General features: G+C 40.6%; 7 protein-coding genes and 1 non-coding gene across 8 annotated transcripts in view; 1 reads left to right on the forward strand and 7 right to left on the reverse strand.

The window, feature by feature from the left end:
- LOC116521646 (vomeronasal type-2 receptor 26-like) overlaps positions 1–4,510 on the reverse strand; it is a 9,119-nt gene extending 4,609 nt beyond the window's left edge. The window contains exons 1-2 of the mRNA XM_032236306.1: positions 4,280–4,510; positions 622–849 (exon numbers count right to left, since the gene is read on the reverse strand). Of these exons, the coding sequence (XP_032092197.1) occupies positions 622–849; positions 4,280–4,510 (459 nt within the window). The remainder of the gene's footprint in view (positions 1–621; positions 850–4,279) is intronic.
- A 15,641-nt stretch (positions 4,511–20,151) lies between these two features.
- On the reverse strand, positions 20,152–30,156 carry LOC116521648 (vomeronasal type-2 receptor 26-like). Its single transcript, XM_032236307.1, has 6 exons — positions 30,108–30,156; positions 28,411–28,583; positions 27,092–27,361; positions 23,208–23,435; positions 21,909–22,035; positions 20,152–21,074 (listed from the first exon to the last, which is right to left on the reverse strand). Exons 1-6 carry the CDS (start codon positions 30,154–30,156, stop codon positions 20,152–20,154), a joined length of 1,770 nt encoding a protein of 589 aa, XP_032092198.1.
- Positions 30,157–37,717: 7,561 nt separating this feature from the next.
- LOC116521649 (vomeronasal type-2 receptor 26-like) lies at positions 37,718–44,971 on the reverse strand. Its single transcript, XM_032236308.1, has 4 exons — positions 44,741–44,971; positions 41,065–41,160; positions 39,149–39,275; positions 37,718–38,628 (listed from the first exon to the last, which is right to left on the reverse strand). Exons 1-4 carry the CDS (start codon positions 44,969–44,971, stop codon positions 37,718–37,720), a joined length of 1,365 nt encoding a protein of 454 aa, XP_032092199.1.
- Positions 44,972–48,351: 3,380 nt separating this feature from the next.
- LOC116521650 (vomeronasal type-2 receptor 26-like) lies at positions 48,352–54,800 on the reverse strand. Its single transcript, XM_032236309.1, has 4 exons — positions 54,570–54,800; positions 51,383–51,610; positions 50,013–50,139; positions 48,352–49,274 (listed from the first exon to the last, which is right to left on the reverse strand). Exons 1-4 carry the CDS (start codon positions 54,798–54,800, stop codon positions 48,352–48,354), a joined length of 1,509 nt encoding a protein of 502 aa, XP_032092200.1.
- Positions 54,801–62,411: 7,611 nt separating this feature from the next.
- On the reverse strand, positions 62,412–71,020 carry LOC116521651 (vomeronasal type-2 receptor 26-like). Its single transcript, XM_032236311.1, has 4 exons — positions 70,790–71,020; positions 65,536–65,763; positions 64,169–64,295; positions 62,412–63,334 (listed from the first exon to the last, which is right to left on the reverse strand). The coding sequence occupies exons 1-4, from the start codon at positions 71,018–71,020 to the stop codon at positions 62,412–62,414; spliced, it is 1,509 nt and encodes a 502-aa protein (XP_032092202.1).
- Positions 71,021–76,910: 5,890 nt separating this feature from the next.
- Positions 76,911–77,017, forward strand: LOC116523102. Its single transcript, XR_004257033.1, has one exon. It is a non-coding gene; the product is annotated as a U6 spliceosomal RNA (small nuclear RNA).
- A 7,538-nt stretch (positions 77,018–84,555) lies between these two features.
- LOC116521652 (vomeronasal type-2 receptor 26-like) lies at positions 84,556–100,769 on the reverse strand. The gene is made up of 6 exons (XM_032236312.1): positions 100,679–100,769; positions 96,414–96,582; positions 95,100–95,391; positions 91,209–91,436; positions 86,313–86,439; positions 84,556–85,478 (listed from the first exon to the last, which is right to left on the reverse strand). Exons 1-6 carry the CDS (start codon positions 100,767–100,769, stop codon positions 84,556–84,558), a joined length of 1,830 nt encoding a protein of 609 aa, XP_032092203.1.
- Positions 100,770–110,970: 10,201 nt separating this feature from the next.
- LOC116521653 (vomeronasal type-2 receptor 26-like) lies at positions 110,971–118,118 on the reverse strand. Its single transcript, XM_032236313.1, has 4 exons — positions 117,888–118,118; positions 113,788–114,015; positions 112,446–112,572; positions 110,971–111,893 (listed from the first exon to the last, which is right to left on the reverse strand). The coding sequence occupies exons 1-4, from the start codon at positions 118,116–118,118 to the stop codon at positions 110,971–110,973; spliced, it is 1,509 nt and encodes a 502-aa protein (XP_032092204.1).
- Between the last annotated feature and the right edge of the window lie 11,350 nt (positions 118,119–129,468).

Consider the following 129,468-nt stretch of genomic DNA (forward strand, 5'->3'; position numbering starts at 1 on the left):
ACACACACACACATATATATATAGCTATATATATATATATATATATATATATATATATATATATATATATATATATATATATATATATAGCTATATATATATATAGCTATATATATATATATATATATATATATATATATATATATATATATATATATATATAGCTATATATATATATAGCTATATATATATATATATATATATATATATATATATATATATATATATATATATATATATATATATATATATATATATATAAAATCTTTCCCTTTTTGTTTTTATTAATGTAACTGTAATTTTTCATATATTATTTTAAAGGAGAAAGGTAAATCGTCCATTCAATGTTACCTTTCAAAAGACGAATCTCCCACTTCACTAAGCTCTGAAGAAGCCCCTGAACCCAGAGGGTCCATAACCCCAGAGATCAGAACTCCCTTTCCCTACAATCTGAAAGTGCAATGTAGATTTGAGAACTTCTTCATTTTTCCAGAATACAAGAGTGTTCTAACAACATTAAGAAGATATCAAATGATCTTGGAACTACTCTAAGATTGCTGGTTTAAAATACTAGAAATTTGAGAAAATATCCCCATGTTTTCTTTGGTTTGTTTAACTCACCTGTTTAAATTTGGGGTTCCATACAATGACAGTTGTATTTATGGTGAAGTCTTCCTTTTGAGGACTCTGAGGTTCGATATGTCCAACTTGGACCTTCTGAAAGGATCGATTGGGGAAAGTAATCAAGTTGATGATATCGTATGCTGCTGCCAGGTTTCCATTCTCATTGAAAGCTATTTCTTCCCCAACACTATTGTTGAAATGGAGGTTTTTCAGAAATAAATGAAGCTAAAAGATAAGAGAGACAAGTGAGAAATTGGTGTCAATAGCAGGCAATACAACATGGGATTTATCAAAAGGTGCTCAACCTGTTTTTAATGAATAATCAAAATTTGAGTAGTATAGTATTTTTTATGTTCCAATGGCATAATTCTGTATTGCAGGACTATATTCATATTTCTATGTTTAAGATATTTTTGTATATATATTGCTTATTTGTACTTCATGAGGAATAAAAGGAATTGCTAAGAAATATTACAGAATAATAGAATAAAAGAGTTGGAAGGGAAGTTAGATATTTTCTACTCTTCTTGTCCAACCTTGTACCATTTCAGAAAAATAGTTATCCAATCTCTTCTTAAAAACCTCCAGTGTTAGTGCACCTACCACCTCTGGAAGCAAGTCATTACATTGATTAATTGTTCTAACTCAAGAAATTTCTCCTTAGTTCTAGGTTGGTTTTCTATTTGATTGTTTTCCATCCATTGCTTCTTGTCCTGCCTTCAAGTGCTTTAGAGAATATCTTGACTCCTTCTTCTTTGTGCCAAGCCCAATATATATAATGGATAACCCAAGAAAACATATTTATTGGAGTTCTACTTAATAAAACATGACTAAGAAGTTCAATGATGACCTTGATATATTAAATCAACTTTTCTTCAGGCATAGGACAGAAAATGCCTACACCAAACATATCTCAGAGAAAGACAAGTTTTGTCATTCTATCCTACCCTTGCCTTTCATTTCATCAATTATTATTATTATTATGCAAAATTCTTCCTTCTGTCTACTTTGGTGAATTTTTCTTCTGCTACTCAACTTCAAAATGTTGCAAAATTGTAGTCTTTTATTGGATTTGAGAGTTTTGGGGGATTGATGATTGGAAAGGAAGGAGAACGCCTCTGGGAAAAGATTACTTCCCTATGTCTAACATAATATCTGTAAATAAAAATCTAAATTTCCACAAGGATTAAGCATTTTCAGAGAATACCATGAAGCCTCTACACAACTAAAATTATAAATTTGAAAGACAAAAAGAACAAGTATAAAAAGTGGAAAGCGGGGCACCCAATTAAGGCAGAATATCAACAAATATGGCTGCAAATATGAAATAAGGAAAGCTAAGGCTCAAAGTCTTATGCCAAAAAACCCTTCTTTTAACATGTAAAAAACAAGAAAAAAGTCAAGGAAACAATTGGTCCACCAGTGGGAGAAAATGGCAGGAAGATGATGAGCATCAGAGAGAAAGAGGAACTGCTTAATTCATTTTTTGCATCTGGCTTTACACAAAAGGAAAAAAAAACACTTCAACCTATCAAAAACAGAACTATGAAAAACATATCAGGAATAGAACTCAAAATAGACAAGAAAATGGTAAGAGAGCACCTGTCCGCCTTAGATGAATTCAAGTCATCAGAACCAGATGGATTAAATCCCAAGATTCTGAAGGAACTGGCAGACATGATCTCATTGAACTATATCTTCCGAAGGTCCTGGAGTAGTGGGGAACTACCAGAGAACTGGAAAATAGCTGATGTAGTTCCCATCTTCAAAAAAGGGGTAAAAGATAAATCCAGCAAACTACAGATCTATCAGCCTGACCTCAATACCTGGGAAGATTCTGGAAAAGGTAATCAAGGAATGAATCCGCAAACACACTTTTTATCTAGATATTGAATTTTTATCTTTTAAATTGTTAAAAAATAAAAAGAATTGTTCAAAAAAAAAAATCAAACAGCCCAAAGCATGTATTTCAGTAGAGATAAATATCCTGAAGATGGATTCCAGCATGAGTCTGGAAACTCGGATGAGTAAATCTCTTGTGCCATTGACCGACCCGGATTCAATCTCTCATCAATATCCTGGGACAAGTATATTTGTCTTCATTCATAAAAGTATACTTTGTGAATTTTGTAAACATTAAATAACTATATTATTTTGGCTACATTCCCATTGAAAGGCAATGTAACTCACCTGCCAAGGTTGGATTTTCAGAAAATTCCACTTCTCTTCATTGCCTTTTGTCTTCTGCTTGGCTCTGGATGAATATATAGCATGGAGACCATGTGCTACAGCATACACAGCATTGTAAATACTGTAGCTCTGGCCAGACATCTCCATTTCAAAGACAGTTCCAGGGAGACTCCCCAAATCCTCTTTCCCAGTGCATTTTCTTTTGCCTGGTGCAAGTATACTGCTTATTGGAAATGAACAGATAAATGCGGCACCCCAGAACACAGGTAGCAAAGGCACTTTAGAGTGATATGGATTTAGGTTCTCCAGGTACTCTTGAAAGCCTGGAACCCTATTTGTGTGTAGAGCAAAAGACAAGCTGCTATTGAAGGACAACGTGGTGAATTTCTTTGACTCAAAGACAGATGTGACATCCCAGAGAGCACTTATGATCCAAACCCTCTCTATTGGGCATCTGCTACGAATTTCATAGCTTTCAAGAATTATTCGTAAACCTTCTATAGATTCCATGTCCCCATAAACAAGTATTACATTGGTTTGACTATACCACAGGAGACATCCTATGTTACTTAGATTACTCTTCCGTATGAAACTGGGGTTATAAGTGGTCACTCTTGGAACAAACTGAATTAAAGAAATGCAAATGTCACTCTGGATGAATTTTGGTCTCAGAATTCTGAGAAATCTCTCTCCAGTGGCGTCTTCTGGAATGAGGAGATCAATCCAATTCCATCCAAAATATTTCAAGAGCTGAATAATCCCAGCATACTGGAGGTTTTCATTTGGAGTCATCCAAAAGAAAGAAGGAAACTGCTGTTTATCACTCAATGCCAGGTCAAAAGTGCCAAAACTGAGCTGCAGAGTGGGAATAATAATGATGTGCTTTTAGACTAGGTACTGTTTTTGCAGATATGTCAACAAGAAGGAAGGAAGTACATTTCTTTTGGACCTTATTTTAATCAAAAATCCTGATGGGAGACTTAAATATTAAATCTGGGGATCAACAAGTCTTTCCTTATAGCTTTTGCTATAAGACCTTCATTAGTTTTCCATTCATCACTTTATATCAGACACACTGCTACAATATCAGTTAATAATGTCTAAGCTTGACACTGAGAAGGAGGAAGAGGAGGAGGAGGAGGAGGAGGAGGAGCAGGAGGAGGAGGAGCAGGAGGAGGAGGGGAAGGGGAAGGGGAAGGAGAAGGAGAAAGAGAAGGAGAAGAATCAAGATAGCAAGAAGGACAGTTACACCATTTCTTACATATCAAATGTAATGTTTGTGCTTATTAAGAATTACTCCTGTTGCAAAAGTAATTGATGCATTGCATTTCTCTGACAAAATAAACAAATAAAAACTTGATCTGCTTTTGAGAGATTACCCTCAATTTTGGTCCTCCTATAGTTTTTTTTAACTACCACCTTTTCCTCTTCATTCTTGAGCATTTATGTGAGCCCAGACCCTTACCTGTGGAATTTTGTAGGCATTTAAGATGTTGGCTATCTGGATGGTGTTCTGGGAAGGAAGATCACCAATGACAGCCATGATGTTTTGGTCCTTTCCCTTTCTGTAATTGAAGGGACACCAGCTTTCAAGAAAGAAGAGATCCAAGAGGTTTCGAGAGGCTTTCATTGCCTGAAAACCATTCTCATGTATCTTGGAGACCAAGGTGATGTTGGGTAAGAAGTCGTCATTCATGTTGATCTCCTGAATGGCAAAACTGAAGGCTAGGACATGCTGTAAGTTTTTAGGCAATGGCCTGCAAGAAGAATTTAATTTAGTTCTACAATATTAATGTTTTTCTCCACACCTCAAATGATGTATTTGTCTGCTTGAATGAGTACAGGAAGTCCTCAGCTTACAACAGACCATACAAAGTTACAATGGCACTGAAAAAAGTGATTTATGACCATTTCTCACACTTAGAACCATTACCACATCCCCTTGGTCACCTGATTTATATTTGGATGCATGGCAAGTGATTCATATTTATGGCAGTTGCAGTGTTCTGGGATCACATGATCACTTTTTGGGACCTTCTGACAAGCAAAGTTAATAGGGAAACCAGATTCACCTCACAAAATTTACTAATTTGAGAACTGCAGTGATTCACTTAACAAATGTGGCAAGACAAGTAATATGGGACAAAAGCTTTGATTCTTAAAATTCAGAAGTTAAGACATTCCAGAAGTGAGGAAGGCATCAAGTCAGGAACTGAATTGCAGGGTCTGAATCTCACTTGAGGATCTGACAGGATTAGTGCATCACATTTTGAGAAGTTTAAAACAGAAGTTTAATGCAATTGCAAGGATTGTTTCATGTATGTAGGGCAACAATTCAACTGGAGGGCAGAAGCTGATGGATTGTGCCATCAATTAATGACAATCCAAATACTTAAGATATACTTGCCAAAATGATAGGGACAGCTTGCTGCCCACCCTGAATCGGTTCCTGGTTGCCGCTGTTGGCTTGTTTTTCAGTCATTTTTTTATGTTCTGTGCTTGCACAGAACAATTTACAGCTGACAGTCTATGAAACATGTGCAAAGTGACCTGGCAGCAATGCCAGCAGGAACCAATCCCTGCTTATGATATATCATTTTTACACATTCATGTATTTAACTCTGTCCCTTCCTTGTGTGCCTTAAAGTACCAACGAGACTCACTGCATGATAAGTAGAAAACTCAAGTAACTACAATAGTTATAAAATAAAAGTCTTGGTATTAGAAGTGTTTGCAAATAAGGAATAAGTGAAAAAATCCAAACAGTGTCATTATATAGTATGGGAATCATAGATGTAGAGGACTTACAACTTTTATTAAAATATTCACGCTGAATAGTTTTGATGCAATTTATTTCTCTTTTTGTATACTAAATAAAAAAATAGAGGGACAGTGTAATTAAAACCAAATCTTCTCACGAAGAGATTAATTCATGAATAATAACAGCCACATGCAAAACCAGGTCTATAAGGCTACATTCAACCGCTATATTCCAGCACCTGAAACATCATTAACCAAGAGAAATGAATAAATAAAAACCATGTTTAAACCAGCTTTAATTCTCATCTAAAGTGGAAAAAATGTAATCAGAATATCTTGAATAGCAAAGGTAGGTGTTCCCCTCGTACATACATGCTAGTCGTTCCCGACTCTAGTTGGGACGTCTCCATGGTCATGTGGCCGGCATGACTAAATGCCGATGGCACACAGAATGCTGTTACCTTCCTACCAAAGTTTCTATTTTTCTACCTGCACTTTTACATGCTTTCAAACTGCTAGGTTGGCAGAAGCTGGGACAAATAATGGGAGCTCACTCCGCTACACAGCATTAGGGATTTCAACTGCCCAACTGCTGAACTTTCTGATTGACAAGCTCAGTGTCTTAGTAACTGAGCCTCTGTGTCTTTTATATCTTGAATACAATCCCCTTAAAAAAACAAACCCAACCCTTGAAGGGCACATCATTTTCTTTCAAAGGAGTACTTGCCTTCCTGTCAAAGATCCTTCTGGAAATTTCATAAAGTGCAGTAAAGGCAATTCAGAATATATAGTAGACACAAATTCTCCAATGACTACATCACTGAAGTGAGCGGGGAAACTAAGCTGAAAATGAAGTTTCTTACTGCAATTGGGGTTAAAGGTCTTGTTGAAAGAAGCTTGGAGGACAAAAATAGAGAGTAGAAATCCATGGCAAAGTATGTTGAATGCCAAAGTAATTTGGCTCAATTCATAAGAGTGCAGCCACATCTTTTTCACCACACTTTCCCTGGGACAATGAAATAGACTCTCTATTGTTTTTATGCATATCTAAATTTGTAGATTACAATAATTATCATCTGAGTGATTCATAATGCCACCTACTGAGCCTCATGGAGTTGTTTCTAATGGTAAACTTAAACTGCTCCGTCCCCCTAGGTTCTGTGCATGCCCAAAAAACAAGTTTAATTAATTTAGGTAGGTAGGCAATTCCCTTTCCCAAAGCTATTCAAATCTTTTTCTATTTGAAGAAATTATGTGACCCATCACTTGACAGCTCCTCATCAGGGGAGAAAGAAATGATCTTGGGATCATAATAGATTTTGAGTCTTGCTTTCTCAATCCAAGGAAAGCAATGCTGATTAAAAGAGCAAGAGATTGATTAGTAGGCAGATAAATTCTCCCTTCTCATCTCCCACTCTCCCAATTTAGTTAAATGCATATCTCTTCTGCCCCTCCACTTTGCTGACATTTTTTAAGACATGGTACATGCTGTACCAGTGCCCCCTCTAAAACTATAATCGCATGCCTTCATGATTACCATCCAGTCACACTCACTTCTCTTATGATTAAACATTTGAGTGTTTGGTAATGGACTACCATATTTTTCGGAGTTTGAAGTTTGAAGTTTTATTTTACTTATATGCCGCCCTATTCCCTGTAGGGACTCAGGGTGGCGAACAACTCAAACAGGAAATGGGAACATACAAATATAAAACAGGCATTTAAAATAACCAACAACCACACCTGTCGAGAGGGGAAGGGAGGCCTGCCAGCACAGCCAGGTCTTAACGGCTTTTCAGAAAGCCAGGAGAGAGGTGAGGGTCCGAATCTCCATGGGGAGTTCGTTCCAAAGGGCCGGAGCTTCAACAGAGAAAGCCCTCCCCCGGGTCATAGCCAGATGGCATTGGCTGGTGGATGGAACCCGGAGTAGGCTGACCCTGTGCGATCTAATGGGTCTTTGGGAGGTAATTGGCAGCAGGCGGTCTCTCAAGTACCCACGTCCAATACCATGAAGGGCTTTATAAGTAATAACTAGCACCTTGAAGCGTATCCGGAGACCGATTGGAAGCCAGTGCAGCTCGTGGAGGATAGTTTTAATGTGGGTGTATCGAGGTACACCCACAATCGCTTGCGCGGCTGCATTCTGGACAAGTTAAAGTCTCCAAATGCTCTTCAAGGGCTGCGCCATGTAGAGCGCATTGCAGTAGTTCAGTCTTGAGGTCACGAGGGTGTGAGTGACTGTTGCGAGTGCCTCCCGGTTCAGGTAGGGACGCAACTGGTGCACCAGGCGAACCTGGGCAAATGCCCCCCTGGTCACAGCTGACAAATGATGTTCTAAAGTCAGCTGTGGATCCAGGAGGACTCCCAAGTTGCGAGCCCTGTCTGAGGGGCGTAAAATTTAACCCCCCAGTCTGAGTGATGGAATGCTAACCAGATTTTTGGGAGGGAAACACAACAGCCACTCGATCTTGTCTGGATTGAGCACAAGGTTGTTAACCCCCATCCAGACCCTGACAGCCTCCAGGCACTGGCACATCACGTCGACCGCTTCACTGAGTTGGCACGGAGCAGACAGATACAACTGAGTATCATCCGCATATTGATGGTATTTTATCCCGTGCCGTCGAATGATCTCACCCAGTGGCTTCATGTAGATGTTAAACAGAAGGGGGGACAGGACTAAACCCTGAGGAACCCCATATTTCAGGGGCCTAGGGGTTGACCTCTGCCCCCGACCAACAACGACTGCGACCTGTCCGAGAGGTAGGAGGAAAACCACCGAAAAATGGTGCCTCCCACCCCCACCTCTTGCAACCGTCGCAGAAGGATACCATGGTAATCGGCTTCATCCAAGGACCGTCGGAGTTGAGAGGCCACCACTTTCTCAATAACCTTCTCAATAAAGGGGAGGTTGGAGACTGGACTATAGTTGTTCAAAATGGCTGGATCCAGCGATGGCTTCTTCAGGAGGGGTCTCACCACCGCAATCTTTAATGCCGGTGGGAAGAAGCCCTCCCGAAGAGAGGCATTCACCAACGCCTGGATCCAGCTCCGTGTCACCTCCTTGCTGTTCGCAACCAGCCAGGAGGGGCACGGGTCCAGTATACATGTGGCAGCACTCACCGCTCCCATGGCCTTGTCCACTTCATCAGGGGCAACAGGTTGAAAGTCAGTCCTGAGATGTCGTTGAAGACCTTCCCCCGGTACCCCGGCTGGCTCTGCACAATTGGAGTCCAGGTCCATTGAGCCGAGCAACTTTGTCCGTGAGGAACTGGACATATTCTTCTGCTCTACCCTGTAAAGGGTTATCCACAACCCTCGGTGTTAGGAGGGAGTGGGTCACCCTAAACAGGGTGGCAGGGCGGGACTCTGCGGACGCTATCAGAGCAGCAATATAGTTGTTCTTGGTTGTCCGTATTGCTGAGAGGTATGCTCCGATGCAAGCTTTTAATAGTGCTCGGTCTGACTTGGATTTACTGGACCTCCAGTGGTGCTCTAGGCATCTCTTTTGGCGCTTCATCTCCTGGAGGTCCTCGGTAAACCAAGGGGCCCTCCTGGATCCACTGCTGCAGATCGGCTGTAAAGGTGCAATCTGGTGGAGAGTCTCAGCTGCCACCGAGTTCCAAGTAGTGACTAAGGTCTCTACTGAGCTGCGGGCGAGAGTTTCAGGCATAACTCCAAGCGCCGTCTGGAAACCCTGGGGATCCATAAGATGCCTGGGGTAGAACCACCTAATTGGTTCCTCCTCCCTACAGTGGGGGATTGGTCTCTGAAAGTCGAGCCTCAGTAGGAAGTGGTCCAACCATGACAGGGGCAAGGTCTCACTACCCCTCAGACCAAGATCACAACTCCACTGCTCTGAGAGAAATACGAGGTCGAGTGTGTGACCCGCCGAGTGAGTCGGACTCTGGATTACTTGGGTCAAGCCCATGGCTGTCATGGAAGCCATGAACTCCTGTGCTCCATCAGAGTGTTCGCCGAGCGAAGGCAGATTGAAGTCCCCCAGTATCATAAGTCTGGGGAACTCAACTGCCAGCTCAGCTACAGACTTGAGGAGCAAGGGGAGGGCTGTTGTTATGCTGTTGGGAGGCAGGTATGTTAGCAACAAGCCCACTTGACCCGCAAGGTCCATCTTCACCAGCAAGGACTCACACCTGACAAGCTCCGGAGCAGGGATCCTACAAGGAGCTAAGGACTGCCGGATAACAATGGCCACTCCCCCGCCCCTTTTTTTGGGGTCGCGGTTGATGAAGCACCTGAAAACCCTCTGGGCACATTTCGGTGAGGGGGACTCCTCCCTCCGGGCCCAGCCAGGTTTCAGTAATGCCAGGTCTGCCCCCTCATCTATAATTAGGTCCTGGATGAGGGGAGCCTTGTGAACCACAGACCTGGCATTTAGCAACAGCAACCTGAGACCAGGGTCCTGACTACTCACGCCATCTGGCCTTGGAGTGGAACTCACAGGGCCGGAAAGAGGGATCTCTCTGACATAGGGAGCCCTCCTTCCCCGGTAATGGCTCGCCCTGAAGTTCCCGCCATATCTGCCCCTCCCCATTATGACCCCTATGTTCCAGCCCACTCCCGCATCTGTGGTCCCTCCACCCCCTCCCCCTGCCACCGAATTCAATGGCCGGAACTGGACCTGGGGCCCCCTGACACTTCTGCAAAGATCTCAGTGCAGGAGGCACCCAGCTAGGCTCACGGCCCACCAAACATACCCATACATACAATCAGTAAATCCCCACAAAACAAGTTAAAAACAGAAAACAGCAATATAATGATAAAAGTGGGAACATTCAATCAATCACACTCATACCACACACTCCCCGTACATTAAAATTATAAAAAAAATTCAACAATTACCAATATATAAAAATTATAAAGTATAAAATCTGCGCACTATCACCAGTTATTTAGTCTGAAGAGGCCAAAGGGGGGTGGTATCCCAGCCTCCCATACAAGTGTCCGAATCCAGGAAAATAATAACGGGGCATATGATAATGACCCAGCAGTAGTCCAAGGAGAAGCCAGGAAAGTCTGAGAAGCAAGCAGGCCGTAGGCGATAAATGATGGCGAAAGTTGTAGGGCCAGCCACAGGCAACGGCGGCCAGCAACATCCCCCCCGTCAGGAACAGAGAACACTAGGGAGCCAGGGAAACCCCAAGGTAAAGGGGGGGAACCCCACTCCCAGCTGGACCGTGACACTCCCGATGGAGGCAGCCCGTGGGTAGGCCATCAGGCTAGCAACCCCACCCTCACCCCAACCCTAACCTTAACATAACCTAACTTAAATTAACCCCACCCTATTCTAATCTAACCCTACCCTGTCCCTAGCCTGACCCTACAGCAGCACGGCAGCAGAAGGAGGTGTCAGACAACCTGGGGGGTCGGGTCCCCCCCCAAACAGTCACTGATAGCCGCCTCCACGGCAGCCAAGGCGGTCTCAGCCCGCTCTTCCAGGCTCCAGCAGGTGTCCCCGGTCCCGCAGGTCAGGAAGTCTCCGCCTGCCTCTCGCCACAGGCGGCACCACAAAGTTCGCTAGATGGTCCAGTTCGCCTAGCTGATGGCCCACAATAAGCCCTTTCAGTTCTGACAGTCGGGTAATCTCAGCCCGCCTCTCGCCACAGATGGCCACAAGGAGGTTTAACACCACCCGGTTACTTGAATGATGTTAATGAATGATGTTAAAGTGCTTAATAAGGCCAGTGTTTTCCTCTCTGTGCTCTCAATAATCTCTTCTCAGTCTCTCAATAAAGTAATCTCTCGTCAACTCAAGGAACTCCAGGCACCTCCCGCGTCCTCCAAACCTGGTTAGTCTCTTAGTGGGTTCACAGCTGATCAGTGGCTTGGTGTTGATGTGAGCTCCAGCGTTAATGTGAGCTCCGGCACCTCCCAGCGTCTCCCGGTGAGTCAGCAAACTGCCCGGCTCCTGGCGGCCACCTCACTCCAGGCAGCTGCGGCACCCTCAGCTCCCCGGGGCGCAATGGTCTCCAGCAACCAGCAGCAAGCAGTTCCAGCCAGGGACCCTGGCAGCTGCGTCTCCAAGCCACGTTAGCATCGGCAGCTTCCTTCAAGCCACGTCTGAAGCATTGGCAGCCTCCGCCCTAATCCCAGCTTCACTGGAATATAAGACACAACAAGGTTTTGAAGAAGCAAATTTAAAAAAGGGTTTTTTTGCAGGAAAAAGGGTGTGTCTTATACTCTGAAAAACACGGTATATAGTTTCAGGCCTTCACTCTACATTACAGCTTGCCTATCGGAAGAACCGCTCTATAGACAATGCACTTTTTTGTGTGCTTCAAGTTAGCTTGGTGCACCTGGAGGAGTGGTGGCAGGATTTCATACTTGTAATGAATCAACAAACCCCTTAAGTCTGGACTGTCAGTGGGTATGAGAGTTCATGACTGGCAGAGACATGGTATAAGGTCAGTCAATGAATAGCTGTTTGGAAACTGAAGCGTTATTTGCTGTGTGAGCCATAAAGAGACAGCAAGGAGCCCTCAGTTGTTCTGTACTAAAGCTCCGAGTCTGTGCTGAGTCTGAACTAGTCTGCTGCTCTGAACTGAAACTGAAACTGTTCTCTCCTCTGCCTGTGTTTGCTTGTATATACTACCACATTGGAAAACCTGCTTTTGATATTGTACATTGACGTGTTATGTTACATATAAAGAGATGTTAATGAATCCTGCTGAATCAGTTACCTGTTTGTGCTTTCTGGATGTGATTGCTGCTTCAAACTCTGACATAGACTTTATTTTCTCCCTGAATTATGGACATCAACGGTCTCCTACTCAAGGATCACAGACTGTACATGCAGAAAAGAAAAATTAATAAAATTAATAAAAATAGATAAAAATGAAATGTAGATAGCTGTGAGGAAAGGATAATTATTCATTTCCAATCAAAGAGGTTGCCTTATAGGTACAGTTGCAGAGAAAATGGATACAAAAAGGGAGTTTGTCCTGGGTACGCAAGTGTGTTTGTGCTGATTCTAGGATGAGACTTGACCCACGTTGGTTAAACCTAGTGTTATGGATTGGGTCTCTACCTTTGAGCATTACACTGTTTTCATGTTAATTGAGCTCTATAATTATGTATTCATGTTAATTGAGTTTTGTGTGTTTGCTTATGTATCTAATTTATAATTTGAAATAAGTGTTTAATTAATTATGTTATATTTTCTATGAACTTAAAGGATCTTTGAGACTGTTAACCAAGAACCTTTTTTGGACAGCTGCGTTAGTTAACATGTGAATCCCTATAAAATATTTCTAACAGTTATAATATTTAGGAATTCTTCCCACAATGGAGATGTTTGCATAAAGACTGAGCGAGAACTATGTATTCTAACCTGCAGAGGTGGGTTGCTGCCGGTTCGGCCCAGATCTGGCGAACTGTTGGAGGAGTGGTGGCAGGAGGCCCCGCCCACCCACCCAGACACTTCTGCGCATGCACAGAAGCATTTTGTTCATGTGGTTATGTGGGAGCACACCCAAACTGTAGTAAAAATATTGGCAACCCACCACCTGAATGAGTAAATATGTCTCTCTCTGTTGTCCTTATTAACTGGGGTTTGTTATTCAGCTTGGATCTTGGTCATTCCTATGTGATACCAGCTGAAGTATTTTGTTCACGTATTGTTTGTTTTTTGGTATTGCACTCCCTTCCCTGTGATTGTAAGCCGCCCTGAGTCCCCTCAGGGAGAAGGGCGGCCTATAAATCTTAATAAAATGTCTAAATGTCTAAAAAAGTCTGGAAATGACTCTGAATTTGGGGACCCACCGGTTGCACAGTTTGCCATCTTAGCACTGGAGGGAGTTACATGACCCCAGATTGATCCAACCTGGAGGTCCTTCAAATAACTGCTGCTAAATGAGCATATGGCAGCTCTGGCTAGGAGATCCTTTTTACAACTTATTTCTGTATTGGTAGGCCCTGATCATAGCTACTCATGCCCAAGTTACCTCCATATTGGATTACTGCAATGCATTCCACATGAGGCTGCCCTTGAATGTGGAAACTTCACCTGGTACAGAATGCAACAGCACTTTCACAGCTAAAACAGCCCATGCTATACTTCTGCTCTGTGAGCTGCATTGATTACCAGTTCAATTCAAGGTGCTGGTTTTGATCTATAAAGCCCTTCATGAGACGGGGCCAGGCTATTTTATGGACTCCATCTCCCTGATTATATCAGGTCACCTCATTAGATCTGCCAGAGGCTTCGGGGGGAGGAGCCTGCCGCCGTCGGGAGCTCAACGAAGCTCCTGTCAGGATTCTGGTTCGTATATCTTATAAGATCTATAGATATCTCCCCTTTCTGGCAGAAAGGGGCAGGGAGAAGGTCAGTCGTTAGGATCTCTTTGTAATTCATAGCTTTTTTTTGCTGTGAATGGAGAAGAGGTTCAACATTAGCTGAGCCTTTACTCCGGCCAGTTTTCCGCGCTGCCTTTTTTGCAGCCCCAGGCAGATTGCCCCCCCCCCCCAGGACAAAGCTAAGCTATTTAAAAGTCAATCCGGGCGGGGACCATTCCTGAGGAATTTCTTCTATTACTATCTAAAATACCAGCTTCAATTTCGCAAAAGGCTCCCTTTCTTTTTTAGCTGCGTCACAAGATGGCGATCTCGTAGCTTTTGTGTTTGATGTGACGTACTTAGTCAGCCCTACCCTCCTGAAGGCTTCTCCGTACTAATTGCTAAAAGATTAACTGAGGGGAGCAGAGACTTTGATTTTTGGCTCGCTTGATTGCTTGTCTTTTATTTTTACTCTGGAATGGCTCCCAAATCTAAACAGAAGCGCTTCCTTAATAACATATTTCCAAAAACTGCTATGAAGCCGCTACCCTTGCCTCCTACACCCTCCACGGGAGATTTGTTAACACAAGAATTTCTTCTCAAAACGCTTAATGATTTCAGACAGGAAATTAATCAACTGATATCGGATTTATATGATCAATTTGATGCTAAAATTGCTCAGGCAAAGAAGGATATGATCGGAGTAATGACAGTCATGACAGATTATATTGCTGAAACGGAGGACAAATTGGAACTTTTGGAAGAAACTAATCTTAATTTGATATCCAAAATTCAAACGTTACAACAGGAAATTGAAAATGCTCAAAAACAACTTGTCATGATAAATTATAATAAGACTGCCTTTGCAATAAGAGTTAGAGGATTGCGTGAAAACCAACAGGAGAATTTGAAACAGATCTTCTTTGAGGCTTTCAGCCGCTTGGTGGGAAGTCCGGGATTTAACTTTGATTGGCAGATTCAAAGAATTTACCGCCAGAATTCGTGGGTAGCAAAACAGCGACAGCTTCCGAGGGACATAATTATATACTTTACCACAAGGGAATCCAGAAATGAGATAATACAGAGGCTTTACAGCAAGAGGTTGAGAATTGATGGACAGGACTTGATTGTTTTTAAAGAGATACCATCTCAAATATTAAGAACAAGGAGAGAGTACGCTTTCTTAACCGAAGAACTCAGAAATTCTCAGATTCCATACAAATGGGAAGTCCCAGCTGGTATTACAGTTACATTTGGCAACCAAAAACACCGCATTAATTCTGTCTGTGAAGCCCGAGAATTTTACTACGAGACCCTGAAGGCGGGACTTCCTGATTCATCCGGACCTGGAGAGAGACAAGGAGAAGGAGAAGACAAACAGCGAGACACGTGGCTACAAGGCGGAGGGTGTTGCTTTCCTCTTCCGGAAGGGCAGAAGACTAAAGAATAAAGACTTAGCGATGTTCTTAAAGCTTTATGATTTCCGTCTGGGATAAAATGGAAAAGTTGTATATCGATGATGAGACATGGAGACTGAAAGAAGCGTTGCTGATTGTGGACACATATTGTATATAAGATTTGTCTGAACTCTAACTCAAATTGCGCATGAATTATTTTCCTAGGCGAGGAGAGCGGAGATTGCGATCTTTTTGAGTTGTGGTCTGGGACGAACGGAGTTGGGAGGCGCGTGGGAGAGGGAAGGGTAGCGAAAGCTTAATTAGATTACCTGGGGCTAGAATGCAAGCTGATGTTTGTTTGAGTTGCTATTTCAATATAAGGTCAAGAAAGATTGGTCGGAGAGTCTTCAGGAAAGTGGAGTAAATATGGGAGGAGCAATGGATGCGGATAAAATATATATGTGGATATGGATAAAGGCAGGGTGGAAGGTAAAAAAATTTACATGTGGAGGTGGGTAAGGATAGAAAGGGAGGTGTTGGAAATGAAAAATGAAAGAAGTACTTGAGTTTAATGGTTTTATAGAAAGGTTTGGATATTCGGATAAAAAAGAGATAAATTAAAGGTCTGAATAGATAGACAAAGCAATGAGACTTTTAGTTGGGGAATCCTAATTGATCAACTTACCTGGCTCTAATACAGTTTGAAACCCTGCAAGTAGTAAAATAACCGAAATTTGGAATGAGCTACATTGTTTAAGATTTACAGATAATGGGAAGCTGTGTTAACGTAGTGGGTTTATTGACCCTTCTTGTTTCTCCTTTCTTTTTGTGTGTTTGTGTGGTTTTTTTTATTTTGTATTTTTTACTATTCTCTTTTTTTTTCTTTGGCTTTACTTTTATTTTATTTTTTTAATTTTAAAGTTAGCTGGCCTTATTATACTCAAATGCTTGTTAAAGAATTATGCCGGGTATGGGACCTGCGAAGCCGTAAAGGGGGTTAGGGAGGGGGGATTATAGGGGGGAGGGGGGAGGGTGGAATTACAGTTTCAATTCTTAGAACAATAAGAATTCACTTGTATACTGCGGCTCGTTTTTCTTTTTTCTTTTTTTCTTTTTCTCTTTTTTAAAAAAAAAAAAAAAAAAAAAACTGAAATGTATGGATACACCAAAGCGAGGAGAAGAGGGAAAGAGGAGGGAGAAGTAAAGAGGGAGTGAGAGGGAATGTAAGGAGGGTGAGATGGAGGGAGGGGGAGATGTCTGAGGGGGAAGGGAAGTAGAAGAGGGGAATGCTGGAGGGGTGAAATGAAAGTTGGAGGGGGAGAAGAGAGGGTGTATGGGGGAATGAAGTGTCATGTTGGGTTTTTTTTTTCTCTTTTTTTTTTACGCACAGTATATAAGTGATTGTATAAAATGAAAATGAAAATGAAATAAATAAAATGTATTTAAAGAGTCAGATCTGCCAGAGAATACATCCTGTAGGGACTGTCATATAAGGACATGCACTCAGTGGTTTCCATGGAATTGTACATCTCTGTTTGTGTTTCCCTGCTTATGGAACATTCTTTGTCCTTAAAATTAGATGACCCATCCTGTTTTATTCCGGAAGTCCCTCAAGAACTGATTATATAATCAAACCTGGGTCTCCCAGGGAATGAGAGACGTGTTTAGATGGCTCTATTGCTGGGATGGCGATTTTACCTCCCTCTTTGCCTAGAACTTGTAGCTCTGTTTTTATATTTATCATTTATATGATTTTTATATATTTGTATATTTATTGTTTTTATTTGTGGTTTTAATTTTTTGTTGTGTTTTACTGAGAGCTGCCCTCCATATGGGGTGGGTGGGTTTATAAATTTGATAAATAAATAAATAAATAAATAAATAAATAAATAAATAAATAAATAAATAAATAAATAAATAAATAAATAAATAAAATAAGGGATAAGATGCCAAAGAAAATGATCCAAAAATTGCATAAATATTGTAAGCTGAAGTAACATCACTCTACAGGTCTGCAAAAAAAATTTTTTTCAAGTGCTGTTTTGGTTATTCCACGTAATCTTTATGTTTTTTGATGCGCTGAATCCGAAAATGACCTCTATGTTGTCATTGGACATCATGTTTCCTGACAATTTAGGCAACTATTTTAAATAAGGCAATACCTCAAAATAAATGGAAATAGACTTATAAAATTAAAGTTTTATTATAATATTTTAATTAAAATCCTTTTTTGAACTGAAATGGGCTCACCTACACATACTAATCTCGATTCTTCTCCCTTGTGAGGCTCCTCTTGGTGCATTTACACTAGTCAGTAGCATCTGGACTCTCTCTTTATGAGGCACTCAAACTTTATCTTGATCTCCAATTTTTAGTCCAAAGTATGCAAAGTATATTTTTTTCACAAAGTCTGTAATATTCTGCTGTTGCTTCAACACTGTATATTCACCACAAATGGAACAGAAACTGTCTGGCCAATTAATACACTTTCGCGAAACAATAACATAATGGATGAAGAATGACAAGCTAACATGAATTGCAATGAAAAAGTGTAAACAGCCTAGAACCAAGAACTTGATGATGATTCATGCACAAGTGTGGCATGCAGGAGAGAGCAGCTCTGTGTCTGTACACGAGACGTCACAGTGCTGGCCATGCCCCCTGCACAGACCGGAGATGCTGCTATCTGCCTGTGTCTCCCTCCCACTGGATTCTTCAGGAAAGATTAACCCCTTCTACCATTAGAAGTACAGACTTAAAACTTGTTTAGATTATGTATATATTGCTGACCATCAGATTTACAGTGCTATATTTTTTTACATAACTCAGACAAAACCTTTAGAGTTATTTCAGCATTTTATATCTTAAATGCACTTATGTGAATTAATTAATAGTAATTTGGACTTTAAATTTTGTTAAAAACCCATAATATAAAAAATACCAAAAATTAAAAAAATTGATAAATTTGAAGATAATTTTGCATGTTGTGGCAAATCATGACGTCTAGGAGTTTTTTCAATATTTTATTTGTTTTCAGCACACTAAATTAGATGAAAATAATCAAATAGCTTTTTAGTCACAGATTTGTGTAATGAACCATTTTTTGTTGAAATTCCTGGGCAGAAAATATTTCCACAAATACAGAAGTAATTTGTTTGGCTCAACTTATCCTCTTTTATAGCAGAGGATAACATTCAAGAGCTGCAGTAGTGCAGTGGTTAGAGTTCAGTACTGCAGGGTACTTCTGGCTGCTAGCTGTTCGGCAGTTCGGGTCTCACCAGGCTCAAGGTTGACTCAGCCTTCCATCCTTCTGAGGTGGGTAAAATGAGGACCCAGAGTGTTAGGAGCAATAGGCTGACTCTGTAAACAGCTTAGAGAGGACTGTAAAGCACCATGAAGCAGTGTATAAGTCTTAGTGCTATTGCTATTACTCTTTCAGTCTCCAAAATTTTGAATATAATCCCCGTCCCATAAATTTAAAAAATGATATTAGAAAGAAAATGTGTTGGAAAGAGGGTACCAATAAATAGATAAAGATAAAGACAGGTGTGCTAGTTGTTTCCAGCTCTAGGGGCTGTGCTCATCTCTACTTCTAAGGCAAAGAACAAGCATTGTCTGAAGACTCCGTGGTCATGTGGCATGACTCATGAAGGCATATGGAGGTGCTCAGAGCACTGTTACCTTCCCACCAAAATGGTCCCTATTTTTCTACTTGCACTTTTTACATCATATTCTACTCAGTATCCAGAATGCAGCTCTAAAGGTGATCAATAGCATTAAGTATCTGTGGGTGCAAACAATTAACAATCTGAATTGGTCTCTCGCCATGTCATCCTAAGTGAAGCAAACCAGCACCTGCATTTCCTGTGTCAGATGAGGAGAGCACAGCTTTCTCCTTCTGTCCTGGTCACTTTTTACAGAGACACGATTGAGATCATTTTAACAAACTCTTCATCACTGTTTGGTTTGGTGGTAGTGCCTCAGTCAGAAAGTGCATACAGAGAGTGGTAAGGACATCCAGGAAGGTTCTAGGAAGGCTGCTTCCTATTATTAAGATTACTGCTTATAAGTGGTATAGCATTAAAGCATTGTTAGAGACCCAACACACCCACTTTATGGACTGTTTCTGTTGCTTCCCTCTGGGAGGAGGTTTTGAAGTATTTATACCAGGACTACCTGATTCTGTAACAGCTTTGTTCCCTATGCCATCTGTCCGGTAAACTCAAAAGATTTGTTTTTCTCACCCTCTACATTTATAAATCCAAACTAGACTGTATTATTTCTCTGTGTCATACAATATATTTGGGTATATGGGCATATGCTAATTTATTTATTTACTTATCTATTTATCATCTTTATATAGTGTATTTTGGAGGAGATGACCCTTTGACAGCTGTATGGAATGAAATTTTATTTTAATGTATGCCAATTAGCGTACATTTCAAGTGACAATAAAGTTATTCTAAGTTTAAGTCTAAGTCTAAATATATATTAGAAAAAATCTTACTCAATAAACAATATCAGTTCTGGAAAAACCAAGCACTTTGTTTCTGAACAAAGAAGTCTTCATCTAGAAAAAGTTCTGCACATTTTTTTCTCCTTGTTATTGTGTATTTGTGAAGTTTCTTACATTAAGAACCCAGAGGGCACAGTAAGAGCAAATTTGCAAAAAGCATGGAAGGATGGACCCAGATTTTGGGAGCAGTATGAAAATAATGCTTACATAGTAAACTATCCAGATGATGCTATAAAGCACTATGGGGCAGTATACACATCTAAATGTTATTGCTATTAAAAAATGGGAGAAGACAACTATTCCTGAATGAAATTCTTTGGCCGATTATTTTCATGTTCTTTTTATAGCATCATAGAATTCAGCCATCATTCATGTTGCTCTTGAAATCACACCATTCTTTTTCCTAACTAGCTGCTCCCTCGTATTCAGCTCTGGCCTCAGTATGATAATATAGCACTTGGGCAGGAAAATGCAACCTAGTAAACCACCACTTGAAGCCAAGATAGAGAAGACTTCCACAGCCACCATGGATTTCCCCTTGGTGCTCAAGTACGTAGGCACAAAGGACACCCAAACACTGCAGAAGACCAACATGCTGAAGGCGATGAGCTTGGCTTCATTGAACGTGTCAGGCAACTTCCGGGCAAAGAAGGCCACTGTGAAGCTGATGAGGGCCAGAAGCCACATGTAGCCCAGCACAAGGTAAAACATGATCTCCGAGCCTTCGTTGCATTGCACTAAGATCTCATCCAGTTGGGAATGCATGTCCAATTCTGGGAAAGGAGGAGAAATGATCCACCAGACAGCACAGATGCTTGTTTGAATAAGGGAGCAAAAAACAATGACTGAGACGGACAGCCTTTTCCCCACCCACCACCTCATGCGGTTCCCTGGCTTTGTCGCCATGAAGGCCAGAACCACAGTGATGGTTTTGGCTAACACACAAGACACTGCAATGGAGAAGACAACTCCAAAAACTGCTTGCCAGAGCAGACATGTGACTTTCCCTGGACATCCGAGGAAGAGGAATGAGCAAAGAAAACACAGCAGGAGCGAGACAAGCAGGGAGCAGGTGATATCCCAATTGTTGGCTTTGACGATGGGAGTGTTCTGGTGGAAGATGAATGTCCCCATCACCACAATTGTGATGACAGCAAAAGAAACAGCAAAGCCAGTCAGGACTCCTCCCAGGGCTTCTTTGTAGGATAAGTAGATGATAATTTTGGGAATACATTGATGGTGTTTCTCATTTGGATATTGCTCTGTGGGACACCTCTCACATTGGTTGGAATCTGAAAATCATAAATAAACTCTCTAAAAAGTCTACACATTAAATAGAATTAAGTTCTTAAAAATTATTCCATCCTGAAGGTGTTTTGGGAGACAATAAACCTCTTAAATGTTTTGCTTTAAGAAAATCCTTTTAAAGTTTATTTTGTATTCAATACAGTACGTTTCCTGAACAAGAGATTACACAATTAAATAAAGAAATGTTTTTACTTAAAAAAAGAAGAAAGAGAACAAGGCTGGTGAGAGATCCCAATCAATCCATGTTTTTCTTTAAAACCACTGTATTTTTGGGAGTATACGATTTTGAAGAGGTGAACTAAAAAAAAATATTGCATTCTGCAGACCTCCCAAACCACTGCACACCTCATTTTTTGTGAAAAAATAAGGCATGCAGAGAGTTTGAGAGCATTACATAGTGCTCCTGGGGCTGCATTTTTTTTTGCGGGGGGGCAAAAACAAGAAATAAAATGACCCTTTTTGCCAAAAAAGGAGCATGCATAGCTTTTAGGAGGCTTGCAGAGTGCTCCTGAGGCCAGGGGGGGGGGGGGAAATGAGCAAAGTCCAGTCCACATTTCCCTCCTGTTTCCCCTTCCCAGTCCCCAGAAGCATTTTTCAAGCCTCCCAAACCTTCTGCACATCCATTTTTGTGAAGGGGTGTGGGGTTTCTGGAGGCCAAAAACCCTGTATTCACAGTATAAGATGCACCCAGATTTTCACCCACTTTTTTGGGGGAAAATGGTGTGTATTATGCTCTGACAAATATGTTATATTCAAGAACCCAAACTTGGTTAGAACAAAATTTATTTTTAAAGAAACACAGATCTTTTTTTTCTTACCAATCATGGTGGAAATGCTTCCCTCTGAACACTTGACACAGTCATAGCAGCAAACCTGTTTTCCCTCCTCAATCAATTTCCTGTACCCAGGATGGCAGCTTTCTACACAGGTGGCAGAAGGTGGTGTCTAATGAGAATGGCCAGAGGAAGACATTAAAATGGATTAGAATCAAGCTTTGAATCAATCAGTCAGCAGTCACGGTCTTTAAATAAATCCAACCCTGCCCACCACAGTTTCTTGTAATTAATAATAATGCAAAATTTGGAATTCCTAGGACCGATTGCTAGAATTAGTCAGAGGAGTATTTAAAATCTGAAAAGTCTTTGAACTGCTATTGAAAATTTGAAGACAAATCCAAATTCGGACACCTCTTCACATTACATAAAGCAATTTGAGATGTCCTAAAGAGGAGCATTAGAGAGTATGTTTCTCATGACCTTAATGAGCTGTTTTAAATTTGAATAGTAATAAGAAAATCCAAAATAAATTTGTGATGTATGGGAAAGAATGTTGAAACTTGCCGAGCTGACAGCCAAAATATTCCTGTTTAGCATTTGGTATCCTTTTCCAATTATTCCTCTGTTATGTTGCCACTCAAGGGTGGTATCCCAATTTTCATTGATTCAGCTGATTCAAACTACAGAGTACTCATCAGTGGGAAAGTCTGCCTATCTGTCGGTCTGTCTGTTTATCTATCTATCAATCATCTATCCATCCATCCATCCATCCATCCATCCATCCATCCATCCATCCATCCATCCATCCATCCATCTATCTATCTATCTATCTATCTATCTATCTATCTATCTATCTATCTTCTTGTTAGATTGGGTAATGGATAGGCACACGCAGGGTTAACGGTAACAACAGCTCTTTATTAAGTACAACAAGTGAGAACAATCCAGCGAAGGTTGAGTCTGACAACAGCCCTTTTACAGTGAGCTGTCAGACCCTTCACCCAATAGAATTAAGTGTTATTTTTCATATTTTTTTTAAAGGAAAAAGGTAAATCATCCATTCAGTGTTACCTTGCAAAAGACGAATCTTCCACTTCACTAAGCTCTCATGAAGCCCCTGAACTCAAAGGGTCCAAAACCCCAGAGATCAGAGCTCCCTTTCCCTACAATCTGAAAGTGTAATGTAGATTTGAGAATTTCTTCATTTTTCCACAATACAAGAGTGTTCTAACAACATTCAGAAGATATCAAATGATCTTGGAACTACTCTAAGATTACTGATTTAATATTCTAGAAATTTGAGAAAATATCCCCATGTTTTATTTTGTTTGTTTAACTCACCTGCTTAAATTTGGGGTTCCATACAATAACAGATGTATTTATGGCGAAGTCCTCCTTTTGAGAACTCTGAGGTTCAATATGTCCAACTTGGACCTTCTGAAAGGATCGATTGGGGAAAGAAATCAAGTTGATGATATCGTATGCTGCTGCCAGGTTTCCATTCTCATTGAAAGCTATTTCTTCCCCAACACTATTGTTGAAATGTAGGTTTTTCAGAAATAAACGAAGCTAAAAGATAAGAGAGACAAGTGAGAAATTGGTGTCCATAGCAGGCAATACAATATGGGATTCATCAAATGGTGCTCAACCAGTTTTTAATGAACAATCAAACATTTGAGTTGAAAGTATTTTTTAATGTTCCAACGGCATAATTCTGTTTTGCAGGACTATATTCATATTTTTATGTTTAAGTATTACTAATAGATATATTTGTACATATATTTCTTATTTGTACTTCATGATGGATAAAAACAATTGCCAAGAAATATAACACAATAATAGAATAAAAGATTTGGAAGGGAACTTGGATATTTTCATCTCTTCCTGTCCAACTCCCTGCTCCACCGGGAAACCTTGCACCATTTTAGAAAAATAGTTATCCAATCTCTTCTTAAAATCATCCAGTGTTAGCACACCCACAACTTCTGGAAGCAAGTCATTCTACTGATTACTTGTTTTAACTATCAAGAAATTTCTCCTTAGTTCTAGATTGGTTTTCTCCTTGATTATTTTCTATCCATTGCTTCTTGTCCTGCTTTCAAGTGTTTTGGATTATATCTTGACTCCCTGTTCTTTGTGGCAAGCCCATTATATATAATGGATATCACAGGAAAACATATTTATTGGAGTTCTATTCCAGAAAACACGATTAAGAAGTTAAATGATGACCTTGATATATTAAATGAAATTTTCTTCAGGCATGGGACAGAAAATGCCTACACCAAACATATCTCAGAGAAAGACAAGTTTTGTCATTCTATCCTACCCTTGCCTTTCATTTCATCAATTATTATTATTATTTTGCAAAATTCTTCCTTTTGTCTACTTTGGTGAATTTTTCTTCTGCTACTCAACTTCAAAATGTTGCAAAATTGGAGTCTTTTATTGGATTTGAGGGTTTTTGGGGATTGAAGATTGGAAAGGAAGCTGGGAAAAGATTACTTCCCTATATCTAACATAATATCTGTAAATAAAAATCTAAATTTCCACAAGGAATAAGCATTTTCAGAGATTACCATGAAGCCTCTATACAACTAAAATTGTAAATTTGAAAGACAAAAAGAATAGGTATAAAAAGTGGAAAGCGGGGTACCCAATTAAGGCAGAATATCAACAAATAACCCAAGGCTGCAAATATGAAAACAGGAAAACTAAGGCTCAAAATCTTGTGAGAAAAAACCCTTCTTTTAACATGTAAAAAAGAAGAAAAAAGTCAAGGAAACAATTGGTCCACCAGTGGGAGAAAATTGCAAGAAGATGATGAGCATGAGAGAGAAAGAAGAACTGCTTAATTCATTTTTTGCATCTGGCTTTACACAAAAGGAAAAAACAATCCAATCTATCAAAAACAGAACCATGAAAAACATATCAGGAATATAACTTAAAATAAAGAAGAAAATGGTAAGAGAGCACCTGTCCACCCTAGATGAATTCAAATCATGAGAACCAGATGGATTAAATCCCAAGATTCTGAAGGAACTGGCAGACATGATCTCACTGAACTATATCTTTCAAAGATCCTGGAGTACTGGGGAACTACCAGAGAACTGGAAAATAGCTGATGTAGTCCCCATCTTCAGAAAAGGGGTAAAAGATAAATCCAGCAAACTACAGATCTATCAGCCTGACCTCAATACCTGGAAAGATTCTGGAAAAGAGAATCAAGGAATCAATCTGCAAACACACTTTTTATATATATATTGAATTTTTATGTTTTAAATTGTTAAAAAAAATAAAAAAATATAAAAAATAAAATAAACAGCCGAAAACATATATTTCAATAGACATAAATATCATTAAGATCGGCTCCAGCATGAGCCTGGAAGCTCGGATGAGTAAATCTCTGCTCCCATTGGCCAACCCAGATTCAATCTCTCATCGTTATCCTGCGACGTGTATATTTATCTTCATTTATAAAAGGATACTTAGTGAATTTTGTAAACATTAAAATAACTATATTATTATGGCTACGTTCCCATTGAAAGGCAAAGTAACTCACCTGCCAAGGTTGGACTTTCAGAAAATTCCATTTCTCTTCATTGCCTCTTGTCTTCTGCTTGGCTCTGGATGAATATATAGCATGGAGACCATGTGCTACAGCATATACAGCATTGTAAATACTGTAGCTCTGGCCAGACATCTCCATTTCAAAGGCAGTTCCAGGGAGACTCCCCAAATCCTCTTTCCCAGTGCATTTTCTTTGGCCTGGTGCAAGTATGCTGCTTATTGGAAATGAACAGATAAATGCGGCACTCCAGAACATAGGCAGCAAAGGGACTTCAGAGTGATATGGATTTAAGTTCTCCAGGTACTCTTGAAAGCCTGGAACCCTATTTGTGTGTAGGGCAAAAGACAAGCTGCCATTGAAGGAGAATGTGGTGAATTTCTTTGACTCAAAGACAGATGTGACATCCCAGAGAGCACTTATGATCCAAACCCTCTCTATTGGGCACCTGCTACCAATTTCATAGGCTTCAAGAATTATTCGTAAACCTTCTATAGATTCCATGTCCCCATAAACAAGTTTTACGTTGGTTTTACTATACCACAGGAGACGTCCTATGTTATTTAGATTACTCTTCCGTATGACATTGGGGTTATAAGTGGTCACTCTTGGAACAAACTGAATTAAAGAAATGCAAATGTCACTCTGGATGAATTTTGGTCTCAGAATTCTGAGAAATCTCTCTCCAGTGGCGTCTTCTGGAATGAGAAGATCAATCCAATTCCATCCAAAATATTTCAGGAGCTGAATAATCCCAGCATACTGGAGGTTTTCATTTGGAGTCATCCAAAAGAAAGAAGGGAACTGCTGTTTATCACTCAATGCCAGGTCAAAAGTGCCAAAACTGAGCTGCAGAGTAGGAATAATAATGATGTGCTTTTAGACAATGTACTGTTTTTGCAGATATGTCAACAAGAAGGAAGGAAGTACATTTCTTTTGGACCTTATTTCAATCAAAAATCCTGATGTTAAATGTTAAATCTGGGGATCAACAAGTCTTTCCTTATAGCTTTTGCTATAAAACCACCATTAGTATTCCATTCATCAATTTTTAGACCAAGTATTCTTAATTTTTGATTGTGCTAATCAGAAATAGACAGCAGATAGGAATGTGTAAAAAAGAGGAGGCTTATTCTTCAAGGATTGGACAGTATTAATTTCTCATCTTGATACCCAAATAACTTTTTTTCTGTACATTATGAGGGCAACATATCTATTACTTTACTGATCAATATATTTAAAATTGTTAAGGCATAAAGAACAAGAGAAGAAAATCAAATAACAAGAGGCATGCCCAGAAGAATGAAAGACAAAATCAGACACATTGCTACCATATCAGTTAATAATAGCTAACGTTGAGACTGAGAAGGAGGAGGAGGAGGAGGAGGAGGAGGAGGAGGAGAAGGAGAAGGAGAAGATTTAAGATAGCAAGAAGGACAGTTACACCTTTTCTTACATGCGAAATGAAATGTTTGCGCTTATTAAGAATTACTCCTGTTGCAATAGTAATTGATGCATTGCATTTCTCTGACAAAATAAACAAATAAAACCTTGATCTGCTTTTGAGAGATTACCCCCAATTTTGGTCCTCCTATAATTTTTTTTAACTACCACCTTTTCCTCTTCCTGCTTGAGCATCTATGTGAGCCCAGATCCTTACCTGTGGAATTTTGTAGGCATTTAAGATGTTGGCTATCTGGATGGTGTTCTGGGAAGGAAGATCACCAATGACAGCCATGATGTTTTGGTCCTTTCCCTTTCTGTAATTGAAGGGACACCAGCTTTCAAGAAAGAAGAGATCCAAAAGGTTCTGAGAGGCTTTCATTGCCTGAAAACCATTATTATGTATCTTGGAGACCAAGGTGATGTTGGGTAACAGGTCCTCATTCATGTTGATCTCCTGAATGGCAAAACTGAAGGCTAGGACATGCTGTAAATTTTTAGGCAATGGTCTGCAAGAAGAATTTCATTTAGTTCTACAACATTAATGTATTTCTCCACACCTAAAATGATGTATTTGTCTGCTTGAATGAGTACAGGAAGTCCTCAGCTTATAACAGACCATACAAAGTTACAATGGCAGAGAAAAAAGTGATTTATGACTATTTCTCACCCTTAGAACCATTACAGCATCCCCTTGGTCACCTGATTTATATTTGGATGCATAGCAACTGATTCATATTTATGGCAGTTGCAGTGTTCTGGGATCACATGATCACATTTTGGGAACTTCTGACAAGCAAAGTTAATGGGGAAGCCAGATTCACCTCACAAAAATTACTAATTTGAGAACTGTAGTGATTCACTTAACAAATGTGGCAGGAAAAGTAATGGGGACAAAAGCTTTGATTCTTAAATTTCAGAAGTTAAGACATTCCAGAAGTGAGGAAGGCATCGAGTGAGGAACTGAATTGGAGGGTCTGAATCTCACTTGAGGATCTGAGAGCATTTGTGTATCACATTTTGAGAAGTTTAAAACAAAAGTTTAATGCAATTGCTAGGATTATTTCATGTATGTAGGGCAACAATGCAACTGGAGGGCAGAAGCTGATGGATTGTGCAATCTATTAATGACAATCCAAATACTTAAGATATACTTGCCAAACTGGTAGGGACAGCTTGCTCATCTCTGTTTCTAAGCCAAAGAATCCAAAGAGGTCTCCGTGGTCATGTGGCCAGCATGATTAAACGCCGAAGGTGCACAAAACGCTGTTACCTTCCTACCAAAGGTAGGGCCTATTTTTATACTTGCACTTTTAGATGCTTTCAAACTGGTAGGCTGGCAGAAGCTGGGACAAATAATGGGAGCTCACTCCTCTAGACAGCATTAGGGATTTGAACCGCCGAACTGCTGAACTTTCTGATTGATAAGCTCAGTGTCTTAGTCACTGAGCCTCTGTGTCCCTTATATCTTGAATACAATCCCCTTAAAAAAAAACCAACCCTTCAAGGGCACATCATTTTCTTTCAAAAGAGTACTTGCCATCCTCTCAAAGATCCTTCTGGAAATTCCATAAAGTGCAGTAAAGGCAATTCAGAATATACAGTAGATACAAATTCTCCAATGACTACATCGCTGAAATGAGCAAGGAAACTAAGCCGAAAACGAAGTTTCTTACTGCAAATGGGGTTAAAGGTCTTGTTGAAAGAAGCTTGGAGGAGAAAAAAAGAGAGTAGAAACCCATGGAAAAGTATGTTGAATGCCAAGGTAATTTGGCTCCATTCATAGGAGTGCAGCCACATCTTTTTCACCACACTTTCCCTGGGACAATGAAATAGACTCTCTATTGGTTTTATGCATATCTAAAGTTGTAGATTACAATAATTATCATCTGAGTGATTCATAATGCCACCTACTGAGCCTCCTGGAGTTGTTGCTAATGGTAAACTTAAACTGCTCCGTCCCCCTAGGTTCTGTGCATGCCCAAAAAACAAGTTTAATTGATTTAGGTAGGTAGGCAATTCCCTTTCCCAAAGCTATTCAAATATTTTTCCAGTTGACGAGATTATGTGACCCATCTCTTGACAGCTCCTCCTCAGGGAATAAAGAACTGATCTTGGGATCATAACAGATTTTGAGTCTTGCTTTCTCAATCCAAGGAAAGCAATGCTGATTAAAAGAGCAAGAGATTGATTAGTAGCCAGATAAATTCTCCCTTCTCATCTCAGCCGAGGTGGCGCAGTGGTTAAATGCAGCACTGCAGGCTATTTCAGCTTACTGCAGTTCAGCAGTTTGGCTGTTCAAATCCCACCAGGCTCAAGGTTGACTCAGCCTTCCATCCTTCCGAGGTGGGTAAAATGAGGACCCAGATTGTTGTTGGGGGCAATATGCTGACTCTGTAAACCACTTAGAGAGGGCTAAAGCCCTATGAAGCGGTATATAAGCCTAACTATTGCTACTATTGCTATTGCTCACAATCTGCCAATTCAGTTAAATGCATATCTCTTCTGCCCCTCCATTTTGCTGACATGTTTTAAGACATGGTACATGTTGTACCAGTGCCCCCTCCATAACTATAATCACATGCCTTCATGATTAAGATCCAGTCACACTCACTTCTCTTATGATAAAACATTTGAGAGTTTGGTAATGGAGTACCGTATTTTTTGGAGTATAAGTCACACCGGAATATAAGACACACCAAGGTTTTGAAGAGGCAAATAAAAAAAAGTTTTTCCACTCTGCAAACCTCCCAAAAACGGCCGACATTTTGCAAAAACAGGCCCGGTTTTTTGAAAATAAGGGCATGAATAGCCCTTAAGGAGGCTTGTAGAATGATCGGGGGGGGGGGCATTAACAAGCAAAAATAGTCCCATTTTTCATGAAAATGGGCCCGTGTTTTTTGTATTAAAAAGGGGCATGGATAGCCTTTAGGAGGCTTATAGAGTGCTCCTGGGGCGGGTGGCTGGGCAAAATTGAGCAAAAAACTGCCAGTTTTTCACTCATTTCTGCCTTCCCCAGTCTCTAGGAGCTCTTTGGAAGCCTTCTACAGGCTCTGCATGGCCATTTTGGTGAAGGGGCAGAGTTTCGAGAGGGAAAAATGCTGTATTCAGTGTATAAGACAAACCCAGATATTCAGCCTCTTTTTTTGAGGGAAAATGATGCATCTTATATTCTGAAAAATTTGGTATATGGTTTCATGCCTTCCCCCTACATTTGACTCTTTACAACTTGCCTATCAGAAGGATCGCTCTATAGACGATGCACTTTTGTGTATGCTTCATGTTAGCTTGGTGCACCTGGAGGAGAAGAATACTTATGTGCGAATGCTGTATGTTGGTTTTAGCTCAGCACTCAATACAATCATTCCTCAGCATTTGGTGAACAAACTGGGCCTATTAGGTTTTGATACTCCTTTATCAGTGGTGGGATTATTTTACTACTGGTTCTGTGCGCATGGCTTAGTGGGTGTTAGGAATATAATCTAACGGTTGGGTTGGCAATATATAAATCATATAGCAATGCTGTACCTGTTTCTTTAAATCATACTGTAAAATGTGATTGGTTGCTGTTTTCCTCAATCGGCCATAAGACGGAGCCAGAATGACTGTTAGCTCTCTGTTTGTTAGGTGCTGGTCTGTTCTGATCTGAGAGTTTTGGAAGCTGGCTGTTAGAAAGTGCCGTGAGCTATTGTAAGTTTTGCAACTGCTAGCAAACTTTGGGTACCAGATTTTTTGTATGATTATGGACTATGTTATTTGGATTATCCCTTAACTTAAAGACATTGATAACTGACTGTCTTATCCGTGTATGACTTGGACTATTTGATGGACTCTGATACCTCTATTTACATGAGGCTATTTAAACTGCATGGTTTCTGTATGCTGGTTTGTGTGTTCTCCAACACAACTCTCACAACGCTTCTATGAATGCACTCACTCTGCTTACCTAACACTGGTTATGGGCCCAGAGTATACCAGATGTAGCTAAAGGAGAGTTGGTGTTGATACGCAATACCGCATACAGACAGCTGTTTATTGTAGTGATTGTAACTATCCTGGAGAAGATGGCGAGCGACCCCTCAACAAGCCTATCTATGATGGCACAAACTATATTTCCTGGTCTATGAAATGTAGTATAGTCCTGTGTAGGGAATGCTCTACAGAATCCACTGGATGTAACTGCTTGGAATCCACATAACGATGATGATGCTAAGAAGATAGCAGATTTTCAGCGATGCAATGAATGGGTGTTGTGTATTATTGGTCTAACACTGAACGACCAACAATTAATACATATTTGTGGAGAAAATTCTGCTGCAAGATGTTGGGAGAATTTGAAGAGGATTTATATGTACGTGACACTGTAGGTGCACAGATACATCTTACATGCAAACTGTTTAGGGCACGTCTTCTGAAAGGTGGAGATATGTTAGCTCATTTAACATTTATGAAAGGGGTTTTCCAAGAGCTACATGAAAAAGAACTATTTTTTCCTGAGCTACAGCCAGTTTATATCATACTCTCCTCACTGGATGAGAGTTATGATGATTTGTATCTTCTCTTGAAGTCCTAACCCGAAATGAACTCACATTGACTGACATTACTGCATGACTGGTGAAAGAGTTAAGAAGAGGGAACAACTGAGAGAGAAACCACCACAACATGAGGAGTCACCTTCTACTGCCTATACTGTTCGAAAATGTTTTTCTTGTGGAGCCAAGAGACATATCGCTAGATTCTGTAAAAAGGCAAAACAACAGAATGCCGGAAGAGCTAGAAAAAATGCAAATGTCAACTTAGCTATGTCTACTTTGGCTATGTCTAGCAATGCACCAATAAACCATGATTTGTGAGTTGTTGATAGTGGAGCATCACAGTGCATTGCTAGAGATAGAAAAAGGTTTGTAAAAACCTTTATTTCCCTTATATCTTTTCTCTCCTCCCCTAATTTGTATACCAGCCATTTCCCTTGTTTGTTTGCAAAATCAAAATTTTGGTTTGTATTGTGTAATTAACATTTATAAATAATTGTTGTGGTAGAAACTTAATTTGTTGAAAAATGATTTCTTCTCTAGAACCTTCTTTAATTGTTCTTCTTTTCTTTTTCTCTCATCTAAGAGAGCTTGAGGTTTATCTAGATTCTATTTTAAGTTCATTGATATGTTTTATAAGATATCTTTTCATGAAAAAAAATATCTTCCTTAAATCCATTTACTATCTGTTCATTTGTGTCATGTAGCATAACAGTTCAAGATTGGAATTTTGTTTAGGATTTTAAAAATCTTTGGAAAGAATTTTAATTCCTGTTTCTATCTTTCATATCTTTGCAGATGTCACATTGCTTCTTGTCTCTTCTAACAGCTCACTGAAATCTTTTGTTAAAATTTTTTTTGAACTTTTCATGGCTTTTCCTTCTTTTCAGTTCTTAGAAAATGATACTGTTTGCGTAAATACTTTTATTTTATGCATAAAATAAATGTCTTTGCTAAGGATTAAGAAAATATTATTGTATAAATTGAAGGGAATGTTATCAACAGGAATGATTTGTCTAAATTAATAAAATTTTCTAAATAATTGGAAATGAAAAGAGCTTGTACATTTCAAATACAAATCAATGTGAAAGGTGCCCTGTTGTTGTTCAGTTGCTAAGTCAGGTCTGGTACTCCCATCTCTTTAAAAACTTGCCAGAGTATTTTGTGGTCCATCTGAAAGAGTAGGGATGAAATCCTAGTTATTTGAGTAAAGTGGTTGAGGATATTTGAGGAACCTGATAGACTCCATTTTGAATAAAGGAATATTTATTCTGCTTAGACTGGAATAAAACTGTTCACGTGTTGCTGATAGTCTGGGTCACTTTGACCTAGCCATGAATAGGAAAGTCAGGAAAGCTAGCTGGCCACCGCTGCCATCCACCCGCTTTCAGCCACATGGCTAATGCCAGCTCATGAAAGCTAGCCGGCCACCGCCCACCCGCTTTTGGCCATGTGCGAAAGCAGGCTCCGGCACCATCGCCGACCATCACTGTTCAGCCAGGCTGCATACAGCAGCTCGTGGCTTTTGCAAGCAAAGGCCTAGAAGGCCTTCCCTCATGAAAGCCATGAGCTGGTATGAGCTAGCCAACCGACACCCCCCCTCGCACTTGGTCGCTTACCTGAGGGATGCAACAAGCTGCTGGAAGGCGAATCGAAGCGAAGGGAGGACCAATCAGCAAGTGCAATGTGACAGCTGCTTGGGAAAAAGACGTGTGGCGCCAGGGTTTTAAATCAGTCGCCTCCAGCCCGCTCACTGATTGGCTGGACTCCAGCCAATCAGTGAGCAGCGGGCTGGGCTAGTTTAGTGTGGATGGGTGGGGAAGCAAGTGAGCTGCGATGGGACGGCCAGGGCGAGTGAGCGACCAGGCTGTGGCACCCATGACTTCCGGGTTCACCGGTTGGACCTCCTCTCACTGGATTGGTAAATTTCACCACCCAGTTCTCCCGAGCTGATGTGAACTGGCAGAAACCCACCACTGCTACAATGGCACCCTGTATATTCTCACTCCATACAATGTGGTGCCAGGATTTCAAAATTGTATTAAATTAACAAATCCCCTTAAGTCTAGACTGTTAGAGTGTGTGAGAGTTTATGACTGTCAGAGACATGCTAATAAGGTCAGTCAATGAATAGAAATGGCAACTGGGTCAGCCAATGAGGGCTGTTTGGAAACTGAAACGGTATTTGCTGTGTGAGCCATAAAGAGACAGCAAGGAGCCCTCAGTTGTTCTGTACTAAAGCTCTGAAACTGTGCTGAGTTCTAAACTAGTCTGCTGCTCTGAACTGAAACTGAAACTGTTCTCTCCTCTGCCTGTGTTTGCTTGTATATACTACCACATTGGAAAACCTGCTTTTCATATTGTATATTGACTTCATGTGTTATATTACATATAAAGAGACGTTAATGAATCCTGCTGAATCAGTTACCTGTTTGTGCTTTCTGGATGTGATTCCTGCTTCAAACTCTGACATAGACTTTATTTCCTCCCTGAACTATGGACATCAACGTTCTCCTACTCAAGGATCACAGACTGCACGTGCAGAAAAGAAAAATTAAAAAATTAATAAAAATAAATAAAAATGAAATGTAGATAGTTGTGAGGAAAGGAGAATTATTTATTTCCAATCAAAGAGGCTGCCTATAGGGACAGTTGCAGAGAAAATGGATACAAAACGGGAGTTTATCCTGGGTGCACAAGTGTGTTTGTGCTGATTCTAGGGTGACACTTGAGGGGCGTGGCCGCCTATACATGTTGACCCACTTTGTTTAAATCTAGTGTTATGGATTGGGTCTCTTCCTTTCAACTGTGAGCATTGTAATTATTTCATGTTAATTGAGTTTTGTGTGTTTGCTTATGTGTCGAATTTATAATTTGAAATAAGTGTTTAATTAATTATGTTATGTTTTCTGTGAACTTAAAGGATCTTTGAGACTGTTAACCAAGAACCTGTCTTGGAAGGCGGGGCTAGTTAACATATGAATCCCAATAAATTATTTCTAACAATTATAATATTTTTGAATTCTTCCCACAATGGAGATGTTTGCATCAAGACTGAGCAACAACTATGTATTCTAACCGGCTGAGGTGGGTTGCTGCCGGTTCGGCCCGGATCTGGTGAAATGTTGGAGGAGTGGTGGGAGGCTCCGCCCACCCACCCAGACACTTCTCCGCAGAAGCAATGTGCAGAAGCATTGTATGCATGTGGTTATGTGGGAGCACACCCGAACAGGTAGTAAAAATATTGGCAACCCACACCTGAATGAGTAAATATGTCCTTATTAACTTGAATTTGTTCTTCAGCTTGGATCTTGGTCATTCCTATATGATACCAGCTGATGTCTGGAAATGACTCTGAATTTGGGGACCAATTAGCACTGGATGGAGTTATATGGCCCCAGATTTGTCCAACCTGGAGGTCCTTCAAATAACTGCTGCTAAATGAGCAGATGGCAGCTATGGCTAGGAGATCCTTTGTGCAACTTATTTCTGCATGGGTAGGCCCTGATCATAGATACTCATGCTCCAGGCACCTCCATATTGGACTATTGCAATGGATTCTACATGGGGCTGCCCTAGAATGTGGAAGCTGCACCTGGTATAGAATTTCAACAGCACTTGCACAGCTAAAACAGTCCATGCTATACTTCTGCTCTGTGAGCTGCATTGATTACCAGTTGAATTCAAGGTGCTGGTTTTGATCTATAAAGCCCTTAATGAGACAGGCCCCGGTTATTTTATGTACTGCGTCTCCCTGATTATGTCAGGTCACCACATCAGATCTGCCAGAAAATACATCCTGTAGGGACTGTCATATAAGGACATGCTCTCAGTGGTTTCCATGGAATTGAACTTCTCTGTTTGTGTCACCCTGCTTATGGAACATTCTTTGTCCTTAAAATTAGATGAGCAATATTGTTGTTTCCTGAAGGCCCTCAAGAACTGATACTTCTAGCTCTGTTTTTATATTTACCATTCATATGATTTTTATATATTTGTATATCTGTTGTTTTTATTTGTGGTTTTAATTTTTTATTGTGTATTACTGAGGACTGCCTTCCATATGGGGTGGGTGGGTTTATAAATTTGATAAACAAATAAATAAACAAAATAAGGGATAAGATGAAATGATCCTAAAATTGCATAAATATTGCAAGCTGAAGTAACATCACTAATAATGAACCATTATTTTGTTGAAATTCCTGGGCAGAAAATGTTTCCACAAGTACAGAAGTAATTTGGTTGGCTCAACATTTCATCTTGTATAGCAGAGGATAACATTCAAGAGCTGCAGTAGTGCAGTGGTTAAAGTCCAATACTGCAGGCTACTTCTCTTGATCACTGGCTGCTAGCTGTTTGGCAGTTTGGGTCTCACCAGGCTCAAGGTTGACTCAGCCTTCCATCCTTCTGAGGTGGGTAAAATGAGGACCCAGAGTGTTGGGGGCAATAGGCTGACTCAGTAAACTGCTTAGAGAGGACTGTAAAGCACTGCGAAGCAGTAGATAAGTCTAAGTGCTATTGCTATTCCTCTTGCAGTTTCCAAAATTTTGAATATGATCCCTGTCCCAAAAATTTAAAATATGATATTAAAGAAAATGTGTTGGAAAGAGAGTACCAATAAATAGGTAAAGATAAAGCCCCCCCTACACATGTGTGCTAGTTGTTTCCATCTCTAGGGGCTGTGCTCATCTCTGCTTCTAAGGCAAAGAACCAGCATTGTCTGAAGACTCCGTGGTCATGTGGCATGACTCATGAAGGCGTATGGAGGTGCTCAGAGCACTGTTACCTTCCCACCAAAGTGGTCCCTATTTTTCTACTTGCACTTTTTATGTGCTTTCAAACTGCTAGGTTGACAGGAGCTGGGACAAGTAATGGGAACTCACTCCATTATGCAGTGCTAGGGATTCAAACCGCCGAACTGTCGACCTTCTGATCTATAAGCTATGTATTTTAGCCACTGAGTTATAGCGTCCCCCTAAATACATGACTATAAATCATATTAGCATTTTATTGTAATTAAAGTAACTAGATTATAAATATCAATAAAACAAAGAGATCATTGTAGATTTTAAAAAGAGCCGGCATTGTCATAGTACACTCAGTATCAAGAATCCAGCTCTAAAGGTGATCAACACCATTAAGGATCTGGGGGTGCAGACAATTAACAATCTGAATTGGTCTCTCCACATGTCATCCTGAATGAAACAACCAGCACCTGCATTTCCTGTGTCAGATGAGGAAAGCACATCTTTCTCCTTCTGTCCTGGTCACTTTTTCCAGAGGGACGATTGAGATCGTTTTAACAAACAATCTCTTCATCACTGTTTGGTTTGGTGGTAGTGCCTAAGTCAGAGAGTCCATATAGAGAGTGGTAAGGACAGCCAGGAAGGTTATAGGAAGGCCGCTTCCTGTTATTCAGGATACTGCTTAAAAGTGCTATGTGCTTAAAGCATTGTTAGAGTCCCCACACACCCACTTTATGGTCTGTTTCCGTTGCTTCCCTCTGGGAGGAGGTTTTGAAGTATTTCTAGCAGGACTACCTGATTCTGTAACAGATTTGTTCCCTATGCCATCTGTGCGGTAAACTCGCAAGATTTCTTTTTCTCACCATGTACATTTATAAATCCAAACTAGACTGTGTTATTTCTCTGTGTGATACAATATATGTGGGTATGTGGACATATGCTCATTTATTTATTTACTTATTTACTTATTCATTTCTCATGTTTATGTAGTGTATTTTGGAGGAGATGACCCTTTGACAGCTGTATGGAATGAAATTTAATTTTAATGTATGCCGATTAGCGTACATTTCAAGTGACAATAAAGTTATTCTAAGTTTAAGTCTAAGTCTAAATATAAATGAGATAAAATCTTACACAATAAACAAGATCAGTTCTGGAAAACCCAAGCAATTTATTTCTGGAGAAAGAAAACGTTGTGCGCATTTTTTTCTCCTTGATATTGTGTATTTGTGATGTTTCTTACCTTAAGAACCCAGAGGGCATCATAAGAGTAAATTTTCCTTTAAACTCTGCCGAAAGCCTTGACTTCAATCCTGAAGGCACTCAAGGTTGACTCAGCCTTCCATACCTCCAAGAATAGAAGGATGGACCCAGATTTTGGGAGCTATTTGCAAATAGTAAACCACCCAGACGATGCTATAAAGCACTATTGGGCAATATACACATCTAAATGTTATTGCTATTAAAAATGGGAGAAGCCAACTATTCCTGAATGAAATTTTTGGCCGATTATTGTCATGTTCTTTTTATAGCATCATAGAATTCAGCCATCATTCATGTTGCTCTTCAAATCACACCATTCTTTTTCCTAACTAGCTGCTCTCTCGTATTCAGCTCTGACCTCAGTATGATAATGTAGCACTTGGGCAGGAAAATGCAACCTAGTAAACCACCACTTGAGGCCAAGATAGAGAAGACTTCCACAGCCACCATGGATTTCCCCTTGGTGTTCAAGTACATGGGCACAAAGGACACCCAAACACTGCAGAAGACAAGCATGCTGAAGGTGATGAGCTTGGCTTCATTGAAAGTGTCGGGCAACTTCCGGGCAAAGAAGGCCACTGTGAAGCTGATGAGGGCCAGAAGCCACATGTAGCCCAGCACAAGGTAAAACATGATCTCCGAGCCTTCGTTGCATTGCACTAAGATCTCATCCAGTGGGGAATGCATGTCTAACTCTGGGAAAGGAGGAGAAATGGTCCACCAGGCAGCACAGATGCTTGTTTGAATAAGGGAGCAAAAAACAATGACTGAGACGGACAGCCTTTTCCCCACCCACCACCTCATGCGGTTCCCTGGCTTTGTGGCCATGAAGGCCACAACCACAGTGATGGTTTTGGCTAACACACAAGACACTGCAATGGAGAAGACAACTCCAAAAACTGCTTGCCGGAGCAGACATGTGACTTTCCCTGGACATCTGAGGAAGAGGAAGGAGCAAAGAAAACACAGCACGGGCGAGACAAGCAGGGTGCAGGTGATATCCCAATTGTTGGCTTTGACGATGGGAGTGTTCTGGTGGAAGATGAATGTCCCCATCACCACAATTGTGATGACAGCAAAAGAAATGGCAAATCCTGTCAGGACTTCTCCCAGGTCTTCTTTGTAGGATAAGTAGGTGATAATTTTGGGAATACATTGATGGTGTTTCTCATTTGGATATTGCTCTGCGGGACACTTCTCACATTGGTTGGAATCTGAAAACCATAAATAAAATCTCTAAAAAGTCTACACATTGAATAGAATTAAATTCTTAAAAATTATTCCATCCTGAAGCTGTTTTGTGAGAGAATAAACCTCTTAAATGTTTTGCTTTAAGAAAATCCTCCTGGGGCTGGTTTTTTTTGGCAAAAACAAGCAAAAAATGATTGGGAGCATGCATAGCTTTTAGGAGGCTTGTAGAGTGCTCCTGAGGGCTGGGGGAGGGGGAAATGAGCAAAAAACAGCCCATTTTCCACTCGTGTTGCCCTCTCGAGTCCCCATGAGCATTTTGCAAGCTTCCCAAACCCTCTGTACATCCATTTTTGTGAAGAGGGGTGGGGTTTCTGGAGGTAAAAAAACCCCTGTATTCAATCTATAAGACAAACTCAGATATTCATCCTCTTTTGGGGGAGGAAATGGTGCGTCTTATGCTCTGAAAAATATGGTACATTCAATAACCCAAACTTGGTTAGAACAAAATGTACTTTTAAAGAAACGTAGATCTTTTTTTCTTACCAACCATGGTGGAAATGCTTCCCTCTGAACACTTGACACAGTCATAGCAGCAAACCTGTTTTCCCTCCTCAATCAATTTCCGGTACCCAGGATGGCAGCTTTCTACACAGGTGGCAGAAGGTGGTGTCTAATGAGAATGGCCAGAGGAAGACTGTAAAATGGATTATAATCAGATTTTGAATCAGCAGTTATTCTCTTTAAATAAATCCAACCCTGCCCACCACAGTTTCTTGTAATTTCTAATAATACAAAATTTGGAATTCCTAGGACCGATTCCTTGAATTAATCAGAGGAGCATTTAAAATCTGAAAAGTCTTTGAACTGCTATTGAAAATTTGAAGACAAATCCAAATCTGGACAACTCTTCACATTACATAAAGGAACTTGAGATGTCCTAAAGAGGATCATGAAAGAGTATGTTTCTCATGACCTTAATGAGCTGTTTTAAATTTGAATAGTAATAGAAAATCCAGAATAAATGTGTGATGTATGGGAAAGAGTGTTGAAACTGCTGAGCTGACAGCCAAAATATTCCTGTTTAGCATTTGGTATCCTTTTCCAATTATGACTGTGTTATGTTGCCACTCAAGGGTGGTTTCCCAATTTTCATTGCACAGGATGGGTCAAGCAAGGCAAAGAGATTGTCGAGCTTCAGTTGCCTCCCTTTTTCTGAACGTACCTAATTATCAAAAAACCACCTGACAATTAAGAGTGTTTCAAGTGTGGTGAGCACAGGATTTGGGTGATGACCAACTTTGGTATATGTCCACAGTCCATCTATACTATTCTGTGACGAACAATAAAATGGGATAACACAATTGTCCAATCTTGCCTGCATTTCAAAACACATAAGCACTAGTGCCTGCTGAAAAGTTATTTAGTTTTATGAGAAAAATAAGAGAAAAAATCTACTGAATCTCTAAATGGCTAGAAGCTGCCCCAGATTTTTGAATTGGCTATGGGAAGCAAAAGGAAATAGTGGCAAGAAAAATATTTCCTGTGAAGCTCCAGGGCAATGGGATGTTTATGTAGACTGAAATGGACAATAGGTGTGATAACTTTGTGCCTCAGATGATTCAAACATTGACTACAAAGTCAGATAAACTCATCAGTGGGAATTCTGCCTGCCTGCCTGCCTATCTAAATATCTATCTATCTATCTATCTATCTATCTATCTATCTATCTATCTATCTATCTATCTATCATCTATCTATCTATCTATCTATCTATCTATCTATCTATCTATCCATCCATCCATCTTCTTGTTCGATTGGGTAATGGATAGGCACACACATGCTTAACAGTAACAACATCTGTTTATTAAGTACAACAAGTGACAACAATCCAGCGAAGGTTGAATCTGACAACAGCCCTTTTATAGTGAGCTGTCAGACCCTTCGACCAATAGGATTAACCCTCTGTTCCCTGAACAGAGGACCCTGGTGGAAACCACTGTAGTTAGAACTAATATCTAACACTTCTATCAATCATCCTTCCTTCCTTCCTTCCATCCCTCCATCCCTCCATCCACCCACCTACCTATCTAGCTACCTTCTCTCTCTTTATATAAAATCTTTCCCTTTTTGTTTGTATTAATGTAAGTGTAATTTTTCATATTTGTTTTGAAGGAGAAAGGTAAATTGTCCTTTTAAAAGACGAATCTTCCACTTCACTAAGCTCTCAGAAAGCCCCTGAACCCAGAGTGTCCATAACCCCAGTGATCTGAGCTCCCTTTCCCTACAATCTGAAAGTGTAATGTAGATTTGAGAATTTCTTCATTTTTCCACAATACAAGAGTGTTCTAACAACATTAAGAAGATATCAAATATTCTTGGAACTACTCTAAGATTACTAGTTTAAAATTCTACTAATTTGAGAAAATATCCCCATGTTTTATTTGGTTTGTTTAACTCACCTGCTTAAATTTGGGGTTCCATACAATGACAGATGTATTTATGGTGAAGTCTTCCTTTTGAGAACTCTGAGGTTCAATATGTCCAACTTGGACCTTCTGAAAGGATCGATTGGGGAAAGTAATCAAGTTGATGATATCGTATGCTGCTGCCAGGTTTCCATTCTCATTGAAAGCTTCCCAGCCCCACAGTCCAACGGTCGCAGCAGCAGCAGCCCCGGGGCTCCGCTGCCGCTCCCCGCATTTTCTAGACAGGGATCCCTTGGAGAGGGGATTCCTTCCTGCGAGATCCCATCCAGAAAATGCGGGGAGCGGCAGCAGAGACTCAGGGCTGCTTCTGCTGCGACCGCTGGACTGTGGGGCAGAGAAGGGGGCGGGAAGAGCAGCGGGGCTGGCAGTGGGCGGTGGTGGCAGCACTGGCAGGCTAGTTCGCCTCCTCCTCCTCCAACAGGCAACAGCACTGCCGGATTCAGTTATAGCCGCCTGCAAAGGACTTCCACACGTTTCCTTAAGAAATCTCTTTGCGGCAGATAAAAACTGCTGCGCGGGGTTTTCTTGCAATGTGCGCGACCGCGCAGGCACTCACCTTAGAGGGAACAGTGTTCATGAGGGATAAAAACAATTGCTCAGAAATATAACAGAATAATAGAATTAAAAGACTTGGAAGGGAACTTGAATATTTTCATCTCTTCTTGTCCAACTCCCTGCTCAAGCAGGAAAACTTGTACCATTTCAGAAAAATAGTTATCCAATCTCTTCTTAAAAACCTCCAGTGTTAGCGAACCCACAACTTCTGGAAGCAAGTCAGTCCACTGATTAATTGTTCTAACTATGAAGAAATTTCTCCTTAGTTCTAGCTTGGTTTTCTCCTTGATTATTTTCCATCCATTGCTTCTTGTCCTGCCTCCAAGTGCTTTGGAGAATATCTTCACTCCCTCTTCTTTGTGGCAAACCCATTATATATAATGGATATTACAAGAAAACATACTTATTGGAGTTCTATTCCAGAAAACATGATCAAGAAGTTCAATAATGACCTTGATATGTTAAATCAACTTTTCTTCAGGCATGGGACAGAAAATGCATACACCAAGAATATCTCAGAGAAAGACAAGTATTGTCATTCTAACCTACCCTCACCTTTCATTTCATCAATTATTATTATTACCTTGCAAAATTCTTCCTACTGTCTTCTTTGGTGAATTTTTCTTCTGCTACTCAACTTCAAAATGTTGCAAAATTGGAATTTTTTTATTGGATTTGAGAGTTTTTGGAATTGAAGATTGGAAAGGAAGCAGAACGCCTCTTGGAAAAGATTATTTTCATTTCCACAAGGAATAAGCATTTTTAGAGATTACCATGAAGCCTCTACACAACTAAAATTGTAAATTTGAAAGACAAAAAAGAACAAGTATAAAAAGTGGAAAATCGGGCATCCAATTAAGGCAGAATATCAACAAATAACACAAGGCTGCAAAGATGAAATCAGGAAAGCTGAGGCTCAAAATCTTGTGACAAAAAAACTCTTCTTTCAACATGTAAAAAACAAGAAAAAAGTCAAGGAAACAATTGGTTCACCAGTGGGAGAAAATGGCAAGAAGATGATGAGGATCAGAGAGAAAGAAAAACTGCTTAATTCATTTTTTGCATCTGGCTTTACACAAAAGAAAAAAACAATCCAACCTATCAAAAACAGAACTATGAAAAACATATCAGGAACACAACTTAAAATTGAGATATTGAATTTTTATGTTTTGAATTCTTAAAAAAATTAAAAAATATACAAAAAATAAAATAAACAGCCCAAAGCATATATTTCAGTAGAGGGAAATATTCTGAAGATGGGTTCCAGCATGAGTCTGGAAGCTCAGATGAGTAAATCTCTGGTCCCATTGAACAACCCAGATTCAATCTCTCATCATTATCCTGGGACATTTATATTTGTCTTCATTCATAAAAGTATACTTAGTGAATTGTGTAAACATTAAAATAACTCTGCTATTATGGCTACTTTCCCATTGAAAGGCAACGTAACTCACCTGCCAAGGTTGGACTTTCAGAAAATTCCACTTCTCTTTATTGCCTCTTGTCTTCTGCTTGGCTCTGGATGAATATATAGCATGGAGACCATGTGCTACAGCATACACAGCATTGTAAATACTGTAGCTCTGGCCAGACATCTCCATTTCAAAGACAGTTCCAGGGAGACTCCCCAAATCCTCTTTCCCAGTGCATTTTCTTTGGCCTGGTGCAAGTATGCTGCTTATTGGAAATGAACAGATAAATGCGGCACTCCAGAACATAGGCAGCAAAGGGACTTCAGAGTGATATGGATTTAAGTTCTCCAGGTACTCTTGAAAGCCTGGAACCCTATTTGTGTGTGGGGTGAAAGACAAGCTGCCATTGAAGGACAACGTGGTGAATGTCTTTGACTGAATGACAGATGTGACATCCCAGAGAGAACTTATGATCCAAACCCTCTCTATTGGGCACCTGCTACCAATTTCATAGCCTTCAAGAAGCATTCGTAAACCTTCCATAGATTCCATGTCCCCATAAACAAGTTTTACATTGGTTTTACTATACCACAGGAGACGTCCTATTTTACTTAGATTACTCTTCCGTATGACACTGGGATTATAAGTGATCATTCTTGGAACAAATTGAATTAAAGAAATGCAAATGTCACTCTGGATGAATTTTGGTCTCAGAATTCTGAGAAATCTCTCTCCAGTGGCGTCTTCTGGAATGAGAAGATCAATCCAATTCCATCCAAAATATTTCAAGAGCTGAATAATCCCAGTATACTGGAGGTTTTCATTTGGAGTCATCCAAAAGAAAGAAGGAAACTGCTGTTTATCACTCAAAGCCAGGTCAAAAGTGCCAAAACTGAGCTGCAGAGTGGGAATAATAATGATGTGATTTTAGACAATGTACTGTTTTTGCAGATATGTCAACAAGAAGGAAGGAAGTACATTTCTTTTGCACCATATTTCAATCAAAAATCCTGATGTTAAACGTTAAATCTGGGGATCAACAAGTCTTTCCTTATGGCTTTTGCTAAAAAACCACCATTAGTATTCCATTCATCACATTTTAGACAAAGTCATCTTAGTTTTTCATTGTGCTAAGCAGAAATAGACAGCAGATAGGAATGGGTAAAACAAGAGGAGACTTATTTTTAAGGATTGGACAGTATTAATTTCCCATCTTGATACTCAAATAACTTTTTTTCTGTATATTATAAGGGTTTTATATCTATTACTTTACTGATCAATATATTTAAAATTGTTATGGCACACTGCTACAATATCAGTTAATAATGGCTAAGCTTGACACTGAGAAGGAGGAGGAGAAGGGGAAGGAGAAGGATAAAGAGGAGGAGAAGGGGAAGGAGAAGGAGAAAGAGAAGGAGAAGGAGAAGGAGAAAGACGAGAATCAAGATAGCAAGAAGGACAGTTAAACAATTTCTTACATACCAAATGAAATATCTGCGCTTATTAAGAATTACTCTGTTGCAATAGTAATAGATGCATTTCATTTCTCTGACAAAATAAACAAATAAAAACTTGATCTGCTTTTGAGAGATTACCCCCAATTTTGGTCCTCCTATTGTTTTTTTTAAACTACCACCTTTTCCTCTTCCTTCTTGTGCATTTATGTGAGCCCAGATCCTTACCTGTGGAATTTTGTAGGCATTTAAGATGTTGGCTATCTGGATGGTGTTCTGGGAAGGAAGATCACCAATGACAGCCATGATGTTTTGGTCCTTTCCCTTTCTGTAATTGAAGGGACAGTAGCTTCCAAGAAAGAGGAAATCCAAAAGGTTCTCAGAGGCTTTCATTGCCTGAAAACCATTCTCATGTATCTTGGAGACCAAGGTGATGTTGGATAACAAATCCTCATTCATGTTGATCTCCTGAATGGCAAAATTGAAGGCTAGGACATGCTGTACGTTTTTAGGCAGTGCCCTGTAATAAGAATTTCATTTAGTTCTACAATATTAATGTTTTTCTCCACACCTAAAATGATGTATTTGTCTGCTTGAATAAGTACAGGAAGTCCTCAGCTTACAACAGGCCATTCAAAGTTACAACGGCACTGAAAAACGTGATTTATGATCATCCATCACACTTAGAACCATTACCACATCCCCTTGGTCACGTGATTTATATTTGGGTGCCTGGCCACTGATTCACATTTATGGCTTTTGCAGTGGAATGAAGAACTGAATTGGAGGGTTTGAATCTCACTTGAGGATATGACAGCATTTGTGCATCACATTTTGATAAGTTTAAAACAGAAGTTTAATGCAATTGCTAGGATTGTTTCATGTATGTAGGGCAACAATGCAACTGGAGGGTAGAAACTGATGGATTGTGCCATCTATTGATAATCCAAATACTTAAGATATACTTGCCAAACTGGGAGGGACAGCTTGCTGGCTACGCCCCTGAATTGGTTGCCGGTTGCCCCTACTGGCTTGTTTTTCAGTCATGTTTTCATGTTCTGTGCATGCGCAGAACAATTTACAGCCGACAGTGTACAAAGAATGTGCAAAGTGAACTGGCAGCAATGTCAGCAGCAGCCAATCCCTGCTTAAGATATATCATTTTTACATATTCATATGTTTAAATATGTCCCATCTCTGTGTGTCCTAAAGTACCAAGGAGACTCACTGCATGATAAGTAGAAAATTCAAGTAACTACAATAGTTATAAAATAAAAGTCTTGGTATTAGAAGTGTTTGCAAATAAGGAATAAATGAAAAAATCCAAACAGTGTCATTATATAGTATGGGAATCATAGATGTAGAGGACTTACAATATTTATTAAAATATTCACACAGAATAGTTTTGATGCGGTTTCTTTTTCTTTTTGTAAAGTAAATAAAAAACAGTGTAATTAAAACGAAATCTTCTCACCAAGAGATTAATTCATGAATAACAACAGCCACATGCAGAACCATGTCTATAAGGCTACATTCAACCGCTATATTCCAGCACCTGAAACATCATTAACCAAGACAAATGAATAAATAAAAACCATGCTAAAACCAGCTTTAATTCTCATCTAAAGTGGAAAAAAATGTAATCAGAATATCTTGAATAGCAAAGGTAGGTGTTCCCCTCGTACATATGTGCTAGTCGTTCCCAAATCTAGTGGGTGATGCTCATCTCCGTTTCTAAGCCAAGGAATCCGAAGACGTCTCCATGGTCATGTGGCCGGCATGACTAAATGCCGATGGCGCACACAATGCTGTTACCTTCCTACAAAAGGTAGGTTCTATTTTTCTACCTGCACTTTTACATGCTTTCAAACTGCTAGGTTGGCAGAAGCTGGGACAAATAATGGGAGCTCACTCCGCTACACAGCATTAGGGATTTCAACTGCCCAACTGCTGAACTTTCTGATTGACAAGCTAAGTGTCTTAGTCACTGAGCCTCTGTGTCCCTTATATCTTGAATACAATCCCCTTTAAAAAAAACCAACCCTTGAAAGGCACATCATTTTCTTTCACTTGCCTTCCTCTCAAAGATCCTTCTGGAAATTCCATAAAGTGCAGTAAAGACAATTCAGAATATACAGTTGACCCAAATTCTCCAATGACTACATCACTGAAGTGAGCAGGGAATCTAAGCCCAAAACGTAGTTTCTTACTGCAAATGGGGTTCAAGGTCCGGTTGAAAGAAGCTTGGAGGATAAAAAAAGAGAATAGAAATCCATGGCAAAGTATGTTGAATGCCAAAGTAATTTGGCTCCATTCATAAGAGTGCAGCCACATCTTTTTCACCACACTTTGCCTGGGACAATGAAATAGATATTAGAAAGAAAATGTGTTGGAAAGAGGGTACCAATAAATAGATAAAGATAAAGACAGGTGTGCTAGTTGTTTCCAGCTCTAGGGGCTGTGCTCATCTCTGCTTCTAAGGCAAAGAACCAGCATTGTCTGAAGACTCCGTGGTCATGTGGCATGACTCATGAAGGCATATGGAGGTGCTCAGAGCACTGTTACCTTCCCACCAAAATGGTCCCTATTTTTCTACTTGCACTTTTTACATCATATTCTACTCAGTATCCAGAATGCAGCTCTAAAGGTGATCAATAGTATTAAGTATCTGTGGGTGCAAACAATTAACAATCTGAATTGGTCTCTCCACATGTCATCCTGAGTGAAGCAAACCAGCACCTGCATTTCCTGTGTCAGATGAGGAGAGCACAGCTTTCTCCTTCTGTCCTGGTCACTTTTTACAGAGACACGATTGAGATCATTTTAACAATCTCTTCATCACTGTTTGGTTTGGTGGTAGTGCCTCAGTCAGAAAGTACATACAGAGAGTGGTAAGGACATCCAGGAATGTTATAGGAAGGCTGCTTCCTATTATTCAGGATACTGCTTATAAGTGGTATAGCATTAAAGCATTGTTAGAGACCCCACACACCCACTTTATGGACTGTTTCTGTTGCTTCCCTCTGGGAGGAGGTTTTGAAGTATTTCTACCAGGACTACCTGATTCTGTAACAGCTTTGTTCCCTATGCCATCTGTGCGGTAAACTCGCAAGATTTGTTTTTCTCACCCTGTACATTTATAAATCCAAACTAGACTGTATTATTTCTCTGTGTCATACAATATATTTGGGTATATGGGCATATGTTAATTTATTTATTTACTTATTTATTTATCATCTTTATATAGTGTATTTTGGAGGAGATGACCCTTTGACAGCTGTATGGAATGAAATTTTATTTTAATGTATGCCAATTAGCGTACATTTCAAGTGACAATAAAGTTATTCGAAGTTTAAGTCTAAATCTAAATATATATTAGAAAAAATCTTACTCAATAAACAATATCAGTTCTGGAAAACCCAAGCACTTTATTTCTGAACAAAGAAGTCTTCATCTAGAAAAAGTTCTGCACATTTTTTTTCTCCTTGTTATTGTGTATTTGTGAAGTTTCTTACATTAAGAACCCAGGGGGCAGAGTAAGAGCAAATTTGCCTTTAAACTTTGCCCAAAGCCTTGACCTCAATCCTGAGGGCACTCAAGGTTGACTCAGGCTTCCATCCTTCCAAGCATGGAAGGATGGACCCAGATTTTGGGAGCAGTATGAAAATAATGCTTACATAGTAAACTATCCAGATGATGCTATAAAGCACTATTGGTAAGTATACACATCTAAATGTTATTGCTATTAAAAAATGGGAGAAGACAACAATTCCTGAATGAAATTCTTTGGCCGATTATTTTCATGTTCTTTTTATAGCATCATAGAATTCAGCCATCATTCATGTTGCTCTTGAAATCACATCATTCTTTTTCCTAACTAGCTGCTCCCTCGTATTCAGCTCTGGCCTCAGTATGATAATGTAGCACTTGGGCAGGAAAATGCAACCTAGTAAACCACCACTTGAAGCCAAGATAGAGAAGACTTCCACAGCCACCATGGATTTCCCCTTGGTGCTCAAGTACGTGGGCACAAAGGACACCCAAACACTGCAGAAGACCAGCATGCTGAAGGTGATGAGCTTGGCTTCATTGAACGTGTCGGGCAACTGCCGGGCAAAGAAGGCCACTGTGAAGCTGATGAGGGCCAGAAGCCACATGTAGCCCAGCACAAGGTAAAACATGATCTCCGAGCCTTCGTTGCATTGCACTAAGATGTCATCCAGCTGGGAATGCATGTCCAACTCTGGGAAAGGAGGAGAAATGGTCCACCAGACAGCACAGATGCTTGTTTGAATAAGGGAGCAAAAAACAATGACTGAGACGGACAGCCTTTTCCCCACCCACCACCTCATGCGGTTCCCTGGCTTTGTGGCCATGAAGGCCAGAACCACAGTGATGGTTTTGGCTAACACACAAGACACTGCAATGGAGAAGACAACTCCAAAAACTGCTTGCCGGAGCAGACATGTGACTTTCCCTGGACATCCGAGGAAGAGGAAGGAGCAAAGAAAACACAGTAGGAGCGAGACAAGCAGGGTGCAGGTGATATCCCAATTGTTGGCTTTGACGATGGGAGTGTTCTGGTGGAAGATGAATGTCCCCATCACCACAATTGTGATGACAGCAAAAGAAACAGCAAAGCCAGTCAGGACTTCTCCCAGGACTTCTTTGTAGGATAAGTAGGTGATAATTTTGGGAATACATTGATGGTGTTTCTCATTTGGATATTGCTCTGTGGGACACCTCTCACATTGGTTGGAATCTGAAAACCATAAATAAACTCTCTAAAAAGTCTACACATTGAATAGAATTAAGTTCTTAAAAATTATTCCATCCTGAAGGTGTTTTGGGAGACAATAAACCTCTTAAATGTTTTGCTTTAAGAAAATCCTTTTAAAGTTTATTTTGTATTCAATACAGTACGTTTCCTGAACAAGAGATTACACAATTAAATAAAGAAATGTTTTGAAGAGGTGAACTAAAAAAAAATATTGCATTCTGCAGACCTCCCAAACCACTGCACACCTCATTTTTTGTGAAAAAATAAGGCATGCAGAGAGTTTGAGAGGATTGCATAGTGCTCCTGGGGCTGCATTTTTTTTTTGGGGGGGGGGGGGGCAAAAACAAGAAATAAAATGACCCTTTTTGCCAAAAAAGGAGCATGCATAGCTTTTAGGAGGCTTGCAAAGTGCTCCTGAGGCCAGGGGGAGGGGAATGAGCAAAGTCCAGTCCACATTTCCCTCCTGTTTGCCCTCCCCAGTCCCCAGGAGCATTTTTCAAGCCTCCCAAACCTTCTGCGCATCCATTTTTGTGAAGGGGCGTGGGGTTTCTGGAGGCCAAAACCCCTGTATTCACAGTATAAGATGCACACAGATTTTCACCCACTTTTTTGGGGGGAAATGGTTTGTATTATGCTCTGAAAAATATGATATATTCAAGAACCCAAACTTGGTTAGAACAAAATTTATTTTTAAAGAAAAACAGATCTTTTTTTTCTTACCAATCATGTTGGAAATGCTTCCCTCTGAACACTTGACACAGTCATAGCAGCAAACCTGTTTTCCCTCCTCAATCAATTTCCTGTACCCAGGATGGCAGCTTTCTACACAGGTGGCAGAAGGTGGTGTCTAATGAGAATGGCCAGAGGAAGACATTAAAATGGATTAGAATCAAGCTTTGAATCAACCAGTCAGCAGTCACGGTCTTTAAATAAATCCAACCCCGCCCACCACAGTTTCTTGTAATTTCTAATAATGCAAAACTTGGAATTCCTAGGACCAATTGCTAGAATTAGTCAGAGGAGCATTTAAAATCTGAAAAGTCTTTGAACTGCTATTGAAATTTTGAAGACAAATCCAAATCCGGACACCTCTTCACATTACATAAAGCAACTTGAGATGTCCTAAAGAGGACCATTAAAGAGTATGTTTCTCATGACCTTAATGAGCTGTTTTAAATTTGAATAGTAATAAGAAAATCCAAAATAAATTTGTGATGTATGGGAAAGAATGTTGAAACTGACAGCTGACAGCCAAAATATTCCTGTTTAGCATTTGGTATCCTTTTCCAATTATTCCTCTGTTATGTTGCCACTCAAGGGTGGTATCCCAATTTTCACTGATTCAGCTGATTCAAACTACAGAGTACTCATCAGTGGGAAAGTCTGTCTATCTGTTGGTCTGACTGTTTATCTATCAATCATCCGTCCGTCCGTCCGTCCGTCCGTCCATCCATCCATCCATCCATCCATCCATCCATCCATCCTATCTGTCTGTCTGTCTGTCTGTCTGTCTGTCTGTCTGTCTGTCTATCTATCTATCTATCTATCTATCTATCTATCTATCTATCTATCTATCTATCTATCTATCTATCTGTCTGTCTGTCTATCTTCTTGTTAGATTGGGTAATGGATAGGCACAAACAGGGTTAATGGTAACAACAGCTCTTTATTAAGTACAACAAGTGAGAACAATCCAGCGAACGTTGAGTCTGACAACAGCCCTTTTATAGTGAGCTGTCAGACCCTTCACCCAATAGGATTAAGTGTTATTTTTCATATTTTTTTTAAAGGAGAAGGGTAAATCATCCATTCAGTGTTACCTTGCAAAAGACGAATCTTCCACTTCACTAAGCTCTCATGAAGCCCCTGAACTCAAAGGGTCCAAAACCCCAGAGATCAGAGCTCCCTTTCCCTACAATCTGAAAGTGTAATGTAGATTTGAGAATTTCTTCATTTTTCCACAATACAAGAGTGTTCTAACAACATTCAGAAGATATCAAATGATCTTGGAACTACTCTAAGATTACTGGTTTAAAATTATAGAAATTTGAGAAAATATCCCCATGTTTTATTTGGTTTGTTTAACTCACCTGTTTAAATTTGGGGTTCCATACAATGACAGTTGTATTTATGGTGAAGTCTTCCTTTTGAGGACTCCGAGGTTCAATATGTCCAACTTGGACCTTCTGAAAGGATCGATTGGGAAAAGTAATCAAGTTGATGATATCGTATGCTGCTGCCAGGTTTCCATTCTCATTGAAAGCTATTTCTTCCCCAACACTATTGTTGAAATGGAGGTTTTTCAGAAATAAACGAAGCTAAAAGATAAGAGAGACAAGTGAGAAATTGGTGTCCATAGCAGGCAATACAATATGGGATTTATGAAATGCTGCTCCACCAGTTTTTGAGTTGATAGTATTTTTTAATGTTCCAACGGCATAATTCCGTTTTGCAGGACTATATTCATATTTTTATGTTTAAGTATTACTAATAGATATTTTTGTATATATATTGCTTATTTATACTTCATGATGGATAAAAACAATTGCTAAGAAATATAATAGAATAATAGAATAAAAGAGTTGGAAACCTTGTACCATTTCAAAAAAATAGTTATCCAATCTCTTCTTTAATACCTCCAGTGTTACCGCAACTTCTGGAAGCAAGTCATTCCACTGATTAATTGTATTAACTATCAAGAAATTTCTCCTTAGTTCTAGGTTGGTTTTCTATTTGATTATTTTCCATCCATTGCTTTTGTCTTCAAGTGCTTTGGAGTATATCTTGACTCCCCCTTCTTTATGGCAAGCCCATTATATATAATGGATATCACAAGAAAATGTATTTATTGGTTCTATTCCAGAAAAAATGATTAAGAAGTTCAATAATGACCTTGATATATTAAATCAACTTTTCTTCGGGCATGGGGCAGAAAATGCCTACACCAAACATATCTCAGAGAAAGACAAGTTTTGTCATTCTATCCTACCCTCGCCTTTCATTTCATCAATTATTATTATTATTTTGCAAAATTCTTCCTTCTGTCTACTTTGGTGAATTTTTCTTCTGCTACTCAACTTCAAAATGTTGCAAAATTGGAGTCTTTTATTGGATTTGAGAGTTTTTTTGGGATTGAAGATTGGAAAGGAAGGAGAACGCCTCTGGAAAAGATTACTTTCATATATCTAACATTATATCTGAAATAAAAATCTAAATTTCCACAAGGAATAAGCATTTTCAGAGATTACCATGAAGCCTCTATACAACTAAAATTATAAATGTGAAAGACCAAAAGAACAAATATAAAAAGTGGAAAGCAGGGCACCCAATTAAGGCAGAATATCAACAAATAACCCAAGGCTGCAAATATGAAATCAGGAAAACTAAGGCTCAAAATCTTGTGAGAAAAAAACCCTTCTTTCAACATGTAAAAAACAAGAAAAAAGTCAAGGAAACAATTGGTCCACCAGTGGGAGAAAATGGCAAGAACATGATGAGCATCAAAGAGAAAGAAGAACTGTTTAATTCTTTTTTTGTATCTGGCTTTACACAAAAGGAAAAAAAACAATCCAAACTATCAAAAAAAGAACCATGAAAAACATATCAGGAACAGAACTTAAAATTAAGATATTGAATTTTTATGTTTTGAATTCTTAAAAAAATAAAAATATATAGAAAGAATAAAATAAACCTCCCAAAGCATATATTTCAGTAGAGGAAAATATTCTGAAGATGGGCTCTAGCATGAGTCTGGAAGCTCGGATGAATAAATCTCTTGTGCCATTGACCGACCCAGATTCAATCTCTCATCATTATCCTGGGAAATGTATATTCATCTTCATTCATAAAAGTATAAATGAATTTTGTAAATATTAAAATAACTATGCTATTATGGATACGTTCCCATTGAAAGGCAATGTAACTCACCTGCCAAGGTTGGACTTTCAGAAAATTCCACTTCTCTTCATTGCCTCTTGTCTTTTGCTTGGCTCTGGATGAATATATAGCATGGAGACCATGTGCTACAACATACACAGCATTGTAAATACTGTAGCTCTGGCCAGACATCTCCATTTCAAAGACAGTTCCAGGGAGACTCCCCAAATCCTCTTTCCCAGTGCATTTTCTTTGGCCTGGTGCAAGTATGCTGCTTATTGGAAATGAACAGATAAATGCGGCACTCCAGAACATAGGCAGCAAAGGGACTTTAGAGTGATATGGATTTAGGTTCTTCAGGTACTCTTGAAAGCCTGGTACCCTATTTGTGTGTAGGGCAAAAGACAAGCTGCCATTGAAGGACAACATGGTGAATGTCTTTGACTGAAAGACAGATGTGACATCCCAGAGAGAACTTATGATCCAAATCCTCTCTATTGGGCACCTGCTACCAATTTCATAGCCTTCAAGAAGCATTCGTAAACCTTCCATAGATTCCATGTCCCCATAAACAAGTTTTACGTTGGTTTTACTATACCACAGGAGACGTCCTATGTTATTTAGATTACTCTTCCGTATGAAACTGGGGTTATAAGTGGTCACTCTTGGAACAAATTGAATTAAAGAAATGCAAATGTCACTCTGTATGAATTTTGGTCTCAGAATTCTGAGAAATCTCTCTCCAGTGGTGTCTTCTGGAATGAGAAGATCAATCCAATTCCATCCAAAATATTTCAGGAGCTGAATAATCCTAGCATACTGGAGGTTTTCATTTGGAGTCATCCAAAAGAAAGAAGGAAACTGCTGTTTATCACTCAATGACAGGTCAAAAGTGCCAAAACTGAGCTGCAGAGTGGGAATAATAATGATGTGCTTTTAGACAATGTACAGTTTTGGCAGATATGTCAACAAGAAGGAAGGAAGTACATTTCTTTTGGACTTTATTTCAATAAAAAATCCTGATGTTAAATGTTAAATCTGGAAATCAACAAGTCTTTCCTTATAGCTTTTGCTATAAAACCACCATTAGTATTCCATTCATGACTTCTTAGACAAAAGTCATCTTAGTTTTTCATTGTGCTAAGCAGAAATAGACAGCAGATAGGAATGGGTAAAACAAGAGGAGGCTTATTCATTAAGGATTGGAAATATTTGTTCTTATTAAGAATTACTCCGGTTGCAATAGTAATAGATGCATTTCATTTCTCTGACAAAATAAACAAATAAAAACTTGATCTGCTTTTGAGAGATTACCCCCAATTTTGGTCCTACCATAGTTTTTTTTTAACTATCACCTTTTCCTCTTCCTGCTTGAGCATTTATGTGAGCCCAGATCCTTACCTGTGGAATTTTGTAGGCATTTAAGATGTTGGCTATCTGGATGGTGTTCTGGGAAGGAAGATCACCAATGACAGCCATGATGTTTTGGTCCTTTCCCTTTCTGTAATTGAAGGGACACCAGCTTTCAAGAAAGAAGAGATCCAAAAGGTTCTGAGAGGCTTTCATTGCCTGAAAACCATTCTCATGTATCTTGGAGACCAAGGTGATGTTGGGTAACAAATCCTCATTCATGTTGATCTCCTGAATGGCAAAATTGAAGGCTAGGACAAGCTGTACGTTTTTAGGCAATGCCCTGTAATAAGAATTTCATTTAGTTCTACAATATTAATGTTTTTCTCCACACCTAAAATGATGTATTTGTCTGCTTGAATGAGTACAGGAAGTCCTCAGCCTACAACAGACCATTCAAAGTTACAACGGCACTGAAAAAAGTTATTTATGACCATCCAGCACACTTAGAACCATTACCACATCCCCTTGGTCACGTGATTTATATTTGGGTGCCTGGCAACTGATTCACATTTATGGCAGTTGCAGTGGAATTTGGAACTGAATTGGGAGGGTCTGAATCTCACTTGAGGATCTGACAGCATTTGTGCATCATATTTTGAGAAGCTTAAAACAGAAGTTTAATGCAATTGCAAGGATTGTTTCATGTATGTAGGGCAACAATGCAACTGGAGGGCAGAAACTGATGGATTGTGCCATCTATTAATGACAATCCAAATACTTAAGATATACTTGCCAAACTGGTAGGGACAACTTGCTGGCCATGTCCCTGAATCGGTTCCCAGTTGCCCCTGCCGGCTTGTTTTTTAGTCATGTTTTCATGTTCTGTGCATGCGCAGAACAATTTACAGCCAACAGTGTATGAAGCATGTGCAAAGGGAACTGGCAGCAATGTCAGCAGCAGCCAATCCCTGCTTAAGATATATCATTTTTACACATTCATGTATTTAAATCTGTCCCTTCTTTGTGTGCCTTAAAGTACCAAGGAGACTCACTGCACGATAAGTAGAAAACTCAAGTAACTACAATAGTTATAAAATAAAAGTTTTGGTATTAGAAGTGTTTGCAAATAAGGAATAAGTGAAAAAATCCAAACAGTGTCATTATATAGTATGGGAATCATAGATGTAGAGGACTTACAACTTTTATTAAAATATTCACGCAGAATAGTTTTGATGCGGTTTCTTTTTCTTTTTGTATACTAAATAAAAAAATAGAGGAACAATATAATTAAAACCAAATCTTCTCACGAAGAGATTAATTCATGAATAACAACAGCCACACGCAAAACCATGTCTATAAGGCTACATTCAATCGCTATATTCGAGCACCTGAAACATCATTAACCAAGACAAATGAATAAATAAAAACCATGCTAAAACCAGCTTTAATTCTCATCTAAAGTGGAAAAAAATGTAATCAGAATATCTTGAATAGCAAAGGTAGGTGTTCCCCTCGTACATATGTGCTAGTCGTTACCGAATCTAGTGGGTGATGCTCATCTCCGTTTCTAAGCCAAAGAATCCGAAGACGTCTCCGTGGTCATGTGCCCAGCATGACTAAATGCCGATGGCGCACACAATGCTGTTACCTTCCTACAAAAGGTAGTTTCTATTTTTCCACCTGCACTTTTACATGCTTTCAAACTGCTAGGTTGGCAGAAGCTGGGACAAATAATGGGAGCTCACTCCACTACACAGCATTAGGGATTTGAACCGCTGAACTGCTGAACTTTCTGATTGACAAGCTAAGTTTCTTAGTCACTGAGCCTCTGTGTCCCTTATATCTTGAATACAATCCCCTTAAAAAAAACCAACCCTTGAAGGGCACATCATTTTCTTTCAAAGGAGTACTTGCCTTCCTCTCAAAGATCCTTCTGGAAATTCCATAAAGTGCAGTAAAGACAATTCAGAATATACAGTTGACCCAAATTCTCCAATGACTACATCACTGAAGTGAGCAGGGAAACTAAGCCGAAAACGTAGTTTCTTACTGCAAATGGGGTTCAGGGTCTTGTTGAAAGAAGCTTGGAGGACAAAAAAAGAGAGTAGAAATCCATGGCAAAGTATGTTGAATGCCAAGGTAATTTGGCTCCTTTCATAAGAGTCCAGCCACATCTTTTTCACCACACTTTCCCTGGGACAATGAAATCGACTCTCTATTGTTTTTATGCATATCTAAAGTTGTAGATTACAATAATTATCATCTGAGTGATTCATAATGCCACCTACTGAGCCTCATGGAGTTGTTTCTAATGGTAAACTTAAACTGCACCGTCTTCCTAGGTTCTGTGCATGCCCAAAAACAAGTTTATTTACTTTAGGTAGGTAGGCAGTTCCCTTTCCCAAAGTTATTCAAATATTTTTCCAGTTGAAGAAATTATGTGACCCATCTCTTGACAGCTCCTCATCAGGGGAGAAAGAACTGATCTTGGGATCATAACAGATTTTTATTCCTGCTTTCTCAATCCAAGGAAAACAATGCTGATTAATAGAGGAAGAGATTGATTAGTAGCCAGATAAATTCTCCCTTCTCATCTCCCAGTCTCCCAATTTAGTTAAATGCATATCTCTTCTGCCCCTCCACTTTGCTGAAATGTTTTAAGAGATGGTACATGCTGTACCACTGCCCCCTATAAAACTATAATCACATGCCTTCATGATTACCATCTAGTCACACTCACTTCTCTTATGATTAAACATTTGAGTGTTTGGTAATGGACTACCATATTTTTCGGAGTATAAGTCACACCAGAATATAAGACACACCAAGGTTTTGAAGAGGCAAATTAAAAAAGGGTTTTTTTGCAGGAAAAAGGGTGTGTCATACTCTGAAAAATACGGTATATTGTTTCAGGCCTTCACCCTACATTTGACTCATTTCAACTTGCCTATCGGAAGAACCGCTCTATAGACGATGCACTTTTGTGTGTCCTTCATGTTAGCTTGGTGCACCTGGAGGAGTGATGGTAGGATTTCAAACTTGTAATGAATCAACAAATCCCCTTAAGTCTAGACTGTCAGTGTGTATGAGAGTTTATGACTGGCAGAGACATGGTATAAGGTCAGTCAATGAATAGACATGGCAACTGGTCAGCCAATGAGGGCTGTTTGGAAACTGAAGCGTTATTTGTTTTGTGTGAGCCATAAAGAGACAGCAAGGAGCCCTCAGTTGTTCTGTACTAAAGCTCTGAGTCTGTGCTGAGCTCTAAACTAGTCTGCTGCTCTGAACTGAAACTGAAACTGTTCTCTCCTCTGCCTGTGTTTGCTTGTATATACTACCACATTGGAAAACCTGATTTTGATATTGTATATTGACTTCATATGTTATATTATATATAAAGAGACGTTAATGAATCCTGCTGAATCAGTTACCTGTTTGCGCTTTCAGGATGTGATTCCTGCTTCAAACTCTGACATAGACTTTTTTTTCTCCCTGAATTATGGACATCAACACTATTCTACTCAAGGATCACAGACTGCATGTGCAGAAAAGAAAAATTAATAACATTAATAAAAATAGATAAAAATGAAATGTGGATAGTTGTGAGGAAAGGAGAATTATTTATTTCCAATCAAGGAGGTTGCCTATAGGGACAGTTGCAGAGAAAGTGGATACAAAACGGGAGTTCGTCCTGGGTGCGCAAGTGTGTTTGTGCTGATTCTAGGGTGAGACTTGAGGGGTGTGGCTGCCTGTACATGTTGACCCACGTTGGTTAAATCCAGTGTTATGTATTGGGTCTCTACCTTTCAATTGTGAGCATTATAATTATGTTTTAATGTTAATTGAGTTTAGTGTGTTTGCTTATGTATCTAATTTATAATTTGAAAAAAATGTTTAATGAATTATATTATGTTTTCTGTGAATTTAAACGATCTTTGACACTGTTAACTAAGCACCTGTTTTGGACAGCTGTGTTAGTTAACATCGGAATCCCTGTAAAATATTTCTAACAGTTATAATATTTATGAATTCTTTCCACAATGGAGATGTTTGCATCAAGACTGAGTGACAACTTTGTATTGTAACTTGTAGAGGTGGGTTGCTGCAGGTTCGGCCCGGATCTGGCGAACTGGTAGTAGTGGTGGCAGGAGGCCCTGCCCACCCACCCAGACACTTCTGTGCAAGGACAGAAGCATTTTGTTCATATGGTTATGTGGGAGCACACCCAAACTGTAGTAAAAATATCGGCAACCGATCACCTGAATGAGTAAATATGTCTCTCTCTGTTGCCCTTATTAACTGTGATTTGTTCTTCAGCTTGGATCTTGGTCATTCCTATGTGATACCAGCTGAAGTCTGGAAATGACACTGAATTCGGGGACCCACTGTTTGCACAGTTTGACATCTTAGCACTGGAGGGAGTTACATGGCCCCAGATTCATCCAACCTGGAGGTCTTTCAAATAACTGCTGCTAAATGAGCAGATGACAGCTATGGCTAGGGGGATCCTTTGTACAACTTATTTCTGCATTGGTAGCCCCTGATCATAGCTACTCATGCCCAAGTCACCTCCATTTTGGATTACTGCAACGCATTCCACATGGGGCTGCCCTTCAATGTGGAAGCTTCACCTGGTAAAGAATGCAACAGCACTTTCACAGCTAAAACAGCCCATGCTATACTTCTGCTCTTTGAGCTGCATTTATTACCAGTTCAATTCAAGGTGCTGGTTTTGATCTATAAAGCCCTTAACGAGATGGGCCCCGGTTATTTTATGGAGTGTGTCTCCCTGATTATATCAGGTCACCTCATTAGATCTGCCAGAGAATACATCCTGTAGGGACTGTCATATAAGGACATGCACTCAGTGGTTTCCATGGAATTGAACTTCTCTGTTTGTGTTACCCTGCTTATGGAACATTCTTTGTCCTTAAAATTAAATGACCCATCCTGTTTTATTCCTGAAGGCCCTCAAGAACTGATTATATCATCAAACCTGGGGCTCCCAGCGAATGAGAGACGTGCTTAGATGGCTCTATTGCTGGGATAGCTATTTTTCCTCCCTCTTTGCCTAGAACTTGTAGCTCTGTTTTTATATTTACCATTTATATGATTTTTATATATTTGTATATCTATTGTTTTTATTTGTGGTTTTAATTTTTTGTTGTGTATTACTGAGAGCTGCCCTCCATACGTGGTGGTTGGGTTTATCAATTTGATAAATAAATAAATAAATAAATAAATAAATAAATAAATAAAATAAGGGATAAGATGGCAAAGAAAATGATCCAAAAATTGCATAAATATTGTAAGCTGAAGTAACATCACTCTACAGGTCTGCAAAAAAATTTTTTTTCAAGTGCTGTTTTGGTTATTCCACGTAATCTTTATGTTTTTTGATGCGCTGAATCCGAAAATGACCTCTATGTTGTCATTGGACATCATGTTTCCTGACAATTTAGGTAACTATTTTAAATAAGGCAATACCTCAAAATAAATGAAAATAGACTTATAAAATTAAAGTTTTATTATAATATTTTCATGAAAATCCTTTTTTGAACTGAAATGGGCTCACCTACATATACTACTCTCGATTCTTTTTCCTTGTGAGGCTCCTCTTGGTGCATTTACACTAGTCAGTAGCATCTGGACTGTCTCTTTATGAGGCGACCAAACACCATTTTTACACTTTGTGAGGTGCCCAAACTTTATCTTGATCTCCAATTTTTAGTCCAAAGTATGCAAAGTATATTTTTTTCACAAAGTCTGTAATATTCTGCTGTTGCTTCAACACTGTATATTCACCACAGATGAAACAGAAACTGCCTGGCCAATTAATACACTTTCGCGAAACAATAACATAATGGATGAAGAATGACGAGCTAACATGAATTGCAATGAAAAAGTGTAAACAGCCTAGAACCAAGAACCTGATGATGATTCATGCACAAGTGTGGCATGCAGGAGAGAGCAGCTCTGTGTCTGTACATGAGACGTCACAGTGCTGGCCACGCCCCCTGCACAGACTGGAGATGCTGCTATCTGACCTGTGTCTCCCTCCCACTGGATTCTTCAGGAAAGATTAACCCCTTCTACCATTAGAAGCAAAGACTTAAAACTTGCTTAGATTATGTATATATTGCTGACCATCAGATTTACAGTGCTATATTTTTTTACATAACTCAGACAAAACCTTTAGAGTTATTTCAGCATTTTATATCTTAAATGCACTTATGTGAATTAATTAATAGTAATTTGGACTTTAAATTTTGTTAAAAACCCATAATATAAAAAATACCAAAAATTAAAAAAATTGATAAATTTGAAGATAATTTTGCATGTTGTGGCAAATCATGACGTCTAGGAGTTTTTTCAATATTTTATTTGTTTTCAGCACACTAAATTAGATGAAAATAATCAAATAGCTTTTTAGTCACAGATTTGTGTAATGAACCATTTTTTGTTGAAATTCCTGGGCAGAAAATGTTTCCACAAATACAGAAGTAATTTGTTTGGCTCAACTTATCCTCTTGTATAGCAGAGGATAACATTCAAGAGCTGCAGTAGTGCAGTGGTTAGAGTCCAGTACTGCAGGCTACTTCTGGCTGCTAGCTGTTCGGCAGTTCGGGTCTCACCAGGCTCAAGGTTGACTCAGCCTTCCATCCTTCTGAGGTGGGTAAAATGAGGACCCAGAGTGTTAGGAGCAATAGGCTGACTCTGTAAGCTGCTTAGAGAGGACTGTAAAGCACTATGAAGCAGTGTATAAGTCTTAGTGCTATTGCTATTACTCTTTCAGTCTCCAAAATTTTGAATATAATCCCCGTCCCATAAATTTAAAAAATGATATTAGAAAGAAAATGTGTTGGAAAGAGGGTACCAATAAATAGATAAAGATAAAGACAGGTGTGCTAGTTGTTTCCAGCTCTAGGGGCTGTGCTCATCTCTACTTCTAAGGCAAAGAACCAGCATTGTCTGAAGACTCCGTGGTCATGTGGCATGACTCATGAAGGCATATGGAGGTGCTCAGAGCACTGTTACCTTCCCACCAAAATGGTCCCTATTTTTCTACTTGCACTTTTTACGTCATATTCTACTCAGTATCCAGAATGCAGCTCTAAAGGTGATCAATAGCATTAAGTATCTGTGGGTGCAAACAATTAACAATCCGAATTGTTCTCTCCATGTCATCCTGAGTGAAGCAAACCAGCACCTGCATTTCCTGTGTCAGATGAGGAGAGCACAGCTTTCTCCTTCTGTCCTGGTCACTTTTTACAGAGACACGATTGAGATCATTTTAACAATCTCTTCATCACTGTTTGGTTTGGTGGTAGTGCCTCAGTCAGAAAGTACATACAGAGAGTGGTAAGGACAGCCAGGAAGGTTATAGGAAGGCTGCTTCCTATTATTCAGGATACTGCTTATAAGTGGTATAGCATTAAAGCATTGTTAGAGACCCCACACACCCACTTTATGGACTGTTTCTGTTGCTTCCCTCTGAGAGGAGGTTTTGAAGTATTTCTACCAGGACTACCTGATTCTGTAACAGCTTTGTTCCCTATGCCATCTGTGCGGTAAACTCGCAAGATTTGTTTTTCTCACCCTGTACATTTATAAATCCAAACTAGACTGTATTATTTCTCTGTGTCATACAATATATTTGGGTATATGGGCATATGCTAATTTATTTATTTACTTATTTATTTATCATCTTTATATAGTGTATTTTGGAGGAGATGACTCTTTGACAGCTGTATGGAATGAAATTTTATTTTAATGTATGCCAATTAGCGTACATTTCAAGTGACAACAAAGTTATTTCATTCCTGAATGAAATTCTTTGGCCAATTATTTTCATGTTCTTTTTATAGCATCATAGAATTCAGCCATCATTCATGTTGCTCTTGAAATCACATCATTCTTTTTCCTAACTAGCTGCTCTCTCGTATTCAGCTCTGGCCTCAGTATGATAATGTAGCACTTGGGCAGGAAAATGCAACCTAGTAAACCACCACTTGAAGCCAAGATAGAGAAGATTTCCACAGCCACCATGGATTTCCCCTTGGTGCTCAAGTACGTAGGCAGAAAGGACACCCAAACACTGCAGAAGACCAGCATGCTGAAGGTGATGAGCTTGGCTTCATTGAAAGTGTCAGGCAACTTCCGGGCAAAGAAGGCCACTGTGAAGCTGATGAGGGCCAGAAGCCACATGTAGCCTAGCACAAGGTAAAACATGATCTCCGAGCCTTCGTTGCACTGCACTAAGATCTCATCCAGCTGGGAATGCATGTCCAACTCTGGGAAAGGAGGAGAAATGGTCCACCAGACAGCACAGATGCCTGTTTGAATAAGGGAGCAAAAAACAATGACTGAGACGGACAGCCTTTTCCCCACCCACCACCTCATGCGGTTCCCTGGCTTTGTGGCCATGAAGGCCAGAACCACAGTGATGGTTTTGGCTAACACACAAGACACTGCAATGGAGAAGACCATTCCAAAGACTGCTTGCCGGAGCAGACATGTGACTTTCCCTGGACATCCGAGGAAGAGGAAGGAGCAAAGAAAACACAGCAGGAGCGAGACAAGCAGGGTGCAGGTGATATCCCAATTGTTGGCTTTGACGATGGGAGTGTTCTGGTGGAAGATGAATGTCCCCATCACCACAATTGTGATGACAGCAAAAGAAACAGCAAAGCCTGTCAGGAGTTCTCCCAGGGCTTCTTTGTAGGATAAGTAGGTGATAATTTTGGGAATACATTGATGGTGTTTCTCATTTGGATATTGCTCTGTGGGACACCTCTCACATTGGTTGGAATCTGAAAACCATAAATAAACTCTCTAAAAAGTCTACACATTGAATAGAATTAAGTTCTTAAAAATTATTCCATCCTGAAGGTGTTTTGGGAGACAATAAACCTCTTAAATGTTTTGCTTTAAGAAAATCCTTTTAAAGTTTATTTTGTATTCAATACAGTACGTTTCCTGATCAAGAGATTACACAATTAAATAAAGAAATGTTTTTACTTAAAAAAAGAAGAAAGAGAACAAGGCTGGTGAGAGATCCCAATCAATCCATGCTTTTCTTTAAAACCACCGTATTTTTGGGCGTATACGATTTTGAAGAGGTGAACTAAAAAAAATATTGCATTCTGCACACCTCCCAAACCACTGCACACCTCATTTTTTGTGAAAAAAATAAGGCATGTAGAGAGTTTGAGAGGATTGCATAGTGCTCCTGGGGCTGCATTTTTTTGGGGGGAGGGAGCAAAAACAAGAAAAAAAATGACCCCTTTTGCCAAAAAAAGGAGCATGCATAGCTTTTAGGAGGCTTGCAGAGTGCTCCTGAGGCCTGGGGGGGGGATATGAGCAAAGACCAATCCACATTTCCCTCCTGTTTGCCCTCCCCGGTCCCCAGGAGCATTTTTCAAGCCTTCCAAACCTTCTGCACATTCATTTTTGTGAAGGGGGTGTGGGGTTTCTGGAGGCCAAAAACCCTGTATTCACAGTATAAGATGCACCCAGATTTTCACCCACTTTTTTGGGGGGAAATGGTGTGTAATATGCTCTGAAAAATATGTTATATTCAAGAACCCAAACTTGGTTAGAAGAAAATTTATTTTAAAAGAAACACAGATCTTTTTTTTTGTTACCAATCATGGTGGAAATGCTTCCCTCTGAACACTTGACACAGTCATAGCAGCAAACCTGTTTTCCCTCCTCAATCAATTTCCTGTACCCAGGATGGCAGCTTTCTACACAGGTGGAAGAAGGTGGTGTCTAATGAGAATGGCCAGAGGAAGACATTAAAATGGATTAGAATCAAGCTTTGAATCAATCAGTCAGCAGTCACGGTCTTTAAATAAATCCAACCCCACCCACCACAGTTTCATGTAATTTCTATTAATGCAAAATTTTGAATTCCTAGGACCGATTGCTAGAATTAATCAGAGCAGCATTTAAAATCTGAAAAGTCTTTGGACTGCTATTGAAAATTTGAAGACAAATCCAAATCCGGACACCTCTTCACATTACATAAAGCAACTTGAGATGTCCTAAAGAGGACCATTAAAGAGTATGTTTCTCATGACCTTAATGAGCTGTTTTAAATTTGAATATTAATAAGAAAATAAGAGTACTCATCAGTGGGAAAGTCTGTCTATCTGTCGGTCTGTTTATCTATCTATCAATCATCCATCCATCCATCCATCCATCCATCCATCCATCCATCCATCCATCCATCTATCTATCTATCTATCTATCTATCTATCTATCTATCTATCTATCTATCTATCCATCTTCTTGTTAGATTGGGTAATGGATAGGCACACACAGGGTTTTCATTGATTCAGCTGATTCAAACTACAGAGTACTCATCAGTGGGAAAGTCTGTCTATCTGTCGGTCTGTCTGTTTATCTATCTATCAATCATCCATCAATCCATCCTCCATCCATCCATCCATCCATCCATCCATCCATCCATCCATCCATCTATCTATCTATCTATCTATCTATCTATCTATCTATCTATCTATCTATCTCTCTTCTTGTTAGATTGGGTAATGGATAGGCACAAACAGGGTTAATGGTAACAACAGCTCTTTATTAAGTACAACAAGTGAGAACAATCCAGCGAAGGTTGAGTCTGACAACAGCCCTTTTATAGTGAGCTGTCAGACCCTTCACCCAATAGGATTAAGTGTTATTTTTCATATATTTTTTAAAGGAGAAAGGTAAATCATCAATTCAGTGTTACCTTGCAAAAGATGAATCTTCCACTTCACTAGCTCTCAAGAAGCCCCTGAACTCAAAGGGTCCAAAACCCCAGTGATCAGAGCTCCCTTTCCCTACAATCTGAAAGTGTAGATTTGAGAACTTCTTCATTTTTCCACAATACAAGAGTGTTCTAACAACATTAAGAAGATATCAAATGATCTTGGAACTACTCTAAGATTACTGGTTTAAAATTCTAGAAATTTGAGAAAATATCCCCATGTTTTATTTGGTTTGTTTAACTCACCTGCTTAAATTTGGTGTTCCATACAATGACAGATGTATTTATGGCGAAGTCCTCCTTTTGAGAACTCTGAGGTTCAATATGTCCAACTTGGACCTTCTGAAAGGATCGATTGGGGAAAGAAATCAAGTTGATGATATCGTATGCTGCTGCCAGGTTTCCATTCTCATTGAAAGCTATTTCTTCCCCAACACTATTGTTGAAATGGAGCTTTTTCAGAAATAAATGAAGCTAAAAGATAAGAGAGACAAGTGAGAAATTGGTGTCCATAGCAGGCAATACAATATGGGATTCATCAAATGGTGCTCAACCAGTTTTTAATGAACAATCAAACATTTGAGTTGAAAGTATTTTTTAATGTTTCAACGGCATAATTCTGTTTTGCAGGACTATATTCATATTTTTATGTTTAAGTATTACTAATAGATATATTTGTACATATATTTCTTATTTGTACTTCATAATGGATAAAAACAATTGCCAATAAATATAACAAAATAATAGAATAAAAGATTTGGAAGGGAACTTGGATATTTTCATCTCTTCTTGTCCAACTCCCTGCTCCACCGGGAAACCTTGTACCATTTTAGAAAAATAGTTATCCAATCTCTTCTTAAAATCATCCAGTGTTAGCACACCCACAACTTCTGGAAGCAAGTCATTCTACTGATTAAATACTGCTATTTAACTATCAAGAAGTTTCTCCTTAGTTCTAGATTGGTTTTCTCCTTGATTATTTTCCATCCATTGCTTCTTGTCCTGCTTTCAAGTGTTTTGGAGTATATCTTGACTCCCTCTTCTTTGTGGCAAGTCCATTATATATAATGGATATCACAGGAAAACATATTTATTGGAGTTCTATTCCAGAAAACACGATTAAGAAGTTAAATGATGACCTTGATATATTAAATCAAATTTTCTTCAGGCATGGGACAGAAAATGCCTACACCAAACATATCTCAGAGAAAGACAAGTTTTGTCATTCTATCCTACCCTTGCCTTTCATTTCATCAATTATTATTATTATTTTGCAAAATTCTTCCTTCTGTCTACTTTGGTGAATTTTTCTTCTGCTACTCAACTTCAAAATGTTGCACAATTGAAGTCTTTTATTGGATTTGTGGGTTTTTGGGGATTGAAGATTGGAAAGGAAGCTGGGAAAAAATTACTTCCCTATATCTAACATAATATCTGTAAATAAAAATCTAAATTTCCACAAGGAATAAGCATTTTCAGAGATTACCATGAAGCCTCTATACAACTAAAATTGTAAATTTGAAAGACAAAAAGAATAGGTATAAAAAGTGGAAAGTGGGGTACCCAATTAAGGCAGAATATCAACAAATAACCCAAGGCTGCAAATATGAAATCAGGAAAACTAAGGCTCAAAATCTTGTGAGAAAAAACCCTTCTTTTAACATGTACAAAAGAAGAAAAAAGTCAAGGAAACAATTGGTCCACCAGTGGGAGAAAATAGCAAGAAGATGATGAGCATCAGAGAGAAAGAAGAACTGCTTAATTCATTTTTTGCATCTGGCTTTACACAAAAGGAAAAAAAACAATCCAATCTATCAAAAATAGAACCATGAAAAACATATCAGGAATAGAAGCTAAAATAGACAAGAAAATGGTAAGAGAGCACCTGTCCACACTAGATGAATTCAAATCATGAGAACCAGATGGATTAAATCCGAAGATTCTGAAGGAACTGGCAGACATGATCTCACTGAACTATATCTTTCAAAGATCCTGGAGTACTGGGGAACTACCAGAGAACTGGAAAATAGCTGATGTAGTCCCCATCTTCAAAAAAGGGGTAAAAGATAAATCCAGCAAACCACAGATCTATCAGCCTGACCAAAATACCTGGGAAGATTCTGGAAAAGACAATCAAGGAATCAATCTGCAAACACACTTTTTATATAAATATTGAATTTTTATGTTTTAAATTGTTAAAAAAAATTAAAAAATAAAAAATAAAATAAACAGCCGAAAACATATATTTCAATAGACATAAATATCATTAAGATCGGCTCGAGCATGAGCCTGGAAAATCGGATGAATAAATCGCTGGTCCCATTGACCAACCCAGATTCAATCTCTCATCGTTATCCTGGGACGTGTATATTTGTCTTCATTCATCAAAGGATACTTAGTGAATTTTGTAAACATTAAAATAACTATATTATTATGGCTACGTTCCCATTGAAAGGCAATGTAACTCACCTGCCAAGGTTGGACTTTCAGAAAATTCCACTTCTCTTCATTGCCTCTTGTCTTCTGCTTGGCTCTGGATGAATATATAGCATGGAGACCATGTGCTACAGCATATAAAGCATTGTAAATACTGTAGCTCTGGCCAGACATCTCCATTTCAAAGGCAGTTCCAGGGAGACTCCCCAAATCCTCTTTCCCAGTGCATTTTCTTTTTCCTGGTATACTGTTTCTTGGAAGTGAACAGAGAAATGCGGCACTCCAGAACATAGGTAGCAAAGGGACTTTAGAGTGATATGGATTTAGGTCCTCCAGGTACTCTTGAAAGCCTGGAACCCTATTTGTGTGTAGGGCAAAAGACAAGCTGCCATTGAAGGAGAATGTGGTGAATTTCTTTGACTCAAAGACAGATGTGACATCCCAGAGAGAACTTATGATCCAAACCCTCTCTATTGGGCACCTGCTACCAATTTCATAGGCTTCAAGAATTATTCGTAAACCTTCTATAGATTTCATGTCCCCATAAACAAGTATTACATTGGTTTTACTATACCACAAGAGACGTCCTATGTTATTTAGATTACTCTTCCGTAAGAAACTGGAGTTATAAGTGATCACTCTTGGAACAAACTGAATTAAAGAAATGCAAATGTCACTCTGGATGAATTTTGGTCTCAGAATTCTGAGAAATCTCTCTCCAGTGGCGTCTTCTGGAATGAGAAGATCAATCCAATTCCATCCAAAATATTTCAGGAGCTGAATAATCCCAGCATACTGGAGGTTTTCATTTGGAGTCATCCAAAAGAAAGAAGGGAACTGCTGTTTATCACTCAATGCCAGGTCAAAAGTGCCAAAACTGAGCTGCAGAGTGGGAATAATAATGATGTGCTTTTAGACAATGTACTGTTTTTGCAGATATGTCAACAAGAAGGAAGGAAGTACATTTCTTTTGAACCTTATTTCAATAAAAAATCCTGATGTTAAATGTTAAATCTGGGGATCAACAAGTCTTTCCTTATAGCTTTTGCTATAAAAGCACCATTAGTATTCCATTCATCAATTTTTAGACCAAGTATTCTTAATTTTTGATTGTGCTAAGCAGAAATAGACAGCAGATAGGAATGTGTAAAAAAAGAGGAGGCTTATTCTTCAAGTATTGGACAGTATTAATTTATGTTTATGTTTTTATGTTTTATTGAACATTTATATGCCGCCCTTTTCCCTGAGGGGACTCAGGGCGGCTTACAACAATAGGGGAAGGGAGTGCAAGACAAGACTTAAGTAAGAAAAGAAACGTGAGTAAAAAAAAAAAAAAAAAAAAAATTGACCATAAAAACACAACATTCACTCAACATTCGTGCAGGGTGAGAATAAATCCTATCCCCAGGCCTGACGGGATAGCCAGATCTTGAGGGCTGTGCGGAAGGCCTGGACTGTGGTGAGGGTACGGATCTCCACGGGGAGGGTGTTCCATAGCGTCGGAGCTGCAACTGAGAAGGCTCTCCTCCGCGTAGTCGCCAGTCGGCACTGACTGGCGGATGGAATTCGGAGGAGGCCTACCCTGTGCGATCTGATGGGACGCAGGGAGGTAATTGGCAGAAGGCGGTCTCTCAGATAGCCAGATCCACTACCATGGAGCGCTTTATAGGTGGTAAGTAGGACCTTGAAGTGCACCCGACGATCAACAGGTAGCCAGCGCAGCTCACGGAGGATCGGTGTTATATGGGCGAACCGTGGTGCGCCCATGATCACTCGCGCGGCCGCGTTCTGGACTAGCTGAAGTCGTCGGATGCTCTTCAAGGGCAGCCCCATGTAGAGCACATTGCAGTATTCCAGCCTAGAGATCACAAGGGCTCGAGTGACTGTTGTGAGAGCCTCCCGGTTCAGGTAGGGCCGCAACTGGCGCACCAGGCGAACCTGGGTAAATGCCCCCCTGGTCACAGCTGACAGATGGTGGTCAAAACTCAGCTGTGGATCCAGGAGGACTCCCAAGTTGCGGACCCTGTCTGAGGGGTATAAATTTTGCCCCCCCAGCCTGATTGATGGAACGTTAGCCGAATTTTTGGGAGGAAAACACAACAGCCACTCAGTCTTTTCCGGGTTGAGCACCAGTTTGTTAGCTCTCATCCAGTCTTTAACAGCCTCAAGGCCCCGGTTCATCACGTCCACCGCTTCATTGAGTTGGCACGGGGCGGACAGATACAACTGTGTATCGTCCGCGTATTGATGGTACTTAATCCCGTGCCTCCGAATGATCTCGCCCAGCGGTTTCATGTAAATGTTAAATAGCAGGGGGGACAGAACCGAGCCCTGCGGCACCCCACAGGTTAGGGGCCTCGGGGACGATCTCTCCCTCCCCACCAACACCGACTGCGACCTGTCCGAGAGGTAGGATGAGAACCACTGTAAAACAGTGCCGCCCACCCCCACCTCCCGCAGTCGTCGCAGAAGGATACCATGGTCGATGGTATCGAAAGCCGCTGAGAGGTCAAGGAGAACCAGGATGGACGCATAGCCTCCATCTCTGGCTCTCCAGAGATCATCGGTCAATGCGACCAAAGCGGTTTCAGTGCTGTAACCGGGCCTGAAGCCAGACTGGAAGGGGTCAAGATAGTTAGCTTCCTCCAAGGTACGCTGATCTCTCATCTTGATACCCAAATAACTTTTTTTCTGTACATTATGAGGGCAACATATCTATAACTTTACTGATCAATATATTTAAAATTGTTAAGGCATAAAGAACAAGAGAAGAAAATCAAATAAGAAGAGGCATGTCTAGAAGATGGAAAGACAATATCAGAATCAAGATAGCAAGAAGGACAGTTACACCTTTTCTTACATACCAAATGAAATGTTTGCGCTTACTAAGAATTTCTCCTGTTGCAATAGTAATAGATACATTTCATTTCTCTGACAAAATAAACAAATAAAACCTTGATCTGCTTTTGAGAGATTACCCCCAATTTTGGTCCTCCTATAATTTTTTTTAACTACCACCTTTTCCTCTTCCTGATTGAGCATCTATGTGAGCCCAGATCCTTACCTGTGGAATTTTGTAGGCATTTAAGATGTTGGCTATCTGGATGGTGTTCTGGGAAGGAAGATCACCAATGACAGCCATGATGTTTTGGTCCTTTCCCTTTCTGTAATTGAAGGGACACCAGCTTTCAAGAAAGAAGAGATCCAAAAGGTTCTGAGAGGCTTTCATTGCCTGAAAACCATTCTCATGTATCTTGGAGACCAAGGTGATGTTGGGTAACAGGTCCTCATTCATGTTGATCTCCTGAATGGCAAAACTGAAGGCTAGGACATGCTGTAAATTTTTAGGCAATGGCCTGCAAGAAGAATTTCATTTCGTTCTACAACATTAATGTATTTCTCCACACCTAAAATGATGTATTTGTCTGCTTGAATGAGTACAGGAAGTCCTCAGCTTATTACAGACCATACAAAGTTACAATGGCAGAGAAAAAAGTGATTTATGCCCATTTCTCACACTTAGAACCATTACATGATCCCCTTGGTCACCTGATTTATATTTGGATGCATAGCAACTGATTCATATTTATGGCAGTTGCAGTGTTCTGGGATCACATGATCACATTTTGGGAACTTCTGACAAGCAAAGTTAATGGGGAAGCCAGATTCACCTCACAAAAATTACTAATTTGAGAACTGTAGTGATTCACTTAACAAATGTGGCAGGAAAAGTAATGGGGACAAAAGCTTTGATTCTTAAATTTCAGAAGTTAAGACATTCCAGAAGTGAGGAAGGCATCGAGTGAGGAACTGAATTGGGAGGGTCTGAATCTCACTTGAGGATCTGACAGCATTTGTGCATCACATTTTGAGAAGCTTAAAACAGAAGTTTAATGCAATTGCAAGGATTGTTTCATGTATGTAGGGCAACAATGCAACTGGAGGGCAGAAACTTATGGATTGTGCGATCCATTAATGACAATCCAAATACTTAAGATATACTTGCCAAAATGGTAGGGACAACTTGCTGGCCACGTCCCTGAATCGTTTCCCAGTTGCCACTGCCAGCTTGTTTTTCAGTCATTTTTTCATATTCTGTGCATGCACAGAACAATTTACAGCCGACAGTATACGAAGCATGTGCAAAGCGAACTGGCAACAATGTCAGCAGCAACCAATCCCAGCTTAAGATATATCATTTTTACACATTCATCTATTTAAATCTGTCCCTTCTTTGTGTGCCTTAAAGTACCAAGGAGACTCACTGCATGATACGCAGAAAACTCAAGTAACTACAATAGTTATAAAATAAAAGTCTTGGTATTAGAAGTGTTTGCAAATAAGGAATAAGTGAAAAAATCCAAACAGTATCATTATATAGTATGGGAATCATAGATGTAGAGGACTTACAACTTTTATTAAAATATTCACGCAGAATAGTTTTGATGCGGTTTCTTTTTCTTTTTGTATACTAAATAAAAAAATAGTGGAACAACTTCTGGTCTGGCATCACGCCGGAACGAGCTGCTGACAGATCCTCTGCTCGGTTCGCCCGGTCTTTGCACGAACGTGGCCGTAATAGGCAAGGTCCCTTCGAGGTGTGAGGACCTGTGGAGAAGGGAAGCATCTGTGCAGTGGAGGGTGAAGGGCGATCTCCCCCCACGAAGCGAGAGGCTCCCTCAGAGTTCGTGCAAAAGAGTTCGGCTGATTAATGGCCGACCAGAAGACTGCCAGCCACTAATTAGGAAGGGAGAAACAGCAGCAGGGAACGTAGCGGATCGAATGACGGTAATCACAAGATCTGATTTAAAAGCCTAAATCTAAAAGATAGACAACTTAACTGCAACAAGTACAGATACGTGTGTGGGCGCATTTATCTGAAGCGGCTAGTAAAGACAAACAGGAAAATTTTGAGAGAGTTGATTGACGGAGTGGATAGAGGAAGACCGAGACTTTGGACTATTTAAATTTGAGAATTAACGGAGGATGAGACGGAGGAGAGAAAGACAGTCAACTGGATTTGCCTTCCAGGGAAAAAGGGGAAAAAGCTTAATCACAAGGGTTTGAACCAACTTTAAACCACTAAGTACGCGGTGTCATATTACAGCCAGAGACAGCAGAAGGATAACATTACACTGACAACAGGAAGAGATTGATGGGTGAGTTCTAAATACTTCCTGGCCTCTCCTGCACCCTGTCGTATCACGCTGAAACGTTTCTCTTCCTGACTAGTAGACGTCTCCCAGATACTATAGAATTAACTGAGCCTATATTACACAGCCCTGCCCCAGTTTAATTACCTTGTATGTACCCCGGGCTCTGTATAATTACTCAAACAGCATTCAGAAGGTACTAGACTTACAGCTTAAAGGGGAAGAGCTGAATCAAAGCAAATGGCAACAAAAACAGTAACTTTAATTAAAGAGAGTAAAAAGCAAACTCCCCTATCTACCCCGGTGAGGGAAAAGTCCCCTGAGGGCAGGCAAATGGGAGATAAGGCAGCCCCAACCCTACAAGACCAGGTGGTAACAATGGACTCCCTACAAGAGGCAATATTGAAGATGGGTGAAAGTGTCACCAAAGGCCTGGAGGGAGTAAAAAATGAAATGCATGAAGTAAGAAACAATATGGGAAAGATTGAGGAACATATAGGAGTAATACAAATAGCGCTGCTGAAAAATGAGCAGGAAATTCAAAATTTTAAGGGGAGAACGGAAATAGCGGAAAAAAGGATAGACAAAGTAGAGGACAATCTGGAATCTATAAACTCAAGCCTGGAGGAGGCCATCCTCCAGCTAGAATTAGAGCGATTAGCATATTATTTAAGACTACAAAACGTGGAGGAAGCAAAAGATGAAAACCTCCGGGAGCTGATTGGAGAAATCCTGGGATTAGTCCTCGGCAGGCCGAAAAAGAGGTTATTAACGAACTGGACAAAGCCTATAGAGTCAATACAGGCTTCGCGAGATGCCACCGGCTTCCGAGGGAGATCCATGTGAGGGTGTTGAGAAGGCAGCTGAGAGAGGACATTCTAAGTACAATAAGAGGAGACTCTCTAACATACAAGGGTAAAGAAATTCTCATCTTAAAACAGACTCCACGGAGAGTCAGAGAGAAGAGAAGGAAATACAACTTCCTCTCCACACGTTTAAACAGAGACAGAATCCAGTTCAGATGGCTCCTTCCAGAAGGAATGTTAATAACATGGAGGGAAAAGAAATACCGGATAGATACCTTGGCGAAAGCTCAAGAATTCCAGGAACTTTTACTAGCAGACGATGAGAGGTTTAATAAAGAAGGACTTTTAAGACAGGAGGACACTATAATTGAAACTCAACCAGAGGGGCGGGGGGCGGGAGAGGCCAGAGAACGAGAGAGATATGGCAGAGAAGATTCGAGAGCAAGGTCACCCATCAAGACACGATCTAAAGGCGCCCTCAAAGCGAATAACGTGTAAGGGAATTGAAGAATGGGAAACGAATGTACTATCAGCAAATGTAAATGGTCTTAACATAACTTCCAAAAGAAAACGTGTACTGTTGGATCTAGTGAAACAAAAGTTAGATGTTAACCTGTTGGTCTGTCCAAAACTAGGTAAAACATTCTGCTCGTCAGCACAAACCAGAAAAAGAGGAATTGTGATGTATATAAAAGAATGGTTGAACCCCAAATTAATACACGCAGACAAAGACGGTAGGGTATTAATGGTGGAGATAATGAATGGTGGGGAAAAAAATTTACTAGTTGGAATTTATGCCCCAAACCAAAAACAAGAGAGATTTTATGTTAATCTATATAAGAGGATAAATGAAATAGAGTGGCAAAATATATGTATTCTAGGAGATTTCAACGCTATAGCAGACGGTAAGATGGACTATAAGGGTACACACAAGAAAAGTACAAGAAGGAAACTACCGTCTGCCTATGTAAATATGGTGAAGGAATTAGATCTTTATGATGTCTGGCGAACAATGAATGACAAGATGCAACAGTACACGTTTTACTCCCATCCACATAATTCATGGTCCCGTATCGACATGGTTTAGTCAAACTCGGAACTACTCATGGATACTGTAAATATTGAAATAACAACGAACAAGTGGGCCGACCATCACCCAGTCTTATGGCAATGGAAAGGGAAGGCAAGGATAAAAGCTAGGTGGACATTAAACCAGAACATACTACAAGAGAAACAATTTGTACAACAAATAGAAAAGGAATTGGGCTACTTCTTTAAAGAAAACTGTAAAGAGCAGACCTCAATACAAAATGTTTGGGACACGATGAAGGCAGTTGTGAGGGGAACATCAATAGCCTATATAATAAGAAGAAACAAAGTATACAGGGGAAAACTTAATACACTGAACAAAGAATTAAGAGAGACGGAACTGCTGATCCAGAAAGAGCCAGAAAACAGTAGACACAGGGAAAAAGGAGAGTTAATTAAACACCAAATAAATTTGATCTCTCAAGAGGAAATAGCACAAAACATTAAGAGAATGAAGCAGAATTATTTTGAACATGCAAATAAAACTGGGAGATGGTTGGCCCACAAAATAAGAAAGGAGAAGGTCAAAAGAATTATTAAACAATTGTGTGACGAGGAGGGGAATTTGAAACAAGAAATAGGAGAAAAGAAAAAGATAGTACAGAACTATTATAGGAAACTATATAAACAAGACGAAATTAATGAACAAGACATTAGAAAATACCTTATAAAGCAGAAACTTCCAGTCTTGTCGGAGGAGATGAGAAAGATGCTCGATAAAGAAATCACACAAGAAGAACTGAAAAAGGTCATTCAAAAACAAAAAAACAATAAAACACCTGGGCCGGATGGGCTTCCGTCGGAAATATATAAAAAACTTCAAAATACCATGGAAGACAAATTATTAGAACTATGTAATGAGGCACTACAAAATGGTAGGGTCCCAAAATCATGGGAGGAAGCTTACATCACCCTAATACCAAAGGAAGAGGCGGACAGTAGCAAGGTCCAAAATTATAGACCCATATCCCTGTTAAATGCAGATTACAAAATTTTTGTATCAATATTGGCGGAAAGACTAAAAATAATATTAAATCAAAGTATCCATTCGGATCAAAACGGCTTTCTCCCAAAAAGACATATTAGAAACAATACAAGAATAATAATTGATACCCTGGAATTCTATCAAACAAGATCCGAGAAACAACTCGCATTAATTTTTGTCGACGCCCAGAAAGCCTTTGATAACCTAGATTGGAACTTTCTAATCACTCAACTAAAAATGATGAAATTTGGCGACAAATTCATTAAGATTATAGAATCTATATATTCACGGCAATCTGCAAATATCATAGTCAACGGGGAACTAACGGAGAGGATACAAATTGGAAAGGGTGTTAGACAAGGGTGCCCGCTCTCCCCACTACTATTTATTATGTCACTAGAGGTTCTTTTAAATCGGATAAGATCAAATCAGGAAATTAGGGGCTTGACCATAAAAAAAGAACAATATAAAGTACAGGCCTTCGCGGATGACATGGTCTTTATCGTGGAAGACCCTTTACTTTCAGGACCGAATTTGATGAAGGACATTGAGAACTTTGGGTGTGTGGCCGGTTTAAAAATAAACAAGGAAAAAACAAAAATGATTATAAAATTTTTTCCCAAAAACCAGATTGGAGAACTAGAGAAAACAATGGAATTAAAGGTAACTAAAAAAAATAAGTATGTAGGGATCTGGCTGTCTGCGAAATGCTCTTCCATAAAAGAAGACAACTATGATAAGTTGTTACAGAATACTCAAAAGGACTTAAAAACCTGGTCAAAACTACAACTATCACTGATGGGAAGAGTCGCAGTAATTAAAATGAATGTTTTGCCAAAAATCCTCTACCTATTTCAAACGGCACCGGTCAAGTTAGGGGAAAAATTTTATAATGATTTGGACAAAATGATTCGAAACTTTATATGGAATGGTAAAAAGCCCAGAATAAAATATATGCATCTGCAGGATAAAAGAACTCAAGGGGGAATGGGCTTACCGGAATGGAAAACATATCATCAAGCAGCAACAACTATGTGGATAAAAGAATGGGCAATGTTAGCTAATAAAAGAATCTTAACAATAGAGGGCCACGACCTGCAATACGGGTGGCACAACTACTTATGGTGCGAGGGAAATAAAATCCACAATTATGTGCTTGCTTCGGCAGCACATATACTAAAATTGGAACGATACAGAGAAGATTAGCATGGCCCCTGCGCAAGGATGACACGCAAATTCGTGAAGCGTTCCATTTTTTTAAAAAAAAAAAAAACAAAAAAAAAATCCACAATTATTTTAGTAAACACCATTTAAGGGGGGTATTAATTAAGGACTGGCTGGAAATTAGAGGGAAATACTACACGCAACTACCTAAATGGATATCTCCGACGGAAGCCCTGATATACCCGAATTTGATAAATCTGGATAAAATTGTTACCTACCAACAGTTGCTAGACGACCAAAACAAACTAAACCCCAGGGAAAATTTGGCTGATAAGGGAATAAACATCGATTGGTGGCCATATCTTCAAATTCAAAACAAACACAAATTCGATCTAGCACAACCCGGCTTCCAGAACAAGAACCAGGAATTAGATAAAATTTTAATTGGACCAGATGAGAAACTAATTTCAAAAATATAGAACTGCTTACTGATTCGAAAAACGGAAGCAGAAAGAGTAAAAGAAGTCATGGTAACCTGGGCCCAAAACATCAGCCACACAATAGACCTAGACGACTGGGAAAAGTCTGGGAATGGAACCTAAAATTGACAAAATCGACGGCCTATAAAGAAAATATATATAAAATGTTCTACTGCTGGCATCTTCCACTGACAAGACTGGCGAAAATTTCTTCAAAAGTTTCGGCCATATGCTGGAAATGTAAAACAGTGCTGGGCACGTACTACCATATGTGGTGGACGTGTCCGGTTGCCAAAGCATATTGGAAGCAAATACTAGGATGGCTGAATGGAATCTTGTCAATTAAACTATGTCTTAAGCCAGAAACTTTCTTATTAGGGATAATAGATCAAAAAATATGCAAATCTAACCAATACCTCCTAGTCCATATTCTGACAGCGTCAAGGATTGTTTACGCACAGTGCTGGAAGAGTGAAAATGCCCCCACCAACACTATGGTGATGAATAAAATTTTGGAACTAGCAGAAATGAACAGATTGACGATGCGAATTAACGACAAAGAAGATACAGACTTTTATACAGTCTGGGAGAAGCTGTACAAATGGCTTGATGAGTCAGTGAAGACTTAGACACAAAAAGAGATAGCTGACTAACCTAATACGATTAAACCAATAACTCAAATGAACAATATACAACAACTGAGAGATAAGTGAAAGGAGAAATGTATTAGGGGTGAGAACCCACCGTCGAGCAATTTTGTTAGACTACAATGTTGGGAAAACTTAAAAAAGCTGATAGGAAATCCGCTATAACTACCTGCATGGAATTAGCGATTAAACTTCATTTTAGATGAGGCGAGAGGATTTATAATCCTTGCCTCTTTAAGCAAGGAAAGGAAAAGAGAACCAGGTAGTCCTCAGCAGAGGAAAATATGTAAATGTAACAAAGGTTAGAGGGGAGGGAAGGAGGACAGTAGGGAAGTCAGGATGGAGAGGAGAAAAGAGAGGAACAGGAAAGGCAGAAGAAGGGGGGAAGGATAAAGAGGAGGAAGAGAAAGAAGAGAAGGGAAAGAAGGTGGGAAGAAAGAAGGAGAGAAGAAAGAGAAGAAACTGGGGGAGGAAGGAGGGAGGGAGAAGGAGAGGGTAGTAAAGAGGGAAAGAGGGAGGGAAAGAAAGAGAGAAGGAGAGTTGAAAGGAAGGAAGGAAGGAGGGAGGAAAGGAGGGAGATTAAGAGAAAAGAAAGGAGGAGGGAAAGAGGAAGGGAAGGAGGGAAGGTATGTGAGAAGGAGGGGGGGATCGAGGGAGGGAAAGGAGGGGGAAGGAAAGGAGGAAAGGAGAAAAGAAAGGAGGGAAAGCAGGGGAGAAGGAAGTAAGGGGGAGGGAAGAAAAGGGTATGGAAAAGAAGAAGTGAGGGAAGAGAAGAGGGAGGGAAGGAATAAGATACCTAACCTTTGATGTTTATATGATTTGATAGTATGGGAATATCTCGAAATGTAGTTGTATTGTTTTTTACAAGTTATGGATGTTGTATTTTCGTTTTACCAATAAAATCTTATTTAATAAAAAAAAATAGAGGAACAGTGTAATTAAAACCAAATCTTCTCACAAACAGATTAATTCATGAATAACAACAGCCACATGCAAAACCAGGTCTATAAGGCTACATTCAACCGCTATATTCCAGCACCTGAAACATCATTAACCAAGACAAAGGAATAAATAAAAACCATGCTAAAACCAGCTTTAATTCTCATCTAAAGTGGAGAAAAAATGTAACCAGAATATCTTGAATAGGAAAGGTAAAGGTTCCCCTCGTACATATGTGCTAGTAGTTCCCGACTCTAGTGGGTGATGCTCATCTCCGTTTCTAAGCCAAGGAATCCGAAGACATCTCCATGGTCATGTGGCCGGCATAACTAAATGCTGAAGGTGCACAGAACGTTGTTACCTTCCTGCCAAAGGTAGTTCTTATTTTTCTACTTGCACTTTTACATGCTTTCAAACTGCTAGGTTGGCAGAAGCTGGGACAAGTAATGGGAGCTAACTCCGCTACAAAGCATTAGGGATTTGAACTGCCCAACTGCTGAACTTTCTGATTGACAAGCTAAGTGTCTTAGTCATTGAGCCTCCATGTCCCATATGATGAATACAATCCCCTTAAAAAAAAACAACCCTTGAAGGGCACATCATTTTCTTTCAAAAGAGTACTTACTTTCCTCTCAAAGATCCTTCTGGAAATTCCATAAAGTGCAGTAAAGGCAATTCAGAATATACAGTAGACACAAATTCTCCAATGACTACATCTCTGAAGTGAGCAGGGAAACTAAGCCGAAAACGTAGTTTCTTACTGCAAATGGGGTTCAAGGTCTTGTTGAAAGAAGCTTGGAGGAGAAAAAAAGTGAGTAGAAATCCATGGCAATGTATGTTGAATGCCAAGGTAATTTGGCTCCTTTCATAAGAGTGCAGCCACATCTTTTTCACCACACTTTCCCTGGGACAATGAAATCGACTCTCTATTGTTTTTATGCATATCTAAAGTTGTAGATTACAATAATTATCATCTGAGTGATTCATAATGCCACCTACTGAGCCTCATGGAATTGTTGCTAATGGTAAACTTAAACTGCTCCGTCCCCCTAGGTTCTGTGCATGTCCAAAAAACAAGTTTAATTAATTTAGGTAGGTAGGCAATTCCCTTTCCTAAAGCTATTCAGATATGTTTCCAGTTGAAGAAATTATGTGACCCCTCTCTTGACAGCTCCTCATCAGGGGAGAAAAAAATGATCTTGGGATCATAACAGATTTTGAGTCCTGCTTTTTCAATCCAAGGAAAGCAATGCTGATTAATAGAGCAAGAGATTGATTAGTAGCCAGATAAATTCTCCCTTCTCATCTCCCAGTCTCCCAATTTAGTTAAATGCATATCTCTTCTGCCCCTCCACTTTGCTGACATGTTTTAAAACATGGTACATGCTGTACCAGTGCCCACTATAAAACTATAATCACATGCCTTCATGATTAAGATCCAGTCACATTCACTTCTCTTATGATTAAACTTTTGAGTGTTTGGTAATGGACTACCATATTTTCCAGAGTATAAGATTCACCGGAATATAAGACACACCAAGGTTTTGAAGAGGCAAATTAAAAAAAGGGTTTTTTTTGCAGGAAAAAGGGTGTGTCTTATACTCTGAAAAACACAGTATAAAGTTTCAGGCCTTCACCCTACATTTGACTCATTACAGCTTGCCATCAGAAGAACTGCTCTATAGATGATGCACTTTTGTGTGTGCTTCAAGTTAGCTTGGTGCACCTGGAGGAGTGGTGGCAGGATTTCAAACTTGTAATGAATCAACAAATCCCCTTAAGTCTGGACTGTCATTGTGTATGAGAGTTCATGACTGGCAGAGACATGGTATAAGGTCAGTCAATGAATAGATATGGCAACTGGGTCATCCAATGAGGGCTGTTTGGAAACTGAAGCGTTATTTGTTGTGTGAGCCATAAAGAGACAGCAAGGAGCCCTCAGTTGTTCTGTACTAAAGCTCTGAGTCTGTGCTGAGCTCTAAACTGGTCTGCTGCTCTGAACTGAAACTGAAACTGTTCTCTCCTCTACTTGTGTTTGCTTGTATATACTACCACATTGAAAACCTGCTTTTGATATTGTATATTGACTTCATATGTTATATTATATATAAAGAGACGTTAATGAATCCTGCTGAATCAGTTACCTGTTTGCGCTTTCAGGATGTGATTCCTGCTTCAAACTCTGACATAGACTTTTTTTTCTCCCTGAATTATGGACATCAACACTATTCTACTCAAGGATCACAGACTGCATGTGCAGAAAAGAAAAATTAATAAGATTAATAAAAATAGATAAAAATGAAATGTGGATAGTTGTGAGGAAAGGAGAATTATTTATTTCCAATCAAGGAGGTTGCCTATAGGGACAGTTGCAGAGAAAGTGGATACAAAACGGGAGTTCGTCCTGGGTGCGCAAGTGTGTTTGTGCTGATTCTAGGGTGAGACTTGAGGGGCGTGGCTGCCTGTACATGTCGACCCAAGTTGGTTAAATCTAGTGTTATGGATTGGGTCTCTACCTTTCAACTGTGAGCATTATAATTATGTTTTCATGTTAATTGAGTTTAGTGTGTTTGCTTATGTATCTAATTTATAATTTGAAAAAAGTATTTAATGAATTATATTATGTTTTCTGTGAATTTAAACGATCTTTGACACTCTTAACCAAGCACCTGTTTTGGACAGCTGCGTTAGTTAACATGTGAATCCCTGTAAAATATTTCTAACAGTGATAATGTTTATGAATTCTTCCCACAATTGAGATGTTTGCATCAAGACTGAGCGAGAACTATGTATTCTAACCTGCAGAGGTGGGTTGCTTCCGGTTCGGCCCAGATCTGGCGAACTGGTAGTAGTGGTGGCAGGAGGCCCCATCCACCCACCCAGACACTTCTGCGCATGCAGAGAAGAATTTTGTTCATGTGATTATGTGGGAGCACACCCAAACTGTAGTAAAAATATTGGCAACCCACCACCTGAATGAGTAAATATGTCTCTCCCTGTTGTCCTTATTAACTGTGATTTGTTCTTCAGCTTGGATCTTGGTCATTCCTATGTGATACCAGCTGAAGTCTGGAAATGACACTAAATTCGGTGACCCACTGGTTGCACAGTTTGCCATCTTAGCACTGGAGGGAGTTACATGGCCCCAGATTCATTGGACTATTGGACTACTGCAATGCATTCCACATGGGGCTGCCCTTGAATGTGGAAGCTTCACCTGGTATAGAATTTCAACAGCACTTGCACAGCTAAAACAGCCCATAATATACTTCTGCTCTGTGAGCTGAATTGATTACCAGTTCAATTCAAAGTGCTGGTTTTGACCTATAAAGCCCTTAATGAGACGGGCCCCAGTTATTTTATGGACTGCGTCTCCCTGATTATATCAGGTCACCTCATTAGATATGCCAGAGAATACATCCTGTAGGGACTGTCATATAAGGACATGCACTCAGTGGTTTCCATGGAATTGAACTTCTCTGTTTGTGTTATCCCGCTTATCAAATTTTATCTTGATCTCCAAGTTTTAGTCCAAAGTATGCAAAGTATTTTTTTTCACAAAGTCTGTAATATTCTGCTGTTGCTTCAACACTGGATATTCACCACAGATGAAACAGGAACTGTCTGGCCAATTAATACACTTTTGCGAAACAATAACATAATGGATGAAGAATGATGAGCTAACATGAATTGCAATGAAAAAGTGTAAACAGCCTAGAACCAAGAACTTGATGATGATTCATGCACAAGTGTGGCATGCAGGAGAGAGCAGCTTTTTGTCCGTACACGAGACATCACAGTTCTGGCCACGCCCCCTACATGGACCGGAGATGCTGCTATCTGCCCTGTGTCTCCCTCCCACTGGATTCTTCAGGAAAGATTAACCCCTTCTATCATTAGAAGCACAGACTTAAACCTTGCTTAGATTATGTATATATTGCTGACCATCAGATTTACAGTGCTATATTTTTTTACATAACTCAGGCAAAACCTTGAGAGTTATTTCAGCATTTTGTATCTTAAATGCACTTATGTGAATTAATTAATAGTAATTTGGACTTTAAATTTTGTTAAAAACCCATAATATAAAAAAATACCAAAAATTAAAAAAATTGATAAATTTGAAGACAATTTTGCATGTTGTGCAAATCATGACGTCTAGGAGTTTTTTCAATATTTTATTTGTTTTCAGCACACTAAATTAGATGAAAATAATCAAATAGCTTTTTAGTCACAGATTTGTGTAATGAACCATTTTTTTGTTGAAATTCCTGGGCAGAAAATGTTTCCACAAATACAGAAGTAATTTCTTTGGCTCAACTTATCCTCTTGTATAGCAGAGGATAACATTCAAGAGCTGCAGTAGTGCAGTGGTTAGAGTCCAGTACTGCAGGCTACTTCTGGCTGCTAGCTGTTCGGCAGTTCGGGTCTCACCAGGCTCAAGGTTGACTCAGCCTTCCATCCTTCTGAGGTGGGTAAAATGAGGACCCAGAGTGTTAGGAGCAATAGGCTGACTCTGTAAACAGCTTAGAGAGGACTGTAAAGCACCATGAAGCAGTGTATAAGTCTTAGTGCTATTGCTATTACTCTTTCAGTTTCCAAAATTTTGAATATAATCCCCGTCCCATAAATTTAAAAAATGATATTAGAAAGAAAATGTGTTGGAAAGAGGGTACCAATAAATAGGTAAAGATAGAGACATGCGTGCTAGTTATTTCCAACTCTAGGGGCTGTGCTCATCTCTGCTTCTAAGGCAAAGAACCAGTGTTGTCTGAAGACTCCGTGGTCATGTGGCATGACTCATGAAGGCGTATGGAGGTGCTCAGAGCACTGTTACCTTCCCACCAAAATGGTCCCTATTTTTCTACTTGCACTTTTTACATCATATTCTACTCAGTATCCAGAATGCAGCTCTAAAGGTGATCAATAGCATTAAGTATCTGTGGGTGCAAACAATTAACAATCTGAATTGTTCTCTCCACAAGTCATCCTGAGTGAAGCAAACCAGCACCTGCATTTCCTGTGTCAGATGAGGAGAGCACAGCTTCCTCCTTCTGTCCTGGTCACTTTTTACAGAGACACGATTGAGATCATTTTAACAATCTCTTCATCACTGTTTGGTTTGGTGGTAGTGCCTCAGTCGGAAAAAACCAAGCACTTTGTTTCTGAACAAAGAAGTCTTCATCTAGAAAAAGTTCTGCACATTTTTTTCTCCTTGTTATTGTGTATTTGTGAAGTTTCTTACATTAAGAACCCAGAGGGCAGAGTAAGAGCAAATTTGCCTTTAAACTTTGCCCAAAGCCTTGACTTCAATCCTGAGGGCACTCAAGGTTGACTCAGGCTTCCATCCTTCCAAGAATGGAAGGATGGACCCAGATTTTGGGAGCAATATGAAAATAATGCTTACATAGTAAACTATCCAGACGATGCTATAAAGCACTATGGGGCAGTATACACATCTAAATGTTATTGCTATTAAAAATGGGAGAAGACAACTATTCCTGAATGAAATTCTTTGGCCGATTATTTTCATGTTCTTTTTATAGCATCATAGAATTCAGCCATCATTCATGTTGCTCTTGAAATCACACCATTCTTTTTCCTAACTAGCTGCTCTCTCGTATTCAGCTCTGGCCTCAGTATGATAATATAGCACTTGGGCAGGAAAATGCAACCTAGTAAACCACCACTTGAGGCCAAGATAGAGAAGACTTCCACAGCCACCATGGACTTCCCCTTGGTGCTCAAGTACGTGGGCACAAAGGACACCCAAACACTGCAGAAGACCAGCATGCTGAAGGTGATGAGCTTGGCTTCATTGAACGAGTCGGGCAACTTCCGGGCAAAGAAGGCCACTGTGAAGCTGATGAGGGCCAGAAGCCACATGTAGCCCAGGACAAGGTAAAACATGATCTCCGAGCCTTCGTTGCACTGCACTAAGATTTCATCCAGCTGGGAATGCATGTCCAACTCTGGGAAAGGAGGAGAAATGGTCCACCAGGCAGCACAGATGCTTGTTTGAATAAGGGAGCAAAAAACAATGACTGAGACGGACAGCCTTTTCCCCACCCACCACCTCATGCGGTTCCCTGGCTTTGTGGCCATGAAGGCCACAACCACAGTGATGGTTTTGGCTAACACACAAGACACTGCAATGGAGAAGACCAGTCCAAAAACTGCTTGCCGGAGCAGACATGTGACTTTCCCTGGACATCCGAGGAAGAGGAAGGAGCAAAGAAAACACAGCAGGAGCGAGACAAGCAGGGTGCAGGTGATATCCCAATTGTTGGCTTTGATGATGGGAGTGTTCTGGTGGAAGATGAATGTCCCCATCACCACAATTGTGATTACAGCAAAAGAAACAGCAAAGCCAGTCAGGACTTCTCCCAGGACTTCTTTGTAGGATAAGTAGGTGATAATTTTGGGAATACATTGATGGTGTTTCTCATTTGGATATTGCTCTGTGGGACACCTCTCACATTGGTTGGAATCTGAAAACCATAAATAAACTCTCTAAAAAGTCTACACATTAAATAGAATTAAGTTCTTAAAAATTATTCCATCCTGAAGGTGTTTTGGGAGACAATAAACCTAATAAATGTTTTGCTTTAAGAAAATCCTTTTAAAGTTTATTTTGTATTCAATACAGTACGTTTCCTGATCAAGAGATTACACAATTAAATAAAGAAATGTTTTTACTTAAAAAAAGAAGAAAGAGAACAAGGCTGGTGAGAGATCCCAATCAATCCATGCTTTTCTTTAAAACCACTGTATTTTGGGGAGTATACAATTTTGAAGAGGTGAACTAAAAAAATATATTGCATTCTGCAGACCTCCCAAACCACTGCACACCTCATTTTTTGTGAAAAAATAAGGCATGCAGAGAGTTTGAGCTGATTGCATAGTGCTCCTGGGACTGCATTTTTTGGGGGGGAGGGGGCAAAAACAAGGAAAAAATGACCCTTTTTGCCAAAAAATGAGCATGCATAGCTTTTAGGAAGCTTGCAGAGTGCTCCTGAGGCCTGGGGGGGGGGGGGAATGAGCAAAGTCCAGTCCACATTTCCCTCCTGTTTGCCCTCCCCAGTCCCCAGGAGGATTTTTCAAGCCTTCCAAACCTTCTGCGCATCCATTTTTGTGAAGGGGGCGTGGGGTTTCTGGAGGCCAAAAATCCTGTATTCACAGTATAAGCTGCACCCAGATTTTCACCCACTTTTTGGGGGGGAAATGGTGTGTATTATGCTCTGAAAAATATGGTATATTCAAGAACCCAAACTTGGTTAGAACAAAATGTATTTATAAAGAAACACAGATCTCTTTTTTCTTACCAATCATGGTGGAAATGCTTCCCTCTGAACACTTGACACAGTCATAGCAGCAAACCTGTTTTCCCTCCTCAATCAATTTCCTGTACCCAGGATGGCAGCTTTCTACACAGGTGGCAGAAGGTGGTGTCTAATGAGAATGGCCAGAGGAAGACATTAAAATGGATTAGAATCAAGCTTTGAATCAATCAAACTTTACTTCACTTTACCCCCCAGCCTCTCCCCCCCCTGGACTACACTGAACTTTTCAGAAGAGCCCCCCCTCAAGGTAGGCCCTCCCTTAGGAGAGGGCAGAAGACACCTCTGGACTACCTTAAACTGAACATTGTGTCTATGAGCCCGTGCAATTTTTAAACTTTTAAATTTTAAATTTTACTTTAATACGGTATGTTGAGTGCATGGGACTGCTTGGGATGATATGAATGATCTCACTTTTATTACTATTACTGTTGTAACTTTGTGTTTTAATTATTTCGTGAGGATTGTTTGAGTGAGAGTTTGGGTATGACTGATTCGGAGGACCTGCCGGGGTATACGGGGGTCATCGGGGTGGTTGGGGGGACCACAACCACGGGTGAGGGTCGGAGCATTGCGGTCATGACAGGGAGAGGCAGATACGGCGGGGACTTTAGGGCAGGCCATCATCGGGGAAGGAGGGCTCGCTGTGTCATAGAGATCCTTCCTTCCGGCCCTAGGAGTCCCACTCCAAGGTCAGATGGCGCGGGTGTTCAGGACCCTGGTCTCAGGCTGCTGTCGCTAAATGCCAGGTCTGTTGTTCATAAGGCCCCCCTCATCCGGGACTTGATAACTGATGAGGGCGCAGACCTGGCATGTATTACTGAAACATGGCTGGGCCCTGAGGGAGGAGTCCCCCTCGTCGAGATGTGCCCAGCCGGATTTCAGGTGCTACACCAGCCGAGAGCCCAGGGAAGGGGTGGCGGTGTGGCTATTGTAGTCCGGGAGTCTTTAGTACCTCGTAGGATCCCTGCTCCGGAGCTTGTCGGGTGTGAGTCCCTGCTAGTGAAGCTGGACCTCAAGGGTCAAGTGGGTTTGCTGCTTACGTACCTGCCTCCCAACTACGTTGCAGCAGCCCTCCCCTCGCTCCTCGAGTCAGTAGCTGAGCTAGCGGTTGAGTTCCCTAGACTTATAGTTCTGGGGGACTTTAACTTGCCTTCGCTCGGTGAACACTCTGATGGAGCGCAGGAGTTCATGGCTTCCATGACAGCCATGGGCTTGACTCAAGTAATTCGAGGCCCAACTCACTTAGCGGGTCACACGCTTGACCTCGTATTCCTCTCGGAGCAGTGGAGTTACGATCTTGGTCTGAGGGGTAATGAGATCATACCCCTGTCGTGGTCAGACCACTACCTACTGAGGCTAGACTTCCGGAGGCCAAACCTCCACCGTAGGGAGGCGGAACCGACCAGCTGGTTCCGCCCCAGGCGACTGATGGATCCTGTTAGGTTCCAGACGGAGCTTGGGATTATTCCTGATACCCTCGCCCACAGTTCGGCGGAGACTCTCGTCGCTGCCTGGCACTCGGCAGCTTCGGAGTCTCTCGACCGGATTGCGCCACTACGGCCCCTCCGGGTCAGCGGCCCCCGGAGGCCTCCTTGGTTCACTGAGGAGCTCCGGGAGGTAAAGCGCCGGAGGAGACGCCTAGAGCACTCGTGGAGGTCTGATAGGTCCGAGTCGAAACGGGCACTTTTGACAGCATGCACCAAGGAGTATATTCGGACCCTAAGAACAACAAAAAGAACATACATTGCCTCCTTGGTAGCGTCCGCCGAGTCCCGCCCAGCCGCCCTGTTTAGGATAACCCGCTCCCTCCTAAATAGGAGGGAGACGGGGGACTCCTTACAGGGTAAGGCTGAGGAATATGTCCAGTTCTTGGCGGACAAAGTTGCCCGGTTCGAGCGGACCTGGACTCCACCCCAGTAGATCCAGCCGAGACACAAGGAGAAAACTTGGCAAACCATCTCTGGGTTGAGTTTCAGGAAGTTGCCTCTGGGGATGTGGACAAGGCTATGCGAGCTGTGAGTGCCTCCACCTGCATACTGGACCCGTGTCCCTCCTGGCTGGTTGCCAACAGCAGTGAGGTGACACGAGGCTGGATCCAGGCGGTTGTTACCGCTTCTCTTCGGGAGGGGTACTTTCCCACCGCGCTTAAGACAGCGGTGGTGAGACCCCTCCTGAAGAAGCCGTCTCTGGATCCAGCTATTCTTAATAACTATCGTCCAGTCTCCAACCTTCCCTTTGTAGGGAAGGTTGTTGAGAAGGTGGTGGCTCTCCAGCTTCAGCGTACCTTGGAGGAAGCTAACTATCTTGACCCCTTCCAGTCTGGCTTCAGACCCGGTTACAGCACAGAAACCGCTTTGGTCGCATTGACTGATGATCTCTGGAGAGCTAGGGATGGAGGCCATGCTTCCATCCTAGTTCTCCTGGACCTCTCAGCGGCTTTCGATACCATTGACCATGGTATCCTTCTGCGACGACTGCGGGAGATAGGGGTGGGCGGCACTGTCTTGCAGTGGTTCTCCTCCTATCTCTCGGACAGGTCGCAGTCGGTGTTAGTGGGGGGGCAGAGATCGTCCCTGAGGCCCCTAACCTATGGGGTGCCGCAGGGGTCGGTCCTATCCCCCCTACTATTTAACATTTACATGAAACCGCTGGGCGAGATCATCCGAAGGCACGGGATAAAATATCATCAATATGCGGACGATACACAGTTGTATCTGTCCGCCCCGTGCCAACTCAATGAAGCGGTGGACGTGATGAGCCGGGGACTGGAAGCCGTTAAAGACTGGATGAGAGCGAACAAGCTGATACTCAACCCAGACAAGACCGAGTGGCTGTTGTGTTTCCCTCCCAAAAATTTGACCACCATACCGTCGCTCAGGCTGGGGGGACAAAATTTAAACCCCTCAGAAAGGGCCCGCAACTTGGGAGTCCTCCTGGATTCACAGCTAACTTTTGACCACCATCTCTCAGCTGTGACCAGGGGGACATTTGCCCAGGTTCGCCTGGTGCGCCAGTTGCGGCCCTACCTGAATCGGGAGGCCCTCACAACAGTCACTCGAGCCCTTGTGATCTCTAGGCTGGAATACTGTAATGTGCTCTACATGGGGCTGCCCTTGAAGAGCATCCGAAGACTTCAGCTAGTCCAGAATGCGGCCGCGCGAGTGATCGTGGGCGCACCACGGTTCGCCCACATAACACCGATCCTCCGTGAGCTGCACTGGCTACCTGTTGGTCCCCGGGTGCACTTCAAGGTTTTACTCACCATCTATAAAGCGCTCCATGGTAGTGGATCTGGCTATTTGAGAGACCGCCTTCTGCCAATTACCTCCCTGCGTCCCATCCAATCGCATAGAGTTGGCCTCCTCCGTATTCCATCCGCCAGTCAGTGCCGACTGGCAACTACTCAGAGGAGAGCCTTCTCTGTTGCGGCTCCGACACTATGGAACAATCTCCCCGTGGAGATTCGTACCCTCACCACCGTCCAGGCCTTCCGTACAGCCCTTAAGAACTGGCTAACCCGTCAGGCCTGGGGATAATTTTATTTCGCCCCTCCCGAATGCTGAGTGAATGTTGAGTTTTATTGTCTAATTTACTTTGTGCACATTTCTTTTTTTGTATTGTCCTACACTCCCCTTCCTTTTTGATTGTAAGCCGCCCTGAGTCCCCTCAGGGAAAAGGGCGGCCTATAAATAAACTACAAACAAACAAATCAGTCAGCAGTCACGGTCTTTAAATAAATCCAACCCCGCCCACCACAGTTTCTTGTAATTTCTAATAATGCAAAATTTGGAATTCCTAGGACCGATTGCTAGAATTACTCAGAGGAGCATTTAAAATCTGAAAAGTCTTTGAACTGCTATTGAAAATTTGAAGACAAATCCAAATCCGGACACCTCTTCACATTACATAAAGCAACTTGAGATGTCCTAAAGAGGACCATTAAAGAGTATGTTTCTCATGACCTTAATGAGCTGTTTTAAATTTGAATAGTAATAAGAAAATCCAAAATAAATTTGTGATGTATGGGAAAGAATGTTGAAACTTGCCGAGCTGACAGCCAAAATATTCCTGTTTAGCATTTGGTATCCTTTTCCAATTACTCCTCTGTTATGTTGCCACTCAAGGGTGGTATCCCAATTTTCATTGATTCAGCTGATTCAAACTACAGAGTACTCATCAGTGGGAAAGTCTGTCTATCTGTCGGTCTGTCTGTTTATCTATCTATCAATCATCCATCCATCCATCCATCCATCCTCCATCCGTCCATCTATCCACCCATCCATCCATCCATCCATCCATCCATCCATCCATCCATCCATCCATCCATCCATCCATCCATCCATCCATCCATCTATCTATCTATCTATCTATCTATCTATCTATCTATCTATCTATCTTCTTGTTAGATTGGGTAATGGATAGGCACAAACAGGGTTAATGGTAACAACAGCTCTTTATTAAGTACAACAAGTGAGAACAATCCAGCGAAGGTTGAGTCTGACAACAGCCCTTTTATAGTGAGCTGTCAGACCCTTCACCCAATAGGATTAAGTGTTATTTTTCATATATTTTTTAAAGGAGAAAGGTAAATCATCAATTCAGTGTTACCTTGCAAAAGACGAATCTTCCACTTCACTAAGCTCTCATGAAGCCCCTGAACTCAAAGGGTCCAAAACCCCAGTGATCAGAGCTCCCTTTCCCTACAATCTGAAAGTGTAATGTAGATTTGAGAACTTCTTCATTTTTCCACAATACAAGAGTGTTCTAACAACGTTCAGAAGATATCAAATATTCTTGGAACTACTCTAAAATTACTGGTTTAAAATTATAGAAATTTGAGAAAATATCCCCATGTTTTATTTGGTTTGTTTAACTCACCTGCTTAAATTCGGGGTTCCATACAATGACAGATATATTTATGGTGAAGTCTTCCTTTTGAGAACTCAGAGGTTCAATATGTCCAACTTGGACCTTCTGAAAGGATCGATTAGGGAAAGTAATCAAGTTGATGATATCGTATGCTGCTGCCAGGTTTCCATTCTCATTGAAAGCTATTTGTTCCCCAACACTATTGTTGAAATGGAGGTTTTTCAGAAATAAACGAAGCTAAAAGATAAGAGAAACAAATGAGAAATTGGTGTCCATAGCAGGCAATACAATATGGGATTCATCAAATGGTGCTCAACCAGTTTTTAATGAACAATCAAACATTTGAGTTGAAAGTATTTTTTAATGTTCCAACGCATAATTCTGTTTTGCAGGATTTTATTCATATTTTTTATGTTTAAGTATTACTAATAGATATATTTGTATATATATTTCTTATTTGTACTTCATGATGGATAAAAACAATTGCCAAGAAAAATATCACAATAATAGAATAAAAGATTTGGAAGGGAACTTGGATATTTTCATCTCTTCTTGTCCAACTCCCTGCTCCAGTGGGGAACCTTGTACCATTTCAGAAAAATAGTTATCCAATCTCTTCTTAAAATCATCCAGTGTTAGCACACCCACAACTTCTAGAAGCAAGTCATTCTACTGATTAATTGTTTTAACTATCAAAAAATTTCTCATTAGTTCTAGATTGGTTTTCTCCTTGATTATTTTCCATCCATTGCTTCTTGTCCTGCCTTCAAGTGCTTTGGAGAATATCTTCACTCCCTCTTCTTTGTGGCAAACCCGTTATATATAATGGATATCACAGGAAAACATATTTATTGGAGTTCTATTGCAGAAAACACGATTAAGAAGTTAAATGATGACCTTGATATATTAAATCAAATTTTCTTCAGGCATGGGACAGAAAATGCCTACACCAAACATATCTCAGAGAAAGACAAGTTTTGTCATTCTATCCTACCCTTGCCTTTCATTTCATCAATTATTATTATTATTTTGCAAAATTCTTCCGTCTGTCTACTTTGGTGAATTTTTCTTCTGCTACTCAACTTCAAAATGTTGCAAAATTGGAGTCTTTTATTGGATTTGAGGGTTTTTGGGGATTGAAGATTGGAAAGGAAGCAGAACATCACTGGGAAAACATTACTTCCCTATATCTAACATAATATCTGTAAATAAAAATCTAAATTTCCACAAGGATTAAGCCTCTACACAACTAAAATTATAAATTTGAAAGACAAAAAGAATAGGTATAAAAAGTGGAAAGTGGGGTACCCAATTAAGGCAGAATATCAACAAATAACCCAAGGCTGCAAATATGAAATCAGGAAAGCTAAGGCTCAAAATCTTGTGAGAAAAAACCCTTCTTTTAACATGTAAAAAACAAGAAAAAAGTCAAGGAAACAATTGGTCCATCAGTGAGAGAAAATGGCAAGAAGATGATGAGGATCAGAGAGAAAAAGAACTTCTTAATTCATTTTTTACATCTGGCTTTACACAAAAGGAAAAAAAAACAATTCAATCTATCAAAAACAGAACCATGAAAAACATATCAGGAATAGAACTTAAAATAGACAAGAAAATGGTAAGTGAGCACCTGTCCACCCTAGATGAATTCAAATCATGAGAACCATATAGATTAAATCCCAAGATTCTGAAGGAACTGACAGACATGATCTCACTGAACTATATTTTTCAAAGATCCTGGAGTAGTGGGGAACTTCCAGAGAACTGGAAAATAGCTGATGTAGTCCCCATCTTCAAAAAAGGGGTAAAAGATAAATCCAGCAAACCACAGACCTATCAGCCTGACCTCAATACCTGGGAAGATTGTGGAAAAAGTAATCAAGGAATGAATCTGCAAACACACTTTTTATATAGATATTGAATTTTTATGTTTTAAATTGTTAAAAAAAATAAAAAAATATAAAAAATAAAATTAACAGCCCAAAGCATATATTTCAATAGAAATAAATATCATTAAGATCGTCTCCAGCATGAGCCTGGAAGCTCGGATGAGTAAATCTCTTGTGCCATTGACCAACCTAGATTTAATCTCTCATCGTTATCCTGGGACGTGTATATTTGTCTTCATTCATAAAAGTATACTTAGTGAATTTTGTAAACATTAAAATAACTATATTATTATGGCTACATTCCCATTGAAAGGCAATATAACTCACCTGCCAAGGTTGGACTTTCAGAAAATTCCACTTCTCTTCATTGCCTCTTGTCTTCTGCTTGGCTCTGGATGAATATATAGCATGGAGACCATGTGCTACAGCATACACAGCATTGTAAATACTGTAGCTCTGGCCAGACATCTCCATTTCAAAGGCAGTTCCAGGGAGACTCCCCAAATCCTCTTTCCCAGTGCATTTTCTTTTTCCTGTTATACTGTATCTTGGAAGTGAACAGAGAAATGCGGCACTCCAGAACACAGGTAGCAACGGGACTTTAGAGTGATATGGATTTAGGTTCTCCAGGTACTCTTGAAAGCCTGGAACCCTATTTGTGTGTAGGGCAAAAGACAAGCTGCCATTGAAGGAGAATGTGGTGAATGTCTTTGACTCAAAGACAGATGTGACATCCCAGAGAGCACTTATGATCCAAATCCTCTCTATTGGGCACCTGCTACCAATTTCATAGCCTTCAAGAATTATTCGTAAACCTTCTATAGATTCCATGTCCCCATAAACAAGTTTTACGTTGGTTTTACTATACCACAGGAGACGTCCTATGTTATTTAGATTACTCTTCCGTATGACATTGGGGTTATAAGTGGTCACTCTTGGAACAAACTGAATTAAAGAAATGCAAATGTCACTCTGGATGAATTTTGGTCTCAGAATTCTGAGAAATCTCTCTCCAGTGGCGTCTTCTGGAATGAGAAGATCAATCCAATTCCATCCAAAATATTTCAGGAGCTGAATAATCCCAGCATACTGGAGGTTTTCATTTGGAGTCATCCAAAAGAAAGAAGGGAACTGCTGTTTATCACTCAATGCCAGGTCAAAAGTGCCAAAACTGAGCTGCAGAGTGGGAATAATAATGATGTGCTTTTAGACAATGTACTGTTTTTGCAGATTTGTCAACAAGAAGGAAGGAAGTACATTTCTTTTGGACCTTATTTCAATAAAAATATCCTGATGGGAGATATAAATATTAAATCTGGGGATCAACAAGTCTTTCCTTATAGCTTTTGTTATAAGACCTTCATTAGTTTTCCATTCATCACTTTTTAGACCAAGTCATCTCAGTTTTTGATTGTGCTAAACAGAAATAGACAGCAGATAGTAGATAGGAATGTGTAAAAAATGTGGAAGCTTATTCATTAAGGATTAATTTCCCATCTTGATACTCAAATAACTTTTTTTCTGTAAATTATGAGGGCAACGTATCTATTACTTTACTGATCAATATATTTAAAATTGTTATGGCATAAAGAACAAGAGGAGAAAGTCAAATAACAAGAGGCATGCCAAGAAGATGGAGATACAATATCAGACACATTCCTACCATATCAGTTAATAATGGCTAAGTGACACTGAGAAAGAGAAGGAGGAGGAGGGGGAGGAGGGGGGAGGGGAAGGGGAAGTGGAAAGAGAAGGAGAAGAAGAAGGAGAAGAATGAAGATAGCAAGGACAGTTAAACAATTTCTTTCATACCAAATGAAATGATTGCACTTATTAAGAATTACTCCTGTTGCAATAGTAATAGATGCATTGCATTTCTCTGACAAAATAAACAAATAAAAACTTGATCTGCTTTTGAGAGATTACCCCCAATTTTGGTCCTCCAATAGTTTTTTTAACTACCACCTTTTCCTCTTCCTGCTTGAGCATTTATGTGAGCCCAGAGCCTTACCTGTGGAATTTTGTAGGCATTTAAGATGTTGGCTATCTGGATGGTGTTCTGGGAAGGAAGATCACCAATGACAGCCATGATGTTTTGGTCCTTTCCCTTTCTGTAATTGAAGGGGCAGTAGCTTCCAAGAAAGAGGAAATCCAAAAGGTTCTCAGAGGCTTTCATTGCCTGAAAACCATTATCATGTATCTTGGAGACCAAGGTGATGTTGGGTAACAAGTCCTCATTCATGTTGATCTCCTGAATGGCAAAACTGAAGGCTAGGACGTGCTGTAAGTTTTTAGGCAATGGCCTGCAAGAAGAATTTCAATTAGTTCTACAATATTAATGTTTTTCTTCACCCCTAAAATGATATATTTGTCTGCTTGAATGAGTACAGGAATTCCTCAGCTTACAACAGACCATACAAAGTTACAACGGCACTGAAAAAAGTGATTTATGACTATTTCTCACACTTTGAACCATTACAGCATCCCCTTGGTCACCTGATTTATATTTGGATGCATAGCAACTGATTCATATTTATGGCAGTTGCAGTCTTCTGTGATCACATGATTACATTTTGGGACCTTCTGACAAGTAAAGTTAATGGGGAAGCCAGATTCACATCATAAAATTTACTAATTTGAGAACTGTAGTGATTCACTTAATAAATGTGGCAGGAAAAGTAAAAGGGACAAAAGCTTTGATTCTTAAATTTCTGAAGTTTAGATATTCCAGAAGTAAGGGAGGAATGGAATGAGGAACTGAATTGGAGGGTCTGAATCTCACTTGAGGATCTGACAGCATTTGTATATAACATTTTGAGAAGTTTAAAACAGAGGTTTAATGCAATTGCAAGGATTGTTTCATGTATGTAGGGCAACAATGCAACTGGAGGGCAGAAGCTAATGGATTATGCAATCTATTAATGACAATCCAAATACTTAAGATATGCTTGCCAAACTGTTAGGGACAGCTTGCTCATCTCCATTTCTAAGCCAAAGAATCCGAAGACGTCTCCGTGGTCATGTGGCCAGCATGACTAAATGCCGAAGGTGCACAAAACGCTGTTACCTTCCTACCAAAGGTAGTTCCTATTTTTATACTTGGACTTTTACATGCTTTCAAACTGGTAGGCTGACAGAAGCTGGGACAAATAATGCGAGCTCACTCCGCTACACAGTATTAGGGATTTGAACCGCCGAACTGCTGAACTTTCTGATTGATAAGCCCAGTCACTGAGCCTCTGTGTCCCTTATATCTTAAACACAATCCCCTTAAAAAAACCCAACCCTTGAAGGGCACATCATTTTCTTTGAAAGGAGTACTTGCCTTCCTCTCAAAGATCCTTCTGGAAATTCCATAAAGTGCAGTAGAGGCAATTCAGAATATATAGTAGACACAAATTCTCCAATGACTACATCACTGAAGTGAACAGGGAAACTAAGTTGAAAACGTAGTTTCTTACTGCAAATGGGGTTAAAGGTCTTGTTGAAAGAAGCTTGGAGGAGAAAAAAAGAGAATAGAAACCCATGGCAAATTATGTGAGTCTCTTTGAATGCCAAAGTAATTTGGCTCCATTCATAAGAATGCAGCCACATCTTTTTCACCACACTTTACCTGGGACAATGAAATTGACTCTCTATTGGTTTTATGCATATCTGAAGTTGTAGATTACAATAATTATCATCTGAGTGATTCATAATGCCACCTACTGAGCCTCGTGGAGTTGTTGCTAATGGTAAACTTAAACTGCATTGTCTCCCTAGGTTTTGTGCGTGCCCAAAAAACAAGTTTATTTACTTTAGGTAGGTAGGCAATTCCTTTTCCCAAAGCTATTCAAATATTTTTCCAGTTGGAGAAATTATGTGACCCATCTCTTGACAGCTCCTCATCAGGAGAGAAAGAACTGATCTTGGGATCATAACTGATTTTGTGTCTTGCTTTCCAAATCCAAGGAAAGCAATGCTGATTTAAAGAACAAGCGATTGATTAGTAGCCAGATAAATTCTCCCATCTCATCTCACAATATCCTAATTCAGTTAAATGCATATCTCTTCTGCCCCTTCAATTTGCTGACATGTTTTAAGACATGGTACATGTTGTACCAGTGCCCCCTCCATAACTATAATCACATGCCTTCATGATTAAGATCCAGTCACACTCACTTCTCTTATGATTAAACATTTGAGAGTTTGGTAATGGACTACCGTTTTTTTTGGAGTATAAGTCACACCGGAATATAAAACACACCAAGGTTTTGAAGAGGCAAATAAAAAAAAGTTTTTGCACTCTGCAAACCTCCCAAAAACGGCCCACATTTTGCAAAAACGGGCCTGTTTTTTTGAAAATAAGGGCACGACTAGCCCTTAAGGAGGCTTGTATAATGCTCGGGGGTGGGGCGCATTAACAAGCAAAAATAGGCCCATTTTTCATTAAAATGGGCCCATGTTTTTTGTCAAAAGAGGGTCATGGATAGCCTTTAGGACGCTTATGGAGTGCTCCTGGGGCTGGTGGCTGGAAAAAATTGAGCAAAAAACTGCCAGTTTTTCACTCATTTCTGCCTTCCCCAGTCTCTAGGAGGTCTTTGAAAGCCTTCTACAGGCTCTGCATGGCCATTTTGGTGAAGGGGTGGAGTTTCGAGAGGGAAAAATGCTGTATTCAGTGTATAAGACACACCCAGATTTTCAGCCTCCTTTTTAAGGGAAAATGATGCGTCTTATATTCTGAAAAATATGGTATATGGTTTCATGCCTTCCCCCTACTTTTGACTCATTATAACTTGAGAATTTGAAGAGGATTTATGTACCTGACACTGTAGGTGCACAGATACATCTTACATGCAAACTGTTTAGGGCACGTCTTCTGAAAGGTGGAGATATGTTAGCTCATTTAACATTTATGAAAGGGGTTTTCCAAGAGCTACATGAAAAAGAACTATTTTTTTCTGAGATACAGCAAGTTTATATCATACTCTCCTCACTGGATGAGTGTTATGATGATTTGTATCTTCTCTTGAATAACCTGAAATGAACTAGCATTGACTGACATTACTGCATGACTGTTGGAAGAGTTAAGAAGAAGGATGGAGAGGGAACAACTGAGAGAGAAACCATCACAACATGAGGAGTCACCTTCTACTGCCTATACTGTTCGAAAATGTTTTTCTTGTGGAGCCAAGGGACATATCACTAGATTCTGTAAAAAGGCAAAACAACAGAATGCCGGAAGAGCTAGAAAAATGCTAATGTCAACTTAGCTATGTCTACTTTGGCTATGTCTAGCAATGCACCAGTAAACCATGATTTGTGAGTTGTTGATAGTGGAGCATCACAGTGCATTGCTAGAGATAGAAAAAGGTTTGTAAAAATGACCACGAGCAAGGAACGTGTATTTTTGGCAAATGGATGGAAGGTGAGGGCGTCTGGTGAAGGTAATGCATGTTGTTAATTCCTAAATGAACCATTACCAATGTCATATGTACCTAACCTGAAACTAAATTTACTATCAGTTAGGGCTCTGGTTAACATTGGCTACTTGATAACCTTTAGGGGAGATATCTGTATCATTGAAAAGGAGGATATCAGGGTTACTGCTACTTTAAAAAACAGTTTGTATGTTATACCGGATGGCTAGCACAGCTTATCATAATGTTAAACCCCATGATGAATGCATACATTTACTATATAGACGCATGGGGCACATTAATTTCAAGATGCTGCAACAAACTGTAAAGTTAGCAGAAGGAGTAAAATTAAAACTATGCGGATAATATATAAACTGCAATGTTTGGAAACAGGAGAAAAACAAAATAACTCCAGCAAACAGTGGGCATGGCAGGGGAAGGATACTGAAAAACCTCCATTCTTCCCAATCAGCTGGGATTTGAGAGGCTGAGAATAGATGGGGGTGGAGCCAGTCAGTAGTATTTACCAGTTCTCCGAACTACTCAAAATTTCCATTATTGGTTCTCCAGAACTGGCCAGGTCCTGCTGAATACCACCTCTGCCCTTTATGTAACTAGATACTTGATTTCCTTATTGATAGTCCCCAGTTTGTGCCAGTTGGAAGAAAAGTTTCCATCTCCATCTCCTTGAGTACAGATTCCCCACAGGGCTGTGTCTTAAGTCTATTATTGTTCACCTTGATGACCCACGACTGGTGTCTCATATCTAATACAAATCATATTGTGAAGTATGCAGACACGGCAGTGGTGTGTCTTATCTGGGATGACAATGAAGATGCTTGTAGGGAAGAGGTGAAGGCTCTGGTGGTTTGGTGCAATAAAAGTAATCTGGTTCTAAATATGAATAAAACGAAGGAGATCATTACAGATTATAGAAAGAACCACCATTTCATACTCCATTCAGAATCAAGGATGCAGACAAGAAAGGCTTTTTCAGGCAGGCAACACCCATTATGAAATTGTTTACCCTGGAAGACCTTAACACAGATAACACCTCTCCATCTGACCTCTGGAAATTGTTTCGGCTTTTTTTATTGGCTTTAACTCATCTTCTACTTCTTGGGAATTCTTTTTTTTTTTTTGTAATTGTAATACCTATAATTATTATTATAACACAAAATTTTGTATTCCTAGCTAAGGCATCACAATCCGGACTTGCAAGGCAATTAGATGCATATTCACAAAGAACATGGTGGTGATGGCAGCAGCTTTTTCGGTGACCTCTGGTACTTCTTGGCGGCCTGCGGCCAGCCGTCACCTCTTTGAGAGCCACTTTGTGGCTGTGGACCAGCCGTCACGGAAGGTAAGCAGCCCAAACAAAGAGGCAGTGATGGAGGAGGAAGCAGGGCTAGGGCCAGGGCCTAGTTTGAGGTTTATCTAGATTATTTTTTAAGCTCATTGATATGTTTTATATCTTTTCATGAAAAAAATATCTTCCTTAAATCCATTTACTATCTGTTCATTTGTGTCATTTAGCATAACAGTTCAAGGTTGGAATTTTGTTTAGGATTTTAAATATCTTTGCAAAGAATTTTAATTCCTGTTTCCATCTTTCATATCTTTTCAGATGTCACATTGCTTCTTGTCTCTTCTAACAGCTCACTGAAATCTTTTCTTAAATTTTTTTTTGAACTTTTCGTGGCTTTTGCTTCTTTTCAGTTCTTAGAAAATGATACTGTTTGCGTAAATACTTTTATTTTATGCATAAAATAAATGTCTTTGCTAAGGATTAAGAAAAGATTATTGTATAAATTGAAGGGGATGTTATCAACAGGAATGATTTGTCTAAATTAATAAAATTTTCTAAATAATTGGAAATGAAAAGAGCTTGTACATTTCAAATACAAATCAATGTGAAAGGTGCTAAGTCAGGTCTGGTACTCCCATCTCTTTAAAAACTTGCCAGAGTATTTTGTGGTCCATCCGAAAGAATAGGGATGAAATCCTAGTTATTTGAGTAAAGTGGTTGAGGATATTTGAGGAACCTGATAGACTCCATTTTGAATAAAGGAATATTTATTCTGCTTAGACTGGAATAAAACTGTTCATGCGTTGCTGATAGTCTGGGTCACTTTGACCTAGCCATGAATAGGAAAGTCACGAAAGCTAGCCGGCCACTGCTGCCACCCACCCGCTTTCAGCCACATGGCATATGCCAGCTCATGAAAGCCGCCACCGCCCACCCGCTTATGGTCGTGTGCGAAAGCAGGTGCCGGCACCATTGCCGACCATCACTGTTCAGCCAGACTGCATACAGCAGCTCGTGGCTTTTGCAAGGTAAGGCCTAGAAGGCCTTCCCTCATGAAAGCCATGAGCTGGCGTGAGCTAGTCATCTGACGCCTCCCTCGCACTTGGTTGCTTACCTGAGGGATGCAACAAGCTGCTGGAAGGCGAATTGAAGCGAAGGGAGGACCAATCAGCAAGCGCAATGTGACAGCTGCTTGGGAAAGAGAAAGACTCTGGCGCCAGGCTTTTAAATCAGTCGCCTCCAGCCCGCTCACTGATTGGCTGGACTCCAATGGGGAAGCAAGTGAGCTGCGATGGGACGGACAGGGCGAGTGAGCGACCATGCTGTGGCACCCGTGACTTCCGGGTTCACCAGTTGGACCTCCTCTCATCGGATTGATAAATTTCACCACCCAGTTCTCCCGAGCTGATGCGAACTGGCAGAAACCCACCACTGCACCCTGTATATTCTCAATCCATACAAAGTGGTGCCAGGATTTCAAAATTGTATTGAATCAACAAATCCCCTTAAGTCTAGACTGTCAAGGTGTATGAGAGTTTATAACTGTCAGAGACATGCTAATAAGGTCAGTCAATGAATAGAAATTGCAACTGGGTCAGCCAATGAGGACTGTTTGGAAACTGAAACGGTGTTTGCTGTATGAGCCACAAAGAGACAGCAAGGAGCCCTCAGTTGTTCTGTACTAAAGCTCTGAGTCTGTGCTGAGCTCTAAACTAGTCTGCTGCCCTGAACTGAAACTGTTCTCTCCTCTGCATTTACTACCACATTGGAAAACCTGCTTTTGGTATTGTATATTGACTTCATGTGTTATATTACATATAAAGAGGCGTTAATGAATCCTGCTGAATCAGTTACCTTTTTGTGCTTTCTGGATGTGATTGCTGCTTCAAACTCTGACATAGACTTTATTTCCTCCCTGAACTATGGACATCAACACTCTCCTACTCAAGGATCACAGACTGCACATGAAGGGAAGAAAAATTAATAACATTAATAAAAATAAATAAAAATAAAATCTAGATAGCTATGAGGAAAGGAGAATTAGTTATTTCCAATCAAAGAGGTTGCCTATGGGGACTGTTGCAGAGAAAGTGGATACAAAAAGGGAGTTTACCCTGGGTGCGCAAGTGTGTTTGTGCTGATTCTAGGATGAGACTTGAGGGGTGTGACTACCTGTACATGTTGACCCACTTTGTTTAAATCAAGTGTTATGGATTGGGTCTCTTCCTTTCAATTGTGAGCATTATAATTATGTTTTCATGTTAATTGAGTTTTGTGTGTTTGCTTATGTGTCAAATTTATAATTTGAAATAAGTGTTCAAATAATTAATTATGTTATGTTCTCTGCAAACTTAAAGGATCTTTGAGACTGTTAACCAAGAACCTGTTTTGGAAGGCGGGGTTAGTTAACATATGAATCCCTATAAATTATTTCTAACAGTTATAATATTTATGAATTCTTCCCACAATGGAGATGTTTGGACTCCACTGCAGTAGATCCAGCCTAGACACAGTGGGATTACTTGGCAAACCATCTCTGGGTTGAGTTCCAGAATGTTGCCTCCGGGGATGTGGACAAGGCCATTCGAGCTGTAAGTGCCTCCACCTGTATTCTGGACCCGTGTCCCTCCTGGCTGGTTGCCAACAGCAGGGAGGTGACACATGGCTGGATCCAGGCGGTCGTGACCACCTCCCTTCGGGAGGGGCACTTCCCCGCTGCACTTAAAACGGCGGTGGTGAGACCCCTCCTGAAGAAACCATCCTTGGATCCAGCCATTTTAAACAACTATCGTCCTGTCTCCAACCTCCCCTTTATCGGGAAGGTTGTTGAGAAGGTGGTGGCCTTCCAGCTTCAACGGGCCTTGGAGGAAGCTAGTTATCTTGACCCCTTCCAGTCCGGCTTCAGACCTGGCTACAGCACAGAAACCGCTTTGGTCACATTGACCGATGATCTCTGGAGGGCCAGAGGTGGAGGCCATGCGTCCATACTGGTTCTCCTTGACCTCTCAGCGGCTTTCGATACCATCGACCATGGTATCCTTCTGCGACGACTGCGGGAGGTGGGGGTGGGAGGCACTGTTTTGCAGTGGTTCTCCTCTTACCTCTCGGACAGGTCGCAGTCGGTGTTGGTCGGGGGGCAGAGATCGTCCCTGAGGCCCCTAACATACGGGGTGCCGCAGGGTTCGGTCTTATCCCCCCTACTATTTAACATATACATGAAACCGCTGGGCGAGATCATTTGGAGGCACGGGATAAAATACCACCAATACGCGGACGATACACAATTGTATCTGTCCGCCCCGTGCCAACTCAATGAAGCGGTGGACGTCATGAGCCAGGGCCTTGAGGCCGTTAAGAGCTGGATGAGCGCTAACAAACTGGTACTCAACCCGGACACGACCGAGTGGCTGTTGTGCTTCCCTCCCAATAATTTGGCCGACATTCCAACACTCAGGCTGGGGGGTCAAATTTTATACCCCTCAGACAGGGTCCGTAACTTAGGAGTCCTCCTGTATTCACAGCTGACTCTCGACCATCAGCTGTCGCCTGTGACCAGGGGGGCATTTGCCCAGGTTCGCCTGGTCCGTCAGTTACGGCCCTACCTGAACCGGGAGGCTCTCGCAACAGTCACTCAAGCCCTTGTGATCTCTAGGCTGGAATACTGCAATGGGCTCTACATGGGGTTGCCCTTGAAGAGCATCCGGCAACTGCAGTTAGTCCAGAATGCAGCCGCGCGAGTGATAGTGGGCGCACCGCAGTTCGCCCACATTACACCCATCCTCCGCGAGCTGCACTGGCTACCTGTCGGTCTCCGGGTGCGCTTCAGGGTACTGATGACCACCTTTAAAGCACTCCATGGTAGTGGATCTGGATACTTGAGAGACCGCCTTCTGCCGATTACCTCCCTCCGACCGATTAGATCGCACAGGCTGGGCCTCCTCCGGATCCCATCCGCCAGTCAATGTCGACTGGCGACTACACGGAGGAGAGCCTTTTCTGTGGCAGCTCCGACCCTGTGGAACGATCTCCCCATTGAGATTCGTACCCTCACCACCCATCCAGACCTTCCGCACAGCCCTCAAGACCTGGCTCTCCCAGCAGGCCTGGGGATAGGTTTCCAACTTACCCGCCCGAGTGTTGACTGTTGAATGCATGTTGTGGTTTACCATTTTATTTTGGTCACTTATTGTTTGTCTCTTGTTACTGCACACCCTTCCCTTGTGATTGTAAGCCGCTCTGAGTCCCCTCAGGGAGAAGGGCGGCCTATAAGTCTTAATAAAATGTCTCAAAATGTCTCAAAAATGTTTGCATCAAGACTGAGCGACAACTATGTTTTCTAACCGGCTGAGGTGGGTTGCTGCTGGTTCGGCCCGGATCTGGCGAACTGGTAGTAGTGGTGGCAGGAGGCTCTCCCCACCCACCCAGAAACTTCTACGCATGCACAGAAGCATTGTGCGCAACTGCGTATGTGTGAGCTCACTCGAACCTGTTGTTAAAATATTGGCAACCCCACACCTGAATGAGTAAATATGTCTCTCTCTGTTGTCCTTATTAACTGGGATTTGTTCTTCAGCTTGAATCTCGGTCATTCTATATGATACCAGCTGAAGTCTGGAAATGACTCTGAATTTGGGGACCCACTGGTTGCACAATTTGCAATCTTAGCACTGGATAGAGTGTTACACCGCCCCAGATTGATCCAACCTGGAGGTCCTTCAAATAACTGCTGCTAAATGAGCAGATGGCAGTTATGGCTAGGAGATCCTTTGTACAACTTATTTCTGCATTGGTAGGCCCTGATCATAGCTACTCATGCCCAAGTCACCTCCATATTGGACTACTGCAATGCAGTCTACATGGGGCTGCCCTTGAATGTGGAAACTTCACCTGGTACAGAATGCAACAGCACTTGCACTGCTAAAACAGCCCATGCTATACTTCTGCTCTGTGAGCTGCATTGATTACCAGTTCAATTCAAGGTGCTGGTTTTGATCCATAAAGCCCTTCATGAGATGGGGCCAGGCTATTTTATGGACTCCATCTCCCTGATTACATCAGGTCACCTCATCAGATCTGCCAGAGAATACATCCTGTAGGGACTGTCATATAAGGACATGCGCTCAGTGGTTTTCATGCAGTTGAACTTCTCTGTTTGTGTTTCCCTGCTTATGGAACGTTCTTTGCCCTTAAAATTAGATGAGCCATCCTGTTTTATTCCTGAAGGCCCTCAAGAACTGATACTTGTAGCTCTGTTTTTATATTTACCATTCATATGATTTTTATATATTTGAATATCTAATGTTTTTATTTGTGGTTTTAATTTTTTGTTGTGTTTTACTGAGAGCTGCCCTCCATATGGGGTGGGTGGGTTTATAAATTTGATAAACAAACAAATAAATAAATAAAATAAGGGATAAGATGGCAAAGAAAATGATCCTAAAATGGCATAAATATTGCAAGCTGAAGTAACATCACTAATAATGAACCATTATTTTGTTGAAATACCTGGGCAGAAAATATTTCCACAAGTACAGAAGTAATTTGGTTGGCTCAACTTATCACGTTGTATAGCAGAGGATAACAATCAAGAACTGCAGTAGTGCAGTGGTTAGAGTCCAGTACTGCAGGCTACTCTTGTTGATCACTGGCTGCTGAGATGGGTAAAATGAGGACCCAGAGTGTTGGGGGCAATAGGCTGACTCTGTAAATTGCTTAGAGAGGGCTGGAAAGCACTGTGAAGCAGTATATAAGTCTAAGTGCTATTGCTATTATTCTTGTAGTTCCACCTTTGCCCAGGTTCGCCTGGTGCACCAATTGCAGCCCTATCTGGATCCAAACTAGACTGTATTATTTCTCTGTTTCATACAATATATGTGGGTATGTGGGCATATGCTCATAGCTTGCACTCAATCCCAACAAAACCGAGTGGCTGCTGTTTTCCCCTCCCAATAATTGGCCTTGTATTCCAACTCTCAGGCTGGGGGGTGAAATTATACGCCTCTCAGACAGGGTTCGCAATTTGGGAATCCTCCTGGATTCATAGCTGACTTTAGAGCAGCATTTGTCAGCTGTGACCAGGGGGACATTTGCCCAGGTTCACCTGGTGCACCAATTGTGTCCCTACCTGAACCGGGAGGCACTCAGAACAGTCACTCACGCCCTCGTGACCTCAAGAGTGGACTACCGTAACACGCTCTACATGGGGCTGCCCTTGAAGAGTATTTGGAGCCTTCAGATTGTCCAGAGTGCAGCCGCACAAGCGATTGTGGATGCACCTCAGTACACCCATATCACACCTATCCTCCGTGAGCTGCACTGGCTGCCCATTGGTCTTCGGACGCGCTTCAAGCTAGTTGTTACTTTTAAAGCCCTACATGGTATCGGACCTGGGTACTTGAGAGACCGCCTCCTGCCAATTACCTCCCACAGACCGATTAGATCCCACAGACTAGGCCTCCTCCGAATCCCATCTGCCGGCCAATGTCGGCTGGCAACTCCCCGGGGGAGGGCCTTCTCTGTGGCTGCTCCGGCCCTCTGGAAGGATCTCCCCGTTGAGATCCGGACCCTCACCACCCTTCCGGCTTTCCGCAAAGCCATTAAGACCTGGCTGTTCCAGCAGGCCTGGGGCTGCTGAATCTCTCAGCCCCACTCAATGGTATGACTGTTGTGTTTTTAAAATTTGTTTGTCTTTTTATTTTTATTTTGTACCCCCTCCCCTCTTTGATTGTTAGCTGCCCTGAGTCTCTCTGAAATAGGGCGGCATACACATTGAATAAATCCAATCCATTCCAATCCAATACTAATTTATCATGTTTATGTAGTGTATTTTGGAGGAGATGACACTTTGAGAGCTGCATGCAATGAAATTTCATTTTTATGTATGCCGATTAGTGTTCATTTAAAGTGACAATAAAGTTATTCTAAGTCAAGTACCCCTTGCAGGGTAGGGCTGAGGACTATGCTCAGTTCTTGGTGGACAAAGTTGCTCGGTTTCGGTCGGACTTGGACTCCACCGCTGTAGATCCAGCCGAGACACAGGAGGATTACTTGGCAAACCATCTCTGGGTTGAGTTCCAGGATGTTGCCTCTGGGGATGTGGACAAGGCCATTCGAGCTGTAAGTGCCTCCACCTGTATTCTGGACCCGTGTCCCTCCTGGCTGGTTGCCAACAGCAGCGAGGTGACACATGGCTGGATCCAGGCGGTCATGACCGCCTCCCTTCGGGAGGGGCACTTCCCTGCCACACTTAAAACGGTGGTGGTGAGACCCCTCCTGAAGAAACCATCCTTGGATCCAGCCATTTTAAACAACTATCGTCCTGTCTCCAACCTCCCCTTTATTGGGAAGGTTGTGGAGAAGGACATAATTATACATTTTTCTACAAAAGAATCTAGAAATGCGATTGTGCAAAAGTTTCATAATAACAGTCTCCGAGTTGAAGGCCAGGACCTGATTGTCTTCAAAGATATTCCTTTCCAGATGCTGAAGGCAAGAAGGGACTACACTTTTTTAACTAAGGAGCTTAGGAGTCAACAGATTCGATACAGATGGGAGGCCCCTGCCGGCATCACGGTTACATTTGAGAATCAAAGATTTCGTCTTAACTCTGTTTCGGAGGCTCAAGATTTCTATTGCAGGATTCTGAAGGCGGGACTTCCTGACTCGCTTGGAAGAGAGGAGAGACAAGCGGAAGGAGAAGGCAAACGGCAGGCCATGTGGTTGCAAGATGGAGGGGGTAGCCCTTCCTCCCTCGGAGAAGCAGAAAAGCGGAGATCGAGAATTTAGACATTTCAAAATACTCGCCAAAGTTGAGGACTGAATGGGGGTTTGAGACCTCTCTCCGGTAGAAAAAGCGGACTAATTCTTATTAGAAGGGAAAGCTGGGTGAAACTACTTTGACCTAAATTTTAAATTAACGCTAGCATAAATTTGATAGTGGTAAACATCAGACAAGCAAGGGATGAGGGTAAAATATATGTGGAATGATTTACGTCGTTTAAGGCTTATTAGAACAGAAAGCCGGTTGGGATTATCTTAAGATAAGTGTAAAAAGAATGCGGAATGATTTATGTTGTTTAAACTTTGTTAGAAGGGACTATTTTAAAACAGAAGGTTAACTGACTCTTGCTGAAAGTATTATCTGAATATGTGGAATGATCCATGCTATTTAACTTTTATTAGAAGGGAAAGTTGGTTGAAATTGCTTTGAGTTAGATTTTAAACAAATGCTAGTATAAATTTGATAGTGGTAAATATCAGACAAGTAAGGGATGAGGGTAAAATGCATGTGGAATGAACTACGTTATTTAAATCCTATTAGAAGAGAAAGTCGGTTGGAATTATCTTAAGATAGAAATTGATTTTTGTGTAAAGTAATAGTTGATCTACGCTGCTTAATTTTACTAAGGAGGGGAAGCTCGGCTAGATTATTTTGAATTACTGTTTGAAAAGGAGGTTAAGAAAGATCATTTACGCTGTTTAAATTTTACTAGAAGGGAAAGTTTGATTACTCTTCTGTAAAGTCATATTTGAATATGTGGCATGAACCACGTTGCTTAAATCTTGAGGTTTAGGAAGAGGAACGGGAGAGTCTACAGAAGGTTGGGGTAAATAGCAAAGAAGTAAGAGATGAGAATAAAATATAGATAGAATGATTTATACTATTTAAGCATAGATAAAGATGGGGGGCTGAGATCAACACAAAGAGTGGTTTCTTTTTTTTTTCTTTTTTTCTTCTTTTTTCTATTTTCTCTTTTCTTTTCTCTCTTCTCTCTTTTCTCTTTACTTTTCTCCTCTTTTCCCTTTTCTCTTCTTTTTTCTCTTCTTTTTTTTCTGTTTTTCTTTCTTTTGATATATTACTTTTATTTTTTAATCCATATGTATACAAGATATTTTAGACAGAAGGTAGTGCCAGGTGTGGGCCCTGGGAAGTCGGGAGGATTGGGGATGGGGATTTGTGGGGGGGGGTGGGGGGGTGTTAACATAGTCTTAATAAGAACAAGAATGTATTTATATACGGTGGTTTTTTTTTTCTTTTATTTTTTTATTTTTTTATTTTTTCCTTGGTTCATTTTACTTTTATCAGATCAAACAACACTCGAATAAAGGCATACACCAAGGAGGGAGGTAGAGGGAAAGAAGAGGGAGGAGTAAGGAAGGAGTAAGGGGAATGTAAGGAGGGTGTCTGGGGAGTAAGGGGAGAAGAAGGAAGGTTTGAGGGGAAAGGGAAGTAGGAGGGGAGTGTTAGAGGGAGAAAGGAAAGTTGGAGGGGGTAGATGGGGTGTATGGAGGATGGAAGGGTTAGGTGGGGGTTGTGAATGATGAGTTGTGTTTCCTTTTTATTTGTTCGTTTTATTCCCTTTTTCTTTTTTTCTTTTCTTATACTAAATACCCTGTATATAAGTGATTGCAAATGGAATGTGAAAAATGAATAAAACATATTTAAAAAAAGAAAAAAAAAAGAAACCATCCTTGGATCCAGCCATTTTAAACAACTATCATCCTGTCTCCAACCTCCCCTTTATTGGGAAGGTTGTGGAGAAGGTGGTGGCCTTCCAGCTTCAACGGGCCTTAGAGGAAGCTAGTTATCTTGACCCCTTCCAGTCCGGCTTCAGACCTGGTTACAGCACAGAAACCGCTTTGGTCGCATTGACCGATGATCTCTGGAGGGCCAGAGATGGAGGCCATGCGTCCATCCTGGTTCTCCTTGACCTCTCAGCGGCTTTCGATACCATCGACCATGGTATCCTTCTGCGACGACTGCGGGAGGTGGGGGTGGGAGGCACTGTTTTGCAGTGGTTCTCCTCCTACCTCTCGGACAGGTCGCAGTCGGTGTTGGTCGGGGGGCAGAGATTGTCCCTGAGGCCCCTAACATACGGGGTGCCGCAGGGTTCGGTCTTATCCCCCCTACTATTTAACATATACATGAAACCGCTGGGCGAGATCATTCGGAGGCACGGGATAAAATACCACCAATATGCGGACGATACGCAACTGTATCTGTCCGCCCCGTGCCAACTCAATGAAGCCGTGGACGTGATGAACCAGGGTCTTGAGGCCATTAAGAACTGGATGAGCGCTAACAAACTGGTACTCAACCCGGACAAGACCGAGTGGCTGTTGTGTTTCCCTCCCAACAATTTGGCCAATGTTCCAACACTCAGGCTGGGGGTCAAATTTTATACCCCTCAGATAGGGTCCGCAACTTAGGAGTCGTCCTGGATCCACAGCTGACTTTTGACCACCAGTTGTCGGCTGTGACCAGGGGGGCATTTGCCCAGGTTCGCCTGGTCCGTCAGTTGCGGCCCTACCTGAACCGGGAGGCTCTCGCAACAGTCACTCGAGCCCTTGTGATCTCTAGGCTGGAATACTGCAATGGGCTCTACATGGGGTTGCCCTTGAAGTGCATCCAGCGACTGCAGTTAGTCCAGAATGCAGCCGCGTGAGTGATCGTGGGCGCACCGCGGTTCGCCCACGTGACACCCATCCTCCGCGAGCTGCACTGGCTACCTGTCGATCTCCGGGTGCGCTTCAGGGTACTGATGACCACCTTTAAAGCACTCCATGGTAGTGGATCTGGGTACTTGAGAGACCGCCTTCTGCCGATTACCTCCCTCCGACCGATAAGATCGCACAGACTGGGCCTCCTCCGAATCCCATCCGCCAGTCAATGTCGACTGGCGACTACACGGAGGAGAGCCTTTTCTGTTGCAGCTCTGACCCTGTGGAACGACCTCCCCGTCGAGATCCGTACCCTCACCACCATCCAGACCTTCCACACAGCCCTTAAGACCTGGCTCTCCCATCAGGCCTGGGGATAGGTTCCCAATTTACCCGCCCGAGTGTTGACTGTTGAATGCAAGTTGTGTTTTATTATTTTATTCTGTTCACATATTGTTTGTCTTTTGGTATTGCACCCCCTTCCCTGTGATTGTAAGCCACCCTGAGTCCCCTCAGGGAAAAGGGCGGCCTATAAATCCTAATAAAATGCCTAAAAAAAAAATGCCTAAGTAATGCTCCCATAGTAAACCACCCAGACAATGCTATAATGCACTATGGGGCAGTATAAATGTTATTGCTATTAAAAAATGGGAGAAGACAACTATTCTTGAATGAAATTCTTTGGGCGATTACTGTCATGTTCTTTTTATAGCATCATAGAATTCAGCCATCATTTATGTTGCTCTTGAAATCACACCATTCTTTTTCCTAACTAGCTGCTCTCTCGTATTCAGCTCTGGCCTCAGTATGATAATATAGCACTTGGGCAGGAAAATGCAACCTAGTAAACCACCACTTGAGGCCAAGATAGAGAAGACTTCCACAGCCACCATGGATTTCCCCTTGGTGCTCAAGTACGTGGGCACAAAGGACACCCAAACACTGCAGAAGACCAGCATGCTGAAGGTGATGAGCTTGGCTTCATTGAATGAGTCAGGCAACTTCCGGGCAAAGAAGGCCACTGTGAAGCTGATGAGGGCCAGAAGCCACATGTAGCCCAGGAGAAGGTAAAACATGATCTCCGAGCCTTCGTTGCACTGCACTAAGATTTCATCCAGCTGGGAATGCATGTCCAACTCTGGGAAAGGAGGAGAAATGGTCCACCAGGCAGCACAGATGCTTGTTTGAATAAGGGAGCAAAAAACAATGACTGAGACGGACAGCCTTTTCCCCACCCACCACCTCATGCGGTTCCCTGGCTTTGTGGCCATGAAGGCCAGAACCACAGTAATGGTTTTGGCTAACACACAAGACACTGCAATGGAGAAGACCACTCCAAAAACTGCTTGCCGGAGCAGACATGTGACTTTCCCTGGACATCCGAGGAAGAGGAAGGAGCAAAGAAAACACAGCAGGAGAGAGACAAGCAGGGTACAGGTGATATCCCAATTGTTGGCTTTGACGATGGGAGTGTTCTGGTGGAAGATGAATGTCCCCATCACCACAATTGTGATGACAACAAAAGAAACAATAAAGCCAGTCAGGACTTCTCCCAGGGCTTCTTTGTAGGATAAGTAAGTGATAATTTTGGGAATACATTGATGGCGTTTCTCATTTGGATATTGCTCTGCGGGACACCTCTCACATTGGTTGGAATCTGAAAACCATAAATAAAATCTCTAAAAAGTCCACACATTGAATAGAATTAAGTTCTTAAAAATTATTCCATCCTGAAGGTGTTTTGGGAGAGAATAAACCTCTTAAATGTTTTGCTTTAAGAAAATCCACCTGGGGCTGGGGTTTTTTGGTTTTTTTGGCAAAAACAAGCAAAAAATGACTGGTGGTTTTTTTTGCGAAAAAGGAGCATGCATAGCTTTTAGGAGGTTTGTAGAGTGCTCCTGAGGGCTGGGGGGGGGGCGGGAAATGAGCAGAAACCCGCCCATTTTCCACTTGTGTTTGCCCTCTCCAGTCCCCATGAGCATTTTTCAAGCCTCGCAAGCCTTCTGCACATCCATTTTTGTGAAGAGGGGTGGGGTTTCTGGAGGCAAAAAACCCCTGTATTCAATGTATAAGACGCACTCAGATTTTCACCCTCTTTTGGGGGAGGAAATGGTGCGTCTTATGCTCTGAAAAATATGGTATATTCAAGAACCCCAACTTGGTTAGAACAAAATGTACTTTTAAAGAAACATAGATCTTTTTTTCTTACCAGTCATGGTGGAAATGCTTCCCTCTGAACACATGACACAGTCATAGCAGCAAACCTGTTTTCCCTCCTCAATCAATTTCCGGTACCCAGGATGGCAGCTTTCTATACAGGTGGCAGAAGGTGGTGTCTAATGAGAATGGCCAGAGGAAGATAGTAAAATCAATTATAATCAGGTTTTGAATCAGCAGTTATTCTCTTTAAATAAATCCAACCCTGCCCACCACAGTTTCTTGTAATTTCTAATAATACAAAATTAGGAATTCCTAGGACTGATTCGTTGAATTAATCAGAGGAGCAGTTGAAATCTGAAAAGTCTTTGAACTGCTATTGAAAATTTGAAGACAAATCCAAATCTGGACACCTCTTCACATTACATAAAGGAACTTGAGAGGTCCTAAAGAGGATCATGAAAGAGTATGTTTCTCATGAGATCACCTTAATGAGATGTTTTAAATTTGAATAGTAATAAGAAAATCCAAAATAAATTTGTGATTATGGGAAAGAGTGTTGAAACTGCTGAGCTGACAGCCAAAATATTCCTGTTTAGCATTTGGTATCCTTTTCCAATTATTCCTGTGTTATGTTGCCACTCAAGGGTGGTATCCCAATTTTCATTGATTCAGCTGATTCAAACTACAGAGTACTCATCAGTGGGAAAGTCTGTCTATCTGTCGGTCTGTCTGTTTATCTATCTATCAATCATCTATCTATCTATCAACTCCATCCGTCCATCCATCCATCCATCCATCCATCCATCCATCCATCCATCCATCCATCCATCCATCCATCCATCCATCCATCTATCTATCTATCTATCTATCTATCTATCTATCTATCTATCTATCTATCTATCTATCTATCTTCTTGTTAGATTGGGTAATGGATAGGGACACACAGGGTTAATGGTAACAACAGCTCTTTATTAAGTACAACAAGTGAGAACAATCCAGCGAAGGTTGAGTCTGACAACAGCCCTTTTACAGTGAGCTGTCAGACCCTTCACCCAATAGAATTAAGTGTTATTTTTCATATTTTTTTTAAAGGAGAAAAGTAAATCATCCATTCAGTGTTACCTTGCAAAAGATGAATCTTCCACTTCACTAGCTCTCAAGAAGCCCCTGAACTCAAAGGGTCCAAAACCCCAGTGATCAGAGCTCCCTTTCCCTACAATCTGAAAGTGTAATGTAAATTTGAGAACGTCTTCATTTTTCCACAATACAAGAGTGTTCTAACAACATTAAGAAGATATCAAATGATCTTGGAACTACTCTAAGATTACTGGTTTAAAATTCTAGAAATTTGAGAAAATATCCCCATGTTTTATTTGGTTTGTTTAACTCACCTGCTTAAATTTGGGGTTCCATACAATAACAGATGTATTTATGGTGAAGTCTTCCTTTTGAGAACTCTGAGGTTCAATACGTCCAACTTGGACCTTCTGAAAGGATCGATTGGGGAAAGTAATCAAGTTGATGATATCGTATGCTGCTGCCAGGTTTCCATTCTCATTGAAAGCTATTTCTTCCCCAACACTATTGTTGAAATGGAGGTTTTTCAAAAATAAATGAAGCTAAAAGATAAGAGAGAGAAGTGAGAAATTGGTGTCAATAGCAGGCAATACAATATGGGATTTATCAAAATGTGCTCAACCAGTTTTTAATGAATAATCAAAATTTGAGTTGATAGTATTTTTTATGTTCCAAAGGCATAATTCTGTTTTGCAGGACTATATTCATATTTTTATGTTTAAGTATTACTAATAGATATTTTTGTATATATATATTGCTTATTTGTACTTCATGAAGGATTAAAAACAATTGCTAAGAAATATTACAGAATAATAGAATAAAAGAGTTGGAAGCGAACTTAGATATTTTCTACTCTTCTTGTCCAACCTTGTACCATTTCAGAAAAATAGTTATCCAATCTCTTCTTAAAAACCTCCAGTGTTAGTGCACCCACCACCTCTGGAAGCAAGTCATTTGACTGATTAATTGTTCTAACTATCAAGAAATTTTTCCTTAGTTCTAGGTTGGTTTTCTATTTGATTGTTTTCCATCCATTGCTTCTTGTCCTGCCTTCAAGTTCTTTGGAGTATATCTTGACTCCCTCTTCTTTGTGCCAAGCCCATTATATATAATGGATATCACAAGAAAACATATTTATTGGTTCTATTCCAGAAAAAATGATTAAGAAGTTCAATTATAACCTTGATATATTAAATCAACTTTTCTTCGGACATGGGGCAGAAAATGCCTACACCAAACATATCTCAGAGAAAGACAAGTTTTGTCATTCTATCCTACCCTTGCCTTTCATTTCATCAATTATTATTATTATTTTGCAAAATTCTTCCTTTTGTCTACTTTGGTGAATTTTTCTTCTGCTATTTAACTTCAAAATGTTGCAAAATTGTACTCTTTTATTGGATTTGAGAGTTTTTTGGGATTGAAGATTGGAGATGGAGAACGCCTCTGGGAAAAGATTACTTCCCTATATCTAACATAATATCTGTAAATAAAAATCTAAATTTCCACAAGGAATAAGCATTTTCAGAGATTACCATGAAACCTCTATACAACTAAAATTGCAAATTTGATAGACAAAAAGAACAAATATAAAAAGTGGAAAGCGGGGTACCCAATTAAGGCAGAATATCAACAAATAACCCAAGGCTGCAAAGATGAAATCAGGAAAGCTGAGGCTGAAAATCTTGTGACCCAAAACCCTTCTTTTAACATATAAAAACAAGAAAAAAGTCAAGAAAACAATTGGTCCACCAGTGGGAGAAAATGGCAAGAAGATGATGAGCATCAGAGAGAACGAAGAATTGCTTAATTCATTGTTTGCATCTGGCTTTACACAAAAGGAGCAAACAATTCAACCTATCAAAAACAGAACTATTTAAAACATACCAGGAACACAACTTAAAATAGAGAAGAAAATGGTAAGAGAGCACCTGTCCACCCTAGATGAATTCAAATCATGAGAACCAGATGGATTAAATCCCAAGATTCTGAAGGAACTGGCAGACATGATCTCACTGAACTATATCTTTCGAAGGTCCTGGAGTACTGGGGAACTACCAGAGAACTGGAAAATAGCTGATGTAGTTCCCATCTTCAGAAAAGGGGTGAAAGATAAATCCAGCAAAGCATAGACCTATCAGCCTGACCTCAATACCTGGAAAGATTCTGGAAAAGATAATAAAGGAATGAATCTGCAAACAAGCATTTTATATAGATATTGAATTTTTATGTTTTAAATTGTTAAAAAAATAAAAATATGTACAAAAAAATAAATCAAACAGCCCAAAGCATGTATTTCAGTAGAGAGAAAAATAGTGAAGATGGGTTCCAGCATGAGCCTGGAAGCTCGGATGAGTAAATCTCTTGTGCCATTGACCGACCCAGATTCAATCTCTCATCATTATCCTGGGACTTGTATATTTGTCTTCATTCAGAAAAGTATACATAAGAGCCGAGGTGGCACGGTGGTTAAATGCAGCACTGCAGGCTACTTCAGCTGACTGCTAGATCAGCAGTTCAGCGGTTCAAATCTCACCGGCTCAGGGTTGACTCAGCCTTCCATCCTTCCGAGGTGGGTAAAATGAGGACCCGGATTGTTGTTGGGGGCAATATGCTGACTCTGTAAACTGCTTAGAGAGGGCTGAAAGCCCTATGAAGCGGTATATAAGTCTACTGCTATTGCTATTGCTATTGCTATACTTAATTAATTTTGTAAACATTAAAATAACTATATTATTATGGCTACGTTCCCATTGAAAGGCAACATAACTCACCTGCCAAGGTTGGACTTTCAGAAAATTCCACTTCTCTTCATTGCCTCTTGTCTTCTGCTTGGCTCTGGATGAATATATAGCATGGAGACCATGTGCTACAGCATACACAGCATTGTAAATACTGTAGCTCTGGCCAGACATCTCCATTTCAAAGACAGTTCCAGGGAGACTCCCCAAATCCTCTTTCCCAGTGCATTTTCTTTGGCCTGGTGCAAGTATACTTCTTATTGGAAATGAACAGATAAATGCGACACTCCAGAACATAGGCAGCAAAGGGACTTTAGAGTGATATGGATTTAGGTTCTCCAGGTACTCTTGAAAGCCTGGAACCCTATTTGTGTGTAGGGCAAAAGACAAGCTGCCATTGAAGGACAATGTGGTGAATTTCTTTGACTCAAAGACAGATGTGACATCCCAGAGAGCACTTATGATCCAAACCCGCTCTATTGGGCACCTGCTACCAATTTCATAGGCTTCAAGAGTTATTCGTATACCTTCCATAGATTCCATGTCCCCATAAACAAGTTTTACATTGGTTTTACTATACCACAGGAGACATCTTATGTGATTTAGATTACCCTTCCATAAAACACTGGGGTTATAAGAGTTCACTCTTGGAACAAATTGAATTAAAGAAATGCAAATGTCACTCTGAATGAATTTTGGTCTCAGAATTCTGAGAAATCTCTCTCCAATGGGATCTTCTGGAATGAGAAGATCAATCCAATTCCATCCAAAATATTTCAAGAGCTGAATAATCCCAGCATACTGGAGGTTTTCATTTGGAGTCATCCAAAAGAAAGAAGGAAACTGCTGTTTATCACTCAATGCCAGGTCAAAAGTGCCAAAACTGAGCTGCAGAGTGGGAATAATAATGATGTGATTTTAGACTAGTTACTGTTTTTGCAGATATGTCAACAAGAAGGAAGGAAGTACATTTCTTTTGCACCTTATTTCAATCAAAAATCCTGATGTTAAATGTTAAATCTGGGGGTCAACAAGTCTTTCCTTAAAGCTTTTGCTATAAGTCCTTCATTAGTTTTCCATTCATCACTTTTTAGACCAAGTATTCTTAGTTTTTGATTGTGCTAAGCAAAAATAGAAGGAATGGGTAAAAAAAGAGGAGGCTTATTCTTTAAGAATTGGACAGTATTAATTTCCCATCTTGATACTCAAATAACTTTTTTTCTGTAAATTATGAGGGCAACGTATCTATTACTTTACTGATCAATATATTTAAAATTGTTAAGGCATAAAGAACAAGAGAAGAAAATCAAATAACAAGAGGCATGCCCAGAAGATGGAAAGACAATATCAGACACATTGCTACCACATCAGTTAATAATAGCTAACGTTGAAACTGAGAAGGAGGAGGAGGAGGAGGAGGAGGATGAGGAGGAGGAGGAGGAGAAGGAGAAGGAGAAGGAGAAGGAGAAGGAGAAGGAGAAGGAGAAGAATCAAGATAGCAAGAAGGACTGTTAAACAATTTCTTACATACCAAATGAAATGTTGCACTTATTAAGAATTACTCCTGTTGCAATAGTAATAGATGCATTGCATTTCTCTGACAAAATAAACAAATAAAAACTACCACGTTTTCCTCTTCCTACTTGAGCATTTATGTGAGCCCAGATCCTTACCTGTGGAATTTTGTAGGCATTTAAGATGTTGGCTATCTGGATGGTGTTCTGGGAAGGAAGATCACCAATGACAGCCATAATGTTTTGGTCCTTTCCCTTTCTGTAATTGAAGGGACACCAGCTTTCAAGAAAGAAGAGATCCAAAAGGTTCTGAGAGGCTTTCATTGCCTGAAAACCATTATCATGTATCTTGGAGACCAAAGTGATGTTGGGTAACAGGTCCTCATTCATGTTGATCTCCTGAATGGCAAAACTGAAGGCTAGGACATGCTGTAAGTTCTTAGGCAATGGCCTGCAAGAAGAATTTCATTTATTTCTACAATATTAATGTTTTTCTTCACCCATAAAATGATGTATTTGTCTGCTTGAATGAGTCCTCAGCTTACAGCAGACCATACAAAGTTACAATGGCACTGAAGAAAGTGATTTATGACCATTTCTCACACTTAGAACCATTACAGCATCCCCTTGGTCATCTGAGTTATATTTGGATGCATAGCAACTGATTCACATTTATGGCAGTTGCAGTGTTCTGGGATCACATTATCACATTTTGGGACCTTCTGACAAGCAAAGTTAATGGGGACGCCAGATTCACCTCACAAAAATTACTAATTTGAGAACTGTAGTGATTCACTTAACAAATGTGGCAGGAAAAGTAATGGGGACAAAAGCTTTGATTCCTAAAATTCAGAAGTTAAGACATTCCAGAAGTGAGGAAGGCATGGAGTGAGGAACTGAATTGGAGGGTCTGAATCTCACTTGAGGATCTGACAGCATTTGTGTATCACATTTTGAGAAGTTTAAAACAGAAGTTTAATGCAATTGCAAGGATTGTTTCATGTATGTAGGGCAACAATGCAACTGGGGGGCAGAAGCTGATGGATTGTGCCATCTATTAATGACAATCCAAATACTTAAGATATACTTGCCAAACTGGTAGGGACAGCTTGCTCATCTCCATTTCTAAGCCAAAGAATCCGAAGACGTCTCTGTGGTCATGTGGCCAGCATGACTAAACGTCGAAGGTGCACAAAACGCTGTTACCTTCCTACCAAAGATAGTTCCTATTTTTATACTAGCACTTTTAGATGCTTTCAAACTTGTAGGCTGGCAGAAGCTGGGACAAATAATGGGAGCTCACTCCGCTACACAGTATTAGGGATTTGAACCGCTGAACTGCTGAACTTTCTGATTGATAAGTGATAGAGTCTTAGTCACTGAGCCTCTGTGTCCCTTATATCTTAAATACAATCCCCTAAAAAAAACCCAACCCTTGAAGGGCACATCATTTTCTTTCAAAGGAGTACTTGCCATCCTCTCAAAGATCCTTCTGGAAATTCCATAAAGTGCAGTAAAGGCAATTCAGAATATATAGTAGACACAAATTCTCCAATGACTACATCACTGAAGTGAGCAGGGAAACTAAGCCGAAAACGTAGTTTCTTACTGCAAATGGGGTTCAAGGTCTTGTTGAAAGAAGCTTGGAGGAGAAAAAAAGAGAATAGAAACCCATGGCAAATTATGTGAGTCACTTTGAATGCCAAAGTAATTTGGCTCCATTCATAAGAATGCAGCCACATCTTTTTCACCACACTTTGCCTGGGACAATGAAATAGACTCTCTATTGTTTTTATGCATATCTGAAGTTGTAGATTACAATAATTATCATCTGAGTGATTCATAATGCCACTTACTGAGCCTCTTGGAGTTGTTGCTAATGGTAAACTTAAACTGCACTGTCTCCCTAGGCTCTGTGCATGCCCAAAAAACAAGTTTATTTACTTTAGGTAGGTAGGCAATTCCCTTTCCCAAAGCTATTCAAATATTTTTCCAATTGGAGAAATTATGTGACCCATCTCTTGACAGCTCCTCATCAGGAGAGAAAGAACTGATCTTGGGATCATAACATATTTTGAGTCTTGCTTTCTCAATCCAAGGAAAGCAATGCTGATTAAAAGAACAAGAGATTGATTTTTCATCTCACAATCTCCTAATTCAGTTAAATGTATATCTTTTCTGCCCCCCCACTTTGCTGACATTTTTTAAGACATAGTACATGTTGTACCAGTGTCCCCTCCATAACTATAATCACATGCCTTCATGATTAAGATCCAGTCACTTCTCTTATGATTAAACATTTGAGTGTTTGGTAATGGACTACCATATTTTTCGGAGTATAAGTCACACCGGAATATAAGGCTTTGAAGAGGCAAATAAAAAAAATATTTTGCACTCTGAAAACCTCCCAAAAACCGCCCACATGTTGTAAAAACTGGCCCATTTTTTAAAAAAAATAAGGACATGGATAGCCCTTAAGAGTCTTGTAGAGTGCTTCTGGCTGAGCAAAATGAGCAAAAATTGGCCAATTTTTCATAAGAAAGGCCTGTTCTTTGTCAAAAAAAGGGCACAGATAGCCTTTAGGAAGCTTATAGAGTGCTCCTAGGGCTGTGGGGGGGGGGGGGCAAAATTGAGCAAAAAACTGCCTGTTTTTCCGGGAGCTCTTTGAAAGCCTTCTACAGGCTCTGCATGGGCATTTTGGTGAAGGGGTGGAGTTTTGAGAGGCAAAAATGCTGTATTCAGTTTATATGATACCCCTAGATTTTCAGCCTCTTTTTTGAGGAAAAAAGGTGTGTCTTATACTCTAAAAATATGGTATATGACTTCATGCCTTCCTCCTACATTTGATGTATTACAGCTTGCCTATCGGAAGAACCGCTCTATAGATGATGCACTTTTTTTATTGAAAATTTTGAAAAAAAACTTTTACAAATATTTACATCCCTTCCCCCTCCCCTCCCCCCCAACCTCCCCCCCCCCCGCAACTTCCCAGAACCAATACAGGGTATAAATCTTTAACAAAGATATTCTAAGATAAACTTTAAAAAAAGTTAGTATCGTATTTCATTTGAGCTTTAACTCCTCTTTGCTAGCCTAGCTCTAAACAGATTATATCATTCCTTGTTTCTTCAGTCATACACTATCTGGAATTTCTTAGTCCCATATTTATTTTGAGTATAGTCAATCCATCTTCTCCACTCCAGTTTGTATCTCTCATTTGAATGGTCCTTGAGATATGCTGATATTTTAGCCATCTCTGCTAGGTTTGTTACTTTTAACGTCCATTCTTGAATAGTAGGCAAATCTTCCTTCTTCCAGTATTGCGCCACCAACAGTCTTGCTGCGGTTATTAAATGCAAAATCAGGTTAGTCTCTATAACTGTACAATCAGTAATTATACCTAACAAGAATAACAGGAGTAAACTTTATCCTTTTTTTAAGAACATTTTGCATAATCCACCATATTTTTATCCAAAATGCTTTTACCTTTTTACAAGTCCACCATATATGATAGTATGTAGCATCGAGACAATCACATCTCCAGCATTTAGGTTGTAAATTCGGATACATAGAGGCCAGTTTTTTAGGATCTAAATGCCATCTATAAAACATCTTATAAAAGTTTTCTCTCAAATTTTGGGCTTGTGTAAATTTTACATTTCTTACCCAAATCTTTTCCCTTGTATCCAACATTATTGGTTCTTCAAAATTTTGTGCCCACTTTATCATACAGTCTTTAACTAATTCTGTTTCTGAATCCATTTCTATTAATGCATTATATAGTCTCTTTATATGCATTGGACTTTGATCCCTAATTTGTTTTAGTAAATTATCCTCGTTTTGCGTAAAACCGATTTTTTTATCTTTTTGCCATCTGGCCTGTAACTGCCCATACTGAAACCATGTTTGAATTGCCTTCTCCTCTTTTAGTACATTCAAGGGTTTTAATTGTAATACACCTCTTTCTAAGGTGAGAAGCTGTCTGTATGTAATTACATCCTGTTTTTGTACTATATTTATGTTTTCTATTGTGTGTCTAGGAATTGCCCACATGGGTTTCTTATCATTTAGTTTGTATTGATATTTTTTCCAGACCCGCAGTAGAGCATTCCTTAAAATATGACTTTTAAAATTCTTATCTACCTTTTTGTCATATAGCAGGTAACCATGCCAACCATATACCAAATCATGCCCTTCGATATTAAGTATTCTATCATCTGTTAAGTTAATCCAGTCACTAATTACCGATAAAACTACTGCTTCATAATATAGTTTTAAATTTGGTAATTTCAAACCTCCTCTCTCACACACATCTTGCATAATTTTTAGTTTTATTCTCGGCTTCTTCCCTGCCCATACAAATTATTAATGCCCTTCTGCCATTCTAGCAAATTTGCATCTTTTTAAAGGATTGGTATTATTTGAAAAAGCAATAAAAATTAGGTAGAACATTCATTTTCACTGCTGCTATTCTTCCCAACAAAGATAATTTGTAATTTTTCCCAATTTTTCATCTCTGCCTGTATGCTGCGCCATGGTGGCTCGTAATTATACTTATATAGTTTTCCATTTGAGGTTGAGATATAGACTCCTAGATATTTAACCTTTTTAACTATTTCACATCCTGTCATTCCTTCTAATTCTTCCCTTTGTTTAGTGTTCATATTTTTAATTAGCATCTTTGTTTTCCCTAAATTTATTTTAAATCCGGACACTTGGCCGTATTGATTAATCATATTCATTAAAACCTTACTAGATTCCTGTGGTTGGGTTAATGTTATAACCAAATCATCCGCAAAAGCACGTATTCTATATTCTTGATGCCTCATCTTGATTCCCTGTAAATCATCTGATCCCCATATTTTATTCAAAAATAATTCCAGAGTTATGATAAACAGCACATTTTTTTACATCCTTTAATACTTGCGCAATTATTCTGGTATGAGGAGTGCATGTGGTATGTATGTATTTAATTGAATGAGCCCACACTTTTTAACTTTGTAATTTGTTTAATTCCTTTTTATACTATATTGCTGTATTTTATGTGTTTTAATTACTACGTGGGGACTGCCTGAGTGAACAAATGAGTGTGTTTGATTCGGAGGGCCTGTCGAGGAATGCGGGAGCCATAGGGTTGGTTGAGGGAACCACGGACACGGGAGTGGGCCGGAGCATTACGGTCGTAACAGGGAGGGGCAGATATGGCAGGGACTTTAGGGCTGGCCATTACCGGGGAAGGAGGGCTCGCTACGTCACAGAGATCCCTCCTTCTGGCCCTATGAGTCCCACTCCAAGGCCAGATGGCGTGAGTAATCAGGACCCCGGTCTCAGGCTGTTGTCGCTAAATGCCAGGTCTGTAGTTTACAAGGCTCCCCTCATCCGGGACTTAATTTTAGACGAGAGGGCAGACCTGGCATGTATTACTGAAACCTGGCTGGGCCCGGAGGGAGGAGTCCCCCCTCGTAGAGATGTGCCCAGAAGATTTTCAGGTGCTCCATCAGCCGAGAGCCCAGGGAAGGGGTGGAGGTGTGGCTATTGTTATCCAAGAGTCTCTAGTACCTCGTAGGATCCCTGCTCCGGAGCTTGTCGGGTGTGAGTCCCTGCTGGTGAAGTTGGACCTCAAGGGTCAAGTGGGCTTGCTGTTAATGTACCTGCCTCCCAACAGCGTTGCAGCAGCCCTCCCCTCGCTCCTCGAGTTGGTAGCCGAGCTGGCAATTGAGTTCCCCAGGCTTATGGTTCTGGGGGATTTCAATTTGCCTTCGCTCGGTGAACACTCTGATGGAGCGCAGGAGTTCCTGGCTTCTATGACAGCCATGGGCTTGACCCAGGTAATTCGGGGCCCAACCCACTCAGCGGGTCACATGCTCGACCTCGTATTTCTCTCGGAGCAGTGGACTTGTGATCTTGGTCTGAGGGGTAGTGAGATCATACCCCTGTCGTGGTCAGACCACTGCCTACTGAGGCTTGACTTTCGGAGACCAAACCTCCACTGTAGGGAGGAGGAACCGACCAGGTGGTTCCGCCCCAGGCGACTTATGGACCCCTTGAGGTTCCAGACGGAGCTTGGGTTATTCCTGATACTCTCGCCCACAGTCCGGTGGAGACTCTGGTTGCTGCCTGGAACTCGGCAGCATCGGAGTCTCTTGACCAGATTGCGCCACTACGGCCGCTCCGAGGCAGTGGATCCAGGAGGCCTCCTTGGTTTACCGAGGAACTCCGGGAGAGGAAGCACCGGAAGAAACGCCTAGAGCACCTATGGAGGTCCAACAAATCCAAATCGAGCTGAGCACTTCTAACATCGTGCATCAAGGAATACATCAGGGCAATTAGGACGTCGAAAAGAGCTTATATTGCCACCTTGATCGCCTCCACTGAGTCGCGCCCAGCCGCCCTGTTTAGGATAACCCGTTCCCTCCTAAACAGGAGGGACACGGGGATCCCCTGCAGGGTAGGGCTGAGGACTATGTCCAGTTCTTAGCAGACAAAGTTGCTCGGTTTCGGTCGGAGTTGGACTCCGATTCTGCAGATCCAGCCGAGGCACAAGGGGATAATCTGGTAGACCACCCCTGGGTTGAGTTTCAGGATGTTGCCCCTGGGGACGTGGACAAGGCCATGAGAGCTGTGAGTGCCTCCACATGTGTACTGGACCCGTGCCCCTCCTGGCTGGTTGCTAACAGCAGGGAGGTGACACGGGGCTGGATCCAGGCGGTTGTTACCGCCTCCCTTCGGGAGGGGGTCTTTCCCCCTGCACTTAAAGCGGTGGTGGTGAGACCCCTCCTGAAGAAACCATCCTTGGATCCAGCCGTTCTTAACAATTATCGTCCAGTCTCCAACCTCCCCTTTGTGGGGAAGGTTGTTGAGAAGGTGGTGGCCTTTCAGCTCCAGTGGTCCTTGGAGGAAGCTAGCTATCTTGACCCATTCCAGTCCGGCTTCAGGCCTGGCTACAGCACAGAAACCACTTTGGTCGCATTGACCGATGACCTCTGGAGAGCCAGGGACGGAGGCTTCGCCTCCATCCTGGTTCTCCTTGACCTCTCAGCAGCTTTCGATACCATTGACCATGGTATCCTTTTGCGACGACTGCGGGAGGTGGGGGTGGGAGGCACTGTTTTGCAGTGGTTCTCCTCTTACCTCTCGGACAGGTCGCAGTCGGTGTTAATTGGAAGGCAGAGATCGACCCCTAGGCCCCTAACATATGGGGTGCCGCAGGGTTCGGTCTTGTCCCCCCTACTTTTCAACATCTATATGAAACCACTGGGAGAGATCATTTGGCGGCACGGGATAAAATACCACCAGTATGCGGACGATACTCAGTTGCATCTGTCCGCCCGGTGCCAACTCAATGAAGCGGTGGACGTGATGAACCAGGGACTTGAAGCTGTTAGGGACTGGATGAGGGCTAACAAACTCGTGCTCAACCCAGATAAGACCGAGTGGCTGTTGTGTTTCCCTCCCACCAATCCGGCAAGTATTCCACCTCTCAGGCTGGGGGGTCAAGCATTATACCCCTCAGACAGGGTCCGCAACTTGGGAGTCCTACTGGACCCACAGCTGACTTTCGAACACCATTTGTCAGCTGTGACCAGGGGGGCATTTGCCCAGGTTCGCCTGGTGCACCAGTTGCGCCCCTACCTGAACCGGGAGGCTCTCACAACAGTCACTCGTGCCCTTGTGACCTCTAGGCTGGAGTACTGCAATGTGCTCTACATGGGGCTGCCCTTGAAGAGTATTCGGCGACTTCAGCTAGTCCAGAATGCGGCCGCGCAAGCGATTGTGGGTGCACCTCGCTTCACCCACATAACACCTATCCTCTGTGAGCTGCACTGGCTACCTGTCGATCTCCGGGTGCGCTTCAAGGTGCTACTTGTCACCCATAAAGCCCTACATGGTAGTGGATCTGGGTACTTGAGAGACTGCCTACTGCCAATTACTTCCACGCGACCTATTAGATCTCATCGATTAGGCCTCCTCCGAGTTCTATCTGCCGGTCAATGCCGACTGGCAACTACGCGGAGGAGAGTCTTCTCGGTGGCAGCTCCGACCCTATGGAACGATCTCCCCATGGAGATTCTTACCCTCACCACCCTCCAGACCTTCCGCACAGCCCTCAGAATCTTTCTATCCCGTCAGGCCTGGGGCTAAGACTGTAACCCGCCTGAATGGTATGAATGTCGTGTTTTTTAATTATGTATTGTCTTATATGTTAAAAAGTTTGTCTCCCCCTCCCCCTTGGGTTGTGAGCCGCCCTGAGTCCCCCCAGGGAAAAGGGCGGCATATAAATAAACTTCTACAATCTACAATCTACAATCTAATGGGGATAGGGACAACCCTGCCTTGTACCTTTCTCGATTTTAAATGGATCTGTTAAACTTCCATTGGCTATAATTTGTGCTGTTTGTTCCTGATATACTGCTTTAATTGATTGTAAAAAGTGGTCTCCTATTTGCATTTTTTGCATTATTTTCAATAAAAATTGCCAATTCACTCGATCAAGGGCTTTCTCAACATCTAGAAATATAAGTGCAGCAGGGATTTGATTATTCTTTCCCAAATATTCCAGTATGTTAACAATTTGTCTTACATTACTTCTCATTTGTCTCCCTTGAATAAAACCTGTTTGATCATTATGAATCAATTGCTGAATAACCAACATTAACCTTTTCACTAGTATTTTAGTAAAAAATTTATAATCTATGTTGTAATGATATAGGTCTGAAATATTTTGGTTGACTAAGATCTTGATCTTTTTTTGGTATCAGGGATATGAAGGCTGTCTTCCAAGATGGGGGTACCTTCCCTTCCATTTGGATCTTATTAAATAGTTCCTTAAGGGGTTCTACCATTTCTAATTGTAGATTTTTGTAATAAGCTGATGTCAGACCATCTGTACCCGGTGCTTTTCCTATCTTTAGCTGTTTAATTACCTGGAGAATTTCCCCTGAAGTTATTGGTTGATTCAATCTCTCCCTCTGCTCGTCTTTAACTACGGGTATTTTTTCTTTATCCAAGTATCTATCTATATCTAAACCTTATATTTTGTCATCCATGTACAATCCTGTGAAAAATTCATGAAAAACCTTTTGAATCTCATCCTGTTGATACACTTCCTTCCCCTTATAATGTATTTTTGATATATTGCGAGATTTCTGTTTCTTCCTAATCAGATATGCTAACCATCTACCAGATTTGTTTGCGTTACAAAAAGTATTATGTTTTACATATAGCAAGTTAGTAGCCACCTGGTCTGACATCAGCATATTAAACTGCGCTCTTAATAAAGCAATTACTTCTTTAATCTTCTTATCTCCTGGGTTTAATATTAACTCCTGTTCTCTCTTCCTGATTTCTTCCTCTAGTTAGGTTCTTTTTTCCCCCTGTTTACGTCTATGTAACCTATTTAAATTTATTAGAACTCCTCACATATATGCTTTACTTGCATCCCAGACCATTTCCATAGATGTACCCTTATTCCTATTAAAAACAAAATATTCTCTTAACAATTTTTTACATTCATTAATATTTTTCTCATATTTAAATAAGTTTTCATTCAATCTCCAAGTCCTTCTTGCTTGCGTCCCAAATTCCAGCTCCATCCAAACTGGATTATGATCTGATAAAGCTCTGGAACATGTCTTCATCTTCTTTACCCTAGAAAGCAAATCATTGATTGTTAGTATAAAGTCAATCCTAGAAAAGGATTGATGTCTATCAGAGAAAAATGTAAAGTCATATTCTTCGGCATTCCTTTCTCACCAGATGTCTCTCAGTTCGAAATCATCCATCATATCAAAAAAGGACTTGGGTAGTTTCGCTCGCATTTGGATATTTTGCCGGAGACCCTTCTTATCTTTCTTGGTATCCATAATACCGTTCCAGTCACCCAATAATATGCAAGATCTATAGGCCCAATGTACTAACTTAGTATGGAACATTTTATAAAATTTATCTTGTTGTTGGTTGGGAGCATATATTCCCATTAGAAGTATCTTTTTCCCTTCTAATACCAGTTCTATTGCAATATATTTTCCTTGAGAATCTGCTTCAATTAATTCGGCTTTCATGTCCTTTCTTAAGTAAATAACTATACCATTTTTCTTCTCAGAAGCAGAAGCTACAAAGTGTTGTCCAAGTATTGTATTAATCAAATATTTCTGGTCAGTTGATCTAATATGAGTCTCTTGCAGGCAAATTATGTCATTCTTAAATTGTTTCAAATAATGATTTATTTTCTTCCTTTTCTGTGGTGAGTTTAAATTGTTAACATTCCAGGTTAAGAACTTAGTTGTCATCTTTAGCTCCCTGAAGCTTTTTAAGAGCCATCTGGAAGTCCTGTAGTTTGGCTTTCGGCCTGGCTCCACCCACTGCTTCTTAGCTAAAACCTGTGAATTCTTGGACGGTAGCATGTATTTGTTGTAAAGATTGTTGCTTTTTTAACTCTTGTTCCATTCACCTGGTAATCACGTGGATTTGTCTTTGCTCCTTTGCTCCTTCTAGTTCTGAGAGAGGAAGTTGGTCCAGCCTTGGCGATCCTTGGGTAGCTTGCTGTCTACCCTGTCTTTCTTGTTCTCTTTCTCTGGGTCCTGGAGGGGGGGATGTCCAGCCTTCAGTATATTATTATAAAAATCTTGAGCCTTCTATACTGAGTTAAGACGGTATCTTTGCCCCTGGTAAGTAACGGCTAGCCCGGCTGGAGCCTGCCATCTGAACTGTAGCTGTAGCTGAACTGTAGCCCAAATCAATATGAAAGATGCCCTTTGGTTGTTCAGTTGCAAAGTCAGGTCTGGTACTCCCATCTCTTTAAAAACTTGCCAGAGTATTTTGTGGTCCATCTGTAAGAATAGGGATGAAATCCTAGTTATTTGAGTAAAGTGGTTGAGATTATTTGAGGAACCTGATAGACTCCATTTTGAATAAACGAATATTTATTCTGCTTAGACTGGAAAAAACTGTTCATGTGTTGCTGATAGTCTGGGTCACTTCAACCTAGCCAGGAATAGGAAAGCTGCGAAAGCAAGCCTGCTGATGCCGCCACTGCCCACCCGCTGTCGGCCATGTGTCATTCACCAGATCGAGGCTTTCGCAATGGAGTAAGCTGCTGGAAGGCGAATCGAAGCGAAGGGAGGACCAATTAGTAAACCGTTTCTCCTGAACCAGTGAGAACTGGCAGAAACCCACCACTGCTACAATGGCACCCTGTATATTCTCACTCCACACAAAGTGGTGCCAGGATTTCAAAATTGTATTGAATCAACAAATCCTTTAAGTCTAGACTGTCAGTGTGTATGAGAGTTTATGACTGGCAGAGACATGCTAATACGGTCAGTCAATGAATAGATGTGGCAATTGAGCCAGTCAATGATGGCTGTTTGGAAACTGAAACGGAATTTGCTGTGTGAGCCACAAAGAGACAGCAAGGAGCCCTCAGTTGTTCTGTACTAAAGCTCTGAGTCTGTGCTGAGTCTAAACTAGTCTGCTGCTCTGAACTGAAACTGAAACTGTTCTCTCCTCTGCCTGTGTTTGCTTGTATATACTACCACATTGGAAAACCTGCTTTTGATATTGTATATTGATGTGTTATATTATATATAAAGAGAAGTTAATGAATCCTGCTGAACCAGTTACCTGTTTGTGCTTTCTGGATGTGATTCCTGCTGCAAACTCTGACATAGACATTATTTTTCCCTAAATTATGGACTTCAACATTCTCCTACTCAAGGATCACAAACTGCACATGCAGAAA

Source organism: Thamnophis elegans, chromosome Z (assembly GCF_009769535.1).
Source record: "Thamnophis elegans isolate rThaEle1 chromosome Z, rThaEle1.pri, whole genome shotgun sequence".
Taxonomy (NCBI): Eukaryota; Metazoa; Chordata; class Lepidosauria; order Squamata; family Colubridae; genus Thamnophis; species Thamnophis elegans.

What these genes read in the sequence shown, in the direction of transcription:
- LOC116521653 (XM_032236313.1), bottom strand. Translation starts at nt 118,118, where the DNA reads ATGAATGAGGACCTGTTACCCAACATCACTTTGGTCTCCAAGATACAT. An exon ending in GGAACCCCAAATTTAAGCAG is followed by an intron (nt 112,573 to 113,787) that starts GTGAGTTAAACA and finishes CATTCTCATTAG; the next exon opens with ACACCACCTTCTGCCACCTG. An exon ending in AAGCATTTCCACCATGACTG is followed by an intron (nt 111,894 to 112,445) that starts GTAAGAAAAAAA and finishes TATGGTTTTCAG; the next exon opens with ATTCCAACCAATGTGAGAGG.
- LOC116521649 (XM_032236308.1), bottom strand. Translation starts at nt 44,971, where the DNA reads ATGAATGAGGATTTGTTATCCAACATCACCTTGGTCTCCAAGATACAT. An exon ending in ATGCCTACAAAATTCCACAG is followed by an intron (nt 41,161 to 44,740) that starts GTAAGGATCTGG and finishes CGATCCTTTCAG; the next exon opens with AAGGTCCAAGTTGGACATAT. An exon ending in GGAACCCCAAATTTAAGCAG is followed by an intron (nt 39,276 to 41,064) that starts GTGAGTTAAACA and finishes CATTCTCATTAG; the next exon opens with ACACCACCTTCTGCCACCTG.
- LOC116521650 (XM_032236309.1), bottom strand. Translation starts at nt 54,800, where the DNA reads ATGAATGAGGATTTGTTACCCAACATCACCTTGGTCTCCAAGATACAT. An exon ending in GGAACCCCAAATTTAAACAG is followed by an intron (nt 50,140 to 51,382) that starts GTGAGTTAAACA and finishes CATTCTCATTAG; the next exon opens with ACACCACCTTCTGCCACCTG. An exon ending in AAGCATTTCCAACATGATTG is followed by an intron (nt 49,275 to 50,012) that starts GTAAGAAAAAAA and finishes TATGGTTTTCAG; the next exon opens with ATTCCAACCAATGTGAGAGG.
- LOC116521652 (XM_032236312.1), bottom strand. Translation starts at nt 100,769, where the DNA reads ATGGTGCCGGCACCTGCTTTCGCACACGACCATAAGCGGGTGGGCGGT. An exon ending in GAAGGATCTTTGAGAGGAAG is followed by an intron (nt 95,392 to 96,413) that starts GCAAGTACTCCT and finishes TTCTTCTTGCAG; the next exon opens with GCCATTGCCTAAAAACTTAC. An exon ending in ATGCCTACAAAATTCCACAG is followed by an intron (nt 91,437 to 95,099) that starts GTAAGGCTCTGG and finishes CTTATCTTTTAG; the next exon opens with CTTCGTTTATTTCTGAAAAA.
- LOC116521651 (XM_032236311.1), bottom strand. Translation starts at nt 71,020, where the DNA reads ATGAATGAGGACCTGTTACCCAACATCACCTTGGTCTCCAAGATACAT. An exon ending in ATGCCTACAAAATTCCACAG is followed by an intron (nt 65,764 to 70,789) that starts GTAAGGATCTGG and finishes CTTATCTTTTAG; the next exon opens with CTTCATTTATTTCTGAAAAA. An exon ending in AAGCATTTCCACCATGATTG is followed by an intron (nt 63,335 to 64,168) that starts GTAACAAAAAAA and finishes TATGGTTTTCAG; the next exon opens with ATTCCAACCAATGTGAGAGG.
- LOC116521648 (XM_032236307.1), bottom strand. Translation starts at nt 30,156, where the DNA reads ATGAAGCATACACAAAAGTGCATCGTCTATAGAGCGATCCTTCTGATA. An exon ending in ATGCCTACAAAATTCCACAG is followed by an intron (nt 23,436 to 27,091) that starts GTAAGGATCTGG and finishes CTTATCTTTTAG; the next exon opens with CTTCGTTTATTTCTGAAAAA. An exon ending in GGAACCCCAAATTTAAGCAG is followed by an intron (nt 22,036 to 23,207) that starts GTGAGTTAAACA and finishes CATTCTCATTAG; the next exon opens with ACACCACCTTCTGCCACCTG.